Source organism: Xenopus tropicalis, chromosome 1, assembly GCF_000004195.4.
Source record: "Xenopus tropicalis strain Nigerian chromosome 1, UCB_Xtro_10.0, whole genome shotgun sequence".
NCBI classification, from domain to species: domain Eukaryota; kingdom Metazoa; phylum Chordata; class Amphibia; order Anura; family Pipidae; genus Xenopus; species Xenopus tropicalis.
In genome coordinates this window covers 113,589,773-113,718,222 of record NC_030677.2, presented here as the reverse complement: position 1 = coordinate 113,718,222, position 128,450 = coordinate 113,589,773, and the positions used below count along the sequence as shown (strand labels likewise).

The window sequence follows — 128,450 nt, the reverse complement described above, 5'->3', positions numbered from 1 at the left end:
CATGAAAAAAGTTCCTGGGGGAAAAAATGAGCGCTGTGATTGGCTATTTTGTAGCACCTATATGGACTGATAGGCACAGGAGGCTTGTTTGCCAGTACACCTGGTGTTTATGTAACCAAAACTTGCCTCTAAGCCAGGGAATTAAAAGCAAGCAACTGCTTTGAGCCCATTGAGAGCAACATCTAAGGAGCTGGTGAGCAACATGTTGCTCACGAGTCTCTGGTTGAAAATCATTGATGTAGAAAGTGCTATTCTGGTCTTTGTTTTATATTTTCTAATATTTTTTTTGTTCACCAACTCTGCAGTTTGGAATTTTAGCAGTCATCTGGATGTTAGGGTTCAAATTAACTTATCAACCAGGGAGTGGTTTGAATGAGAGACTGGTATATAAATAGAAGAGGACCTGCATAGAAAAATATAGTTTTTTGGCTGCTGGGGTCAGTGACCTCCATTTAAATGAAGAGTCAGTTGAAGATGAAGTCAAATAATTTTTAAGGCAAAAAACTATAAAGAGTGGCCACTCTATACCATACTAAGTCATTTTAAAGGTGAACTACTTTGTGTGCTAAAAATAATTTAAACATAATAAAAACCCAATAAGATAGTTTTGCTACCATGATTCATGCGGCTTAGTTGGGATCAAGTACAGGGACATTTTTTTTTATTACAGACAGAAAAAGAAAAAAAATTAATAATTAAAATTTTGCTTCAAATGAATTCTATGGGAGATGGCCTTCCCATAATACAGAGCTTTCTGGATAAGAGATCCCATATATCTACACTGCAGTTTCATCCATCCTACTAGGTTGTATTGACCGATGAAGCCACAGTCTACACATCTTTCACATATATTTCCAGATTTACACAGCCATTTTGTACAATATGTATGGGCACTAGCTTAATCTTGCTTTATACCTACAGTGCGCAGCATTTCTGCTGGATGGGCCTATGCAATAATGTGCAGTGTGTCTTCAAAAACATTTCACTGTTTATTACATCAAATCTGTCTAGCTGCCCAGATGTATGTATTACAGTGTATATAATATGCTACAGAAAGGCACTTTAAACATAAATTCAGAGATATGGATAGATGTGTATTCTTAAAGGAACTTTAACACCAAAAAAAAATTAAAGTGTATCAAAGTATTAAATACTTTTCAATATTCCACTTGAACACCATGAACATTATAGTAAGGCAGTGGTTACAACTTTTCCCAAGTGCATTATATATGGTGAGAGACTAAATAGTGGTATTTGAGCCCCATTAATCAGTTATGACATTTGAGCTAAAGCTCAGTCTAGGTACACCGTACAATATTTTTGTACACAATATAGAACACAATATAGAAGGTTTGGTCCAGACTAAAATGGTCTTTCCTGAAAATAGCATGTTTTTCAAACCAATCTGCAACTAGGCTTGATTTCTGTAAATCTGTTTTATTATTATAATAGTTTGGGGTTTTTTTTTTTTTATAATTTCAGGCCTAACTGCTACAAAATAACAAGAATTATCTGGTGTGGATGCATACTAGCATCCAGGCAATAGTCGGCTAGACACAATGGATATGGGAAGATTTGAATAGTAAGATGCACAGTCAAAAATGCATCTTAGAATTGGTTCATCTATAACACTTAGCGTTAGATTTATTAAAATGTGGGTGTTTAAATAATTGGCTCTTAAAGCACAGAAGAAATATAACTGAAGTGTAAAGGGACAGTTTGCAATCCCACATGGAGGCAGAGAGATAATGGGGGTTGGTGGGGTGGCATTAAAATGGTACATTTTGTTTTGTTAGAGTTCTGTTTAACTCCTCAGTTGGTCTCCATTTTTTTAAATTTATTATTATTTTTTATTTTTTTTTTTAGTTTACGCTTCTTTTTACTTTTAGTGGAGGTGTTTCTGACTCCTACAGCAAAAAAAATTGCTCAGGAAGTAGGCAATTATTTTAATTTGTAATGATTCATGTTTTTATTTAGGGTATTGAGGGCATTTTCTAATCTCATTCTAATCACTGCCTGGTTTCTAGGGTAAACTGGACAGTTGCAACCAGGATGCTAGTGTCATGTAGTGCCTCCATGACATTTTATATGTGTGTTTAACTGTATAGGGATGCGGAGCATTGCACAAGTACCTTGAGGAGTTTAAAATGGCTTTAGTTCTGTTCAAAGCACCTGAACCAACATATTTTGCAGTGCTGTACAATAGAAGTTTGTATACATCAATCATACTGATTACGTACAATGAGTGAAACAGGAGGTAAAGTGGCCCCTGCTCATACAAGCTTACAATCTAAAAGGAGACACAAGTAAGCTGGTTTGTGCATAAAAGGATATTCTGTGGGACGGGAGAGATGTAGGGTAAAATGTAGAGGAATGTGAGAAAATATGCAGAGGGGTGAGACAGGCTTGCAGAGGGATATACACGGAGTTTTGGTCTGTAAGTATATGCACAATTGGTTAAAAAGGAAGTCACGGAAGAGTGTGATATACGGAAATTCATATATTTAAATAGACAAACTTTAAACACTTTGCAGTGGATTGTAATTATGGATTGTTTGTCACAGAAAAGTGAAGTAAATTTGGTAGTGGTGTTCACGAGATTTGCGTCGGATACAAACACGTTTGGAGGGGTGATTATCAATATTATATTACTGTATTACGCTTTTTTTTTTTCTTCATTTATTTTACTTTATCCCATAAGACCTCATCTGGGAAGGCTGGACAGAGGAGGGCGCTCCAGAGTTAAGTATTGTTGTTTAAACCGAAGCACAAGGTATCTGGAGTGGGCTATACATTTCATTTACACTAAAATAATTTTGTTTCATATACACGGAGGCAGTGCTGTGCACCTAATCTGGTAAGAAAGGCTGGAAATTTTTTAGCCTAGGTGGTGGAGGCCAATAATGGAAGCCTGTTTTGACCACTCCCCTTTAAAAAAAAAATGCACCCACATTAAACCACACCAATGTTATCACTATAGCTTTTAAGACCATAGCCACATTTATTGTGGTAGCACAGCAAAACCCAAATGGCTTGGTGCTCACTGCAGGGAGATCACTCATATGTAAAAGACATTTATTTGATTTAAGCCATACCTTTGAATCCATATTCCTCCTCATCCTCTCCTGTACAGTGCTTGATTTCAAAAGGATGTGCACCTAGTACTACGGCTCCCCTTACACCTACTCATCTTCACAGCGCACCTGAGCATGTATCCTTTGTTTTGAATATGGCACACACAGGCATTGTAGGGCAAGAAGAGTATGGTACACACAGGTGGGTAGAGCAGGGCAAGCAAAGTATGGCGCACACACAGGTGGGTAGAGCAGGGCAGGCAAAGTATGGCACACACAGGTGGGTAGAGCAGGGCAGGCAAAGTATGGCACACACAGGTGGGTAGAGCAGGGCAGGCAAAGTATGGCACACACAGGTGGGTAGAGCAGGGCAGGCAAAGTATGGCACACACAGGTGGGTAGAGCAGGGCAGGCAAAGTATGGCACACACAGGTGGGTAGAGCAGGGCAGGCAAAGTATGGCACACACAGGTGGGTAGAGCAGGGCAGGCAAAGTATGGCACACACAGGTGGGTAGAGCAGGGCAGGCAAAGTATGGCACACACAGGTGGGTAGAGCAGGGCAGGCAAAGTATGGCACACACAGGTGGGTAGAGCAGGGCAGGCAAAGTATGGCACACACAGGTGGGTAGAGCAGGGCAGGCAAAGTATGGCACACACAGGTGGGTAGAGCAGGGCAGGCAAAGTATGGCACACACAGGTGGGTAGAGCAGGGCAGGCAAAGTATGGCACACACAGGTGGGTAGAGCAGGGCAGGCAAAGTATGGCACACACAGGCGGGTAGAGCAGGGCAGGCAAAGTATGGCACACACAGGCGGGTAGAGCAGGGCAGGCAAAGTATGGCACACACAGGTGGGTAGAGCAGGGCAGGCAAAGTATGGCACACACAGGTGGGTAGAGCAGGGCAGGCAAAGTATGGCACACACAGGTGGGTAGAGCAGGGCAGGCAAAGTATGGCACACACAGGCGGGTAGAGCAGGGCAGGCAAAGTATGGCACACACAGGCGGGTAGAGCAGGGCAGGCAAAGTATGGCACACACAGGCGGGTAGAGCAGGGCAGGCAAAGTATGGCACACACAGGCGGGTAGAGCAGGGCAGGCAAAGTATGGCACACACAGGCGGGTAGAGCAGGGCAGGCAAAGTATGGCACACACAGGCGGGTAGAGCAGGGCAGGCAAAGTATGGCACACACAGGCGGGTAGAGCAGGGCAGGCAAAGTATGGCACACACAGGCGGGTAGAGCAGGGCAGGCAAAGTATGGCACACACAGGCGGGTAGAGCAGGGCAGGCAAAGTATGGCACACACAGGCGGGTAGAGCAGGGCAGGCAAAGTATGGCACACACAGGCGGGTAGAGCAGGGCAGGCAAAGTATGGCACACACAGGCGGGTAGAGCAGGGCAGGCAAAGTATGGCACACACAGGCGGGTAGAGCAGGGCAGGCAAAGTATGGCACACACAGGCGGGTAGAGCAGGGCAGGCAAAGTATGGCACACACAGGCGGGTAGAGCAGGGCAGGCAAAGTATGGCACACACAGGCGGGTAGAGCAGGGCAGGCAAAGTATGGCACACACAGGCGGGTAGAGCAGGGCAGGCAAAGTATGGCACACAGGTGAGTAGAGCAGGGCAAGAAAAGTGTGGCACACACAGGCAGGATAAAGCAGGGCAGGCAAAGTATGGCACACAGGCGGATAAAGCAGGGCAGGCAAAGTATGACACACAGGTGGGTAGAGCAGGGCAGGGCAGGCAAAGGATGGCACACAGGTGGGTAGGGCAGGCAAAGGATGGCACACACAGGTGGGTAGAGCAGGGCAGGCAAAGGATGGCACACACAGGTGGGTAGAGCAGGGCAGGCAAAGGATGGCACACACAGGTGGGTAGAGCAGGGCAGGCAAAGGATGGCACACAGGTGGGTAGAGCAGGGCAGGCAAAGTATGGCACACATAGGCAGGATAAAGCAGGGCAGGCAAAGTATGGCACACATAGGCAGGATAAAGCAGGGCAGGCAAAGTATGGCACACAGGCAGGGTAGAGCAGGGCAAGCAAAGTATGGCACACATAGGCAGGATAAAGCAGGGCAGGCAAAGTATGGCACACATAGGCAGGATAAAGCAGGGCAGGCAAAGTATGGAACACATAGGCAGGATAACGCAGGGCAGGCAAAGTATGGCACACATAGGCAGGATAACGCAGGGCAGGCAAAGTATGGCACACATAGGCAGGGTAGAGCAGGGCAGGCAAAGGATGGCACACACAGGCAGGGTAGAGCAGGGCAGGCAAAGGATGGCACACACAGGCAGGGTAGAGCAGGGCAGGCAAAGGATGGCACACACAGGCAGGGTAGAGCAGGGCAGGCAAAGGATGGCACACACAGGTGGGTAGAGCAGGGCAGGCAAAGGATGGCACACAGGTGGGTAGAGCAGGGCAGGCAAAGGATGGCACACACAGGTGGGTAGAGCAGGGCAGGCAAAGGATGGCACACAGGTGGGTAGAGCAGGGCAGGCAAAGGATGGCACACACAGGTGGGTAGAGCAGGGCAGGCAAAGGATGGCACACACAGGTGGGTAGAGCAGGGCAGGCAAAGGATGGCACACACAGGTGGGTAGAGCAGGGCAGGCAAAGGATGGCACACATAGGCAGGATAAACAGGGCAAGGCGGGACAGGCAGAGTAGGAAAGGAGACAGAAAAACCTAACTTCCATGATTACACAAGTTACTCATCATGACCACTCCAGCATTGCTCCTACAGTCTGTCCGGTGTGAAAACACGGGCTAAGGCTGATATCAAACGGGGCATTGAAAATCCCTGTGCCTGTGCCCAGGCACAAGCAGCCGATATCCGACAAAAAAGGCAAGACTTTGTTTTTTCAGCAAGTATCTGCTACATGTGCCTGCACCCAAGCATATTCGATGCATTTGAGTGCAGGCAGAGTTAGGGGGATTTTTAAGCAGATGTAGCGTATTTTTGGCAAGTGGTTTTCAGCTTGCTGAAAAAAAACGCTAGATACACTATGGGGCCTATTTATTAAAGTACGACAGGTACGAATTACAAAAAATTTGTATTTGATTGTACTGTGCGTATTTTCTGCGACTTTTTGGTACTTTGCGACAAAATTTGTGCGACAAAATTGTATTGTTGCGCCGAGTACGAACTTTTCGGATTCACTCAAGCTTTGGTATCGTGACGTTCCTTGGGCCAGGTTGGAACTGCAGAGTGCCATTGAGCCCTATGGGAGACTTTCCTTGGGCCAGGTTGGAGCTGCAGAGTGCCATTGAGCCCTATGGGAGACGTTCCTTGGGCCAGGTTGGAGCTGCAGAGTGCCATTGAGCCCTATGGGAGACTTTCCTTGGGCCAGGTTGGAGCTGCAGAGTGCCATTGAGCCCTATGGGAGACTTTCCTTGGGCCAGGTTGGAGCTGCAGAGTGCCATTGAGCCCTATGGGAGACTTTCCTTGGGCCAGGTTGGAGCTGCAGAGTGCCATTGAGCCCTATGGGAGACTTTCCTTGGGCCAGGTTGGAGCTGCAGAGTGCCGTTGAGTCCTATTGGAGGCTTCCAAAATCATGCACAGAAGGATCAATGTCAGAAAGGTTTTCCTGCTGTTTACGATCGTTCAGATACGAAAATTGTGACTTTCGGATCGCCAATAAGATATTATCGTGACTAATACGATTTTTTTGTAAGCATGTTTGTGATATTTGCTGTCATCAGAAATTATTGTATTTAATCCAAATTTTTCTCAATTTGGAATTTGAACTTGTACTTTGATGAATAATGCAGGGGATTTCAGCCTGAATTTGAGGTAAACAGATAAGGACCTGCCAGGATCTATAGCAGTGGTCCCCAACCAGTGGCTTGGGGGCAACATGTTGCTCACCACCCCTTTTGATGTTCAGTGACCTCAAAGTAGGTGCCTATTTTTAAATTTCTGGCTTGGAGGCATGATTTGAAAGCACAGAAACACATTTTACTCCAAGCAGAGCCTCCTACAGGCCAGCAGTTTACATGTGGCTACCAAACAGCCAATCACAGCCCTTATTTGGCATCCCCAAAGAGCTTTTTTTGCGCTTGTGTTGCTCACTAGTAAAAAAGGTTGGGGGGCCCTGATCTATAGGGAGCTCCAATAAACGAGGCACTTTTAAAGATAGTATGAATTTTATAATTGCACATAATTTTGGGAAGAGGTGGCAGACAAAAAAACTTGCCCATAATTTCTGATGGCAGCATTGCCTTTCCATACAAATATGTCACCCAACAGGCAATTTCTAACACTGTAAGTGGGTTGAAGTCACTATTTATTGCATAAGAAGACAATGACTAGATCAGCACAGACTGCAAGTCACTTTCCTAAATACTATTGGGCCAGGTTAGAAAAATAAATACTGGCAGCGATTTGGGAAAAGAAAACACAAAAAGAGAACACTGCCGCCATCTAGCGATCAGCCAGAACACTGCACTATACGGAACAAAAGAATTGAATTGAGTAGAATTGAATCGCTTTTCGAACCCTTGCCCAGCTCTCCAGTACTTGCTTCCTTGCAAATCTATTGGTGTATTACCGTCACGTGCTAAGTGTAGTAGGCAGACGCACTTCCGCTCTGATAGCAGCATGTCAGCCGTGAGTATTGAAGATGCGGTCGGTCAGATCGTTCTGCCTGGGGATGTGCTTGTTCTTTCTACCCAGTCCCGGGATGCTCCTCTGTCTCTGAGCGGCCCCTCTACATCTAACAGGCCCCGGGTTGTGTGTGGCCCCGGGCTCATGCGGCAGGAGGATGATCTGCTAGTGAATAAGTGTGGGCTCCTGCGGCACAGGGACCCGGCAATCTACTGGGTTGATTCTCAGCAAAAGCGGGTAATGGTCTCTTTCTGTGTGTTGGGAACGCCTGGTCTCGGTGCTAGGGCACAATTATACTTGCTTTTTTCCTAGTACTTTTATGTGCAGCACATTACTCACCTATGAAGCACCTATAAAATCCAACTCCTAATGCAATTTGGTTATTAAATGGTCATTTATCCTTTGTTTTCCTGCAGTATTAACTGGTGGGCAGCGTTCATTTACTAAAGGGATCACCAACTTTTTTTTTACCCTTTTGAACAGAAAATATGGGCTGCGATTAACTATTTGGCCGCCTATAGGAGGCTTCATTTGTGTTTTATGCAACTTAAGCCAGAAATTCAAGACTGCCCACTGGGAGAAACATCCAAGGGGTTGATGAGCAACATGTTCGGGAGCCACTGGTTGGCGATCACTGATTTAACATAAGCTTTGCGGTCTTGACATAACTTTAAAGGAGAAGGAAAAGCTAAGTCACTTGGGGGTGCCAAAATGTTAGGCACCCCCAAGTGACTTTAATCGCTTTTACCCCGGGCTGGTGCCCCTGTACGGAGAGAACAGCACCAGCCTGGGGTAGCTGCAGCGCTTCCTCCTTCGCGTGCGCATGCGCAGTAGAGTGAAAAGCCGAACTGAAGGCGGCTTTTTCACTCTACTGCGCATGCGCCGGACTCGGAGTCGCAGCTTAACGAAGCCGAAAGGAGGAAGCGCATCGCCCCAGGTGCCCTGGCCTGGTGCTGTTTTCTCCTAACAGGGGCACCAGCCCGGCGTACGAGGTAATCGATTCAAGTCACTTGGGGGTGCTTAAAATTTTAGCAACCCCAAGTGACTTAGCCTTTCCTTCTTCTTTAAGCGAGAAAAGAGGGCTTTAATGCTAGATTACCAAAAGGACTGCATCAATGATAGTATACCTATTCAACATGCAACATGATTCTCAAGCTTACTTGATGCCTATGAGCAGGCCTGGACTGGCAATCTGTGGATTCTGGCAAATGCCAGAGGGGCTACCGTAAAATGCCATAGACATTCACTATTTATTGGGCTGGTGTGGGGACTGTTTAGCCTCTGTGTACTTGAAATGCCATGGCCTTTTTTAATCTGTCAGGGTCTGCCCAAGGGCCCCTTACGCAGGACTTTAGGCTGCTGAATTAGACTGGGGTGGGCAAGTCACCAGCTTTATCAACCCATGTATAACTAGCTTAAGCCTCAGAAAAACAAAATACTGCCACATGGATGAATCTGCCAAACAAGGGTCACCTTTGTTTACATGTTATTGTTTTTTGAGGCTTAAAGGGGACCTGTCATCCAGACATAAAAAGCTGTATAATAAAAGTCCTTTTCCAATTAAACATAAAACCCAAATTCTGTTTTTTATTAACATATCCATGCCCTAATATTATAAAGGCATTTAAAAATCCCAGCTGTCAATCATGTATTGCCTGCCCCGCCTCTATGCCTTAGGCATAGAGGCGGGGCAGACAATAACTTTCCATTTAGCACTTCCTAGATTTCGCTGCTTTTTTTACTTTTCCCCTCCCAGGCATCTGGTCCTACGTTCTATCACAGTGCTGTCCAACTGGCGGCCCGCGACCCCCCTCTGTGTGGCCCCCCACCTGTCTGGCTGCTTTGATGGCTTACTCTTGTGTAAGATTTAAATGGTATCAGTACTGAGATTAACTGGCCCCCTGCATGGTTCTCACGTCATATTCAGGCTGTAATCCCTCTGTATTGTTTAAACATGTAATCCCCTGTGTTGTTCACACCTTTTAGTCCCTGCATTGTTCACCCCCTGCAGTGTTCACACCTCAGGCTGTAATCACCCCCATTGTTCCCCTGTTCACACCTCAAACTGTAGGAGCAGTAGAAACCCACAAATAATCCCTGCACACTACAAAAAGAACATATACTGAGGTGGTACTGCAAATAATTTTTTTTTTTAATATATAGTTATTGTGCAGACTGTAGGAGCAGTGACAGAATTGTGTCACTGTATGCTGCCTGTGTGTGCGCCATACAGCATAGGGCAAGCAGAGTATGGCACACACAGGCAGCATAGGGCAGCAGAGTATGGCACACACAGGCAGCATAGGGTAGGCAGAGTATGGCACACACACACAGGCAGGGTAGGGCAGGCAGAGTATGGCACACACAGGCCAAGTATGGCACAAACCAGCCAAGAATGGCACACACAGTCAAAGTATAGAACACGCAGGCTGGGTAGGGAAGGCAGAATATGGCACACACAGGCAGGGTAGGGAAGGCAGAGTATGGCACACACAGGCAGGGTAGGGAAGGCAGAGTATGGCAGGTTTTTGCTGTACTACAACCATTAATATGGGTATGGTCATGTGATAACACGGGTGTGGTTTCAAGTGGGTGCGGTTTCAAAAAGGGGAGTGGTCAAAACTGGCTTCCATTATCGGCCCTCCACCACGTAGGTCGGAAAAATTCCGGCCCTCGGTAGCACCGAAGTTGGACAGCACTGTTCTATCACATAAACACACTGCTTGCTGCGATTCTGTAATTCCAAGACTGTAGTGTAAGTCAAGTTTATTTTGCTCAACTAATTTGGAATTATTTCTTAGGGTGATAGCTCCCCTTTAAGGTGGCCATACACATTCAGATTTTAGTCTTCCTCTAACGAACGTTCGGATATCGATTGTTTAAATGCGACAATCTAAAACTAAGATTTAAATTATAGGACAAAATCCTAAAATAATAAATTAAAGGATGTTTTGAAAGTAAAAGACAGCAATCGTACGAAAGTGACATCCTAGAAATGCATTCCAAGCAGGGCTGGAACTAGGGGTAGGCAGAAGAGGCACCTGCCTAGGGCGCAATGGTGGCCCCAATGGGGGCGCCAGTTAGCTTCCTCTTCTTTTACCTACCTCTAGTTCCGAACCCTGTTTCCCCACTGCAGCAGCCCTGGCAACCCCACCACCCAGTGTGCAGGCATGTCTTCTCACTTGCGCATGCAAGAGGGGAGGGGAGGGGCAAGCCGACCAGGTTGCCTAGGGCGCCTGGTTGGCTTGTCCCAGTACTGCCCCCAAGGATGTTTTGTATAATTATGTTGGTGCGTATATGTATGTATAACTTTCATTTTTTTTTTTTTTTTTATATATGGTGTAAATGTCTATATGTCTTGATGTTTTTTCCCACACAGCTTTATAAATTATATAAATACATTTTATTTTATAAACATATTTACTGATTTAACCACACGCACACTTTTACACAGTACAAACACGTGCATTTAACCACACACATACATTTTAACACACACGCACACACATACATTTTAGCTCCATTATGCTTGGGTGTATTATATTGAGATACTCATGGGATGGGGGTGCAGTTAAACTCTAAACATAATCTGTTATTGCTGTGAAGGAACAACGGGGACACACTTTAATTCTTCCACTTGTTATCTTATAGTATGTACCAGTGAAAGGAGACCATGTTATTGGAATTGTAACTACAAAATCAGGAGACATATTTAAGGTGGACGTTGGAGGCAGTGAGCAAGCATCATTGTCCTATCTGGCATTTGAAGGTGCAACAAAGAAAAACAGACCAAATGTTAAGGTAAAATGGTTTTCTGAATTTTAGAAATTTATCAATGTAGAACTCTGAGTTAGAAAGAAGTGTCCCATCCACATGCTATCATCATGGTTGTAAAGAGTTAAGGGATAGTTTACCTTTAAATTAAGGTTTAATATGTTGTACACAGTCTTCTAAGTCAGCCATTTTGTGTATTTAAATTGATTGTTATTGTAGCTGTTTGGTTGCTAGGACTTAATTGTCCCAGCAACCAAGCAGCAGTTTGAAAGTCAAAATGAAAAATGAATAGGAAAGATAAGCAATAAAAAAAATAACCATAGGAATTGAACTGCCTCAAGAAACATGGCTTAAGAACTATCAAAACGTCTGTAAAGGGAGCTACAATGTAGCAATAATGCAAAGCTCACTTAAACTATTCCACAGGACCTATTATGTGCCTGATAGACTTTGTCGAATCTACCCTACATCCTCGCCACCTTGCTTCAGGAACTGTACTTCACGAGGCACCATGTGGCACATCTGGTGGACCTGCCCAGTGGTCCAAGAACTGCGGACATTCTTACTAAACTGTTTCACACAAACATTACCCCATGTCCAAAGGTAATGCTTCTAGGACACAAACCACAAAACCTCAATAACCCAGCACAACGCCTTACACAGCACGTATGCATGGCAACAAAGATCCATATCGCAGCCCAATGGAAATCAAACTTATTATATGTTGAAAAGGTCCTGGAAAAAATTTTATATATACACACAAATGAGACTCTCAAATACCAACTGGAAAATGAAACAGAGTTATACCTGCAGATATGGGACACTTGGATACTAAATTAAGACTATGGGTAGCGTCCCTACCCCCAACCTGAGAAAAAATAATAGACAACTGTGGGAAAACGTAAACCAATAACAATGAATATCTCATACCAACACTGAAACACTGAGCGCAAAAAGTTATGTTGATTTCTGTTCTTTCTCTTTCCTTTTTTTTTTATGTTTCTTCCCTTCTCTCCCCTTATCCCCCCCCCCCTTTTTTTTCCCTCTCCCCCTCATATTGCCCTATTATGCACGTAAATATGCAGTTGAATGTAGAAGACTCTCTAAGTCTGATAATGCATCTAGCAAACAATATGCTATGTCTACAAAATATGTTAAAACTAAGAAAAATAAAAGTATACAAAAAAAAAAAAATAACCATAATTAGCCTCAAAGCCATTCTGTTTTTGAATGGATCAATTATTAGATATCATATTTGGATTCAGGCCAGAAAGAAGCAGAATAGAAAAGCTAGAAATGCTAAAACCATGAACAAAAATACAAAAAAATTGGAAAACAAGGAGAACTATACCCCCGGGCTATAAAAGCCCCCTTAACTATCACTGCCTTGACCCCCCTCACCTCTCCCTTACTGCATAGTTTCTAACTTTTAAAAATGTCCCTATCGCTAATCCTAAGCTAAAAGAGCAGAGTAGTGCAGCTGCGTACCTGGCTGACATCTTCCCTGTGAGTGAACAGTCTTCGGGTCTCTCCACCTTGCTTGTGCATACCCAGGGGGTATAGTTCTCCTTTAAAGGGGAACTTCCACATTGAGCTGATAGCCTTAGGGTTATGACCAACCATGGCATTACCTTGCCTTTTGTTTTACCGTTCCCTGGCGTAACCCACAAAAACACATGTATGGCTTGCTTCTTATTGTCATCCGTTTAGAGGATAGGTGTGATTTGTTTGAGAATTTGAAAAACAAAAAAAACGAAATAATTTGTAACTCTTTTAAACAGTTTTCAAATTACAATTACACAGAATCTCCAATGCCTTTAGGTAGTTAAGCAACAGTTGAAGCCCTGAAGACTGTATATCCCTTATGTATATCTTTTACATATGTTGATGAGACAGGTGACTGGACAGTTTGAGTAGGAGATATGTAAAGTGAGTGAAAGTGGAGTAGATGAACAAACTACATAAAATTTCCAGCTCCAGTTAATTTACATTTTTTTCAAAGCAAATCACACAGTAAAAACTGAAAGGTCCAATTAAAGACATTAAACAAACCCAGCATTTTTTTTCCTTCATTCCTAACTGAATTTTTCTTTGTTACAGGTTGGGGATCTTGTGTATGGGCAGTTTATTGTTGCTAATAAAGACATGGAGCCAGAGATGGCTTGCATAGACAGCTCCGGAAAAGCAAACGGGAAGGGTGTCATTGGACAAGATGGACTCATGTTAAAAGTCTCTTTGGGTTTAGTAAGAAAGTAAGCGACATCTTTATTTTCCCTTACGTAGTAAGCGCAAGCTAAAATGCTTGTGGGTATAAACAACTGTAACCTATAATAATTAGTTGAGTCATCTAGAAGGATCTGCTAGTATGTCAGATAGCAAAATCATATTTCATATTTCCTTCTGACGAACTACGGATATTGATTGTTCGTTTAAATGCGACTATCTAAAATTAACTAAGATTGAAACTGTAGGTAAGTCCTTAAAGTAATAAATCAAAGGATGTTCTGAAAGTAAAAGACAGCAATCGTACTAAAATTACATCCCAGAAATGCATTGTAGGTCTCCCAAGGATATTGTCAGATCATACGAAACATAGTTTTGTTGGTGCGTTTATGGCCAGCATTAAGTCAGCAGCTTATTGTTCCTATGTAAGGGGCCCTTAGGCACAAAGCAGGTTTGAGAATCATACTGGCACGTTGATGTGGCTCTCTCCTGACTGCCTCCCTGTAAGCGCAAGCTAAAATACTTGTGGGTATAAACTACTGTAACCTATAATGCTGAGCAGTTGACTCATCTAGAATAATCGGCTAGTATGTCAGATAGCAAAATCATATTTCATATTTCCTTTTTGTAATAATTGTCTCCTCCTGTGAGTAAACATACAAGGATTCAGAAATAACTTTATACATCTCTCAAAGAAGAAGTTAACCTTTTTTTTCTATCTTTAAAATTACTCTAAACAACCCCCAGAATAATACACCTTAGTCCTTGCATTCAGTCTCAACTGGTTTCTGAATTCTAAATTGAAATTTCCAGCTCCTTTCCTCTACTTCCTGGTACAGAATGAAGCCTCGCCCCTCTTCCTGCTGAGCTCTCTTCAGCAAATATTAAAAACTTGTGATTATATATTTGTGATTCTTATAGTGCAGAATTTGCAGTGTTTAAAAGAATCTATAGTCAACTGATGCTGTATGTTTTAAACAAAATCCACGCTGGTGCATAATATTTACTAATCAGTAACAAAATTTAATGTTTTAGAATTGTAATAAATCACTGTATTGATGGATGCACATGCATCTTTATTGATTCAACTATGGTGTTGCAAACTTTTTGTACATTTTTAGAACAATTTATAGGTATTAGTAAGCATAGAACGCTGGTATGAAGTTTTCACCAGATATATATTTATATTTGGGTACATACACTTTCTGTTTGTGAAGCATATTTATACATGCCTTTTTCTGTGTTTTCAGTGAGTCAGACAGTCCCGAATGAGCATAGAATAAAGCTGCTGGTGCACCTTGGCTCCTGCTTCTCTGTGCATGCCCAGAAAACTCTCCTCTTCCACTCTCCTGTAGTCAAAGAGATAAGGAGAGCTCCACAGGAAGATGGGGAAGGGCTTTATGCTGTACCAGGAAGTAGAGGAAAGAAGCTGGAGATTTTAGCTTCGAATTCAGAAACTAGATCAGACTGAATGCAGGGATTAAAGCAGGGGTGGGCAAACTTTTTAGCTCAGGGGCCACATTAATTAACATACGGGCCGGACCGGGCCGGGACAGCGTTCAAAAAATCGAAACCATCAAAAATTATGGGGCCTCTCAGCTCCTCCCCAGCGACCCGCTGCTTCCTCCGTCCCGTCCTTCTGTTCCCCGGCTCCCCAGTGCATTCTTTTATATGGTTGCGCCCCATGCGTGCTGACGCTGTGCGCACACACGGGGCGCAACCAATCAGAGCCCGTCATTCTTTTAAGGGGGCCGGATTAAAAGGGCTGACGGGCCGGATGTGGCCCCCGGGCTGTAGTTTGCCCACCCCTGGACTAAAGTATGTTATTATGTGTGTTTAGAGTAATTTTAAGGATAAAAGAAAAAAGGGTTTACTTCTTTATTGCTGACTGAACACACCTTTTTGGTGCAGCTAATTTTGCTGGGATGTAGGGTATGTCTGCTGTGGGGACCATTATTAGACAGTAGTACAGTTTCTGATAGCAGCTTGCATTTAGTACAGCTTGAGTAAGCGAGATTTCTGGTGAGGTCATTGTGGATCTGGATAGATTTTATGGAACAAGCTCAGACTAAACAAGAGAAAATATCACTTAAAGTGAAACTTAAAACAGGAGAAACTTCTTGGGTCATCATTAATAAAGCCAATTATCTGTGTACTTTCAACTAATCTGTTTTATCTTTATCCGCAGACTGCTAATTCCACAAAATGATATTGTCCAGGAGCTCATGAATATTTTTCCCATGGAGGTAGTGATTGGGATGAATGGGCGCATCTGGGTGAAGGCTAAAACCGTACAACAGACTCTGATAGTGGCAAATTTACTGGAAGCTTGTGAATACCTAACAGCTGAACAAAGGAAACACGTATTTAGCAAGTTTTCAGATAATGTCATATAAACCTTGTGCTTCTCAATGTGAGACTGAACAAATTGCTATACATTGCTGTGCAATATGTTCCAGAACATCTGGCCCCATTTATACTCCATTTGAGTGTTTTTCTGTTTATAACATTGCATTGGTAATTATTCTTGAATTTCTAATATGTAAGTCTATATAAAAAATAAAACTATTTTTATTGTTGCTATTTTGATTATCTCTTAATATCAGTCAATTTCTCTCATAGTAGATTGAGCTGTGCTCTTAGTAGTGTCTAATTCATAGTGGTCCAGTTAGGGAGTGTATAGTCAGGATGTTGTTGCTGCATTTACTGTATTACATATGCAAGACCAGTTCTTTTGTGTGTGTCTGACGCTCATACTAGTATTCGAAATGCAGGGAGCTGCTGTTACATTTTACTATATAGCTCCTGCATGTGCTCAGAAATTGCTTACAGGTACTTTCTATATTTGTGCCTTTGCTGCTGTACTCTAATTCAGTCTTAATCATATCTCCCCTTCACTACTGTTATTTTCTCATAACTACCATCTTTATACCACTACTAATTATGTATTTGTTTTTAGCAGCTTCACTATGCCTTTGATTCACAGTATTCTGTGCAGGTCATGTACACTTGGGTGTTTGCAGTGAGCACAATCTGGCTGCGAAACAATTGCAGATATCAGAACAAACCTTAGTTTGTATTTCTTGCAGCTTTTATGCATACATTAACAGCATTCTTTAAAAATCCATGGCTCTTAGCCATATGTCTGCTCCATCTGTACTATTTTACATTAGATGTTTCATTACTGTCCACTTGAATTGGAAATGCATGATGTCAGTGGTACTGGAGCTCAGAATGCAGAATACACCCACCCATTTCCAACTGGTATGAACAGCATGCTTGGTTTTGTTACCAGAACAGTAGTTGTAGGGGCAAAAATGAAAATTGTGTTCTTTTTTTTTTTTCTCCTTTAAGAGCCATATATTGTGACCTTTAGGCAATAAAATTGTATTTGGTACAATTAAAGCTTGTGGGACCCAGTCAAAGGGGTTGATCTGAGGAGGAGCTGCAGGATTATAAGCACACGTTATAATATATTGACTTCACATTTCACGTAACGTTATCAAGAGCGCTGAGGATTGGGTATTGTATATACCACACCACACATTTATTTAGTACATTGTAATGGCCTCATAACAAAAACATATTTAAAGTCATTGAACATGCCACATTTCAGTTTTCTAATGTAACTGATAAGGTAAAATGTGTAAGGGACAATGTGCTAGGGACACCAAGTGATGTCATAAGACCATGCCCAGTGAACCCACATTATAGGGTACCAAAAAAACTTTAGTGCTGAAACACTAGGGTAGAAGTGTATTTATAAATCCCTCCACTAGCAGAGAAAATGTCACTGCCACTCTGAACTGGTTTCTGACTTCAATCTAAGCTGTGTGCAAAGTGACAGGGTGGATTGCAAACAAATGTCAAGTATTTATAACTTACAAATCTCATAATCAGCCACATGTTCAAACTGGCCCAAATTTAAAAATCTTTTTCTGTAACATTAATCTCTATGGACCAAGACTCATTACAAAAGCCCCCCACAAAAGATATTCACAACATCAACCATCTACAAGAACAAATAGTCATTAAGCATCTCATAATTAAACCATTAAATCATAATCATTATATAAACCCCATGGATGTAAAGTTTTAATCTATTAATCTAGTGAGCATTAGGTTCAGTCCCCTCCATTTTTTTTTTCTTGAGGGGGCAGGAAGTGCCTGCTCTGTAATAAAAAAAAATGTTATGTCCTCTGTGCTATGTCCAAGGTTCACAAAATGTTTGGTACTGGTAATATTACATATTTGCGTACAGTGGAACAATGGAAGGCTGTGAGATCCGATATCTGATACCATACATTATGGGGCACATTTACTTACTCACGAACGGGCCGAATGCGTTCGATTGCGTTTTTTTCGTAATGATCAGTATTTGGCGATTTTTCGGAAAATTTTCGCGACTTTTTCATTGCCATTCCGAATGTTGCGCAAAATCTGCCGATTTTTTCGTACCGTTACTACTTGCGCGAAAAGTCGTGACTTTTTCGTAGCCTTCGCGCCGAGTACGAAAGATTCAGATTCATTCAAGCTTCAGTATGGTGACTTTTCTTGGGCCAGGTTGGAGCTGCAGGGTGCCATTGAGTCCTATGGGAGGCTTCCAAAATCATGCTAAGTCTGAAAGTTTCGCCCGCCGCTTACGAGCGCTCAATACGAAAAAGTTGCGACAAGATACGAGCGCATCGTAATGGCTACGAAAAACTCACGTTTTTTCGCGCAAATCGTATTGGAAAAAGTCGCGACAATTTCCGAAAAGTCGTAAAGGCGCCGAAAAAATCGCAAAAAATACGAAAAAGTCGCAAAATGTTCGTTTTCCAATCAGAATTTTTCTAATTCGGATTCGTGGGTTAGTAAATGTGCCCCTATGTGTAATATCTATTATAGAGTAAAGCCCACATAGACAAGGCAATGCATATACATAATAATCTATGGCATATCAAGTGCCCACCTGATGAAGCGGCATGCTCCAGGAACATTGTGTGTTCTGCTTCACACAATAAACTACAGGGGTTTCCCATTATATAGAAATTGGTACATTTTTCTCTAATTAGTCTAGCAATTTCATGTTCTTTCCATGCTTTCTTTTAATTCTGTTTCCTATCTTGTATCCCAGAAAGGGCTTCTATGTGGGATATTATGAAGTGGTTGTGGTTGTTTTGTTAATGATCAATCTGTTGAATTTCAATTGTGTTGGGTTGTGTACCTGATAGCAGCAGTGATAGGAACTCCAGGGCAGAGCAGGGCAGGGTAGATATACAGAACAGTGCAACTTACTGGCACTAAAATAAATTATGCAAATGGTATTTAATTCTTTCCCGTTCAAATGCTGTTCTTCCAGCAATACATCTGGCTCAGAACTGAAACTCATAAAGCACAATAGCTACGGAGTGTAGCTGGCACTGGAAAATCCAACATGGTATAATTAATGAAACTAAAATAGCAACAGAACCGGAAAATGATGAACAAAAACAGGGTTTCTTTTGACAGCGCTAAAAATAAAAATATAGTGCATGACTTTACAGTGCGTTTCAAAAGTATTCAGACCCTTTACCAATTCTCTTATTTTTCCCAGAGACAAATCCTACACTGACAAATTCGTATTTGTGAATTTGAGTTTTTTTTCAATTTGAATAAACTCAAAATTTGCTTATTTATTAAAAATTTGTGTTCTACTTATCATTTCCAGTGGGTCTACAAATATGAAAAAGAAAATCCAAAAACTTGAATGCTTACATTTTGCCTATTCTTGGAGTTTAAGAATTTTAAGATAATATCCCAGAAACAACATTTAAATGTAGGATTCGTTACTCTGTTATCTTTCTCTCTTGATCCTCTTTTATTCTCCTAGTTCAGTGCTGTCCAACTTCTGTAGTGCCGAGGGCCGGAATTTCTCTAGCATACATAGTGCTGCTAATGGAAGCCAATTTTGACCACTCCCCTTTTTTAAACTGCACCCACTTCAAACCACACCCATGTTATCACAATGGTGGTAGCACAGCAAAGACCCAAATGGTTGGTCCTCACTGCGGGGTTATCAACCATCATTCATATTAAGAATTACACCCTTAAATCCATATGACTCCTCCCCTGTGGATAGCACAGCAAGCCCCAGCACATAATTACACACCTTAGGGACCATTTCATGGCTATTTTCAACTGCTAACAAATTCCTAGAACAAACCCCTGCCAGGTTCACCTCCCACAGGCAGCATAGGGCAGGCAGAGTATGGCACACACAGGCAGCATAGGGCAGGCAGAATACTGCCTGAGTGTGCCATACTCTGCCTGCCCTATGCTGCCTGTGTGTGCCATACTCTGCCTGCCCTTCCCTGCCTGTGTGTTCCATACTCTGCCTGCCCTATGCTGCCTGTGTGCTATCCTCTGCCTGCCCTATGCTGCCTGTGTGTGCCATACTCTGCCTGCCCTACACTGCCTGTGTGTGCCATACTCTGCCTGCCCTACGCTATCTGTGTGTGCTATACTCTGCCTTCCCTACGCTGCCTGTGTGTGCCATACTCTGCCTGCCTTACCCTGCCTGTGTGTGCCATACTCTGCCTGCCCTACCCTTCATATGTTTGCCATACTCTGCCTGCCCATTGCTGCCTGTGTGTGCTATGCTCTGCCTGCCCTATGCTGCGTGTGTGTGCCATACTCTGCCTGCCCTATGTTACCTAAGTGTGTCATACTCTGCCTACCCTATGCTGCCTGTGTGTGCCATATTCTGCCTGCCCTAAGCTGCCTATGTGCCATACTCTGCCTGACCTTAGCTGCCTGAGTGTGCCATACACACAGGCAGTATAGGTCATACAGCATACAGTGACACAATGCTGGCACTGTGAATAGGTGAACAATGTAGGTGATTACAGCCTGAGCTTGAGGTGTGAACAATACAGAGATAAAAAGGTGTGAACAGTACAGGGGATTACATGTTTAAACAGTACAGGGGGATTACAGCCTGAGCCTGAGGTGTGAACCATGCAGGGGGCCATTTAATCTCAGTACTGATACCATTTAAATCTTACACAAAGTTAAGGCATCAAAGCAGCCAAAAAGGTGAGGGGCCACACAGAAGGGTGGGGTGACAGTTGGATAGCACTGTCATAGTCTCTTCCTTTAACATACTCTAATTTATTCTGTCTACCATTTCTGTCCTTTAATTTCATTCAGAAATGGGGATGATACAGGGTCTAGGCATTAAAAGAGAACTAAACCATAAAAATGAGTAATTGCATTTTTTTCAAGCCATTTTCAGTTTCCTACTATAATTATTACAGTAAAACCTCAATTTCACATCCCCTGATTTTAAGTTTTGCCAGCTTCCCACATATTAAGCTGCATCCCACCAATTTATAATGTATTTTAACAGGTGCTATTTCTGGATTTTACACCATGTTTTCCAGAATTTTACACCAAACTTTTATTCTTATTTTCCCAAAAACATCTGTCTTCTATAAATGTTATTTTTAGTGATATTAAGATGGTTTAAATACTAACCTGATGCATGTTTTAGAATGTAGAAGTGGAAATGCATTCTCTGAGCAATGCTGTCCAACCTATTACATGTCATGGGCGTATTATGTCTCATGCAGCGTATTTGAGGGCCAGAATATATTAAAATAATAATGTAATCAGGCTTTGTAGCCCTGAGGCAGACTGAGGGCTATAAAATTCCCTTTGGAGGGCCAAATCCGGCCAATAGACCTCACGTTAATACAGCCCTGATCTAGATTTTTTTCTGTGCCATTTTACAATCTGGCAGAACTTTTGCCTGGGTCTGGCGGATAAAATGAGAACATGACCTGCCTTATTGTATAATGCTGATATCAGGTGGTGGAGGAATAATAATCTGCAACTATGTTCCATGGTTTGTTCTGGTTCCACAGAAAGCAACCCTTAAGACTGCATTATACATTGATATTATTGACAATCCAATGTAAACAACTCCATATAGAATGGGTTTGCCGAGATGGGAGTGGGAGATCTAGACTAGTCAGCACAGAGCCGTGATCTCAACCCAATTGAAACCCAGAGGAATGAAGCAAAATCCTGACTGCAAACCAGGCCCAGTTCATAGTATCAGTGCCCAACCTCACTCTTGTGGCTGAATGGAAGCAAATGCCACCAACAATATTTCAATACCTAGTGGAAAGCTAGAAATATAGTACAGGTATAGGACCCATTATCCAGAATGATCGAGACCAAGGGTATTCCGGATAAGGGGCCTTTCCGTAATTTGGATCTCCATACCTTAAGTCTACTAAAAAATCAATAAAACATTAATTAAACCCAATAGGATTGTTTTGCATCCAATAAGGATTAATTATATCTGAGTTGGGATCAATTATAAAATCCTTGTTTATTACTACAGAGAAAAAGGAAATCAATTTTAAAATTCTGAATTATTTGATTAAAATGGAGTCTTTGGGAGACGAGCTTTCCAAAATTAAGAGCTTTCTGGATAACGGGTTTCCAGATAATGGATCCCATACCTGTACCCCTATACTTGTATACTTCTGGCCTTATAACATATCTAAAATATGTTATGTTTACCATTAGTTTTGATTTTTACAAACTTGGGCCACAGTTTTGGTGTGTCCCTTTAAAGCATCATTATTGCCTTATTCCTCAAAATTTGTTCCATAAAATTATTTGTATGACATGCTTATTTAAAATGATATCTTTTATAAGAATTAAAATGATTTTTTTGCTAAAAATAGTGTTTAATACTGTACAGTAAAAGTTTGGCAGTTTTTTATGTAGTCATGAAAAACTGGAGCATTTATCGCATTCTTTAGTGTCCCACATTACATACACAGTTACACATTCAAGATTACTTAGCTGATTTATATTTAATTCCAAGTGTCTATCTGCAGCATTCCATTTACAATTCTAAATAGCTGGCTAGGCCCTAATAGTTTTGGCAACTTCCCAATTTAGCACCCTGTATGGGAATAAAATACAGTATGAGTGCTATGGGAAGGAATAATAATATCAGATAGGGCACCTTAGGTTAGGCATAAACTACAAGATAATACCTTTATAGAAACTACTGGCAAGAAATCAAATTATAAGTGTAGAAATATTTGCTTGGGAAAAAGGAACAGGTACACAAATGTTTTCCTTTTCAATAAACAAACTGTGTAGTGTAGATATCAGAAGAACCCCCTAGTGACCAAATAAGGGTAATACATATACCAATTATAAACTTATGCGCTGCTCAAACATAGTTTAAACTTTGTTTATCCGTTTCAATCCATTAAAAACATTTAAAGTCCGATGTGAATAGTCTAACGCAGTGCTGTCCAACTGGCGGCCCGCGACCCCCCTCTGTGTGGCCCCCCACCTGTCTGGCTGCTTTGATGGCTTACCTTTGAGTAAGCATTAAATGGTATCAGTACTGAGATTAACTGCCCCCCCTGCATGGTTCTCACCTCAAATTCAGGCTGTAATCCCCCTGTATTGTTTAAATATGTAATCCCCTGTGTTTTTCACACCTTTTAATACCTGCATTGTTCCCCCCTGCAGTGTTCCCACCTCAGGCTCAGACTGTAATCACTCCCATTGTTCACTTCTTCACACCTCAGACATAGGTACTGTAGGCAGAGTATGGCACATACAGCCAGCATAGGGCAGGTAGAGTATGGGACACACTGGCAGCATAGGTCAGGGAGGGTATGGCACACACAGGAAGGGTAGGGCAGGCAGAGTATGGCACACACAGTCAGGGTAGGGCAGGCAGAGTATGGCACACACAGTCAGGGTAGGGCAGGCAGAGTATAGCACACACAGGCAGGGTAGGGCAGGCAGAGTATGGCACACAGAGGTAGCATAGGGAAAGCAGAGTATGGCACACACATAGGCAGATTAGGACAGGCAGAGTATGGCACACACAGACAGCATAGGACAGGCAGAGTGCTGCCTGTGTGTGCCATACTCTGCTTGCCCTATGCTGCTTGTGGGAGGTGAACCTGGCAGGGGTTTGTTGTGGGAGTTTGTTAGCAGTTGGAAATAGCCATTAAATGGTCCCTAAGGTGTGTAATTATGTACTGGGGGTTGCTTTGCTATCCACAGGGGAGGAGGAGGCATATGGAATTTAAGGGTATATCTTAATATGACAATTCTTTCACTTATGAATGATGGTTGATATCCCCACAGTAAGGACCAAGCATTTGGGATTTTGCTGCACTACCACCATTGTGATAAAATAGGTGTGGTTTGAAGTGGGTGTGGTTTCAAAAAGGGGAGTGGTCAAAACTGGCTTCCATTAGCGGCCCTCCACCATGTATGCTAGAGAAATTCCGGCCCTCGGCACCGTAGAAGTTGGACAGCACTGGTCTAACGCATTTCATGCTTACTTAGAACTTAATAGCACATAATAGAAATGTTTGCTCTTCAAGTTGCAAGCCCAACTTTTGTGACGTGCTTATCTGTGCTTCCCTTACAAACTGTGCCTATTGTATTGTATTGCCTTGCGTAGGGAATTTTGATTATATTTAAAGCATTTGTAGTAGTCTGCCATAGAAGTAACTCTGTTTCAGTTTGGAATTCTGTAGAATCAGCTCATTTTATTCTTTGAGATACTGAACTGAGCAATTAGACACTGTGTGCACTTTATCTTGCAGGAGAAGAAGGACTTCATTCCAAAGAGCAGGTGAAGCAATCTGGGAACCCTGTTTAAATTTTTTCAGTACTAAGTTGTTCCCTACTGTGCAAATACCTGGGGGTCCTGCTGTATTAATAAATCTATGTCCACAGTTTTCATTTTGCAGTAGAAATACTGGAGATATACTGTATACTGTGCTTTTTAAAACAAATGAGGCCCTGTGGTGCACTATAAATATTTGTGGGTCCATGCTGTACTGTATAAATATCAGGGTTCTGCGCAGCCTACATATAGTACAATTATTGTACTGTACTGTATAAACACTGGGATTATGCTGTGCTTTGCCTATGTACCTGCTGTATGAGATGTAACTTTAGAGGTAGGCAAAGAGCACACACTCTAAACTGAGTAGATTGCAGGCATAGGCGGAGGGTGACTTTTTTGTTTGGGGAGGCTAAAGATCGGCCATAGTAAAATAGACAGACCAAAAGCTAATGTGAGATTTGCTGCGGGCGTAAAAATGAACCCCCCAACTACCTCTTGGGGTTCCTACTGACTTCCAGGGATATTGTTCAAAATTGTGAGTGGGAGTGCTTTTTTTCACCTGAAAATGTTAAGTATTCATACATGCACTTCTGTGAGGGATTCTCAATCCATTTGTGCTTGTGATCAGTTAGCTTAAATGTGTTTTAGTTTTATAGAGAGAAAGGCAGTGGGTACTGACATCCCAGGTACATTATATACAATAAAATGCAGTCTGTATTTACAAAACCAGCACATTATATGCAGTGAGAAGCAGTGGGTACAGATGGCAGATATTAAGGCCCTGGCACTATAACATGGCACTGATACACAGCATTGGTTTGTTTCCCAGCTATGCAGTCTCATGAGGGCTCCACTGTAACTAACTAGAAATGAACAAAACAGTGACAAAAGTGTAAAAACAACAACAAATATAGAAAAGCAGAATTAGCTAGTGTCTCAGCCTTTAGCACATATACAGTATAGTACCTGTGGGATGAAATCAGCAGCAGAGAGTTGGTGAGGTTCTTAGGTAAAGTTACAGCCTGCAGATTCTTCTTATCAGTCTTCATTTCTGCACTGACGTCAGTTTGTAATATTTCCCCATCCCTGTCTACATCTGTGCCTTGATTGGTCAATTTTACTGTCTGTCAAGAGAGCTGTGCTCTGATTGGAGAAGCCACAAGAAGAAAGATCCAATGAGAGCACAGCTGATTACAGCAGAACCGGAGCTTGAAGGAGGAATGCAATAATATTTCCTGATGTTAAAGGTTCCAGACCAGTGCAGAAACAGAGTGAGTTTTTTTTCAAGGTGCCAAGCAGGTTTGGAGAGGCTCAGACTTATGATTCCATTGTTCCATTGGACAGATATAGTAATGGGGGAAGACAAGCCATTTCACAATCCGTCTTTGGAAGAGAGTACAAAAGAGGCCTACTAGGTACACAGGCCCTATGATAATTTTCTCATCTTCGTTCAGAATAATCTTTCTTTGTTTTTTAAGAGCTAGTGAAACATAAAACATAATCCTATGCTGTCACAGGTATCTTCCTGTGACAGCACACACAGATGTATTAGTCACATCTTGTTTAAAGTGTAAAACTAAAGCAATCTCTTATTGTAGCTTGTGGTTTTGTCCCTTTTTAAGCTTTAGTTTATCTAAGCCACCCCTTTGTTATCACCCATTCATTTATAAAATCCTTTAGTTCCTAATTTTGCAAATACATATGTAACCCCTTCTTGGGTGTAACCAAGCCAACAGCACGGCTAGTGTAGGTTTAGAGCATGGGGTACATGCAACTCAATCCTTCAGGATGGGCTTTCGCTAACTGGAAGTGACCAAACGGAGCTATGGTGTAGTGCAACTACAACCCACTGTAACTGTGCAGTGCAAAGTAACAAATGGGCGCCAGAAGGTTCTTGCAGTTGAACAATAGAATTGGTTTATTGTCAGAGACAATCAATATGCAGAGTTATTGCAATATACTTACACAGAGGAGATATCAGGTAATTGCACAGAAGGTAGAAAAATATGGTGTCCACCCGTATAACCCACCTCAGCCGAGGTAAGGACCACCAACCAGCACGGCCTCCCTGCGGAGAGTAGCCTGGCACAGTATCTGTATCCTCAGGGTGTCCCTTATCAGCCAAAGATCCCTCACAACCAACTATGGATCAGGGATAGGAACTGGCCTTAACCATGTCCTGCTCCAAGACAACAGTGCCTGTAGGGAAGAGTACTTCCAGCTAATTTCTCCTGGTTGGAGCCGAACTGCTCTTTCTATCTAATCTCACTATCTCACTTTCCTAGAAAGTGCTCTTATAAATTATCCTGATACTCAATACTCTTCATTCACGGGGTCCCTGTTCCCCGCCTTCACTAGAGCTTGATGCAGACTCTAGGGTAGAAGGCTTTACTGGGGCCCTGTTGATCCCAGGCTCAGTGGAACTTCAACCTGAGTCACTAGATGCAGCCAAAGAGGAAGACCCACCCCCCTGCGAAACACTATATCAGAGTGCCAACCAATAAGACACAGATGCAAAACTATAAACTGATACAAGGGTCTTTGCCCAGTAACAGCACAGACTAAGGGAGTTGTAGGGTTTAAAGCCATAGGGACATGTTAACACTATGGGGCACATTTACTAATCCATGAATCCGAATGGGAAAAATTCGGATTGGAAACGTCCATAACTCTGCCCCACCCTACATCTCTGAACTCATCTCTAGGTACCATCCAACCCACTTGTTACGCTCCTCTACTGACCTGCTCCTCAACTCCTCTCTCATTCCCTCCTCACACGCTCGCATTCAAGACTTTGCAAGGGCTGCCCCCCTTCTCTGGAATTCGCTCCCACAAACTGTCAGACTTTCTACCAATCTCTCTGCCTTCAAGAAATCTCTAAAAACACATTTATTTAGAGAGGCTTACCCTAATCTAGTTTAGCAACACCCTGTGCCCCACCTCTCACAACTCTGGTCATGCCCATTCCCACACCTTGTGTCTCAACCCTTTCTCCTTGTAGATTGTAAGCTCTTTTGGGCAGGGCCCTCTTCACCTCTTGTATCGGTTATTCATTGCTTTATATGTTACTCTGTATGTCCAATGTATGTAACCCACTTATTGTACAGCGCTGCGGAATATGTTGGCGCTTTATAAATAACTGTTAATGTAATGTAATGTAACATTTTGTGACTTTTTCGTATTATTTGCGTTTTTTTTGTCGCCATTACGACTTTTTCGTAGCCGTTACGATTTGCTTGTATATTGTCGCAACTTTTTCATATTGAGCGCTCGTAAACGGCGGGCAAACCTTTCAGACTTTGCATGATTTTGGAAGCCTCCCATAGGACTCAATGGCACTCTGCAGCTCAAGGAAAAGGAAAGTCACAATACTGAAGCTTGAATGAATCCCAAACTTTTGTACTCGGCGCGACAGCTACGAAAAAGTTGCGACAATTCACGCAAGTCGTAATGGCTACGAAAAAGTCGCGACAATTTACGAAAAAATCGCAAAATACCGATCATTACGAAAAAAACGCATTCGGACGCTTTTCGGACGCTCGTGGATTAGTAAATGTGCCCCTATGAGTCCCTACACATAGAATGTGTTTATAAGAGTAATACTGACACATTCCAATGAAAATCAAGAACTTTTTATCTGCACTGTAGTTTTACCTTAAAAAGTGTCCCTGAAGCTGTTCTCAACCTAGTTGGACCTTCTCTAATGATCCGGAGAGGGTAGCAGGTACTATTTTTGCTTCAGTGCAATCTTTCTAGTACAAATTAAACCAGTACTCAAGCCTTCTGATAAACTGTACCACCTCCAGCACAGCATGGGTGAGTGTTGAAGTGCTGAGCTGCTGGGCTGGGGGTGATTTCGGGGGGGCATCTATGAAAAGAAAAAATATTGCACCAATTCTTTTTAGCAATACTGACACCTTTTGTTACCATAGTAACATGCTAGTATCTTTTTAAAGTGATACCTGCATTGTCCTATCAATGACAATATGTGTGCATATTAAAGGGATTCTGTTATTAAATTTTTTATTATATTAAAATTATACTCTTTACATTGCAAATTCACTCTACCATTTAAAGAGTTATTCTTGAGTGCATTGTGCCTTATTCTGAGCTTCCAGAAGCAGCCAGCGCTACACATTAGAACTGCTTTCAGGTAACCTATTGTTTCTCCTGCTCAGTGTACTGAAGGAATTATGAATTCAGTGAGCCAGACTTGGGACATGGGAGCTTTTTTAGTAATGCATAGCTATTATCTTGCTACCTTCCCATTGTTCTGCTGATCGGCTGCTGGGTGGGAGGAAGCAATAATGATGTGCAGGTCGAGAAAAACTTTCACCCGACTCTAACCCACCCGCTCCCAACATGAATCGCAATGATGTCACAAAAGGGGTGTGGGCACACCTATAAATACAGAAGCCGGAAGAGGCAGACAACAGTATTAGGTCGTAGCCAGTGAGGGCAAGCGGAAGAGCTCAACCCTAACCCCCTGCGACCTGCAAGTGATGTGCCGAGGTCAGCCCAAACCTGCCCAACCCTCGGGTAAACCCACGGGTCCTGCGGGTATCGGCCTGGCTCACACCAGAAATCACTAGAAAGCACAGCAGTAAAGTGTTATTGACTGGGAAACTAACGGCATGTCTAGCCACACATCAAGTTCAAAAATTAAATATTAAAAAAATGTCTGCTCTTTTAAAAATAGATTTCAGTTCAGAGATCAGCGGAAGCTGCACTATTAACTGATGCATTTTCCAAACAGTATCCCTTTCTTCCTGGTGTTCCGCCGGCCCAGTCCAACCCTGGAACATACTTTTGCCCAGCGTGGCTGACAGGTCCAGAACTATACGGTTATGGTGTTGGAGTCTGAAGGAAAAGCTGGAGAAGACTTACATAACAAAACACTGCTTTGATTGTTTTGATTTTTGGTTTATTAATGACACTAATGCAGTTTCATTGATAGGAATGTGACAATTTCAAAGAATATTTAAGTCAATTTACAAACATTCACTGAATTTTTCCTTCCAGATGGTCCACTGCTCTAATTGCTAAGAGGTAATTGCCAACATGCTTCCCATAACAACCACCAATTAAACCACTGCAATATTTATACATGCTGGACCTCTCTCACTCTCTACAGCTAAAGAAGCATAGCAGCTAATGATATCTTCATTGGTGGTGGCCACCCTTATTAAGGTGCAGGGTCCAGCTTACAACCGAATTTCAAGAATAAATATCCTGTGTGTATTTTTACAAAAGTTGGAGTGTTCTGTAGTTTATTTTATAAAAAAATTAGTGCTACTTGTCTTAACTCCAGACCAGAATTTCCCACCAAAATTCCCTTTTACTTTCAACTTTCCATTTTTTATAGTACGCAGAACATCTGAGCACTTAAAAAAAAGTAATTAATGCAATTGCAAAAACGCATAAATTATACATTATAATCATGGGTTTTCTTAAAATGTTATCAAATGAGGATCTTGAACATGATTTTTGAGTTCCGGTTCCAGCTGTATAATTCCACATACTGATCCTAATGTTACGCATTTCCATATGTTTTAAACCAGCCACGACATCTTCATTTTAATGACGTTAGGGAATGAAGCTTAAGCGATGCTTGAAACACACTCATTAATGCAATTTTCATTTATATGATGAATTGCCATTAACTAAGCCCATTTTATCTCCATTGTGAAGCTTTCTCTACTCACGTACACACATATACTTGTTCATAGAGCAAATGAATGGTGTTTACAATTACAGCATCGGTAATTAAAATAAATAAGATTTTAGATTTCTAAAAAGACTAACATCCACATGAAACATCTAAACACACAAAGTCCATATCTTTTGGTACACCATTATCATTTATCAAAAGAGTATGAATCTTTTACTTAACAGTAATGCTTTTTCCATTAATTAATTGGCTAAAAAAAAAAATAGACTAATCTCTTATGTTTTATCCACCTACCCAAACAATACATTATTTCATTAAGTAATCTGTTTTCTATTTGACAGTGAATAAAAAATTCATATCATACTTTTTGTTATATTCTTTTGCTTCTTTCCCCGCAGGCAAACACACACCCATGGGTCCTGTTCTTCTACCTCAGCTGAAGGAAAGCTAAAAAACATAAAAAATTAATAGAATAGTAACCCCTCCCAAGTAGGGGTGTTTGTTCTGTTCTATCCCATGTATGCTACATTTTAGAGACCACAGAAAAACCTAGGGAGAGGAATAAACCCACCATTAAAGAATTAGAGGAGAATTGAAGCCTAAAAAAATATGGCTATAAATGGGGTATTTTTATTTACGTACAAGCACTTGCCTTGGCATTGCTTAAGTCTCTAAGGGATCTTGTGTCCATGTCACAGGAGGTGCATATTGATGCCATGCATATTGGCACACTTACGTTCATGCCAAATCTCTTGCCTATTTTAGGACACTGACAGCTTTGTTCCATGCCTTGTTGTGTTGGTTTGTTCCAGAAACCTAGCCTCATTCTGGTATTGTGTTCTTGTTGTGATCCAGGATGACTATACTCTTCCGTATATATACCTGCTTGTAGCGATAAGCGAAAAATTCTGCCACATACAGTTTTGCCATAAAGTTCCATGCCACAAGTTTAGTTTTGCATGGAGTGTGTGTGAAAAAAAGCGCACACATCATTTTATCCTTCCCTTCCACATCAACCAATAAGATCTGTCTATATAAGGAGGTGCAGAGGTGGCCATTACTCAGTTCATTGTTGGTAGTGGTTAGAGTAGAAGCTTAGGAGTGTTAGCTCGGTAGAATAGGCATTTTTTGTGCAAGTGGAAGTTGTGGATTTCAGTGCATGCTACTGCTGTTGCTTTGGGGGTTTTTTGCTGATTTTGATTCATTTTCTAGCCTGGGAAATGTTGCACAGCAACAGCAGCAGGCTCTGGCATCAGGTCGCACTGGGACACCTGGCATACGCAGGACTGTGCCAGATTTTTTTCTGGTGGGAGCCTGTCAAGGGTTCTGGTGCCACTTCTACTGTTGCTGCATTGTTGGCAATTTTTTTTTTGGTGGGGGCCTGTCAAGGGTCCTATTGTCTGTCATTGTCTTTCTGTACTATGCAATTGTTATCTTGGTGTGGGCTAGTTATCACTCAAGCTGGATATTACCGTCTACTCTCCAGTTTGTATAATATGTAGAGACACCTGCAATTGTGGGAGTGGTGCAGGGGTGGGGTGGTAACAGGGTTGGACTGGGGGGTGAAGTCATGGAAAAACGCCTATAGATTTCAATGTGTTTCACAAATTTTCATGCAGTGAATGAGATTTCTGGTGAAGGCGAAATGCAACAGATATATTCATCGCTACCTGCTTGACCTTAGCCTGATAACCTGTTCTGAACCTGTGCTGACTGCCTGCTGGAAGTCCAGCACTGCTTTTGGTTATAGTTTCACCAGCTATTCCTCACTGTAGTAGTCTCTTCTGGATCCCTCTAGTATGCCAGACAGGAATCCTTAGAAATCATTAGAACTATAATAAAACATTAAGTTATATCTGTTATAGAAGCTACTGCTACACAGCTGATTGTTAATGGTAGTCCTGATGAAGAATTCACTGGTATCTATGCTGTTCACATCAGGAATGTTTTGGTTGCAGTTGGTAAAAAGTTGAGGAACTCCCAAATAAATATACAAATGTAGGGATCCCAAGATTTGGGCCCCTTAGGTTGGGTTCCCCTTTAGACAGGCACCAGAGGGTGGCCTTTTGGGATATGGACACCTAAGGGTAGTCCTAGCTGTTTGTGTGTGGAAAGGGAGTTTCCCTGCAGTTCTAACAGCAACCACTAGGTGGTGTGCTGAAGTGTAAAATGGGATGGCACACATGTTGTGCAAGGTCTTTTGTCCTGGGACCCAACCTCTGTAAGAGGCTAGCTACAGGCTCCAGTTAGAGAGTTCAGAGAGATATGTTATAGTCACTCTAGGAGTGAAAGGTTAGACAGAGTATCCAGAAAGGGCAGTCTGAAGCCCCAACAGGAGTTAAGTGAGGTTATGACCTCCCAGCATTACTGGCTGGAGTTCAGGTACACTAAGTGGCCAGCTCCTGTGCTAGGGACCACAGAAAGGAGATTTCCTAAGCGAGAGGGTATTCTTGGCGTGAGTACCGGGGAGAGTCCTAAGGGAGTGTCTCTTGGTGGGAGTATCGGGAAGAACTCTAAGAAAGGATTGCTTGGTGGGAGTACCGGGGAAAAGGCCTAAGTAAGAGGGTCTCCTAAGAGAAATAAGGAGAATGTACCTGAACCTGCATGTCATACTACTGGATACTCTGTGTGAATACAATAAACAAGTTCATCTGGTTAATCAGCACTTGTATGTATGTATGTATGTATGTATAACTTTATTTATAAAGCGCCACAAGAATACGCAGCGCTGTACAGTCTTACAGAATACAAAATTACACACAGGGAGGACAAGTGTCCTGGTTAATTCCTCAAGGATTGGAACCTCAACTGCCTGGTAAGCAAGCACCCCAAGGGGGGAAAGGTCCCGGGAGTTGCAGGGAGTCCATACACAAGGAGGACTGAACAGAGTTTCCCAGGGAGTGGTGTTACAGTTCAACCTGTCCCTACCCTGGGTGGAGGTACGCCAAGTATAAAGTATACCTGCTCCCCCATAGTAAGCGGGGGCACAGGGCTCCTGTTAGCCTCCTGTTTTCTTAAAAATTCACTAGAGGTTATGGATATTGTTGCAGCTATTCCCATTAATGATATTGTATGGTGGCGAAGAAAATGAAATGAGCTACTGCAATTGGAAGATGATTATACTTTCTTGGAAAAATGTCCTGCCAGCTATGCATGACATACTGACTAAAGCTTGTCCACCCTGGTAGAGTACCACTTACTCCTTTCTCCTAATAAGCTTTGCAATAGTGTATATAAAAGCAGCCTTTATTATATATAATTAAAACAGCTTGATGTTTTTTCCTACTCAAAATAATGATAGGGAAACAATTAACAGAATCACAGAGAATTTAAAACTAATGTCACACACCACAGCATAGCTTTTCCCCCCCACATCTCCATCTCACCAAATGTACTAGTAAAACTAGTGTTCTGACACTAAACATGTACCAGCCATTACAATAGTCTTCTTTAACACATAAATACATTTATTTTTATCTCGACCACCAACCTGATCATCTTATTAAGTGGCATTATCAGCAGTGCCTTTAAGCGGTTGGCTTTGCAGGTCTGAGGGCTGCAGATTTTACTTACATAAGGGAAATAACATCAGTTTTTAAGGGTATAAAGTGGCCAGCTGAACTGTTACAGAACACATTCAGCTGAAGTTACTGCTGCTCAGCGATATGATTCATTTGCTGCGGATCCTTCTTACCCTGGGATGTTATTAAATAATTATTAGATTTCGACAGGAGTCTTGTCTCTGTCTCAAAAGTCCAAGGATGCAATTACTTTCTTTTTAAAGGCTTCTGCACTTTAGTACATACACCAGTTGCAGAAGGGATTCACAGCTGGAGTTTACCAGTTATAGCTGCCCTATTAACTTGATCTTACCAAATGCTACAATTCTAAGCATTTTTCCAATATGAATTTATTACAAATTTTCAGTGCTTTAAAAGTTATTTGTAAATGTAGTTGATACAGAAAGCAGCATTTGCTGAACTCCTGGTTGTTTCTTTTTAAACAATGTTGCAAAGGTCAGTCTCCTCCAGCAAGGCAGGTCTGTCAGTCTGCTGGTATTTGTTACATTGTTTCAAGAGTCAGAACCATCAGAGCTGAGAATAGAAAGGACAGGCAGACACTGTTTTAATAGCAATAATATATACAAATAACCCAAAAACCATTACAAATATGTAATAAATGTATTTTGCAAAGTTGCTTAGAATTTTGTTTTCTTTTATTAGGCAAAAAAAATGATATTCTGGGTTAATTTGTTCATTCTATGGCATTCTACAGCAAAGTTGGCACTCACCCACTTGTTTAATTACAGAGCTTCCTTTCTTTAAAATGCATTTGTAAATGTAATTGCTATTGATACCAATATCATTCTGCTAGTATCACTGAGGGTTGCCGTATCACTAGTGCAGAGAGCACAGTTGCACTACCTGCACTAGAAGAGCTAAAATTCAACTTTTTAGAAGCCTATTTATCAACAGGTGAAAGTTAGAGTTCACCATTTGACATATGCTTTTCTACAATCCCATAGGAATGAATATAAAATGTGTGAATTTTCTGTAGTGAGCTCTAATCTCATCATTTTGATAAATCTGCCCCTGAATGTTACCAGGGGTGGGGTTTTGACGTCCTTGCTAATTGCAAGGCACTGGCGTCTGAGGCATGTTTCTCATCTTGCCTCATGACAGAAGCACCCCTGCTTACATCATATTCTGTGATTAATATAATTGTAAAGACCCTCACAAGGAATTAAGGGAATCAGAGTTCCTTGGAATGTTAGTCATAGTGGTTTCTGGAATCTTTTGAATCAAAGGACCACTTCTAAGATTCTAACAACACAAAACTCTCTAAGGTCCTTACTTTCCAATTTATATGCTTTGAAAAATCTATAATACCGATATGGGACCCGTTATCCAGAATGCTCAGGACCTGGGATTTTCCAGATAAGGGATCTTTGTGTAATTTGGATCTCGATACCTTAAGTTTGCTAAAAATCATTTAAACATTAAATAAAACCAGTAGGATTGTTTTGTCTCTAGCAGGGTCGGACTGGGCCACCGGGACACCAGGAAAAATCCCGGTGGGCCCCGGCCCTAGTGGGCCCCCCAAGTCTGACCCTTGCCGGCACTCCCCCTTCTGACTGTTCCTCCCCTGACGCATTCAATTGATATGTGCTTGGGGAGGACGTCAGGTGGGGGCCCTGTGGGGGAGTAGGGGACACGGCTGGCTGGGGCACCTGCAGGGCCCCTGGGGCGGGAGCACCCTCCAGTCCGACCCTGGCCTCCAGTAAGGATTAAGGAAATCATTTTCAAAAATTATAATTATTTGCTTATAATGGAGTCTATGGTAGATAGCCTCTCTGTAATTCAGAACGGGTTTTCCAGATAACGGATCCCATACTTGTATATGTTTTAACACTCAGATTAATTTATTCTCCACTTTGGTCCAAAAGAAAAAACTATTTATTATTTAATATCATTTTGTAAGCCTGTAAGCTCTTCGGGCAGGGCACTCTTTAAATCTTGTATCAGTTATTGTTTTTTTGTATGTAAAACTGTATGTTGAATGTATAAACCCATTTATTGCATAATACTGCCAAATATCTTGGTGCTCTATAAATATGTAATAATAATAGTAATAGTGGTCTGTAAAAGAAAAATAATACATTCATAAAATGATTAAGAAATATGTAAGAACATTTATGAATTTGGAAATGTCAGTTGAAAATCTGTGGGTTTTCTAAGAGCATCTCATCTCTTTCTTGTGTTGTGTTAAACAAAGGGTTAAATGAATGAAAGCAGAAAGGTACCTGAAAATGGGATCCAATCCGGTGGAATCCAGACAGCACTGCTCTCTGTTCATTGGCTGCTGCTTCCCCCCGTATCTCTTCACAAAGCCATAGAGAAACAGTCAGCTGTGTACCCAGCCAGTTACCGAGAGACACTGACATAACCCAAATACAGGAAAATGAGCAACTCAGAGATTCGAGACAAGGACAATACAGAACCAGTAAAGTATCTAAGGTAAGGCAATCTCTGCTGCTATTTCCTCACTCCTCCTTACACGTGAATGAAAAAAAAATAATGTAAGGAACTGCTAATAGGTTAGACAACCAGCCAGAAATAGCTTTGTTTTAGTAATGCACTTCCATCCCATTAAAGCTGTCATGCCATGTACTGAGCTAAAGGGTCTGCATGCAAAGCCTCTGCTGTTTGAGCCTCTATGTATTTATACTGGTTCTGCCAAGCTATTTCATTTCTTACAAATGCATGTTTTTATATTCTGTATATATCAATATATATATATAATATTCTAAAAACAGATTGAGATGTAGAATCTGATGATGAAATTGTTAGATTTCTGGGAAATGCAGAACTCTTCAGTGTTATTCATGAAAATCAAAGGCTATGCTGGCAGTTTCTGGTCAAATCTGGACACAAAGCACAGCAATTCTTTGGCAACAGTATCCAGCCTTCTGTGTGTTTAAATGCAACTACTGTAAGTCCTAAATTTCCAAACTTTCTAATCTAAATCTAATGCTCTAATGAATATAACTCTAAACTAATATCCCTTTGTGTTCTTTACAATGACTTGTCTAAATCTTATATAGGACTGTAATGGTTAACTGTTTTTTAAAGCTCTTGCCAATACAGCTGTCATTTCTTCTCTTCATTCTTTGTGTTTGTTTGTTTATTAATGAGACATTAAAAATAGCTGCACATTTTTAACATTCAGTTTCATGTACAGGAGGTGGTTAATGTGTGCAATACAGCAAGAGGAACTGGTTGTAAATTGGAAAGGGGGGAGGGATTCATCTTTTTGCTGGCTGATCTCCCACTCTTTAGCCTTTGGCTGGGTAAATGGATTTAAAGGATAAGAAAACATGCATTTCTGCTCTCATTTGCTATCATCTATTTTGGGAATGAAGCAGAAAATAAAAAAATGACAAAGCTCTACTCTAGAATTCTCAAGTGCAAAACTCAAGATAGATCCGTTTCTATTTAAATCCATAGTCAGAAAAAAAGTAACACTTGAGTTGATCCTGAGTTTTGCATCCTTAAGCTCATGAAATCAGTGAAATTTAAGGTGAATTATTCAAATTGTACATTCGACTATTTCACAGAACCATAGTATTTGCTCCACAGTTACTAGTTTGGTTCTCAAGCTTTATCAGTACCTAATCAGATGAAATCTCTTCATATTCACTATGTCAGTGTTTTTCAACCTTTTTTGGGCAAAGGCACACTTGTTTCATGAAAAAAATCACAAGGCACACCACCATTAGAAAATGTTAAAAAATTTAACTCTGTGCCCAGCAGCAGTGCCCCCCTAGTACATTGGTGCCCAGCAGCAGTGCCCCCTAGTACATTGGTGCCAAGAGCAGTGCCCCCCTAGTACATTGGTGCCCAGCAGCAGTGCCCCCCTAGTACATTGGTGCCAAGAGCAGTGCCCCCCTAGTACATTGGTGCCCTGCCTACGGCACACCAGGCAACATCTCGCGGCACACTAGTGTGCCGCGGAACAGTGGTTGAAAAACGCTGCACTATGTGAAAGTGAAAATAAAAGAGGACAGGGGAACAATTGTACCCAAACATGCTGTGGTCTAAAGGGGTCACTTCATAGTCCCTTGTGAAGAAGATAAAGGATTTTTAGGAGAGATAAAGTGGTATTAAGGATTCTACGATTCTACCTGTAGGTTTTGGGAGCCATATAGAGGGAACCTTAATTTGATATCCAGATCTAATGGCCTTTAGACAATGTCCCTGAATGGTTATATTTTGAAGCATAAGCTTTCAAACTACTGGGCTGCCCACCCTAGGGCCCAGTTAGGGTAAGGTTTAGAGAGCATATTTATTTTGCTTTTTAGATATTCTTATTACTACAGCCACATGACTGATATACAACATTGGTTGCTTGCAGTGCATGAGTGAACAGCATTACCTCAGTGATCTATGAAACCTCTATATCCATTAAACTATATATACAGTATATATTTATCCAATATTTGCAACTGATTTCTTTCTCCTGTCGTTTATTTGCGAATCCATTTAATGACAGGGCTAAATTTGAACCTTCATTTTACTAGCAGTCATTACTTACTCTTTTTTACTTGTAGCCCTAACCTTATTATATTCATGAAGGTCTCAGAGTATACAAAAAGATTATTAAAAGTGGTGATACACAATATTGCTGCACCTGTACAATAGGGATTTTAGTAATCATAGGTTAGTTATGGGCTAACAAGAGCATGAAGCATGACATTGAGAAAAGGAGACATAGGAGCGAAGGGACATGAAAGATATTTACCATGGTGCCTTAAATTAACCGCTATGTTGAGTGCCAATTCATCTGTTGTACCAAGCATGAAGCAAGGTTGAGCATAAACCATCTAATCCTCTGAAAATATTTCAAATGGGTGGATTTCTGTTAATATTCCAATGCAGAGATTTTACATTTAAATATTATTATTACTTTCATTTTCCTTATACAGAACCTCTGATTAAACACACAGAGATAGTGCCTGCTGGCTGGCTGAGGATGATGTGAATTGTATCTCAGTCGAAGGGTTAAAGGTGAACTGCTGGAGACAGGGCTCTGATGAAGAAATACGTGTTAGATAAAGAAGGATGTAGCGCATTGTGAGATAATAAGGCGACTGCTGTAGGAGGATGTATAATGAGCAAGTACACAAATGAGGAGAATATGCACACATGAAGTTACAGAAGTGATACAGGGGAGTCAAGGAGTCATTGCATTGCTCTGTGATACACAGAAGGTCTTAAGCCCATCGTCCATGTTATTGTACATAATTTTGATTGCCAGCTTATATGTCCCAAATGATTCAGCTGCTACAAGGTTACCACGTTGGCATCTTTGATGTGTTGAGGTGAAAGCACACAGATATATAGCAATTATAAGGATTTGGTGGCAATATTAGATTCTGAGAAAAAAGTAGAATACATCCAATAGCCCCTGCCTGTTGGCCATAAGGGCTTATTCAGGGAGTCGCTGAAGAAAACACTGCTTTTCCTTAGGGGATTATTTACAAGCTTAATGGTGATTGAATTATATGTTTTTAGTCACTGTTAAATGATTGTGTTGTAATTATCATTCCCTGACATTAATGGAGATATTTTTCTCATTGTGTTAATTGGAACAATCTCTTATACGCTGTAGCTCTAGACAGCAGCAACAGATAGAAATGACAACATTGCAATGGGGGGGAGGGGTGCAGGAAAAATGTATTTCTTAATAAATGGCAACTCCATTCACCAACCACCAAAAAAAAAGAAAGTTTGTAGCATGAGTAGTAAAAACAGTTTAAAAAGTACACTAAATAGATTTAAAGGGTGTTTATCCTGAAGATTAAAAATAAGGCAGAATATAGGCATTCTGTCTCTTTCCTTCTATTCTTGTATTAACCTATACCCATCTGAAAAAAAAATAAAGTTCACTGCTAATAGCAGTAGAGGGTGCAAGATCTGCTTTTCAGACTTAATATAAGATACCCACAGATCAATTGCCATGGAAACGAGAACAACCATTGTTACGGAAACAGGGACCAGCTACTTGTAGCGAACCTATTGATTATTTTTCTTAAGAAGTATTAAGGATTTTACAAGCATTTGCATGAAATATGATACCAAGAATAATAAGCCTATCTAAAATAGTCATTTTATACAGTTTACATTGCAGAACAATGACTCATTTTTCTTTGACAGATGTTAAGTTACATTCACTGCATGTATTAAATACAGCAATGTACAACTGCTATAAGTGAGGACCCTGCTTTTATGGTAACCTACAGATGAATATATACTAATTTAAAGACAGTGTTAGCAATATTACTCTTTCATATTTTCATCACTCCACACAGTGATTTCAAAATGATTTTAGATTTGGCATAACAATTGCATATACTATTTGGTTTTAGGAAAAATCGCTACATACATTTATTAAGGCACAGGACAGTTCCCCTGCTTTCATTTTGCAAAAGAAATAAAAAAGTGACATTATTTTCTTAAACAGGTGACTGCCCTGGGCACTGCATATAAATAGACCTAGGCAGGTGCCTCTTCTGCCTACCCTTAGTTTTGGTCCTGGCCTATAGTTGCAGTGGAATAGCAGGTATAGTAGGGAGAGATGGTACCTATAATAGCCTCTGGGAAGGGACTGTGGCTGTGGGATAGCAGGTATAGTAGGGAGAGATGGTGCCTATGGTAACAGTGGGGGGATAATAGCCTCTGGGAAGGGACTGTGGCTGTGGGATAGCAAGTATAGTAGGGAGAGATGGTGCCTATAGTAGCAGTGGGATAATAACCTCTGGGAAGAGACTGTAGCTGTAGGATAGCAGGCATAGTAGGGAGAGATGGTACCTATAGTAGCAGTGGGATAATAGCCTCAGGGAAGGGACTGTGACTGTGGAATAGCAGGAATAGTAGGGAGACATGGTGCCTATAGTAGCAGTGGGTATCATAGCCTCAGGGAAGGGACTGTGGCTGTGGGATAGCAGGTATAGTAGGGAGAGATGGTGCCTATAGTAGCAGTGGGATAATAGCCTCTGGGAAGGGACTGGGACTGTGGGATAGCAGGAATAGTAGGGAGAGATGAAAAGAAAACTTCTCTAAACTCAACCATTATCATTATATATGTCATTATAAAGGAATTAAGACATTCTGTGCATTACACTACTAGGAGATTTAATTAGCTCTAAACATAACAAGCATTCCATATATTGCAGTATTTTCAAGGTGGCCAACTACGTCAAAGTCATCCCTGGTCTGGCCAGTACTGTACTCACTTTGATCCAATTTATTAAGAATTCTACTGCTTCATTATACATTTTATACAGGGACTGAGTTTTGCCTGCAACTTGCTTGCTTTCAAGGTTAAAGCTCCCAAATTATTGGCCTTTTTATTGGCCACCACTAGGATCACCTGACTCTAGCTGGGAATGATGGGAGCTAACTTACCGCTGCCCCTGTATAAACTATAATTAGAAAGAGAAAAAGAGAACGTTGCTCCCCGCTAAATTTTAAACAGTTACCATTGATTTGGTTAATAAAACAATAAATACGGTGCTGGTATATATTTCTGCTTGTTAGAAAAAGGGAAGGAGATAACAACACTTTTTATTGCTGTGTTTACCAAGAATTTTCACACACAAACTTGACATCAGATTTGATGGCTAATTTGTTCCATGAAAGCTTGTTAAGTCTAATTGCATTTAAATGGTAAATGCCCTTTTTAAAATAAGCCAGATAAGGGGTAGGCAGACACACACACTTAAAGAATAGTGTGGGACTGCATCTGATATTGCATTTATAATCTAAAACCCCACCAGCAAACTGTCACAAAATGTCAGAAGCAAAAGCAGCATCCAAGATGGGTGTGTGCTCAAAGCTACATTTCCATACAGAGACCCAGTTCTCTTAGTGTTTTTTTTTAACTCTGACAAGCCAGTGGCTGACAGGGATTGTGTTGGATTCCATGAGAATGTTATGGAACCTATAAATGGTGGTGCATTAACATAAAATAATAGGGTCAGTTCCTAACAAACTGTCACCTAGCGGCTGACGAATTCTGGGAATAATAGTTATTTTAATGGTGTGACCTGTTTTCCTCCATTTTCACTTTCACTGGCTTCTCACAGTTTGACAGCTGACACTTGAAAGCTTGTCAGTGTAAATCACTGCCTCATGTCAAGGCTATCCAAGGAAAGGCCCGGGGGCCAGATAACACCATCCAGGGGATTTTAATACCATTACTCTTCATGAGAACTCAATAGACATTTATTGCTTGGCATCATAATTTCAATAGGGTCTTAAACCTTATGTGTGACAATAATCATCCCATAACATAGAAACTGAATAACATTATATAATGTCATTTCTTTTTGTATTCAATTTTTATTTTTCTCTGGCTCTCTAAGGCAAAACCTTACAAAGAAATTGCAGCGATATAAGTAAGTATTATAGAATGTTATATTATTTAAGTGCTTACTAAAGCAAAATATTTGTTTTACTAGTACAAGGGTATATATATACAGTATAAGGAAAGGCCTCTGTTGAGACCAAAATGTCAGTTGAAGAAATTACCACTTTTTTTTTTTACTTTGCAAGACCTGTGAGTGCAGTTTTATATGATATATATATATTTATATATATAAAAATAGAAAAGATGGAAGCACTCACGGCATTTTAGAGAACAAAATATTTACTCCATCAAAAAAACAACCATGCAGACATCTATGCATTTTGATCCTCAAGGGACTGTTGTCAGGATCAAAATGCATATATATATATATATATATATATATATATATATATATATATATATATATATATATATATATATATATATATATATATATATATATATATATATATATAAAATGATGGTGGAAAGCAGGCACTCACGTCTACTCAGATCAAAAGTATGCCTGGGTGCAGTATAAAAATTATTGCAACATAGTAGAAACAAATGCCGCACTCACAGGGCTTAGTGAAAAAATAAAGAATGCTTTTATTGTGAAAAATTAGATTGAAGTTTTTTCACAATTAAAGCATTCTTTATTTTTTCACTAAGCCCTGTGCGGCATTTGTTTCTACTATATATACTACTATATATACACTATATACTATAAGGTGTGGAGATCCAGATTACAGAAATATCACTTATCCAGAAAACCCCAGGTCCTGAGCATTCTGGATAACAGGTGCTATGGTGTGTGAGTGTTCAGTAGGAAGCAGCAGTGCTGTTACTTTTATGTGACTGGGTTTTAACTTTTAAACAGCAGTATGTGTCTACCTGGCAACAAACACTTTGCATAATATGTTAAAAAACAAAACCAAAGACAAGTTAAGAAAACAAAAATATATGCCAACCAATTCATATTAAGCTGCAGGCTAGGTGGAGATGACCCATTAACTTAGCTATGAAGCTGCAGGGAGAATTCCCCTTGCATCTCTGCTGCCTGCTCGCATGTATGTGGTAATTACAAGGTTGCTATAGAAACAGCATCCTTGGTACCCAAAGTTCGTTGGAGCATCTTACAAACACTGAAGGTTGGAGGGAGGGGAATTTATGGTTTGGAAGGATGATAAAATATATGTATAACTGAAAAAAATAAACAAGCAGGTCATTGAGCTCTGTATGTCTGGGCACAGTCTTGAACAACATATCCTTATTTCTTCTCTGTATTAAGTTTCCATTCTGTATCTGTATAATTTTACATTTTCCTGGTCTCAAATTCAAATTACTAATAGTTTTAGCTATAGTGTGTGGACACACTATTGTGGTCTCTTACTAATACCTGGAAAGAAGTGCAAGAGCAATACCATACCTCTTAGTGCTAATGCAGAGAGCACTTCTACCTGAGGTCTGGCTGTGCTTTGTGTGTGTGTCAGTGGCACAGGCCTTCCCTGTCATAGGGCAGGTGGTAAAGAATTGTTACAGCCTGTGTCCTCCACCACTCCCTAACTTGCATGTCTAAATGCAGGGTGTAAGCACCTCTCTAATTTGTTGTCACTTAATAACCATGAGGCTTCTTTCAGCAAGGATCTAAAAAAACATCCCTGCACCCACTGGACCCCCCACTGAACACCATCTCCTTGGTTCCCAAGTGGCTGATGGGATACGTGAGCAAGGGCACTGTTTAAAAAGGTATAGATGTGGATATCATGCAGTTGCATCACCCTGTTAGGGAATTATTAGATTGTAGGGATGACAGTATTAATGTGACCCAACAGATACACACGAAATATTGATGCAGTGCACTTTATGGAGTTTTGGGGATGCTTTGTTAGATAGTTGTTCAGGGTTGTAACCTTGCAGGGCCAAAGGTATTGTGTTAGAAGCATTGCTGGGCAGGTTTGGGCCCAATCTAGGTAAGAAATATGTAATGCAGACCCACCATTTTTTTTATTTTGGTTGAACATCAGCTAGAGGGTCAAAGGTTGCATATCCCTGAAATAATTACCTTATGTATATTTGGAGTAATATGTGCTTCTGCCAACAATTTTTTTCTCATAAATGTCCTACAGTAAAACATACCCTGCAGCATGGAAGCTTTTCATATTCATCTGCTTTACACAATTCAAATCCCCCCAAAACAAAAAAATAATAAGAATAAAATATTGAATTGTATCAGATTTGCCTGCTGTTGACTACTAGCATCCCCCAAGAGTGTTGGCAATGCATTCTTAGGAGGATGCTGGATCAGCTAGTAGGACATATTTCTGTAAGTAGGAGCTAGTGACATTCTCTATTTTTGTCACAAAAATTGTTGTTTTACACTACTGGATTGTGTGTGCACATAATGCCTCATCTCCCAATTCCACTCATTATCCAGGTGCCACACAATGTGCATATCTGGCATATTTTGTGTTCAGATTGTGTAAACCCAAGGGAAGCTGATTCCCTCCAACCCCCCACTGCTTACACGCAGAGCTGCTATTTCCCTGCCGGAGATGACTGAAAAGAATTTGCTTCCTCTCCCTCCTCCATCACTCCTCGAAGCTAGGAAACTGAATATATAATATACATATATCTTCGTGTTGTCTATGCATACATACTGGCTTTTTGGCATCTGATTTCTGAAAAGTGTAACACTATAAGAATGATGCTTTCTCAGAGGTCTTAAAAAATATCAGGAATTTAGCATCACAACAGATACTAACCTGCAGCAAGCAAACCAGATACATTAGCTCAGAGAGACAAGAATGGGTACACAGTTTTTGAAAACAAAGTTTTTCAATGGCCAATATTCTTTGGCTCTTCAATGAGACCTTCCCCACATTGGTAAAGAATGCTTCTGTGCGATGACTGAACATCTAAAATGCCCAGTGAATTAGTTTTTAGTAAACTTAAGGTATGGTGATGCAAATAACAGAGAGACCCCTTATCTGGAAAACCGCTGGTCCCGAGCATTCTGGATAACAGGTCCCTGTTCATATATTTGTATAAGAAGATCACTGCTGAGGACAAAAGTGATGATGCAGTAAAATTAGGTATTAAAGAAGTGTCCAGTTGTACAAACAAAGAAAGCTAATATTATGTGATGGGGGAAAAATTATATATGTATGGGAGTAGGAATTTATCATTCCTTTGCTGTTAGGAATGGTAGTTAGGCTTCTTTGGGTTTCAGTGATAAGGAGAGGTACTTTGTATCAAGAACCAGAAGACCCTGGGGTAAAAGATATACCTCACTGAAAGTCAGAACTCCCTGTGAACAGGGACTAGCTAGCAGTGTGTTAGATTCTATGTGCATCTGCCTTCTAGGAGTGATGGACTGGTTACTATTGGCTCCACTGCACCCCAGGTGGGATCTGTCAATGTAGAGTCAAGTGGGGATTTTTTTGCACTTTCTTTTGCAACATGCTTTCAGCTTTGTAAATGAGCCCTAATATGATGTGTACCAATTACATTCTTAGCATTCGGGTGCTAAATTGAAGTGTACAATTTTAGCCACTGCAAAAAAGGCACACAGCAAATGTATACAACATCAGGATGGCTGATCTGGTATGAATAACATTTGGAGCTTCTAGATAGTGACAGTGTGACAGTGTAATGAAGACAGGGACAAATTACTGTCTTGTAACAATGAATAGCAGCAACATAATGCAAAAACAGTAATGCATTCATGCAAATACAGTAGCAACATTATGAGAATAACATTATGCATATGATTCATCCAGTTAACAAAACATAAGTAGGCCGATTTACGAACATGAGTGCTAAATTGTAACAGTGCAGTTACCCACAGCAACCAATCACATCATTGATTGTTTTTAATTTTTGAGGTTGAGATTGCCAATGAACAGATCTTTGCCTGGTTTGGCCACCCAGGTGATGGACCAAATCAGTCAGATCGGGTCATTTGGTCACTAAGACAAAGACAGGATCATAATGGGGGCCTATGAAGACTCATTGGTAGAGGGCCATGCCAAGATCCCACCATAATTTTACACCTTGCCAGGACACTTTTCTTTTTGGTACCAGAAATATTTGCTGACTGATTATTTCTGGTCTTCCTCTGGGCAAATGCAATGCATTTTGGGGGCTTTCATTCTGTGCATATAATGCTATAATGCTCTATTTATTATATAGTAAATACAGAAAGTGAGCTACAGGAGGCAACATTACAATTCAGACTTAATTGGTTTAATCTGCTTGTTATCAGATGAAGATTCATTTAGGTCTACCCCAGAAAACTATAAGATTTCTGTTAGTAAAAGATTTGACTTACTATCGTGGCCCTTTCTTAGTAATATACTGGAGGGTCCAAGCATGGACTTAAGGCCCATATAAGTTGGAAAGTCATATCTGAAAAACTATTATCTGGAATACCTTGAATTCTAAACATTGTGTATAATAGATCCTCCACTAAAATTACATCAAAGCTGAGGATCTGATGTGTTTCCTATAGATTGAAAAATAACGACAGGCATGCCCTCTGCCCTTTCTATTTTATTAAGCCATTAAACTGCTACCAGGACTGATTATATCTCAGGGTTACAGATTTGAAATGTACCACAAATAAGCATGTTTATGGACAGTATAACACAAATTCTGATGTATTGACTAGCCAATAGAATGGAATTGAAATAGAATCTTTTCTATTGGCAAGGAGCCAGGCCTTGTAAAAAAATCACTCCAGGGCTAAGGCACTATAAATTTGACTCAAAATGGAAGACCATGGCCTTTAAGGGGTAGATCTAATTAATGATTATAGCACCTGCTACACAATTATCCATCTATGTATAGGCTATTGAAGGACAGAGGAAGAAAAAAATACCATATTTCATAGATTCAGTAACATGCATGAGATTTAAATAGCATTGTAGCCATGCCTGCTTTATATATTCCTGAATGTTAAACCACAGATTTTAAAAATATACCAGTGAAAGCTTGTTGATTAAATATCTCTAGCTGACAAATAATAGCCCATGGTGCTCTAAAATGACAAATGGGCAAATTTGACTAGAATGACAAATTTAGCATTAATGACAAATTTGATTGAATGATGGTGAAAAAGAAAAATAACAGATTTTCTTATGCAAGTGACATATATATAGCAGCCATAGAGTGATTACACACATATACTCTCAGTTTAACCTTTACAGATTAGCAATGTAGCTAGAAGTTTTGCCGATGTTATAAGGGATAGATGCTTTATTAAAATAACATTCCATCATTAACTTTTGTTTAGATAATAACCATTGGATGAACTATCCATTTTCCTGGAAACAGATGCCAACATAAGCGCAACCTTTCTTTTCCTGGATAGAATTATATATAATTAATGAACCTGAACATGCATTCACTTAAACAACCAGTAATTTTGTTCCCAGACATGGCAGGGTAGGCTGTGGATAATCATGCCTTGGTATGGAAGACCAATATCAAAGAAATTAACTTAAGCAGCCTTCATAAAACCACCTGACCTCATCCACATGCAACTATAACTGTTGAAGCATTTGAAATATATAGTGCAGAACTAGAAATAGTACATTTTATGAACTGATAGGGTGTATTGGCAATAATATGTAAGAAGAAATTACAGTTTTTTTTGTTACAGTGCTGGAAAAGGAAGTGAGAGGAATAATGAGAGGTAGAGACACTTTCAATGTCAGGTCGGAGAGGCAATATACCGTATATCTCTCTCTATAACAGTAATGATCCAGGCCTACAAATTTGCGCACAGGGGGGTCACCATCTTGGATTTTGTTAGGAGTGTCAGTGACTCTCACATGCTCATTGTGGTCTAAGCAGCTGTTAAAAAACAAAGCTTAGGGGTTGTCACAAATTATCAAGCAGCATATGAGGTTTAAAAATATTACTAACGCCTCATTTTTTGTAAAAATTATTTTTTAGGCAAACTGAGCGTTGTTAATCTTTCTTTAGAATATAAAGTGTATCTGTTGTATAAGCTGATGCTACAGGTCCGATAAATTAAATTCTGATGCAAATTGTATTAGTTCCACAACTGCCATGTAATGAGAATCTGAATTAATTTCAGGCTTGTATTGTGACCTTTCTATATATACTGTATATTGTGAGTTGGTCCCTAAACTCAGGTAACTGACAGCAGAGCCAAATGAGCAACCTTGGGATTATTTCTGTTAACAATTTTTGTAGATGTATTCAGTATTGATATTAAGCATTCATGTATTGTAAATTTATTCATAATGTATGCATTTTTGTCACTTACAGTTTGTCCTTGAATACTATGTATTTGTATTTAAAAATGTAATACAAATTCAAAGGACTAAAAAAATAGAACAAAGCATGTGCAGTGAATCAGTTTAAAAAATCTGGAGCTTGGGCTGGTACAGAAGCCTAAAACATTATGTGCAGCATTTATACCCTTCTTCTTTGTTAAGCTTTAGTTCTCCTTTAAAGGATAGGGCGTATTTAAGGCTTCAATAGCCCTTTGTGGACGCAGTACATCAGCTTTAATCAGTCTAGTGCAGATTCAAGAAAGTAAATCTCTGAGGTGTTGCTAGGGGTTACTGCTGTGAGTTAAATCTACCTGTTGTTAGCAAAAGGGCCCATTTGTTTTTATTGCATGATCAGAAAAGAGCTGCTTGGTGTGTTGTTTTTACTAAGGTGCCAGGCTTCTCCCATGGGATTTGTTTTTCTCCAATATTCAGACAGACTGTGATTTTAGTTTTGCTCATGTGTCCTGTCAAAGAGGAGAATTATTTTGCACTAATTTGTTTACTGACCTTGTACATATTTGTATTTGTTGATCACATTCCCTTGTCTGCCCCTTGATGTTGTTGCAGATGCCCTGCTAAGCCTGTACTCACAGCAGTAGCCATTTAGCTATTGGCTTCTGAAAACAATAGTCTCATGAGTAAATATTCCATTTATTTTGCAAACAGAACATACTTTTCTCTATTTTATTGTATTTGGAACATGCATTCAAAGCATAGGAATACAGCAGAAAGGGAAATGTCTTCTGTTTCTTATTTTGTAAAAAAATTTCTAGTTTCTTTATGGCACAATAAATAACAGGGTTTATCTAAAGGGGAAAAAAGGATGTTTCCTTTCATGAATATAGTAGCTTATGATAAAAAGCAGTCAAAAGAAAAACTTAAATTGCAAAGAATAGATTAATTCCGTGGTCCAAAACCATGGCTCTTATTGGTCACCTCGTAAGAACTTTTTTCATACTTGTGTTGCTCCCCAACTGTTTTTATATCTAAATGTTGCCCATGGGTAAAAAAAAGGTTGGGGACCCCTGGATTAATTTGACCATACCCATTTCTTGCCAACATTACATTTTTTCTATGATCCTCTGTTTCCTTTATTTCTTCTTCTTTTCTTACCTCCTCTGCTCCTCACTACATTTCTTCACTGGTCTCCCTGCATGTTCCACTCACCCACTCTCTTTAAGATATAACTCAGCTGTTACCTTCTGGAGCACTAAAACATTATTTTGCCTAGTCCTGTGCTTAAGGGCAAATGCCCATACCTAGTGCACTCTTACCTTCCAATTTGTGCCTGTATGTTACCCAACCACTTAGATTGTAAGCTCTACAGGGCAGGGACCTCCTTCCTACTGTGTCTCTTGCCACATGGCACTTATTACCTGTGTATTTATACTTATTTATTGTATTTATTATAACACTTGTCCTCCCTGTGTGTAATTCTGTATTTTGTAAGATTGTACAGCGCTGCGTACCCTTGTGGCGCTTTATAAATAAAGTTATACATACATACATACATACATACCTTGTCTCTCTCTGAACTCGATGTTGATGGCAAGAGGATGGTGAAGTTAAGAGGCAGGGAAGTGATATCAAGGGGCAGGAATTGAATAGATTTATAGGCAGGGATTGGGTAGATCCAGACAGAAGATATTGAACTGGGCGGCCCCAGGAAAACCTGGGCTGTCTGGTTCAAAACAGGACAGTGGCAGCTGTAATGTCAAACTTGCCACTCTGTTGCTCTTGTGAACTGCAACTTCTTGTAATTTCTGGTGAATATACTCAGTATTTGGATGTATTATTAGATCAGGTATGATCCAGGTAGGCACTGTACCCATAATTGGATCTGGATATATACAAATATATAAAATATAATATATATATATATATATATATATAATGAATCCAAACTCATTTACTTATTTTCAAAGTAAAGAAAAAAAAGACCTATCTGTCAACAGAAGTCTATTACTTTCATTAGTCCAGTGCTTACATAACTGTAAGGGTTCAGACTTGGCTTAACGGAACACTAAGGGGCACATTCATTAAAGTGCAAATCAGAATCACTAAATCCGATAATTTCTGATGATTGCAAAAGTCACGAAAATTCAGTTCGTTTGAATACGAAGATTTCATACTTTTGATCCGAAATTTTCGTATTAAAACTATCGTTTACGATTGCCAATCCGAAAGTCACGGAATTATCGTATCCGAAGGATCGTAAACGGCGGTAAAACCTTTCTGACTTCAGTGCATGATTTTGGAAGCCTCCCATAGGGCTCAATGGCACTCTGCAGCTCCAACCTGGCCCAAGGAAAGTCACGATACTAAAGCTTGAACAAATCTGAAACTTTCGTACTCTTTGCGACAAATAAGATTTTGTCATACAAATACGAAAAAGTCACGCAAATTAACAAAAATATAATAGAAAATAGAGCTGGGAGGTATGACCAAAAATTTATATCACGGTATTTTTCAAAATTATATCGGTGTCACGGTATTTGACGGTATTTTTTTTTCCATGCATGATTAGGTGTTAACCCCATTTCCTAATAAATTAGAGAATAATTACTGCATTATTGAAAATCAGAGTCAGGCAAGCGAAGGATCGGCAACAGAAAGTCGTAAGGTAAATCAGGCAGGCTTAGTTTCCCAGGCAAGGCCGCAGACAACATAGCACAGGAGGAGGCGTTTGATAGCTTTAAATACCCCCCACGCATGCGCAGAACCGGCGCCGTCAGTGCATCGCGGACGTGCACGCTTTGACATGTACGTACGCTTTGACGCACGCACACCTGGACGCGCGTGCGCAACGTCCCGCGGACAACGGGAAGCACGCACACACGCAAGGAGGCGCGCGAGACCGGCCCGCACGGGTGAGTACCCTGACACCCCGGTATTGCGGTATCTGAAAAATGAATATAGTTTTAAGAAAAAACACCGGTATTCGGTATTAAACGGTATATCGCCCAGCCCTAATAGAAAATATGCAAACATTGTAAACTTTAGAAAAAATGTGAATTTTTTGTAATCGGACCTGTCGTACTTTAATGAATGTGCCCCTAAGGGACCTATTTAAAACAAATACCACACATCACCAGGCAGCAATGTGTAAAATATGGTGTACTTATAAAGCTGTGCAATGATTTTCAGCAATCGTGTGTCGCTGTGTAAAAATCTGGTGTAAACAGTAGCAGCAGTTTGAAAAGGCCAAGGGAAAATACATCAGTTATCCATCGATTTTTTTTCCAATGGTGCTGTACAAGATAAACAGTTCACCTGGCTGCATGTGAGAGGACAAAGGCAAAAAATTTTATGTAATTAAATATTTTACTGAAACTAGATCCCCTTCCAGTAATGTGCCTGAGGGTCCTGCCTCTAGGCCTAACTCTGGTCCTGCATATTGCAACTGGATGTCATTTTCATTTACCAAGGACATTGCGCGCTGATATCGGACAACCCGAATTGAAAATCTGCCAACACATCTCTGGCTTCCCTAGACAAGTGTAATGGAAGGTGCTAGAGAGGTAAAGTGTGGAGCCTTAATGTTTAGCTTTGTGGATTTTTCTCATCTCGTTTTGTATCAGTAATATATCCTACTAAAAACTATGGCATTGTTAGTAAGTCCCACTGGCTTGCTAGGACTTTTGAGGATCTCAAGTAAAGACAATGCCAGATTTATCCACTGCATATCTTTTTCTGTATCTTGGGGATATGAGAGCAGACATTATAAATAAAAATAATAAGCAATTCTTGCTGAAGGTCTCCTAGGGCAGCTGCATAATTGGATGAAATCTCGTTACTGTGTGTGGGCAGTAATGTGATTAAGAGCTTGTTCTGCAGACAGTGTGACACTCACTCAGATATATAGTTAGCCATGGATGTCTCTCTTATGCTTAACTCCTTCAGGTCAGATAGAAAAAAACTATTTAATTGCATGATGGCAATATAAGTATTCAGCAGCCTTTTCTCCCCATTTTTTCCCAATACTCAGTTGCACACTAAACCCCATCCATCAGTCCTTCCTGCCTCCCACTTAGAAATGAGCACTGCTGCGCCTATTGACAGCGTAATAGAGCTCTCTGCACTAGAAGAGATGAAACTCTGATTTAAGTTTTCAGGAGTGGCTTTTTGCTGCCCCTTGTTAACCTTTCTCAACTTGCCTCATGGCAGCAGCCATGTTACCTGTATGTATTTTTTATAAGGTGATTTTACATTCTTGTTACTTTATATGCTGGGGTTTAACAAACAGTTATTGGCCTTGTTGCCCAGTGAGCTATCTATAATTCTGGGCCACAAACAGAGTATGCTCCCCTATTGTAATGCCCTGGTTAATAGCTTATCTCTTAGTCCTGAGTTACTGTTATAAAATCTACAAACATTTTACAATTATTTGTTGCTATAAGCTGTTATTAAAGCTTTGTACGTGGCCTTATTTGGGAGATAATATTTTGTGTTATAGTTAGACTTTTTCTGCAGAGCATTTTTAATATGTTATTTCCAAATGTTACCACTGGGTGGTGCTAGGTGATTGGGAAAACTTTTAAATTACTGCAGGGAGCCTCTAAACTTCAGTTAACAACATACGAAGTATATGTATGTCCCACAAAAAAAAAGCTTTAAACCCACGGGGCCAGCCTTGGGCCAGTTGGACCTATTGGGCCCCAATAGGGCCCTGCACCCACGGGGGTCCTTACCAGGGGGAATAAGCAGGGTTGGATTTCCAAACTGGCCGCCCCGAGGCCACCCCCGGTCGCATGCCCCCCAAGGAGTGCGCATGCACGAACAGCGGGGGGGGGCAAACTTTCATACGGAGGAGTGGGGAGAAGTCCCCATTGAGAACAAAAATTCCCCCAGGTTTCTGCCGCCCTAGGCCCGGGCCTTTGTGGCCTCTCCACAAATCCGGGCCTGGGAATAAGCACAAAAAGCTGTCTAGCTCACCCCCAACAACAATTGACGATAATGCTGCTATGTGTTCTGGGACATTAAACACATAGTGGTCACTGCATTCATACTGCTACAAGGAAGCAAATAAAGCATGCAAAAAAGCTATCAGGCAAGCTAAAATAGAAATGGAAAGGGATATTGCAGCTTAGAGTAAAAAAAATCCAAAATTATTTTTTAATTATGTGAATAGTAAAAAAATGAAGCAAGAAGGGGTGGGACCTAATTATCACGGGGGGGTAAGTTGGTTGATGAGAATGTGGAAAAAGCTGAAATTTTGAACTCTTATTTTTCATCTGTCTATACATCTGAGGAGCCAGCTAATGAAGGCTTCCCTTTTAATATGCCCAGTTCTAGTAATTTAGCTACTGGCGCATGGGTCACTCGGGAGAAAATTCAAAAGAGACTTGAACATGTAAAGGTAAACAAAGGTCCAGGGCCAGATGGGATTCATCCCAGGGTATTAAATGAGCTGAGCGCTGTGATTGCCAAACCTCTTCACTTAATTTTTCAGGATTTGTTGAGGTCTGGCATGGTGCCGAGAGATTGGCGGATTGCTAATGTGGTGCCGTTATTTAAAAAGGGATCCCGTTCTCAGCCTGAAAACTATAGGCCTGTTAGTCTGACATCAGTAGTAGGAAAACTTTTGGAAGGGGTAATAAGGGATAGGATACTTGAATACATTGCAGTTCACAATACTATTAGTTTGTGCCAGCATGGTTTTATGCATTACAGATCTTGCCAGACTAATTTAGTCGCCTTTTATGAGGAGGTGAGTAGGAACCTCGATGCTGGAATGGCAGTTGATGTCATCTACTTAGATTTTGCTAAAGCGTTTGATACAGTACCTCACAGAAGGTTAATAATCAAATTAAGGAATATTGGCCTAGAACATAATATTTGTAATTGGATAGAGAACTGGCTGAAGGATAGAGTACAAAGAGTGGTGGTTAGTGGAGTACCGCAGGGGTCAGTCCTTGGTCCTTTGCTTTTTAACTTGTTTATTAATGACCTGGAGGTGGGCATAGACAGTACTGTTTCTATTTTTGCTGATGACACTAAATTGTGCAAACCTATAAGTTCCATGCAGGATGCTGCCGCTTTGCAGAGATTTGACAAAATTGGGAAACTGGGCAGCAAACTGGAAAATGAGGTTCAATGTTGATAAGTGCAAAGTTATGCATTTTGGTAGAAATAATATAAACGCGAACTATCTACTGAATGGTAGTGTGTTGGGGGTATCCTTAATGGAGAAGGATCTAGGGGTTTTTGTTGATAACAAGTTGTCTAATGCCAGGCAGTGTCATTCTGTGGCTACTAAAGCAAATACAGTGCTGTCTTGTATAAAAAGGGCATTGACTCGAGGGATGAGAACATAATTTTATCTCTTTATAGGTCCCTGGTAAGGCCTCACCTTGAGTATGTGGTGCAGTTTTGGGCTCCAGTCCTTAAGAAGGATATAAATGAGCTGGAGAGAGTGCAGAGACTGCAACTAAACTGGTTAAGGGGATGGAAGATTTAAACTATGAGGTTAGACTGTCAAGGTTGGGGTTGTTTTCTCTGGAAAAGAGGCGCTTGCGAGGGGACATGATTACTCTGTACAAGTACATTAGAGGGGATTATAGGCAGGTAGGGGATGTTCTTTTTTCCCATAACAATCAACGCACCAGAGGTCACCCCTATAGATTAGAGGAACAGAGCTTCCATTTGAAGCAGCGTATGTGGTTTTTCACGGTGAGGGCAGTGAGGTTGAGGAATGCCCTTCCTAGTGATGTGGTAATGGCAGATTCTGTTAATGCCTTTAAGAGGGGCCTAGATGAGTTCTTGAACAATTAGAATATCCAAGGCTATTGTGATACTAATATCTCCAGTTAGTATTAGTGGTTGTATTTATAGTTTATGTATGTGAGTGTATAGATTGGTAGGTGTGGGTTGTGTGTGCTGGGTTTACTTGGATGGGTTGAACTTGATGGACTCTGATCTTTTTTCAACCCTATGTAACTATGTAACGTCAGGGTATGCACTGTCCTTCACAGTTTATAGTGTGCTGAGGGGCTAATAATCACTGTCTCACACTGTATATAGTATGCTTGGCATGTCAGGGCCAGTGCTTGGGTGTCACATTGTGCCATGAAATGTTGGGGGCCAATGGAACAAGAATTTGAACACATTTCTGGAGGTTTTGGGGTGTTGTTTTATGTGTTATTACAGTTTTTCTAATGAAGGTGACAAATCTCCCTCCTTGCGGACGACTGATCTCCCTGAAATGCCATCCCACCAGCTAAAATGTAAATCGCCGGTGGGATGGCATATGCGGCACTGTGATTTGCCGAAATTACCGAAGTTGCCTTGAGAGGAAACTTCGGGGATTTCGGCGCCTCGTATGCCATCCCACCGGCAATTTACATTCTAGCTACATGGGTCGATAAGCTGCCGAATCGGTTTAAGGGACCGATTTTGGCAGCTACAATCAGCCTGTGTATGGCCACCTTAGGGCCTAGATGCCTGGGAAATTACTGATAGCAGTACCATGAGGTGACTGCACATAAGTCATAAACTGGAATAAAGGCATGAACAAGAAATATATCTGCTTGTATAAATAACCCAAGGGCTAGGGGTAGATAATACCTACCAACAATGCTTTCACAGGGCTGGATGGAGTAGGGTTAATGCAGAATGTATTTTATGCTGTTAAAGGAGAAGGTAAGTAATTTACTGCCAATAGATTTTCCACATTAGTGCCACATAGAACACTGTATTTATTCAGTGGGAAGCTTTACTATACCTGAGTAAAGAGCCCTAGAAGCTCCCTCATGGTAAAGTATGGTAAGCTGAAAAGGACATTTTTTAAGGCAAGCCCAATTTAAGCAATAAGAAACCACTAGGTGGTGCAATAAAACAATGCTGGAGGCATAACAATGGTATTTAAACAGAAACTCCTCCATCTTATTGGACTGTCTCCCCTAGTTCCACACTTCAGTATTGAAGATTATGATCAGAGATGAGTAAAAGGTTTGGACAGTTTAGAAAATTCAACCACAATTTCTCCTTTGTGGAGCCTGGGAATAATTTGGTATAACTAAAAGTGACATTGTGTAAATGAGCAATTACATAGCCCTCCCATCCCAGCAAAACCTCCTGCTTTGCAAAGCAAAATGGACAGTGGGCCTTTGTTTAGAGATGCTGTTTCAGGGAAACTTTAAACTTCAGGAATGTTGGCTAAACTCGTACAAGAAGGCAATAACCTATTTGGGGGAAAAATAGGGAATTAGAGTAGAGGAGAGAAGCAGGAGGATGAGGTGGAATACATTTTTAATAGCATGTAAGCATAGTTTCAGTGCAGGGTCAGGTTCTAATTTTAAGGTCCCACAGTTAGCCAGACCTAGACATAGCAGGTTTGCATAATATACAGAATCAGATGATGAGCATGAGCAGCTCTTCCAGAGCATCAACAAAGACTGCAATTAGGTATAAAGGTTGGGAAGCCTGTGAGGAGGTGAAATATATTTTATTTGAAATGTAATTAATAAGGCAATATGCAGTTAGGTTAGCAGGTGGCACCAACCCTTTATAGGCCTATATAAAGAAGTTCAGGAGCTATAGACTTCCTCTTTGGCCTGATAACATCTGGCAGACTGCAAAGCCAGACAAGGTGGGAGACTGCACCCTGCTAGGACTTGGCGAGTGAGGAGGTCAGTATCAGGAAGCTGTGCTCAGTAAGGGCAGCCTGTAGCCCCAATGAGGAGTTAGTGATCTGAGATCAAGTTCTGGGCAATTGTGCGCCAGTTAGGGATTGGAGTGTTTAAGTGTAGGTTAGTGAGTACAGCTCAGGAGAGACTCATGCACTGCATGCTGGACATGTCATGAAGAGTGGAACAGTTTAATTGGGAGAGGAGTCACAGCTAATGACCCTCTACTAGTGCAATTTCACATAACAGTGGCACTAGAGGCTTCTAAAGAGGGAACATTGTGTGTGAAGATGCAAGATGATCCTCTGGAAAAGTGTTTATTATATTTTGCATAACTGATTATACTGAAAATGTTGGGCCAGCAGTTCTCCTGTGCTGTACCTTGCTATCCGTGTGAGAAGCTATTCAATAAAGTCAGCCTCTGTTCATCACATCACTTTGTGAAATGCCTGCTTCTTGCAGCAAAGGCCTATTTCCTGTAATGAGAGTCTACCAGTCACAGGTAGTACCATTACAAGCCACTCAGCTGAAAAGTCCTCATTCTGAACTTATTTCAGATTGGATACAATCATTTCTTAAGATCGCAAATATTATGAATATGCTTACGATAAAATTGTATTAGTCACGATAATATCATATTGGCGATCCGAAAGTCACAAAATTTTCATACTGAACAATCGTAAAATGCAGGAAAACCTTTCTGACTTTGATCCTTCTGTGCATGATTTTGGAAGCCTCCCATAGGACTCAATGGCACTCTGCAGCTCCAACCTGGCCCAAGGAAAGTCTCCCATAGGGCTCAATGGCACTCTGCAGCTCCAACCTGGCCCAAGGAAAGTCTCCCATAGGGCTCAATGGCACTCTGCAGCTCCAACCTGGCCCAAGGAAAGTCACCACACCGAAGCTTTAATGAATCTGAAACTTTCGTACTTTGCGCGACAATACGATTTTGTTGTACAAATTTTGTCGCAAAGTACGAAAAAAGTTGTGAAAGCGACGAAAAAGTTGCGGAAAATACTCTCGGAGCGTTTGAATGAACGCTCGGAGCGTTCGTGGATTAGTAAATCTCCCCCTTAGTCTGGGTATTTTGATACATTTTTAAAACTGCTTGTTGTTTAGTTGTTATTTACATTGCAAATCGTAAAAAACATTTTTGTTGAAATTAGAGGAGCTGTACCTTTAAGAAACAGAAAAGGGTTCTTCATTACATAAAAATAACACCATTCTCTGCCAGGGAACGTTGCGTTGCCAGATTCCTTTAAAGTGATAATGATGTTCCTATAATTGAGAAGATTGTATGAATCGAGAGCCAGTTCTGTCAGTCACACTGGACTGGGGAAAAGAAAATCCTTTTGTAAAACTGAGTTCAAATATAGACAGACCCACAGTGTACAGAATAATCGTCCCAGCCCAGCTTGACTGACACAGCACAATCATATCAATTATAGGAATGTGTCAGTATCAACTTCACTCAGAAGACATAGGTATCAGATTAGAGGGGTATCCAAAGCTAAAATATCTCTTCTAAATAGAGACAGCATGCTGTTCCAGGGATCATCTCCAGTCGAGCAGGTATTTTTTCCATTCTTTGCTTAAAATTGTTAACAGCTAACGGTAAATTTTTTTTATTCTTGTTCTGGATTGAATTCTCAAAGGATTTTGTGATGGGCTGAAATGGATACTGTTTGTCCCATCCTAGCTTTCACTGCTACATTCCTGAATTATTATATTTTTATAGATTTTAGATGTTTGGTTTATTAGTGGCTAAACGGTTGCCCTGACTGTCATTTGTTAGTGATTGGCAACTATCCTAGATATTTGGGTTTATTTACTGCCTACTAACATCTAGCAGCTGTTTAGCTGAAAGGGGTAGTTTACCTTCAAATTAACTCTTAATGTGTTGTAGAACGTCCAATTCTTAGGAACTTTTCAATTAGTCTTTATTTTTTATAGTTTATAGTTTTTGAATTATTTCTCTTCTTCTTCTGATTCCTTCAAGCTTTCTTATAGGGGTCACTGACCCCAGCAGCTAATAAACAAATGCTCTGAGAGGCTACATTTGTATTGCTATTGTCATTTGTTATCACTAATCTTTCTACTCAGGACCTCTTTTATTTATATACCAGGTTCTCATTTAAACCACTCCCAGTTGCTATGATAATGTGGATCTTAGCAACCAGATAGCTGCTGAAATTCCAAACTGAATAGTTGCCAATCAAAAAGTTAATAATTAAAAAACCACAAATAAAAAATAAAGACCATTTGGAAACTGTTTCCAAGTATCGCTGTCTACATGATACTAAAAGCTAATTTAAAGGTGAACAACCCCTTTAAACTGCATTTTACAATTGAAAGGTTACTTGCTTTTGTGATATCACTTCTAAAATGAGTGTTTTCACCCACTGTGGTCATTTGCCCAATTCTTGGTGCTAGTAGTGTACGGTGCAGCAATCTTACCTCTTAGTTATACTTACCATATATTGGTACTGGTATGGGATCTGTTACCCGGAAACCTGTTATACAGAAAACTCTGCATTACAGGAAGGCTATCTCACATAGACTCCATTTTAATCAACTAATTCAGATTTTTAGAAATGGATACATTTTTCTGTGTACTAAAAAAACAGTACCTAGTACTTGATCCCAACTACAATATAATGAATCCTTACTGGAGGCGAAATCTAAATTATGGAAAGATTCCTTATCTGGAAAAACCCAGGTCCCGAGCATTCTGGATTATAGATCCCATACATATACATGTGAAGTTCTAAAATGGTTGGGTTTGGGACATTATTATATATGGGTGAATGCGCTGGCAGTCATCAGTGAAAACCACAGCAATTTGGAGTAGAACTGAAGCTGGAAACTTGCAGGTTGGACATCAAGGCGCCCTACTACTAAAGCAAAACAGAAGAGCAAAGTACATTTTAACAGAATGATGAAATCAGTTTATAACCCATATTTCTGAATAGAATAACACTGTGAAGAAAAGTGAGATTCCATGTCACCACATTCCTCCAATTATAAAGCGGAAAACCTTCTATCCTCTCCAGATTCCTTTAGTTAAGTCTTGGCAGTAATGTGCACTCTGTGTGTGTATGAAGTGAATGTGTATTTTGTATTAACCAGATAAGTTTCTGGAATTGCCTTATTGCAATAGGATTTTCTTAGCAAATGACAGTTCTAAATGAGAAGCAATTGAAACAGGATAATACAAGGATTTTTTGTTCTCTGAATAAAGCTTCAACTATTAGTTACATAAACAGTAGCTTACTAAGTAAGGTTAAAAAAGACACAAGTTCATGAAGTTTAACCCGAGCCAAAACCTGATCAAGGAAAGAAATACAAAGTGCTACCTTGTTTTGTTTTTGGTCTAGGTGTATGACTTCAGATTTTTTTAACACAAATCCTCATCCTTCTAGAAGCATTTTTGCTAGGAGGCAAGATAAGAATGTATACACAGGCAGTAGTCTTTAAGTGGTGGTAAAAAGCTGCTTGTAGGACAAGTTACCTGCCTTTCCATGGAGCCTAAGGAACTTCAAGAACTTAACATCATCAAGGACTGACTGTTCTAGTTAGGAAAATTCAACTAGATGTTTCCTGTTTCTGTTCTCATTCTCAGCTGTCCTCCATAATGCCCATGTGTATCAATTATACACAAATGGTAGAATTCAGTCTATTATATGAATTAAATTAAAAAGTCTACAGAGACTATAAATTTAGAGAACTAATTTGGTATTTCCATGTTTTCTAGTAAACAGGAAGCTGAAGCACTGGAGGCTGATTTACTAGATGATTATCGATTTGGAAAGCAGCAACTACTGGAGATTCTTGGACATAGCTGTGCAATGGCAGTCACAAAGGTAAAAACTGGCCCCTATAATTGTTGCATTATTAATCACATTATGCTACATGAAGTCTCCTCACAACTGTAGTTGGCCTTTTCAATAAATATGTCAACTTGGCTAGCTTTGGTTTTCTGTACTAGTGCATGATAAGCAATGCAGATATAATATAGAAGTGACATGTTACTATAACTGGGGACAAAAATTAATTAATGTTCTTGTTTTTAGTTCCACATGAAAATTTAGGTGGAGTAAGCATGTGACCTGTAAGGAATCTGTCTGGAAAATTGATGGTTATGAATATGTCCAGTGTAAGCAGCTGCACATCTGTTATGTCTTTCCTTTGACTATAAACATAGTTATCTTCAGTCTGATATCAGCTCAGAAACATGTACATAAATAGATGCAGCACTAGGTAAATGTATAGAAGCAAAGCTTTACAGATAGACATGAGCAGATTCCACGGTCAATGCCTTGCCCAATCTCTTACAGAGTGATCATTTCCATGCATGAAACCAGGTGCCTGGGCTGGCTTTCATGAAAAGACATGATGCAATGAATACTGCTTACAAAAAGTTAATGCTTTAATCATGCGACTCACTTTCATTGCCAGACTTCAGTGCTTATAATCACAGTGCTAATCTCCAGTACTTAGTGTGGGAAGTGAAAAGTCAATCCTTATGTAATATTAACACTAATACTCAATGTGAGCCCTCAGTCTACCATTTTTGGCTAACCCTTAAATGTCTTAGGATTATGTTACTTTCATCGTCTTTGAATGTAAATTCCAATACCTGTGCAACTGCTTAATTATAACACACTCTATACCTTTACTCTCTCCGGAACCAAAGGTGTAACCTGTCAGGCTTAGCATACTGTCAAATAGCAGGAATATTATTCTTTAGTCTAAAGCAAATGGACTTTCTTAGTTTTCTGAGCAGCTTTTTCAGTTCAACTAAAATGTTGCCAAATACTCAAAAAGTCCAGTTGCTTTATACCTAATTCTACTGGGGACTGTATATTGTGAGCTGGATGAATGTAAATCTTCATAGCAATAATATTCTTTTTTTTAAAGTGGTTTTGCACTGCGTAATGTATATAAATCAGATTACTTGTGGAAGTGATGGCATCCATGCTGGACTGCAGAGTCATAAGATTCAGATAACAAATAAGCTATTTGTTAACAAAATGGTTTTAGTACATGATTTTTTATGTGTGTAAATATTTTTTGCCACTCATTTATGACAGCAAGTACACTTGAGTTCCCCACAATTGCACCTCCATATAGTTGCACTCCACACCACTCAGTGTCTAATCGGGTGCTGCTGCGCACGGGGGGAATCTTGGAACTATTGTCACCTCTTTACTTGTCCAGCATTAATAGGCGCAACACATGCCAGACGGACTTCCGCACTATTGCGACAAGCATATTATCCCCTAGCAACTCTGTGAATAATATTGCACTTTGAATAAAAAACATGGCAACTTTGCTTTAAATTGGACTTTGCTCACTGCACTTGTGGATGTAAATGAGTCCTCAATAGTATCAGTCTGTATTAATATATATAACATATGGTTGCCTCCATGAATCCTGGTCCTATGTCTGAGATCACAGCATCTATTGCCCTTACCTAGTATTAAAGCACCAAAACCTTTGTATTTTTGTCTGTATTTTTGTTGATGATACTAAATTGTGTAAAACTATACATTTCATTCAGAACAATTTTCAGAGAGATTTGACTAAATTGAGCAGCAAACTGGCAAATGAGGTTCATGCACTTGGATAGTAATAATATAAATGCAAGTTATACAATAAATGGTGCTGTGTTGGTGGTATCCTTAATTGAGATGTTTCTGGGGATTTTGTGGCTAATAAGCTCGGGTAAGGCCTCACCTTGAGTATGCAGTGCAGTGAGAGAGTGCAGAGACACGCAACTAACCTGGTAATGATGGAAGATTTAAACTATGAGGTTAAGGTTGGGGTTGTTTTCTCTGGAAAAAAGGCTCTAGTAAGGGGTCATGATTACTCTGTACAAGTACATTAGAGGGGATTATAGGCAGGTAGGGGATGTTCCTTTTTCCCCATACAAGTGACCAACGCACCAGAGGTTTTAGATTACAGGAACGGAGCTTCCATTTGAAGCAGCGTAGGTGGTTTTTCATGGTGAGGGCAGTGAGGTTGTGGAAGGCCCTTCCTAGTGATGTTGGAAGGCAGATTCTGTTAATGCCTTTAAGAGGGGCTTGGATAAGTTCTTGGACAAGCATAATATCCAAGGCTATTGTGATACCAAAGTCTACAGTTAGTATTGATATTGGTATATATGGTTTATACAGGTAAGCTATAGATAGGTCAGTATAAGCATGTGAATATATGTGCAGTGGAGGTTGGACTTGATAGATTTTTGTCTGTTTTTTCAAACCATGTTGTCTATACAATCCTGCACACAACCTGGCACACAAAAGGTATAGACATACAGTATTTATTTTTGTTCCATAAAATATTTACTATTTGTTATACAACCACTTCTGGTTTACATGCCCTCTGTGAAAACTTAAAGAAGCCATACACGGGCCGAATGAGTATACTCTCTCACCCATCAGTGCATGGGGTAACGGACAGAGAGTGTATGAGGGGATGTGTCGCATATTGATGGAATTCATACTTTCATTCAGTTACACTACTTGCATATTTATGCACAATCCTTGCACTTCCATATAGTTGCATTTAGCACCAACAGCAATCAATTTGCAAAAAACATGAATATGCATTTGGTTTATTTTTTGATGCATTAGCAAAATTGTGGAAGGCTTTCCATTCATCTTCAGTGATGCTGGAATTCTGTGGAAAATGTTACATTGTGGGAAAAATATGGCAATATGCTCCTTCTAATTGCTCTTTACACAAGGCAGTGTGTTTGTAAATAAGACTTCTAGCTCTTCTAGCACATGAAAATGAAGGTCAGGTATTTTGGGAAGATACAAAAGTTTGCCTTTTTCTGTAGCATTTCTCAGCTGCAAGAGAACAGCACCCCAAGCTCTGATACTTTCTGGATGATACAATATTGATGGTTTAAATGTTGTACATTATAAAGAAGCATCTCCTGTATAATAGTTATGTTTTCTTTAAAAATGTCTAACCTTTTTAAAAGGAAAGTACATTTATTGCAGTCATTTATTTTTCTAGTGGGACTTTGTGCACTAAAAGCTTCTATTTGTATGTTATCATTGCCAGCAAAGCGAAACATCAATGAAAATTTGAATGACTGCAGTAGAAAAAAAATACATTTTAATTTTCAATAGGGAACTTATAAACATAAGCATATTGTACTAACTGAGGAACATGCCAGAAATGTGTCATTTCCAAGCTAAAGGGCATAATGTAAACACAGTACCCTTAAATCCTCAGTAGCTGTAAGTAATGGATGCCTTTAAGGAAGGCCTCCATTAGTGCCTAAGTGCTATGGTGTAGCACATTTAGAAATAGTTATCCCATCTTATACTTTGTGTATTCTGAGCTGGCATTCCTTTGCTTTCTTATTTCTAAAAATATGAAATTGTAAAGTACTATGCATTTGGCTTTATTGCATTTAAGATATTCTCTCTCTCTCTCTGAATAAAAGCATAAGGGGGTTTGTGATAATAGAAAATACAATAAAAAGGAAAAGAGAACAGAAACTCCTGAACTATAGGCGCTACACCCAGATTAAAACACACCTACGATTACAGTTAACCACACATGGTTAATCATGGACTACATAGTTAATCCGTTATGCCTTGCCTTGTCTGGGTGAAGCTCCAGGGGTTTGTGTTGTCTTTTCCTTTTTTCATCTTTTGCTTATTACCCCTGGGAGGCTCCCACCCTATTTGGCTTGATCTGTTACAAGGCTTAGCATACATTGAGTGCATCAGGATCTTGGGTGATGCTTATCAATATGTAATAGAAAAAAGAACTGTTAGCACACATTTAAATTAGGTTGCTTGAAAGTCCTTATGGGTCAGAAGATGACTAGGTATAGAAGTGCAAGAGCACTCTGAGGTCATATTGACTACTAGGCAACAGGCACAAAAACATGTTGCAAACAGATGCCACTGCCCCATGCCCAACATATTCTGCTCCACCCCCACTTTTACACTAGCAGAGAAATGGAAAAATAACAATTTCCTTACATAATTTATAAACAGATTCACAGGAGGAAGAATAAGCCAGTCACAAGTACAGTATGCCCCACAGCTGTTAAAAGCTATTTGGAATTCTGGTAGTTGTAGCTTAATAGCAGCTAAAGATTTTTTGAGTAATGGGACCCAGCAGAGAGATTTTTTTCTAACCTGGGTATTGGCACTGCAAGGACAGGACTGCACACAATTTGTTAAACTCTGGTTGAGTGCAAACTTGCATAAATAACGTAAGCATAGAGAGAGACATTGGCCTATGATACAGGGCACAGAGAGTGGATTTTGGCATCAAAATGCATATTCATGCATTTCAGCACCAAAATACATTCCATTACTGGCATCCAACCTGACACAGTGACTTCGAGTGCAGTCAGGCTTAGGCTGTTTCAGCCCCATGTGGCATTATCCTAATGGAACACTGGCTCTTTTCAGACTGTGCTTTTCAGCTAGCTGAAAAAAATTAGAAATCAGTCCCTGCACCCTTCCGTTGGACTGAAAGAAAAATATCTAAAAGCACCAGCCTTTCTTTGTAGAGTTTCAAGTTAGAAGGGAAGGTGAGAGACAGAAGGGAAGATTTAGGGTGTGCTTTAGTTGACTCAAATAAACTAGTTGATATATGTCCTGTACAGTATCAGGAGGAATGTTAGAGACTGTCAAACCAAGAATGCCACCATGTAAATGTTAGATTTGGATTAAAAGCTATAAAAACTGGCGAAAGCTATCAAAAGAAGAGAAAATTGTTAATCAACTGATTATACCTAAGGTAAAGTTGTGCTTCCCTTGTCTAGGAAGCTGAGGAGAGTAAGCAGTGATGCAGAATCTCTGCACATGTACTAAAGAGGAGCACTTATTTCTAACCCACACATACGTATGCTCACAATACAGTGAGCCTCTCTTCTAATCTTCTTCAAAATAAATGACAATTACATATTCCATAATATCTTTGAGGTAACAGCCACCCACTGACTGATTACATATTATGATAAGTGCAGGCATATCGAGGTATGAAACACTATAAGTGCTTTTTTGTAAACACATTTATAAATAGTTATCCTATTTCTCTCTCATGCACTTTGAGCCTGACTGGATGACATTCTCACGGATATAGTGATATCACTGCTGTCATATTAAGCACTACTTCCATTACTTTTACAGAACAGAAAAACATATATTTAGCAGATCTTTTACTGAAAGAGAAACCTTCTGGTTTTGGTCTGGCTTGGATACAAAGAAGTATACTTTTTCTTTGACTTGGTGCAGCTATTCATAATAGCAAATTGTACAGTAACTCCTATTATTTCAGGTGCTAGAAATAGTATACTTCTTGTACCAATTAGAACTTTGTTTTTTTTTTCCTCTTGTGGTCCTGAGAAGTTAATCTTTACACGCTGTGTAAGGCTAGGTCAATAGGGGTGACTAGTTATCCCGTAGTTGCCCAGTCTGATATTGGCCTTCAGAACTAACAGCTTTTAAAATAGAACCAAGCTAGGATGTCATAGCTAACATTAATGGGAACTGGCTGCACTAATCTAATCTAAAGGTGGCCATACACTGGCTGATAAATACGGCCGATGACTTGAGTCGGCAGTTTATCGGCCCATAAACCGGCCCTCTGGTGGGCCTACCTGACCAATATCTGGTCAAAAATCAGGAAGATGTCAATCGGGTAGGTTTGATCTTTCTGTCGGATTGAGGACCGGATATGCGTTTGTTGCATGAAATTCATTAGCGTCTATTGAAACCCTTAGTGCTGTGTCTGCATCTGAGCATTTGCAAACAAAATATAATACAGGTATAGGATGCGTTTTACAGAGACCCAGTATCCAGAAAGCTCCGACATCATGATGATAATGTTGAAGCTTTGCTTAGTGGAAATGCAGGGAATAACCTGCTTTATTGTATGCGACATATGGAGCAGGCAGATGCTTCAGAATATTTCTTTATGACCAGTAGTAAATAAGCACAATGACTCTATGTAATCACTGCTTCTCATTTTTAATTCCAGACTATCCATAGTCAAATTGATTCTAAACCACGAAGAATGCACAAACATCTTTTTCTTGTTCCCTTTTTTTTCTCTATTGATTTAATTCCTATTATTTGAGATTATTCCATGGATGAGTCTACATTTTTATGTGATCATATCACTATAACAGATTTTTTTCTTATAATAGGTTTACCCTTTGAAGACACTGGCCAGAAAGCAGCCTACTGTCTTGATTATTTGTGGACCTGAACAGAATGGTGCTATTGGCTTGGTTTGCGCCAGGAACCTACGATCTTATGTAAGTGACATTAAAGCAAATTAAGTGCTTGTACCCAAAAGGATTTTCAATTTCTGCCTACATTCCACCCACAGGCCAGGTGTTTCTAACACATACCTTGGGTGAGCCGTCACTGTGGAAATCTGAGGTATATTAATTAAGTGTTAGCTGCAAAGACATTGCCCGTTGGTAGCTTCACGGAAACAACTTGGTGAATATTGGATTTGAAACCTGAGGCTGAGGACCTAGAGACTTTGCAGTTTAGTACAAATAAAACAGACCTTTGTGACTGAATTAACATTTTGGCCTCAGTCATCAACTCTTATTTTGTTCTCTACATATTTTCTCTTTTTTTGTCATTCTTTTTTTCTCGTGTTGAATGTGTCCCCTGATCTTTACTTTCTCCCCTTATTCCAGGGTTTCTTAACTTTTCTCCCTGGGGCCCCAGACTCTGCTCTGCAACCCATTCACCACTTTAGAATTATATTAAATACAATTTCCTTTTGAAGGGGATCATGAAAATCCACTGTAAAGAGCATGATGACACAATTTTGGGTTGAAATTACTGCATTATTCATTTCATCATCAAAACCTATTACCTGTTTCCTTACTTTTTTTATTCCGTCTCCTTTGCTACATCTAGAGCTGAAGAATATAAAAATTTCCTATAATCTTTGTGATACTAATGATATTGGTAGAAATGTCTTTCTCACATTCCCCAGTTAAATTAAAGAAGGTAAAAGTCTGCTTGCTCTCATATCTTGCATCTCACCTCTGCACTGTTTTTCTCCATATTTCTCAAAATAAGCCAAACTGGGGAGCCTGGAGCAGGTGTATAGTAACTCAGCAGGGCTTACTATTCAGATGAGATGTCACATATTCTAACCCAGGGGTGCCTAATGTACATTCCTTCAGACAGAGATTTTGCTGGAAATAGTAGTTCAGTAACAGCTGGAGACCTCCAGGTTGTACATCCCTCAAGTAACCTTAATAAATACTTAAAACCATTAAAAATAAATTACTTTGCTTTCTTCCAAAGCATCCAGTGGGCACATGAGCTGAAAAGAGAATTGTTTTCCTGTATTATGTAAAGGACAGTCTATAAATGACCTTTTAAATTCACAGCAGAGGTCTATAATATTTTCCGGTTTCCCATTGTGCAACAGCACTCAGTATGTCGGTGCTTTATAAATAACAGATAGGTGAGTGCAATTTATCTGTGTTAAGATCCCCTATTCTTAGAAAGCAATATATATATAAACCTCAGAACACTTCAACTACATGTAAATTGCTGCCACTGAGAATGTATATACTTGTGTATATTTATGGATTGTCGCCCTGCACATGGTTACTCAGGAGATATTTTTGGAATGCTGTTGTTTAGGCAATGTATCCCTAAATAATAGACCCTTTCTATAGTTCCTGATGTGACCCTGACAATGTTTTGCCGTTGCCTTTCTGCTGCTACTGCATTTCCCCCTTTGTGAGTTATTTTTATTTTTCGTTGTTGAAAAATGATAGGAAGAACAGTCACTCCGCCTTGCGGATGTGTCCATAGAGACAGCATTCCTGTGCCCTCTGTCATGCAGACAGTGTCTGGAATTTTTCTAACAAATGACTTTAAAAATGAGCCTTGCAGTGTCTGACTAACAGAAGTCTTGACCTTGTAAAATACTAAGGCAAACTCATCTGAAAATATTGCTCCACAAGGAAGCCAATCACATGGCAAGAAAAACATGAAAGGGAGCCCAATGTTCTCATTTTATGATCCCTTTAAAAGAAATGAAGAAAATAGGAGAGTCAGCAATGTGACCAGCACCATTTTGGGTACAAAAGATTTTATGCTGTGTGTGTTATTAGGGATTTATATGATTTTAACCCTGGGTTTTTCATACTAAGTTTTTATATCCCTGCAATCATATGATCAGTGCTATACATTACAGGTTTCTGCCAACTGCGGGGAAACACTGATTTTAGGTATCAAAAATACATTTCTTGATTTCTAAAATAATTCATATTTTAATTCTTAATAAAATGCTCTTGTTTTTGGCATGCAAATGCACCAGTACCAGAGGTGTGTAGTGTTTCCTATATAAATTAATGGGAATTGCAGGAGGGATTAAGTCACACATTTCAGTCAGCAGAAGGCGCTGGGCTAAGAAGCACTGCATGTTCATTGTCCTATGATTTCATTATCATAAAATGTAATACTTTGCTTTAGCATTTTACTAAGCATTAACCATGCTTAGTTACTCCAGCAGGTGCCACCAACCCATAATTTGCCCTTAGGTGATTTCCTCTGGAATTTTCAATAGGGGGTGTGCCAACTTCAGGGATCCTATACAGAGAAGTGGGGAGGACAGGAACTTGCTTTTTGGTTTTAAACATCTTAACATCCTACAAGTCTTGGAAACCAACCCAACCTCAGCCTCAGAGCTCACTTCAGAGGTGCAAGGCAACTAGGGTAAAACACAAAATATTCAGATGAATATTTAGCCATACAACTAAATGTCGTCTAGTTGCTTTCTTTTTGCGATGTTTTATGTGCTACAATGAAAAGTGGTAGCTAACTTTATTAGGCTTGTCTTCACAGCTGGGTGTGATTGAAAAAGGTGCCCTCCTGCAGCTGCTGCTAAGCTACAGCATTCTCACCTAGTGCTCATAATATTTAATGTAATAACAGGCATGTTTGCCCCGGGCTTTTCACCTATAGCAGCAAATCAGATGTTTGCTTTCACTGCTGACCTGTAAACGCTACTTACTGATTGATAGGTGATTAGCACCTTTTATGTACTTTTGCCCTTATCTTGCTGCTGCAGGATGATGGGTGGTGTAACTAACCATAAGATGGAGAACTATTGCTTTAACATGTGTACCAAAGATCGTACACTCAAAGTATTCCTATCATTTTTTCTTACAGGATTATGAGCCTACTATCTTCTACCCCAAAAGATCCCTGGATGTCATGTACAAAGACTTAACCATTCAGTGTGAGAAGATGGACATCCCATTTTTATCCTACCTTCCAACAGAAGTAAGATATTGACTTGGGCCAAACTCCAACATTATTACCTTTTCAACAACATAGTGAACTATTAACAAGCAAGGCAACATCTAACAGGAAATGAATACATTTTAGGGGTCATAACATTTCTAACAAAAAGTCTCTGGGAACTGCAGGATCCTTTAAACTGTGTTATTTAATTACATGCAGTACAGTTACACAAGTTTGCTAGCAATCTTCTGCTTGTGTCCTGCAGGTACAGCTAATTAATGATGCATATAATTTGGTGGTGGATGCAGTGCTTGGAATAGAAGCAGAGTTTGGAGAAGTAAAAGAGCCATGTGCTAGTATTCTGACAACAATGAAACAGATAAAGATTCCAATTATCAGTCTTGATATTCCATCAGGTGAGTAGCTAAGATCATGGTATTGTAATAAAAACTGAGTAAATGGTCATGGTCCTTTCTTTCTGTCACCTAATTTAAGCGTAATCTTTTTGTACAGTAGCTTTATTGTATGTTTTGAATTTGGGGTTCAGCAACAGTTGAGGGGAGTTATGCCATATGCCCAAGGCCTTTGTGATTCGACCAGGTCTAATGTAATGTGTGGTTTGATAAAATCACGATATAAAAGGGGTCAACTGTAATGTTAAAGATTAGAAGAAGGATGGAGTAATAAAGTTAAATGTAACTGAGTAATTGACATTAAAGTAAACACAAAAGGGCAAAAAACATGAAGCATAATTACTCTTGGCAAGACATCTCAACAACAGTCTAACAGGTGAATGTAATGCAATTAATAAGAATAATAAATTCAGAAATAGGGGTAAGAAAATTCAAACTGTTACTTTTGACAGTTATTATGTAATAAAACTTAGTTATGCATAATGATTTTTAAGAGAAGCCAAAAGGCCTTTTTTGTCGCAATATATCAAGTTTTGCAGTAAAAGACAGGATCAGATACCTGCAACGAGCCCATTCAATTCTCTCCCCAACAAAATTTTTAATCCTAGGTGATTGATATCTGCCCAATTTTTGCCAGAGGACCCCATACACGGCAGATAAGCTGCCAACTTGGTCTGAAAAGACCTGACAGTGAAAATGATGGTGTTGAAGTTGTAGGGACTCAGTTCTCAGTGCAACCTGGGGGTGTCTAGGTGATGCACACATACCTCCCCAGCCTGCTCCTCATGGATACATGGATGCAAAATGCAAGCAGGGCTGTAATTTATAAGAGAGGTGCAGGTCAGACAGGGTGCAGAAATTGGAGGTTTGTTCACCATTATAGTACCTTTCCCCCAATACTTAGTAAATTGGATAATTACTTTTTGTGCAGTGAATGCAGAACAGAGGTGACAGTGTTGATTGCTGGCCTTTGTTTTGCTCTGGAAAACAATCAGATAACTGATGACTGGAGTCTTTAGCTGGTCATATACTGCCAGATCTGCTTATGTGGCAGGGTCACCAAACAAGCAGATCTGGGCCATCATTGTGAAGAACCTAATCAAGTTGATCTGATTGGTAGCCCTGGGGCCAATAATCTGATTACACACTGGGGCATAAGGACCACCAATCCAGTCCTTATGCCTTGGGATTTTTAAACTTGTCTGATTGATATCTGGTTTATTTTTGGCAAGATATCGGTTGGCAGGCCTGTCAGTAAGCCAATAAGATGGCACCACATTCTGGAAGGATGGAGTAGACAGCTTTCATTGGCCTGTGTATGGCTATCTTTTGACTGTCAACTGTGACATTATCAGCATGCATCTTGCCTGTGATAAATGACAGCCTAGTCTGTCAGTTATGGCATTATCCACATTTATCCTGCCGGCACCAGAAAGCTGACCATTGCTCTGTTACAAAGGCCTGTCAAACAGGGCATGTCACATATGGGCTTCCAACACAAAAAAAGCAAAAAGTAAATAAATAGCACCTACAGCCTAGTGAAAAATTACCACAGCCTTACATCTTTCAGTATGCATAATGAAATACCTGAACGAACATCAGCGTTGTATATTAGCATTCCAGCGCCTGGACGTGTTTAAAGAGTTCTCACTAGAAAAATGAACATATAACAAAAGAATATTTAAATAGTATGATTTCTCCCTAAAGTCACAAAACTGACTTCTTTGTTCTGGCAGTTGGGTCAGGATGGATAGAATTTTGATTAAAAGCACTTGGCCCACACAGACTGATACCTCAACTGAAAAAGTTAGAATTGTGTAACTCTGCGACCGGCTTGCACACAACATTCTTGACTGAGTGATGGAAACCGCAAGTAATCCAGGGAAGCTTACAATCTATTATTATTTGGTTATGTGGTGTGGGCAGAATGGTCTCAGAATATTTTTGTTGTAAGCTTTTAGGTGTGGATTCTGTGTACAGTCTGTGGATCATTTAGACAGTCTCATCAGTCTATCAATTAGCTACACCTATGAACTACATGCATGTACCTTCTATTAACCCTCCTTCTACCAGGACAAACTTCAGTTGTAGGGTAGAGGCCACATCCAAAAAACAACACTGCTATGACATATGTACTTGATCCACATGGATAATAGGAGAAGAATGGAGAAATACCCATATTTTAAAATATAAAGAAATATTATTGTCTATAAATCTTTATATTCATCTGCCTTTCTTTTTCCCTGTATGTCTCTGCCAACACCAATAGATTATCTGTTAAGGTGGCCATACACCCACCAATTTTGACAAAGGCTGATATTGATCATGTGGGATGAAAATTTTAATCGGGCTCCTTTGAAGATGCCCAAGTAAAGGCAAGTGTTTAGCTCTGAATCATCAGATGGGGGTAGAATTCTTTTTTTATACCTTCATATCTGATGATTCAGCTCTGAATGTTAGTGGAGGCTACAAACGATCTTTGGGCAACCAATGGTAACAGGAAATATCATAACTATAATGTTTATGGTGTTTCTGTCTATTTTCCAGTTGGTCTGTTTGTTTGTAAATAAACTGATTGTGAAGATGTTAATTTTACGTACACATGATATGTATAACAGCTAACTGCTACAAATAGCTAGCAGTCAAATTGGTCATTACACTCCAGTTCCAGACCCCCTTCTGTGGTCAGTATTTAGGAATGTTTGCTGCTATCCCTTCATCACATAAGAGGCCTGAGAATCAAGGGGTCTGAGACGAGAAACTGTAGACATGATGTCATCTGAAAACATGAAACGGGTCTGTTTAGCCGCATCTGGATATCCACTTAGAAAAGAAAGGATGGATTGAGAGGACCGATCAACACAATCCCAGAACAAATGGGGGGGCTAAATCCTTCTTTCTTTAATTTGTACATACTGACCGCAAGCTGCAAATATCTCAACAGAAGCCTAAAATAACAGAGACTTTGGGTTGTGTGCAGGAGACTCCAGACTGAAAGATACCATTACCAGATCACCCTCAAATTAATAACTATGTAATATTATGGGTGATTATGCAGGTTTGCACTGTATGTATACTGAACTGCATGAAGTATTTTGATTTTTGGTGTGTGGGTGGTTATAGTTATAACAAGGAAGTTCTAATCAGTATTAATCATAATAGTTATGCAAAGTAGGTCACTTTTTTAAGGGACCTAAAGGGCAAACGTTATCTAAAGGCATGTGAACATATATAAGCTAACATCCTACTTGGTCACACAGTTTTTGTGCAAATTACACAGTTCATGTGGCACAGGTGATGACGTTCTGCTGACTGTGTTTTAATTTAAATATGCAAAGTTAGCATTTTGGCATGGTATAAGGCTGAATATTTTGTGGAGGATTCAGAACTTGGCTAAATCCAGAAATTATCTATTCTGTGTGTCCAGACACACAGAGTAAAGGAAACGTACACTGCATATACAAGCATATACTGTACATGTGTACATGTGCCTCCCCCCCCCCCTCTGCCAGATCCGCTTCTGATTGGCTGGTGGGCATGTGTAGCTCAGAACAGCAGACAGGATCAAGTTACACACATGCTCAGAGAATAGGAAGGCTGCCGCTGGCACATACAGGAAGGACAGAGAGATTTCAGTGATATCACTGTAGTCTTCACACTGCTGTAGGCTGCCAGCACCATATCTCAGAGAAGCAAGCAGGGATCTGGGAATTTAGATATGCAGTAAGTACTTAAAAAGAATGCCTTTAGACTTACTTTTAATTTATATTAACCTTTCATTGTCCTTTAAGGGGGGGTTGGGAAATGGTTCTTTCAATTCAGAGATAACGTATCCATACATTCACAGATAAATCACATAAAACAACGTTTGCATCAATAATTGAACAATAGAAAGGCAACCATACAGTGTGTTACCATAAGTCTTCTCCTTCCATCAGTTTGGCTTGTGGGCTGATCGGTTTGACAGCGTACCAGTGTACCAAACAGTCATGGTTTTTTCTTCAGTCTGAAGAATCATGTAATTATGTTATGTAATGCCTAAAATTTGGCATAACATTTAACATTTCCTTCTCCTTTAATGAGCTAATCAAAAAGTATATTTTGTCTTTAACTGGGTGGGGAAATTCTAGGAGCTGTAGTTACAAGAATGCTAATAGTTATCCAGTATAACACAAATTTAACAATGTGGCTTTCATTTGTTCACCATATTAAAGGCAGTTTATCAATTTCAGGCTGGGATGCAGATGCTGGGAATCCAGAAGGTATATATCCCGAGATGCTTATCTCTTTGGCAGCGCCTAAGAAGTGTGCTCTGCAGTTTACCGGAAAACATCACTTCATTGCAGGGAGATTCCTACCATACGACGTGCAGAAGAAATTTGAGCTGAACTCACCGGTTTACCCTGGGACAGAATGCTTGGTGGAAATAAAGGAGGGAAAACCCACCCTCTGAGTTCTTGATCATGAATAAATATTTATGTTTTCTGTAATGCTTTTGATACTCATTTCTAGAGAGCCTTCTCATTGTCTACAAGACCATGTAAAGGAATGTCAATTTTCCAAAGAAGAGGGTATTCTTTACAATTATGGAGGCTGTAAAGGGGGATACACACTTAGATGATATATGATCCAAATATAGAGGAGAGCACCATAAAGCAGAATTCTGCTAAAATGCTATTTATTTCAGACCAAAATACACAACATGTTTCGGGCAATGTGACGCCCTTTATCAAGTTACACTTGATAAAGGGCGTCACATTGGCCGAAACATGTTGTGTATTTTGGTCTGAAATAAATAGCATTTTAGCAGAATTCTGCTTTATGGTGCTCTCCTCTATATTTGGATTGTATTGAATGGCTCAGCGGTGTGCCTTGCGAGGATTGATGCATCAAGCCTGATCTAAGGGCTGTGCGGTTGAATACCTATTAGATGATATATGATGTAGTGTTCAAGATTGTGTGAATGTGACTCCCTAGGGCTAAGGCACACAGGGAGATTTCCAGTATTTTACAAAACTCTCAAAATTGCCCCCATTCACTTCTACTGTAATTGACTGCAGTTGCAGGTACAATTGCTTGTTAGGCAACATTTGTTAGGAGATTGCCCTCAAAGTGGGGCAAGTTTAATCAGCAAGGGAAACAAAATTCTGAAACTCGCTTTGCGTGTGCTTAGAAGTTAAAAAAAATCTTAAAGGAAACTGTAAATGCAGAATTAACTGTCAGAAAATTTATATCACAATAAGTAGCCACTTAAAGAATCTTACTGTATTAGCATATACATATCAGGAAAAATTGCCCTTTCACATCATTTACCTCCATGTGCCTCCATTTTGTGATGGTCTGTGTGCTCCCTCAGAGATCACCTGACAGGAAATAATGCAACTCTAACAACAACAGGAAGTATGGGAACAAAAGCCAAAGCTCGGTCTGTTTATTGACTGATGTAACTGAGTATGTGAGCCTCATACAAGCCAGAGGGACAGACTTAAATCCTTACAATTATGATTATGACACATTTATGACGCACCAACATACTCTGCAGCACAATGAATGGGTGTATCCAATGAACATATAGATTACATACAACAAAACAACTGATAATCAATGAAATGGCAGTTTTTCCATTTGGAATTATCCAGTGGCAAATACTAATAAAAAAGTACATTATTCATAAATAGGCGTTGTTTATTTGAAACTATGCTTTACATATGGGCTGTTTTGTGTGATATATTCTATAGAGACTAACATTTAGGGGTATATTTATCATGCTGTGTAAAAAGTGGAGTAACGCATTACCGGTGATGTTTCCCAGGGCAACCAATCAGCAATTAGATATCAACAGTTAGAAAATAAAATCAAAGCATCTGATTGGCTGCTATAAACAACATCACTGGTGATGTTTTTCTCCACTTTTTACACAGCATGATAAATATACCCCTTAATGTTACCCTTTAATTCAACACATAAATGGCTTCAATCTTAAAGGAGAAGGAAAGTCTAATAAAGAGTTAATCTCAAGCTGCAGGCATACCTTCAGTTCTCTCAATAGTGCCCTTAAGTCTCCCCATATTTCTCCTGTTCAGAAGATCAGGAAGAAACAGGAAAAAAAAACACTGAGCAGGGTAGAGAAGATTCCCATAATGCAACGCTCCTTCCCAGACTTGGCGACTTGGGACTGTAGGTGGCGCATGCGCACACAGCAGGAGCGTCTGGTTGCCATGGCGATGCAGCTGACAGGAGAACTCTGCCCTGTGACATGCAGAACCAGCAGGTGGGGGGAGCGGCGGAGGGTTTGTGGCAGGAGCGGGGAGCAGGGGGGGTTTGTGGCAGGAGCGGGGAGCGGGGAGGCTTTGTGGCAGGAGCGGGGAGCGCGGGGGGGTTTGTGACAGTTGCGGGGAGCGGGGGGGTTTGTGGCAGGATCGGGGAGCGGGGGGGTTTGTGGCAGGAGCGGGGAGCGGGGGGGCTTTGTTGCAGGAGCGGGGAGCGCGGGGGGGTTTGTGACAGTTGCGGGGAGCGGGGGGGTTTGTGGCAGGATCGGGGAGCGGGGGGGTTTGTGGCAGGAGCGGGGAGCGGGGGGCTTTGTGGCAGGAGCGGGGAGCGGGGGGCTTTGTGGCAGGAGTGGGGGGGCTTTGTGGCAGGAGCGGGGAGCGCGGGGGGGTTTGTGACAGGTGCGGGGAGTGGGGGGGTTTGTGGCAGGTGTGGGGAGCCAGGGAGTTTTGTGGAAGGTGCGGGGAGCCAGGGGGTTTTGTGGCAGGTGCAGGGATCGGAGGGGGGGCTGGCTTGTGCTTTTCAGCAATAGCCCATACAGACATGCTGGACAAGATGGCGGCGCCGTTCACTGAAACAAGTATGTAGTTTGTAGTAAGTGTATCTCTGTAAATCTTTCATTAGGCAAGCCAGAATCATAGCGTTTTTACACAGCAATAGTAGTACTATTTAATAGTGTGCTTCATAGATTTTGACTTTCCTTTTGACTACTTTAATGCCATGCATCCAGTGCTGTCATTAGTTTAGGGGTATCACTTTCAGGACAGGCTTTTTGTGGCCACCCTTAATACGTGCCCTATCCCAAACTTCAGCTGCACATTCAACATTTTGGTCTCCACAATAGGAGGATCCCAGCCAGCCCGCTTGTCACATGATGTGGTTGTCTGAGTAGGTCCTGCAAACAAAATCATTTAGTTATCACTTATTAGGGTAACAATTATGAAACAGATTTGGAGCAAGCTATGAATTATTGTTATCCTAACCCAAGGAGTAACAGTTATTACACATTACATCATGCCCCTCTGTTTTGTTAATTTTGCCCATTTTTCTCTTGGATGACTGTTGGCATTGCTGTGATGATACAACCCGATCCAAAAGTACTGCAAACTTTAGAGGAGCATAAATATAACAGCTGAAATAGTAGTAGAGGAAGTAGACAAGATTCTAAAGCAGTTGAAGTTTGTCTGAAACAGAATATATAGCAATTTATAATGTCTGTCTCCACAGAGGTATTTGCAAAGTACACAGAGAAAATGGTACAGCACAGCAGACTAAAGACGTTCGAAAGACAGGTAGATGTATTAAAATAACAGCAGCAAGAGGTGACAAAATCCTTCCTAAATGGTTCAGTCTGAGTATTATTGCTTTTAGCATAATTGCCTTCCAAGCTTGTGTGGTTAGTTGGGATATATTACCATTTCCTAGTCATTTTCCTCTCTATCTGGGAAACATCTTGTCTTTTCCTATAAGCATGAGCCTACCACATTGGTATGCACCAAATATGTTGGGAGTCACTCTTGATGAATCAGGGTAAGCATCTAAATATCTGTAGAATTCATTATTTTTTGGGAGATTTACTAGTGGGATTCTTAAGAAAGTCTGTGAAGAACTGTATATTTCGCCCTTTTCAAAGAGTTTATAAGTATGTTATAATTGCACCCATGTGTTATGAGATCATATAAATAGAGACCATGCAAAGAATACAGGATACTGCCTAGATTAAATACCTGAACAGAAGTGCTAAATATGTAGCTTGGAGAACAGAGGGCAGTTATACATTAAAACTCTTCTACTACCTTCAAGCATACAACACTTTTGGAAAAGTCTTGGGGGCAGATTTATCAAAATGTGAGTTTAGAGCTTATACAAACGTACATTCTATCCAATCCTATGGGAATTTTAGAAGTGTATTTATCAAATGGTGAACTGTGAGTTTTACCCATTGATAAATATGGTTGTAAAAATCCCACAGGAATGATTAGAACATGGGATTTACATGTATTAAGTTCTAAACTCTACTCTCATTTTGATAAATTTGCCCCTTAATGTACAGTTGTCTCCAGAGCAACTCATTTTCAATAAGCAGATTTTTTACCTTCAAAGTAATTCTGACCCCATGTCTATCCTGGAGTGTATGAGTATGTAATGCCTTATGTACTATACATAGGGTAGTATATGGAGTACTAAAATCATTGTTAAAATAATACTTTTTCTTTAATACACTGGATTTTATTGTATTTCATGCTAGCATAGAAGTGATATTTTAAAGCATTTGGTCACACGTGATGCAACTTTACTACGTTGGAAATTTCCACTAAAGGTGCAGGAACAGACTTTGCACTTCTTCTTTCCCCTATAGTGAACTACAATTTTCTGAATATTTGTGTTTCAGAGCCAAAAAAAACTGTATTCTGAAACTGAGGCAAATGTGAAGTTTATCTATAATGAACCAAGATCCTGGCCTGAATAATAATTAATAATAATTATACGTAAGACAATTAATGGTATATGTAATGGACGAGTCAGAAACTGTTTACAGTATACAAAGTAGACTGGATTTTATGTGCAACTGTAGGCAGGCTATATTGACAAGGGAACTCCTCAACTGACCCTTCGCTTTCAACCATACCTCAGAACCTCATTGTTAAAAACCTTAATGAAACACCAGGAGCCAGAAATGGGTACAGAAATGGGTAAAATGGCCACAACATTTATTTACATTTTATCAAATAAATAGGACCTTGTTTATACCTGCTCAGAAGATAGAAAGTGAACTGCTTCTCTCGTGACATCACATCCCTATCCTTCTCCACCCCCAGCCCACCTTTCCCCCTCCTTAACTTATTGCTTCTCACCCAATCACAGCTGCATCTGATTCTGCCAATCTGATTCTGCCTTTTTCCGACCCCCACATTACTGGTAGGGGTTCCCTGAAAACTCGAGCATGCATCACTCTAGGGCGATCACATACTTGACAAAAATCCGACTGCAAACTCCATCTTGTCGTCATAAACGCTCAGAACCGCAATGTTTTTTTAGTAACGCCCACTCCTAGTAGGTGTTAATATTAGCACAAATTATCATGATATTTCATGCTTTTAACACTTAAAATATGTCTGTGAATTATGCATTAGTATTAATTCTATTATATAAATATCCCAATGCAATTGACATAACGATTTGCAATAATTGAGATTTTTGCGCATGCAATATGAGTAGTAACGAATGCGAAATTACTTTGATGAATCATTACTTAATTTACAATCACTTTTTAACCCATAAAACTATGCATTAAAGGAACAGTAACACCAAAAAATTAAAGTGTTTTAAAGTAATTAAAATATAATGTACTGTTGCCCTGCACTGGTAAAAGTGTGTGTTTGCTACAGTAACTCTACTATAGTTTATATAAATAAGCTGCTGTGGAACCATGGGGGCAGCCATTAAAGTTGGAAAAAAGGAGAAAAGGCACAGGTTACATAGCAGATAACAGATGACCTCTCTAGAATACAATAGTGTTCATCTGTTATCTCTTATGTGCCTGTGCATTTTCTCCTTTGAATGGCTGCCCCCGTGGCTAAACAGCAGCTTTGTTTATATAAATTTCTGAGGCAAACACACCAGTTGTACCAGTGCAGGGCAGCAGTATATTTTATTCTTATTACTTTTATACACTTTCATTTTTTGGTGTTCCTTTAAGTGTAAACAACCTTTTGAGCCATTTTGGACAGCTTTTAAAATAAAAGAGAAAAAAGTGCCCTTCATAACTTCCCTCTGTGAGTGTGACATACAGGCTGCAATATACCTAAAGGAGAAACATATGTATGAGTTTTGAAAACATATAGTTTGTATTAGGTTGAATCAATAGGATAGAGGTGCTTTTGCAGAAATTGAACCAGGCAAAAAGTTTCTTCATTGCTAATAAGAAGGACTTAGGGGCCCATTTACTAACCCACGAACGGGCCGAATGCGTCCGATTGCGTTTTTTTCGTAATGATCGGTATTTTGCGATTTTTTCGGAAAAATGTCGCGACTTTTTCGTTACTAATACGATTTGTGCGAAAAAACGCGAGTTTTTCGTAGCCATTCTGAAAGTTGCGCAAAATCTGGCGATTTTTCGTAGCGTTAAAACTTGCGCAAAAAGTTGCGATTTTTTCGTAGCGTTAAAACTTGCGCGAAACGTCGCACCTTTTAAGTTTTAACGCTACGAAAAAGGCGCAAGTTTTAACGCTACGAAAAAATCGCCAGATTTTGCGCAACTTTCGGAATGGCTACGAAAAACTCGCGTTTTTTTGCGCAAATCGTATTGGTAACGAAAAAGTCGCGACAATTTCCGAAAAGTCGTAAAGACGCCGAAAAAATCGCAAAAAATACGAAAAAGTCGCAAAATGTTCCTTTTCAAATCAGAATTTTTCCAATTCGGTTCAGATTCGTGTCTTAGTAAATGTGCCCCTTAGTGTCAAAATTTGCACAGGTAGTAGGGTTGCCACCTTCTGGCAGCTGGGACTCCGGCAAGATGGCAGGAAGTGACGTTGGGGGTGGAACAGTTTCTTAAAAGCGCAAAACTGTGACTTTTTCACTCCCTTCCTTTTTCCCCCAGCAGCCGATCAGCAGAACAATAGGAAGTGAGCAAGATAGCAGCTCCCAGTAGATATCAGAATAGCACTCAATAGTAAGAAATCCAAGTCTGGCTTGGGACTCCTCCAGTTACATGGGAGTAGGAAAAACAATAGGTTACCTGAAAACAGTTCTAATGCGTAGTGCTGGCTCCTTCTGAAAGCTCAGACTGAGGCACAATGCACTGAGATGGCTGCCTACACATTAATATTAATTACTGGTTCAAGAATGAACTCTTATTATCAGGGGAAAGGTTTGCTTGTTTGAAAAGGCCATCACATTGCTTCGGTATTCTGAAAACCTGAATTAATGTGAAGTGCTTTCCACCAAAAACCGAAGCGATGCAAAGGGCTTTTCACTGGCCACTCCTATTGTTGCCGGTGGAAAGGCATTTCGGAGTGGTTAATTGCACGTGATAGCAGAGATTTGTCACGGCGACTGAACCTTTTCATCAGATATCAGCCTTAGTACTTAGTGTGACAGCATACTGGTTGCCAGCGTGAAACCACCCTCTGGGCAGGTGACAAAATGCCCAAACATACCTTGATATTGAAAAATCAAAATTTCATTATCCCTGCCAGTACAATCGTGTTATCGCATGGAATATTTCAGTACTTTTACTGAATTTTTATGCAAAGGATAAGGCAATTTGTTTGTGGACATCTTACACAGAAAGATTAAGAGCAGCCAAAATGCCATTCATTAATCTTAGAACTATACACTAGGAGCCTTTTCCTCAGATAAAAGGTTGTAAAATGTGTTGTCAGTATCACTTTAAATAAAAAAAATTAAAATGTTTTCCACCAGTGTCTTGAGGGGACTTAAGCAAACATACAGTAGCACGTGTTTCCAAATGAATTTTAATACTGGATCAGCTTGTTCAGCAGACAGACATTAATGGCAATGGTAAGGTGTTGCTACGCATCCGCCTAAATACAATGAATATGGAGCAATTCACCCAGACAGCAAATCGCTCTGGAATGCAAATGGCTGTGCTTTTTCCAAAATGGGACAGAAAGTCCTTTATTGCTTATTCCATGGAAAACCAGAAAATGGCCAACATTATTACTGCAAATTAAAGTTATTTTGTATATTACAGAAAAGGTTTTTTTTATTTGGAGCTGGAGAATTAACAGTGAAAAAATGCTTTTGGGAAGAAAAAAAAAAAAAGAATAAAATAGTATTAAAGTCCTGTTTCTTTGACCCTGTGATATTAGCCGCACAAGTATTGAAGTAGTCTTTGTGGCTACATTAAAACATTTTACAGGGAAAATACTTTTTCATATGAGAGCATAAAGTGAGAACATGGTGCTTTAGAAGATGACAGAAAATAATTGGAGAGAAAGACATAAAAGAGATTATAAGCTCTACGGGGCAGGGACCTCATTCCTACTGTGTCTCATACCACTTATAGGCACTTATTCCCTGTGCATTTATATATATTTATTATAACACTTGTCCTCCCTGTATGTAATTTTGTATTTTGCAAGATTGTACAGTGCTGCGTACCCTTGTGGCTCTTTATAAATACATACATACATACATACATACATTATGGAGATGGGAACCTAGGAAACATATGAGTGAAGAGAGATAGCAGAGCAAACACTTTGATAGCTTTCAGTGGGCAGGAATACACTATCCACACATTTGTTCTAGTGTTCTATTACATCTTGAGTTGCATCCAGCTTCTCTCACACCCTCTTGGGCTCCAATTTCGCCTGCAAACAGACCCCTCGTTTTGGTACTGGAGGAGGCTTTAAATTCAGCATCCCGTGGATCTAATCACTACCTAACTGCTCAGCCACACTCATAGAGAGAGAGAGAGAGAGAGAGAGAGAGAGAGACTGAGAGAGAGGAGGGAACCTGACCCTTGGGCACAGCCATGCCTGCACTCCTGTCTTCTCTTCTAATCCTTGTCTTCCTGAAAATATCAGCCACCACTGGTAAGTATAGGGCAATGCCTTCTTTTATTTCTTGCATCCTCAGTCCCAAGCTCCACTTCTGTTATCACTTCTGATACTAGTGCTGAGCAGCAATTTGCTGTCCACTCATGTGGGAGTCTCTAGAACGTCACCTGCTTTGTTAGAGGCCTCTTCATTGATTTTAGGTAATATGCAAGATAAAAGGGCAATTTGATGTACTGGAATCCCCACAGTGACTGGGTTTTTATTGTTATGGAGTTTTTCTCTTTAGCACTTTTCATTAAAAATTCAAGTACATTGCTGCAAAGGAAAATAATCTCTTTAAGTGTAACACAAATATTAACAATAAGTAGTTACTCTCGTTATTATTATTATTTTATTATTAAAGGGGTGGTTCATCTTTATAGGAACTTTTAATGTGAAGTAGACAATGATAGTATGAAACATTTTACAATTGGTTGTCATTCTTCATTTTTTTCTGTTTTTAAAAATAATTTAGCTTTTTTGTTTAGCAGCTCTCCTATTTAGAATTTCAGCAGCTGTCTGGTTGCTAGGGTCCAATTTACCCTAGCAAAAAGTAGCAGTTTGAATGAGACAGGAAGATGAATAGGAGAGGGCCTGACATGAAAGATAAGTTATAAAAAGTAACAAGAACAATAAAATTGCAATCTCACAAAGCAATAGTTTTTTGGCTGCTGAGGCCAGTGGCCCCTATTTGAAAGCTAGAAAGACAGAAAACGAAGTTAAATCACTTGAAAAACTATAAAAACAAATCGACCAACTGAAAAGTTAAAAAAAGTCTTTTAGATTGTAAGCACTTAGAATCAGGGACCTCTTTATACCTACTGTTTCTGTCAATTTTGTACATGTACTGTATATTAGATGTATCATACTTATGTACTTAGAAATTAAAAGTTCCACTTGATGGAGGACTACAGCTCCCAATATGCTTTATGAACTGAAATATGTGCATAGTGTGGGGGCTTAGTAGAATCAAGCACTGAGTATTTTACTGACTTTTAATATGCCAGTAGAAATTATTTTACTTTGTTTGTAATCAATCCATATTTTTTATTCTAACTCGTCTCCTGTTTTCAGCACAGCGGTGCATAGCTTACAGGTATTTGATGTAACATTTGATTATATATTAGAGGTTGCTGGGAGTTGTAGAATGATTGGGGAACCCAGAGATGAAAGGCATCCTAACTGGGTCTTCCACCTTAACATATGTACCCACTGGCATGTGTATTTGTGAATGAGTGACTTTGCTGTCAAGATATAAAGAGGCATACTCTTTTAATGGTACTGAAATGTGGGCACCCTTGCAAATAAAATACTTGCAATGACCTATACAATCATTTGCCAGAATGTAACAAATAACTATGTAATCATTAAACATACTGCAATGGACTGCAAACAGCACTGTATTGTTTGTGCAATGTCTGAATAATGCTGTAACAGATTAGATTGTAGGTCAAAATGCAGCCCGTGTGTTCCCTAATTAGTCTGGTGAGGGTGTTTTCTATCTTTTATTTTTATTGCACTAACATATTGTACACGTGTTACAGATATTATCACTCATATGTAATCACATGCCCAGGGAAGTTTATAATCTAAGTTCCCCACCACATTAGCACACACACTAGTGTCAGTTTTCAATTAATCATGTTTAATGTTTCTACTATTATTCTGTTCTTGTGTGAAATATGTAGGGATGCACCAAATCCAGGATTCAGCCAAGATTTGGCCTTTTTTGGCAGGATTTGGCAGAATTCACTAGGGATTGCACCGAATCCACTATTTTCAGATTTGGCTGAACCCAAAATGATTCAGCTGAATACCGAACTGAATTACAATTTACATACATTAACAATTTACGTAAAAACTTCCATTCTTATTTGACAAAAAGTCACGTGATTTTAAGTATTCGGATGGTTGGATAGATAATGTTAATGTACCATGTAATGTACCATGTTTTTACCTTCTGTTAAATTTAAAATGAGCAAAAGAATAAAGCCACTGAGGGAAAAAAATGCAAAATGGCTTGATCCAGAGCTGTATTTAGATCCGATGCTCCTTTAAGATGCAATTTGGGCCGATATTAATCAGGCAAGTTTAATTTTCCCCTCAGATTGGAGACCACATTGGCTCATTTAAGCAGTCCTCATTCTGACGGGTCTTATGCCCGTCATTGTAATTGTCATTGTAATTTGGCCCAAGGGCCAAAGAATCAGATTAATCTGATATCGCCCACCATAGGTGGTCAAATCAGTGAAAATATCCGCTTGTTTTGCGAGTTCTTATAGTGTATGGCCACCTTTAAGCTGGTCATACACGCAACAATTTTTCCTTCCTTAACAACCAATTTCAGTGCGATCCGACAAAACAGTCAAGTTCTTGTATGGTTAGTGTGCTTGAAACGTTCATTTTTTATTGATGGACAAAATGTACTTTTAATAATCGTATCAGGATAAGCTTGGTCCTACAATAATGAAAAGATTGTAACTTGTATGGCCAGCTTTACTTTAGCAAATGCACATAGGCAGCCAGCATTGCCCCTTAAGGTGGCCATACACGGGCCGATTTCAGCTGCCAATATTGGTCCTTTAGACCACCAAAGGGCCTCCTCAACAGACATCTGGCCTGAAATTTGGCAGGTTTGATTTTTCCATTGGATCAGGGACTGCATAGGCTTGTTGATGAGGTCCCGATCCGATGGTGCCTATACCCACCATTTTAATTGAATTAGCCTGATATCGCACACCAAGGAGAAGATCCAGGTAGTCAGGTTATGGCCAGCTTTACATGGGTCAATAAACGGTGCCTACTTGGGCTGGAGGTACTGAATTGGCAGCTTTTATCTGCCCATGTATGGCCCCATTAATCTTCTACAAACTGTACAATACAGGATCTGATGTCCCCACAAACTGTACAATACAGGATCTGGTGTCCCCACACACTGTACAATACAGGATCTGGTGTCCCCACACACTATACAATACAGGATCTGATGTCCCCACAAACTGTACAATACAGGATCTGATCTCCCCACACACTGTACAATACAGGATCTGATCTCCCCACACACTGTACAATACAGGATCTGGTCTCCCCACACACTGTACAATACAGGATCTGATCTCCCCACACACTGTACAATACAGGATCTGGTGTCCCCACACACTGTACAATACAGGATCTGGTCTCCCCACACACTGTACAATACAGGATCTGGTCTCCCCACACACTGTACAATACAGGATCTGGTCTCCCCACACACTGTACAATACAGGATCTGATCTCCCCACACACTGTACAATACAGGATCTGGTGTCCCCACACACTGTACAATACAGGATCTGATCTCCCCACACACTGTACAATACAGGATCTGGTGTCCCCACACACTGTACAATACAGGATCTGATCTCCCCACACACTGTACAATACAGGATCTGATCTCCCCACACACTGTACAATACAGGATCTGATGTCCCCACACACTGTACAATACAGGATCTGGTCTCCCCACACATTGTACAATACAGGATCTGGTCTCCCCACACACTGTACAATACAGGATCTGATCTCCCCACACACTGTACAATACAGGATCTGGTGTCCCCACACACTGTACAATACAGGGTCTGATCTTCCCTGTATAATGCAGGGTCTATTCTCCCCACACACCATAACCAGCTTTTATTCTGGGAAGTGATCTAAAGTATTCATTATCTTAAGAAGAAATGTGGATTAGTTATAAAACCTTTTTCTTGGATTTGGTATATTAGCCAAGTTGTAATCATAATTTAGCATCTTAAGGCATGCTATACCAGATGGCTAAATACCTTTCATTTGATGCTTCTCTTTTAATCAGCTCTACTTATAATTAGAATGAACAAAGAATCAACCTTAATTTGTAGGAAATATATGTCAGTTTATAGGAACTGCAACAGTTGTTATTCAAGAATTTAATTTAAGAGGAACACATGCATCTACATCATTGGTTTAACACAACACAAAAGTACCCAGGAAAGTGGCCATGTAAATAAAATTAGTTGAAGCATTTCTTTTATCTTTCAGGCTAACTTTATTTCTGTTGTATTGAAGCAGTTGATAGGTGCCAACACAAAGGAGGAGATGTGGGACAACAAAGGGGATTTGTAATGTGTGGGGGATTATTTGACCCAGATGTGTGCAATGTAAAATTTCAAGGTGGAGACTGATCTCTCATCATCATCCCATCATCATCTTGGGAAGGTCAGCGGCATCACTTGTGGCTGGTAATGCATACTGCGCATGCGCACCTATCGGGAGCTTACAAAATCTCGCGAGATTTGCACAAGCACGGGGGAATTTGTGACTGAGCAACAGAAACACCAGTCCTTCATTAAAGGTACAAGTTACAAGGTACAAGGCGCGGATTCTCATTAAAATGGTACAGATCTTTGGTTTAGGAGTTACAGATCTTTGGTTTAGGAGTTAGGAGTACATTTTGAAGTCAATGTTATGGGGAATCTCTGTGTCAGCGTCATGCAGCTTAAATAGCTTACATTTATGTGTCTTTAACGCATTTCCCTGATTTTACATTTTCCCTGATTTTACATCTTTTTCCATGGTCCCTTGAAAAATGTAAAATTGGGGTTCTACTGTATTTGATTAAAATGGAGTCTATGGGAGACAGGCTTTCCGTAGTTTGGAGCTTTCTGGATAATGGGTTTCTGGATAAGGGATCCCATACCTGTACCTTGTAACTGATCCAAAATAAGAAATAATTAAATTCTTATTGGAGGTAAACCAATTCTACTGGGTTTATTTATGTTTAAATGATTTTTAGTAGACTTAAAGTAAGAAAATCTAAATTACAGAAAGGCTCCATATCAGGAAAGCCCCAGGTCCCAAGTATTCTGGATAACAGGTCCCATACCTGTAATATAAAATAAATGCCATAGTATAAAGGGTAGTAACCGTCCATAAAATTGACATTATTCACATTTTCCACTTTATTTTCCAATTTAACTGTAATGTAAATACACAAGAGAAATATGTTCATAGACATATTAACCACTACATAATCAAAGTAAATTAACAACATCCCTTGAGATACATTGGTTTACATATTATTCTTGATGTTTGACTGTATTGGTTGGAACTTAAAAGCCTTCATCTCAACAAAACATTGACTGTTAAATAAACCATTTTTTAAAACATAAGTCCTATCAGTGCTATTACTCTCCACAATATACAGAAATAAGAAAACAACTAATAGAATCCAAGAAAATCAAAATTAATGTTAGGTGTCATTGGCAAAATTATTTTATTTGTCATGGGAAAATGTGTAAAAACAATCATGAATTTGCCTAACAAGAAACTGCGTCAGGAAATGACAGATGTACTATACATAATACTTTTGCCAAAAACAAAAGGGTCCATTTACTAACATTGATGCTAAACTGCACTATTGCTAACCTTGCTGTAGTTGTTCTTAGCTTTGATATGTCTACTACTAGTTTGAGATTGAAAGCAAAAATCTGATTGCTTGCTGCAGGAAACTGCACTAGTACAATTTAAATCCTATTTTAGTAAATCAGCTCTAATGTGGTCTCATAATGACCACTTAACTGAATCTACTCTTAACAGAATAAGTGTTTGAGCTTGATTATGGCTTTAGAGATGCCCGGCTTACTGTAGTATACAACAAACAGAGAACTCTAAGAAGTTTCTATTAATCTCTTCCCTACAGCTTGGGGAAAACCTGGAAAAGGATTAGAGCAAACGGGACTGCCTCTTCCCAAACCATGATATTTTGTATGTTATAGCAAGGAAAGTGAACTTATTATATTTCCTGGCTATAGTGGGGTATAGTGGTATGGTTTCACATACAAAACTATATTGGGTGACCTATTTGATGGCATATATAATATACTTTAGAACTTGTAAATGTATTTGAGTGACTTTGTGAAATAGCATCTTTTTAAACAGCTGCTAGGTATATTCTACCTGCATTCTATAATATTACTCTAAATGACTGTGGCTATTACACTGATGACTAGTTATCTATGGCAAAAAAATCAAGGCATCTGTTTACTATAGTTCATAAAAATTGTCTATAAAACATCACCTATTATTGCTACAAATATACTTGTGACAAAATTAATGCTGCTCCCATGTTTACTAAAGCGTGATAAGACACAAGGGTAGCATTTAATTTCTGTGTTATTTCTGGCAAATTGGAAGTTTTTTGGTGCTCATTTACTTTGTAATCTGCTATAAATCTTGCAGAACTTGTTTTCACCACTGCCAATGGCCACACTAATAAATAGTTTATATAAAATAGCATTTATTAGCAATTTATAAGTGTATTATTAAATATATTGGGACAATTTTGTCTATATATTAGACAACAATTCTGGCGATAATCTTTAGTAAACATGAAAGCCATAATAGGCAACAATACAGTATATGTGTGCCAGAAAATTTGCAATGGCAAAAGTGCTCACACTTTAGTAAACCTGCTCTTGCGTTTTTTTCTGTGGCAAGTCATTATTGTTGTCTATCGCACCTTGGTAAATGGACACATAAATGCTTAAATAAATGTCAAGCACAGCATTAAGCAGAGCCTTAAAAAGTTTACCTCTTCAAAAAAGACCCTTGGTATAGACCCTACCAGAAAGCACTTATCTGTATCTGTATGATACACTACTTGTGTATATGCTCTTAATATTCACTTTCTATCTGAGATCGTCATTGTCATTCTATTAGATCATTGCAGCTGGTTCTTTTAACTCAACTTTCATTTTTTTGCAGTTGCAAGCTATTGACGTTCATGCTCCATATGCTATAGATTAGGTTTTATTAGACGTTCCTAAGGTTTAAAAAAATAAATATTTATATACACACAATATATATATACAAAAAACTAGCAGTGTAACGTTTCAAACATTACTTTTAGCTGCTTAATAGCTGTCCAAGCCAACTATTGCACTCCTTCATGCTTAAACAAATACGAAATGTTACCTAATGAAAGGAAATGTAATTTTAATCAACCCTCCTCTAGTTATTTGTAGATGTCATTGCTACTGAAATCAGTCTGTGTATCTTGCTGTTTCTTCCTTTGCTTGTCCTGACCCAGATCCTCCTTGCATGTTTAGTGATTATGAAACCTGTGAAGAATACGTGTGAAAAATAAGGGCACATCTATCAAATATGGAACTAGGAAATCCTCAAGGATTCCAATAGATCAATATTTTCCCATTTCTTATCATCAACACTTTCCTCTCATTCACATTTTCCTGACAGTATGGAAAGTATTTAATGAGAAATACCTTTGGTAATCCATAAGAATATATTCAGCTGCTTTGAGCAGTTAGAACACAGTTCTGTTCCTTGGGATGGTAGTGATCAGCTTTGTGCGGCAGCAGCACTGAGCGCTAGTGATGAGTGAGGGACCTGTGCCATTGACTACATGATCTTGAGAGGATTTAGATGGCATATTTTTGCTTTTGGATTTGTACTAAACCCTGGTGCCCTGCACTGCTCAACCAAGCTTTACTCAGCTGTTGCTGGACCACAAATCCCAGAATAATGTAACATATAATGAAGGTAAAGGCATGCTGGAACCTGCAGTCCAGCAACATCAGGGTTGTATTCTTAAAGCAATATTGCACAATAAAACTTTTCCTAAACTTTTCCCAAAATCTCCAGGGCCTGTGGCTGCATTAAAATGCAAAAAAATCCTCCAATAAGAATCCCAACTGATCTGTATAAATCTGGCTCCCTGTTCTTTGTTCCTGCAATCAGGGTCGGACTGAGGGGTGCCAGACCAGGGGCCCCACACCCCCAAGGGCTCCCGCCGTGCCCCCTAATCCCCTGCAGTGGCCCCTGTCGCCTACCTGATGTCTTCCCCTGAATGCGTGTAAGTGAAACTTACTTTCAACCCATCAGGGAAGGGATCGCGCCTTGGTGGCTGGGGCCCACCGTGTTTTTTCCCAGTGCCCCGACAGCCCAGTCTGACCCTGCCTGCAACTGGAGTTGGAAGCTTTAAGCACAGTTTCCCAGCACTGAACAAACCTGTCCTACCCCATGTCTGATTTCAGAAAAAAAATATTCACTCGTCACTACTAAGTAGATGTAGGTAGGTTTTTATCAATCTAGTATAACCCTTCAATGAACAAAAGAGGCAAACAACCCCATAGATCTTACTTTGGTGCTAATGGTGTCTAATGCAGGAACAAAGAGAATGATAAATTATTATATATGAATGTTGGCAAAAAGAATATTTTCTTGAATTATTCTCTTGAAAAAGCCATGAAAAAGAGAAAAAAGTAAAATTTCTGCATCAACCCGTTGCCTATACTTAGAAAGAATTACTGTGTTATTTTGCAGTGTCCTCTTAGTCTCTAAGAAGACAAACTCTGCTGTGACAGACTTAACTTAATTTTTCCATTTCCTTTATCAATTTAGCTGAGTGCCGGTATGCTACATACCCAAGGTGAGCTCTTGCCATATACATCAATGCCTCTTTGTATACATAAACGTATCTGTTAGTTTTGGCTGAGGCTGCCTACTACTGCAAAGTATATTATTCAACATAACTAACAAATCCTTCTTAATTAAGGAGGCCTTACAGCTTCATTTCATTTAAATACAGTACCGTGTGGTTTTTACCTTTCCTTACATTTATCAGACTTCATTTGCCTATTAATTGGTCCTAAATTTATTTCTTTTGTGCAGTTTAGTATTAACTCAAAACAAGTCCAAACAATGCCAAATGTTAGGTTCTTTATGAACAAATTAAATAGCATTGAATCAAAGAAGATGCCCAAAGTACTCCTTTGATAGTGTTCTTCGTTTATCCTACTCTGTACTCTGTATTTCCGTTCCCTGTCCATGTACAAATGGTATATAGTTCTATGCCAAAATTCCTTAAATGGATGCTGTCATGATTTTTATGGTTTTATTTCTAAATTACACTGTTAACATAGCAAATAATTCTCTCTAACATTTAAAATTGTATTCTTGAACCAACAAATGTATATAATCTTTAAACCCAAACCCCTTTATTTGCCCGTCAGTGCTCAAGTTCTTTCTATGTTAGCCAGTCAGTTGTTTTTGTTGATGCACTTGTGTGTGTGTATTCTCCCAACACTGTGATTATTTATTTTTACTGTGTATTGTACTCGTATGTATACCTTTGCATAACCCTTGTATACATGTTTAAATAAACTTACACATTCACATGTCCTAGGGGCCTTAGTCATACATATATGGGGAAATATGCACCCCTCTATAATAAAATAGAATTATAAAGGATATCAGATGTAACCAAGACGTTCTGTGACATTATAAAGACATAAGGCCACTCTTTAACAGAGGCAAGTTCTATCTTGGCATTTTAGGAGGTACATTACTTTTTTTTCTATAATTCACATGATTCAATGAGTCATGTAATGCAAGTGACATAATAAGCACCATTTAGAAATGATGACATCACAAAGCACTGCTTAGGAAAACATATTTAATGGGTTATTGATGTGTATTGTGCATTCTAAATATATTTATATGTACATATATAAACTGCAAATATATTTGTAAAATACACTGGGTAAAACCGAGGCCATAGTGCATTTACGTCAATATTGTTTATATACACATATATGCCATTTTTCAAAATCCAGGGTGTGTAAATAACAATGTGAGAGCCAAAGAATTTTCTAGTATGTAACAAACTTCAAAAGTAAACAAAACCATAACCATTTTTCAAGCTAGCACATCCATGGAGAGAACAATTTCTGTCAAAATTATGACAACATTTAATGCCATTGCTTTATAAAAACCTGTCCTTCAACTAAGATATTGTTAGTCTTACTTGTTTTCCTCTGGTTAACCCACAGGTGCTTCTGAATGGACTTCCTGGTTTAATATTGACCACCCAGGGGGAGAAGGAGATTATGAGACAGTGGAAGCTGTTCGTTTCTATTACCCAGATCGTCTGTGTGCCAAACCTATTGCATTGGAAGCCAGGACAACTGAATGGGCTTCTCCAGAGGATACAATGGAGGTGGTGCATTCAAGTCCAGAGAAGGGTTTTTGGTGCAATAACAAAGAGCAAAAGGAAGGAAAACTCTGTTCCAACTACCACGTGAGGTTTAAGTGTCCTCTTGGTATGTTACAATTGTTCTAAAAATACAAAAATATAATTTCTTATTATAGTGATCAAAGCCATGTGTACATTTTATTGCTTCTGACTATACATGCGTATGGGACTCAATTCACCCTGCAAATATGAGCGAGAGCATGTATTTGTGTCTATATAATACATCAGAAATTGATTACATTTTATTGCAAAAACAAAGACTGTTTATTATGTTCCAGCTTATTTGCTGTAATTTTTTTCCATTTGCACTAGCAATCAAGTCCCTGTTGATGCAGATGGTGTTTATTTTAACAGCAACTTATTCACTTGCAAGCCATTTGGATGCTACAGTTGTTTAGAGCTCTGAATAGGCTCACTCCTCTAGATCTCTTTGTATAATCCTTAGCACTCTTTGTCTGGGAAACCTTGAGAAATGTGATCATTATGTATGCTTTAAACGCTTTGCATATTGCCAGCCCTAATTTTACTTATTGGTTTATAAACTGTGCATTGGCTTTTTTCATATTATGATCAATTTGTTGTGTTAGGTGAGACACATTCACCCTATAGAGCCATCACCCTGTCTCCAAAGTCATTATTACAAAGCACTGTTCTTGAGATCCACATTACACGTGCATATGTACGTTTGCTTTTGATGATGAAACAATCATAGAACAGTGCTTGGGAAAGAAAAATGTATACAATCAGCCCATGGTTATATATAAAGTCTAAGCAGTGTGTATAAATAGCACATGAAAAATGACTTATATGATGGGTAAATGGCCAGTAAGCACGAAACACTAGGTAAACAAATTAAGGACTTTCTCACAAGAGAAGACTTTAGGTCATGTCCTGTTAAAAATGTTCCAGAAAAAAATCAAAAAAGCACAAAATTGCCACTATAGCCACCAGTCACTGTTAATTTTGACATAAGTATTGCCAAAAAATACACACAAACACTAGACCGCAGATATCTAGAAAGGTTTCTGTGAAATATTTTGTAAAAATGTGTAGGTGCAATTGTAGGAAGCCACTGCAGGTTAAAAAGAATGCCTCTGTAAATTGCTCTGTGTTTTTCTGTGTAGTATGTACAGTATATTCAGGATCATGGCTACAAGCACATTTATCTACCTTCATCCATATGCTAGGTTTCTAATGTAATAAAAATCAAATAATGGTCTTCATTTACTATTCAGGTGAAGTGGTAAATGAACAAAACTGGCACAGATATTTTTCCATTGTGCAGTGTGCCTATCGTCACAGAAAAAAAATTGTGTTTGTTGCTAGATGCATGCTATACTACAATATATGACAATATTTGCATTGAAATGTCACACAAGTTGCTCCTATTTCATTGTGGGGTATGGGTAATGAGCTGCACTCAAATGCAAACTTGTAATTATTTCCTGGTTAATGGTCTAAAGCATAGGTCCCTCTTGTGCATCAGCATGCTATACTGCCCCGTGGGCCCAAATCACTGTAATAGGTGTAACAAGGGCAGTGGTGTCTGGCATTGGAGGGCAAGTTCCACTGCCTGTTTTTGCAGCTTACAATAGCTTCCAACCAGGGCCGGATTTCACTTCTGGGCGCCCCGAGGCCACCGCCGCCCCCGCGATTGCGCATGCACGATCGTGCGACACTCTTTTCCCCCCGCGAGTGCGCAATCGCGATCGTGCGTAACCTGTGCGCATGTGCAATCTCACATTTAAACTCCCATACTGAGCAGTGGGGAGAGGCCCCGACTGCTCCGTATGGGAGCCAAATTTAAAAATTCTGTTGCGGCGGGGTGGCATGCCACCCCTAAACTTGTGCCACCCCAGGCCTGGGCCTCAAATCCGGGCCTGCTTCCAACCACTTAAGTGCATAAATTAGGGGTGCAGCGAATCCACTTTTTTTGATTCGGCCAAACCCCCAAACGCTTCATAAACAATTCAGCCGAATACCGAACCGAATCCTAATTAGCTTATGCTAATCAGGTTTTGGAAGGGTTAAATGTGGGAAAAATTGGAAAAATTTTAAACTTCCATGTTTACGTGACAAAAAGTCATGTGATTTTTAGGATTCAAATTCGATTCGGCCAGAGGCATGGATTCAGCCGAATCCTGCCGAAAAAGTCTGAATCTTTTTCTTTATCTTTTTTACCCAGACCTGCCCCTACCAGAGCTTTAAGCTTGCACATATTCATCATGTTCAAAAGAGAAAGTCTGTGGAATTCATGCACTTGTGGGTGTATATACATCTTTGCCAAGTATCCCAACCTTGTTGGCAGGCCTGGACTGCGATTCAAAATAAGCCCTGGCATTTCAATGACACAGAGGCTCAACAGCACACCACCAGCCCACTAAATAGTAACTGTCTATGGTATCTTACAGCAGCCCCTCTGGCATTTGCCTGAATCTACAGATGGCCAGTCCATGCCTGTTTGTTGGTGGTGGAGAAGTTTGTAAATGCTGCCTGGTGCTTGGCCCCTTTTAGGGACATCCATGACCTTAAGGGTGAAGACACACTGAGCAACTAATAGCAGCTAATTTTTCACAGCTACTTAACTCCAGAAAATACCTTGGCAAAGACAATACAGAGAATTGCCTCTGCTAAAACACACAGAGAGACAATTATCAGTAAATGATAAGCATTGTCTGTTTTAGTAGCTACGACCAGCTTCAGTAGACACTTAAAAACCATGGTACTGTGGTACATTGGTACAATACCATCAAGATGTCCTTAAGAAAGATTCAAAAGAATCAACTCACCAACAATAGTTTACTGGAGAAAGCCAACAAGAACATAATTTCAACTGCAAAACCACAGTGCCGGCTAAATACCATCATGAATTCCACATTGCATTGCAAGATTGCAAGACACATTATACTCACACCTGGAGAAAATCCAGTCTGCCTGAGGAGAACATCATACCCCATTGCTTGTTTTATGTTGTAATAACAGCTTACATCCTCCATATTCAATAAAAAAAAGTTTGAGTTTCTGCTTGCCCCAACACCAGATTATTTGTCACTTCTCCATGGCCCATGTAGGACTCTCCTATATGACTGCTAAATATGCAATTGCCCATGCGCATGGGTCAACTGTCTTCCTGGTGCCAGGGTTTGGCATGTGGTTGATTGGGTTGACAAATTATTTGGTGGGGCTGGGCATGACCGAACTGTCTTGGTACATATCGATACTAATGACAAAATTCATGGTAGGTGGAGGACCTTAAAGTGCGAGTTCAGGGATCTAAGGATTAAGGAATCTAAGAATTAAGGAAAGGTCCTCCAATGTAATTTTTCTGGAGGTTTTGCTGGTGCCACGTGCAAGTTTAGGGAGCTAAATGCATGGTGAAAGTCTTGGTGTAGGAAGGAATGGTTTGGGTTCCTAGAGCATTGGGATGACTTTTTTTTGGGGTACAATCTATACAGCTGTGACGGATTGCACCTCAATGGAAGGGGGCCATTGTGCTAGGGGAGAGAATGGATAAGAGGCTGGAGGAGTGTTTAAACTAGACGGGAGGGGGTTAGCTAGAGTTTTATGGGAAAGCTAGTGTAGAGGGGGCATTGGGATTAGCAAAGTGTCATGGGGAGAAGTGATACATACAGTTTACCAGATAAGGTCACAAAGAAAACAGCTCTAACTCTCTGTTACCTAATGTAACCTAATGTTACCTAATGTCCACTGCATGCTGGCTAATGCACATGCTTGTCAGAAAAATTAGGAGAGCTGCAGGCTATTGCATGTACTGAAAATTATTACTTAATTGGTATCACTGAGGCCTGGTGGGATGAAACATGCGACTGGGCTATGAATTTAAATGGTAACACAATTTTTAGGAGGGACAGAGGGATTAGAATGGGTGGAGGTGTTTGTCTTATGTAAAGTCCAAGAAATTACCAAGGACAATGTTGAAATTTGGTAGAAATTTCAGCAGGGCTAAAGGTTACAAAGAAAATGATTATTGGTGTATGCTATAAACCACCCTGTATAAGAGAGGAGGATGAGGCCCAGCTACTATTGCAAATAGAGGAGGCTTCACAACTGGGTCAAGTTGTTATTATGGGGGACTTTAATTATCCGGACATTGACAGGAGTAATGGGGTGGCTAAGTCAGAAAAAGCTAGTAGGTTTGTAAATATGCTAAATGACAACTTTTTATTTCAGGCGGTTCAAGAACCTACTAGGAATGACTCTATTTTGGACCTGGTGATATCTAATAATACTGAACTCAACTCTAACATTTGTGTGGGTGAGCATTTGGGGAACAGTGATCACAACATGGTCTCCTTTGAGATAATGCTGCAGAGACAGCTCTATAAGGGAGTAACTAAAACACTCAATTTTAGACGTGCAGACTTTGCCAGTATAAGGGCATCTCTGCAATGTATCAGCTAGGAAATTCTTTTCACAGGGTTAGACACAAATAAATAGTAAAAAAAAATCAAGCAAGATGGGGTAGGACCCTTTTTTATCACAGGGGGTCAGTTGGTTGATGAGAACAAGGAAAAAGCAGAAATTTCGAACTCTTATTTTTTATCTGGCTGTACAACTGAGGAGCCAGCTAATGAAGGCTTCCCTTTTAACATACCCAATTCTAGTAGTATAGCTACTGATGCATGGGTCACTCAGGAGGAAATTCAAAAGAGACTTGAACATGTAAAGGTAAACAAAGGTCCAGGACCAGATGGTATTCATCCCAGGGTATTAAATGAGCTGAGCACTGTGATTGCCAAACCTCTTCACTTAAATTTTCAGGATTGATTGAGGTCTGGCATGGTGCTGAGAGACTGGAGAGACTGGCGAATTGCTAATGTGGTGCCGTTATGTTAAAAGGGATCCGGTTCTCAGCCTGAAAACTATAGGCCTGTTAGCCTGACATCAGTAGTAGTAAAGCTTTTGGAAGCCATCATGGTTTAATGCATAACAGATCTTGCCAGGCTAATTTAGGAGGTGAGCAGGAAGCTCAATGCTGGAATGGCAGTTGATGTAAACTACTTAGACTTTGCTAAAGTGTTTGATACAGTACCTCACAGAAAGTAAATTATAAAATTCAGAAATATTGGCCTAGAACATAATTTTTGTAATTGGATAGAGAACTGGCTGAAGGATAGAGTACAAAGAGTGGTGGTAAATGGATTTTTTTCTAATTGGGCCAGTGTTGTTAGTGGAGTTAATGACCTGGAGGTGGACAGTGAAAGTATTGTTTCTATTTTTGCTGATGACACTAAATTGTGCAAAACTATAAGTTCCATGCAGGATGCTGTCGCTTTGCAGAGCGATTTCACAAAATTGGAAAACTTGGCAGCAAAATTGAAAATGAGGTTCAATGTGGACAAGTGCAAAGTTATGCACTTTGGTAGAAATAATATAAACGCGAACTATCTACTGAATGGTAGTTTGTTGGGGGTATCATTAATGGAGAAGGATTTAGGGGTTTTTTGTAGATAAGTTGTCTAATTCCAGGCAGTGTCATTCTGTGGCTACTAAAGCAAATAAAGTGTTGTCTTGTATAAAAAAGGGCATTGACTCAAGGGATGAAAATATGATTTTGCCTCTTTATAGGTCCCTGGTAAAGCCTCACCTTGAGTATGCAGTGCAGTTTTGGGCTCCAGTCCTAAAGGATATAAATGAGCTGGAGAGAGTGCAGAGACGTGCAACTAAACTGGTTAAGGGGATGATAGATATAAACTATGAGGTTAGACTGTTACGGTTGGAGTTATTTTCTCTGGAAAAAAGGCGCTTGCGAGGGGACATGGTTACTCTGTACAAGTACATTACAGAGGATTATAGACAGATAGGGGGTGTTCTTTTTACCCATAAAAACGATCAGACCAGAGGTCACCCCTTTAGATTAGAGGAACGGAGTTTCCATTTGAAGCAGCGTAGGTGGTTTTTCACGGTGAGGGCAGTGAGGTGGTGAATGCCCTTCCTAGTTATGTTGTGATGGCAGATTCTATTAATGTATTTAAGAGGGGTCTGGATTAGTTCTTGAACAAGCATAGTATCCAAAGCTATTGTGATACTAATACAATTAGTATTGATGTTAGTATATATAGTTTATGTATGTGAGTGTATAGATAGGTCAGTATAGGTTTGTATATGCTGGGTTTGCTTAGAAGGGTTGAACTTGATGGACTCTTGATGGTCTTTTTTCAGAGTCAGAGTGGACCACCACCCTTCCCCAATGCCATTTTTTCCATACTATGTGCATGTGTTACTATTGCCATTCATACTCTAATTGCATACATGGGGTGGTATCACAATTCTAAGTGTTTCATGCAGCATACTGTACATAGGTAGAAAGGTCTACGTTCAGCAATTAAACTGAGTTCAGTTTTGGAGCTCTTGTTGATTGCATTTAGATTTAACTCAGGTGCACATTTCTCCCTTAAGGCCTATGTCACCCGGAAGCATTGAATTTGCTGGCAGACACAGGGGATATCAGCTAGATATGCAAAGTCTTGTGTATTCTTGATATCTGCTATGTCCGAGGCCTTAAGCTGGCCCTACATGCTCATATTTTAGTCTTCCTCTGGCGAACGTTCGGACATTGATCGTATGTTTAAATGCAATGATCTAAAACTAACATTTAGATTGAAATTGTAGGATAAAATACTAAAAATAACAAATGTGAGGATGTTCTGAACGTAAAATAATTGGTAGACAACAATCATACGAAAGTGACGTCCCAGAAAAGCATTGTAGGTCCTCCAAGAATATCGTCACATACACAATACATCCATACATTTTATTGTCAACCAACCACAAAACCTGTCCTATCGACTAAACAACTATACAAGCGATCGCCATGGTACTAAAATTATTGGGGCGATAATTTGGAACCCACACACAGTCCGAAATTAACAGAGATTCGTAAAAACAATTTTATTGGTGCGCGTATGGCCAGCTTTACTTTAGTTCTACTAGTATATGGTGCAAGATTTTTTCTGTTATTTGCCCCCCACCAAAAGCTGCTGCCCTTGGGTGCCTATATAGAAAATATAGACCTGGCTGTCCCTCAGTTTTATATAATGATTTGGAATTGGGGATGCATTGAATCCACTATTTTGAGATTTGGCCAAACCCTGAATCCTTCGTAAAAAATTCGGGCAAATACCGAACCGAATCCTAATTTGCATATGGAAATTAGGATAAGGGGTGGTTTAATAGATCTGCACTGAACGCACGGTTAAAATGTTTTAATTTTCGTATTTATGTGACAAAAAGTCACATGCTTTTAAGGATTCGGATTTGGTGCGGCCAGGAGTGTGGATTTGGCGGAATCCAAATCCTACTGAAAAAAGCCAAATCTTGGCTAAGTCCCGAAACAAATCCTGGATTCTTTGCATCCCTCCTTGGAATTATACGTGAGTGCGGTTTTGCATAGAAAAGCTTTAATTCAGCAGAAGTGTCCCTTTCAAGTAATAAGATGTAAGCAAATGCAATGCTTTGCATTCCAAATATATTTGGTAACCTGTGCACTCATTTTCCCTTCACTCCCCTCTCTTTTCCCATTTAATTGTTTCCTTCACTTCTCTTTAACTTTGTGTTTTTTCTCCAACGGCCCAGCATTCTAATGTCATTTTTCCCAACCTCACCCATTTGTTATGGCTGGAAATGTTAAAGGTAACTACATATATTTGTTCCATTCTGTTTCTTTCTGTTGAAGCTGAATATAAATGCTGGTAACCATTTACATTTTGCTTCATAAATAAACCTAACAACTGCCATCAGGGAATAAACACATTATATGGAATTTCATAACAGGTGCAAAGTTTTGTTCAGTTCTAGTAACCCATAGCAAGCAATCAGAAGGAAAAATTACTGGTCTACTGTTTGAAAGCAAACATTCAGTTGCATGCAGACCTGCTGAAAACATTGCATCTGTAACCAAAGAAAGTTCAACCAGAACCCACATACACAAATAAGTGGAGAGCATCCAATTTTACTTGCTCTACCCAAGGGCAAGCTTCATCTCTTCATCCATTATGGTTCTTATTTCCAGGGAATGATATTCTGTTCCATGATATGCTGTTCCATGTATTTCTCCATGCACAGTGTATTGCTTTGACACAAGGGTACCCTATATTACCCCAGCTTGCATTTTCTGATTGATGCACAAGCTGGCAGCATTCCAAGGGACACCTATGTGCCACCCAACTCCCCTATTATGTATACAGCATTGCTGAACAAGACTGTTCACTTTATACAGGGACAGCTGCAGCTTTTTTAGCTCAATTCGAAGTATGCAAAGAGTTGCATCTTAGTGCTCAACAATCAGTTGTGAGGTGGTGCAAAGTACAGAAAGTATTATAAATGAGCTAGGGATGCACCAAATCCACTATTTTTGGATTTGGCCTCTCTTATCTTACACCTTCAAGGGACAGACATAAATAATCAAGTAAGAGATTGTAAGCTCTTTTGGGCAGAGCTTTCTTCACCTCTTGTATCGGTTGATTGCTTTATATGTTACTCTGTATGTCCAATGTATAAAACCCACTTATTGTACAACACTGCGGAATATGTTGGCGCTTTATAAATAAACGTTAATAATAATAAGAGGGAATGAGTTAAAAGTACCATAAAAACAAAACAGTGTGGGAGAGGAGTTTTGTAATGCGGTAGAGGATTCCATTACAGTGCTCAATCCAAGCAGGACTTTTTATCAAAGTAAGTTCTGCCTGTGTAAGCCTGCATTACTTATAGTGCACATGTGCTGTTTGCAGATGTAAATGTCACTGAAGATGTGTGAGAGGAAAAATGGTCACTGGGTAAAAACTGCTATTTGTCTTAGGATGTGATGGTGCTGGCAAACAGAGGAGATATATATGCAGTGCAAATGTTATGGTTTGGGTGAGGGAGATGTACCCAACTTATATACATGGTAGGAAAATGTAGGGTTCACTTTAAAACTCTGTACTGAATATTTAAACATCATGCCTAATGAACACCATTTAAAATGCTATTTGTGCTGTTTCTATTAAAATGTGTGTCTAGCCATTGGTGTAAATATCTAACACCTATATACTCAAATGGATTATATTTAATATATATACAGTTATTTGAAACTGGGTAAACATCTGTTTGGTTGGTGACCATGCCAAACAAGTGGATCTTATAATGTGTGGCCAGCTTTAAGCTGGCCATACACGTGGCGATCCGACGATGTTTCGTACGACCATCGGTCGCACGAAACATCGTCAGATCCGCCACACACCATTCAGGGCTGAATCGGCAGGTAAGGAGGTAGAAACAATAGGATTTCTACCTCCTTCTGCCGATTCAGCTCTGAAGGGAGAATTTTGGTCAGGCGCCTTCTATGGCGCCCGATCAAAATTTTCTAACCTGGCCGATCGACGAGCCGACCGATTTCAGCAGCTTCCTGCGACATCGGTCGGCTCGCTGACATACCATACACGCACCGATTATCGTACGAAACGAGGTTTCGTACGATAATATCGGTGCGTGTATGGCCACCTTTAGGCTCACAGTGTAATGCACTCCCTTACCTCAGCTTTTCCACTGTAAAGTGATATTAAGCAACTACAAAATAGCACCATTATGGCCCATTGTTATTGATGGAAACTTGTCCTCTGATGAATATGATAAGGTAAATTGAGATCTCCTGGCATATATATATTACCCCATAACAACTTTATTTTAATTCATTGTGGTTTTGTTAGTTGACTGTTTGTTAACCATTTATACTTTACTTTTTAAAGCTTTATTTCCTTAATGCCAGGCCACATACTTTGTAATTAGCTTTAGTAAATTGTCAGCTGATGCTAACATACACTCATATTTTGCATGAATGTTTGTATTCAATGCAGAAGGTTACTGGTCACACTGGGAATCATGGACACCCTGCACAAGGACTTGTGGAGGGGGAAGAAGGATTAGACGGAGAGTGTGCACCAGTAAGAAAAATCCCTGTTCTGGACGAACTTACCAGCTTCAAAAATGTGGAAAGGCACCATGCAAAGGTAGGAACTATCATTTTGGAAAGGCAAAAAAAAAAAAAAGCAAATCATGTATTTATATAGCAGGTTTCATTTATTGGGGTATTTATTTCAGCTGTAAAACAGATGTGTCTGAAGGCTTTGTACTATGTTATTACTTTTACAAAAACATTAAGGTTCATTTAAAACATTTTGTTGCTCTTAAGTCCCAAGACTAAATAGACTATGAGTTAAAGAATAAGAATTAAAGAATTAATTAATTAAATAACTTTTTATCTCTAAAATTACTGTGTACAGCCCACAGAATGTATATCCTTCTCCCAGCATTCAGATTTATTTTGGTTCTCTATTAGAGCCAGTTCAACTAGAAGTCTTTTACTGGCTTCCATGTCTAGCGTGAAGCTCCACCCGCTTTTACCTTCTGAGCACTCCTTCTCCTACTGCGTATACCTGATTGATTTTAATTGGAGCAGAGGCAGTGAGCATGCCCAGTAGGCACCTCTTTGAGGTCTTCATAGTTGGAGAGAGAAGGAGTGCTCAGAATGCAAAAGGGGGCAGAGATTCACACAACACAAGGAAGTAACTAAAAGAACTGCTGGTCAGCTGCTAGTAAAAGAGAAACAAATAATATGTGTATCGGCTATACCTGGCTTTTTGATTGACAAAATCTTCTGGCAAACAAAATCCTGGAACTAATGAGGGCCCCTGCTTATTATAGTGAAAGAATTATGCTGCTAGTGTCACAAGAAAACAGTGGTCAATGACACTGACCTTAGAGTTCTTTTGCTATTCTCTCTTCCAGTAGCCCAATGACCTGTAGGGTAACGTAGGGAAGCAGGGGCATGACGTAGACATAGGGCAGACATAGCCACCCCCAGTTTTTACCTGATTGGTTGTTTTGTACTAGGGGTATAAATAGTTGAAAACGTTCCTGCTCCTCATCCATTTTAGGCAGCATAGGAAAACGCCCACCCTCCCTCCCTATAGAGGTGGAGACAACGAGTGGTGCTGGCGGGGTGTTTGATTTGGGGGTCAACAATGGTTGGGTTAGGAAGGGAGTTTGATAATTGTTTAGGGATGGCATGCCTGGAACCTCAGGGGTAAGTAAGTGGATCAGGAGGTGAGTTTTGTTGGGTAGGGGGTTCCGGGCTGGAAGGGCAGCTGGCAGCGCCAGTTGCGCTGCGCAGTTATTGGCTTGTTATGGTGTATGTTTATTCAAAGTTGGTTGTTTGTTATACAAACATTTGTATTGTGTTCATGAGTTGTTTTGTATCTTATTTGTTCTTTGTTCTTTCTTTCTTTTTATCCCAAGAATTGTTGTCCGTGTGTTTATTGGGGTTGGTAAGTAAAAGAGGCAAAGGGGTTAAGGTTGGGAGAAAGGCGGGTCAAGATCCGACGTGCCTTCTACCATATACCATAGTTGGCAGTACCAGGCCCCTTAACAACTACTGTTTTTCCTGAGAAGGTTGCAGTTATTGACTCCTGATATGCTATTGTGCAATGTTTTATATGTATAGGTTATTTGCAAACCACAGAAAAGACTTCAGATGTGCTTTTACTTTTTTTTTGTTGCAGCCATTGCAGTACTAGTTTTGTTCTCAAATTGTTGTATGGTTAATTCAATTCTGGGTAGTTTCTATGTTTGGTGATTAGATGGCAGTACAGTGATTATGGCTGAAAGTAGGTGTTTGGTAAACTCTGTCCATGACCCCACCACACCCATAATGAAATGCTTATTTATACAGTTGTGTCTGTCACACCATGTACCATGATGTCAGAGAGTGGCAGGTTTGGCTCAAGTAATGACTGGTTGTTTTCGCGTTGGTAGAGGAAGGGTCAGGCCGAGCCAACTTTTTATTAACTCATATACAACTATACAGATTCTATGTAGCATGAAAGGACTAGCAAAGGTGGGTCCCCTGGTGTCAGTCATTAAAAGAAAAAGAGACAAAAGTTAGAAAAGGGCTTGTTTTGTGATTTATTGCTTTTAAACAAGCATTTTTCTGCTGTGCACATGAAGAGCAGACTCATTACCTTGCTGCTTTTAGATGGTAAAGCTCAAGACTGGGCAGAACTGGCAGTCAATGAAGATGCACTTTTTTGAATGATCCCTGGTTTCAACTGGGATTTATAGCCAATTCCAGAACACTTATTTGTGAAGTAGTGGACTGGCTGCCCAGCATCCAGTATCTGCTCCAGGGCCAGCTTCCCAGCCAACTTGGTCCCTTGCCGTCATTTCCACAGCTTAGATCCCTTCGACTTGGCTTCAAATAGCTGCCCCATCCTGTGCCAGCACCCTGACAGCTGCCAAGTACTATGCCAACACCGTGAAAGCTGCCACTTCCAGTGCTGGCTTTATGGCAGCTTCTGCTTGTCACGATGGTGGCCTGCCAGTATGTTGTTCCTATGGCTTCCCAGCAGCCTCTGCCTGTTCCAGTGATGACCTGCCACTCTTAGGAGGGTGTCCAAGGCTTCTGTTCCTGTAGCTTTGCCTCCAGCCTCTGTGCCTGCATTCCTGCCACCAACCCTTGTATTCTAGTCTAGTCTAGTCTATCCTATTCTCGGGCCTGAGGACCTGTCTGCCCTGGCCTCACCTTGATGCTACTGTCAGTGGTGGTCATCTGCTGCTGTCTGCAGCAATCAATCTCCTATAGTTGTCTTGACACTAATACTCCTGCTGCTGATTCAGGTAGTCCTTCAACTCTTGGTGGTCCTCAAGTTTCTGCCATTGATCCAGATGGTCCTCCTACTGTCCCCTACTGTTGATTCAAGTGGTCCTCCATCTCTTGCTCCTGGTGATCCTCCAGCTCTTGCCATTAATGGTCCTTCAGCTCCAGCTTCTGATCCTGGAAGCTCATTTGATTTACCTGATATGGTACTTGGACTTGACTGTTATTATTATACATTGATACGTTTATCACCCAGAGGGCAACTTTGAAGGGGGCAGTAATGTCAGGAACTCCCTGGTGTAGAACCAGGAAACCAGCTATACTGGCTGCTTCTCCTCTGGTTTGAGTCATGGGAGACAGTGTGATTTGGGTCTGGTGGTTTACATTAATGACTTTTACTCTCTGCTTCTGTATTCCCAGACACCACCTGTGATCCAGCTGTAGGCAAAACCCAAATTAAAAGGCTATTTAAGCTTGCCTCTCCCATGCCCTTATGCTGGATCATTAGCCTTTCAGCTGAGAGCAAGCCATCTGAGCTCTGCAGTTATCTTGCCCTGTCCTTGTCTCCTTACTTTGACTCCCTTTGGCCTGATATTTGGATTCTGCTTGTCTGCCTTCTGCCCTCACTTTCTGCCTGTCTTACAGAATTTTTTTGTTTACCTCCTTCCTAAACCACCAGCTATATTTGGGCTTATTTTCTATAATCTAAAATGCATCATGGATGTTGCCTGTGACTTCTAATTAACAATTGCATATGGCTAAAAGTATTAATGACTAAAACTAACTGAATTGTATATTACTCATACACTCTGTCTTTTCTCTATTTACTCTTCAGCCTGTGACCTTTTGTGTGCCCAAGGAGAGGCAAATGAAGCCTGTAAAAGGTGCACTTGTAGCAGCCACGCACTGGTTGGAAAAGTACAGGCCAGTCATAGCTCTGCCCTTAATGGTGCCAGGGTGTTCCTGAAAAATGAGCTTCTGGGCACTACAGATATACGGGGCAACATCATAATTCCTGGGATCTGCTCTGATGACCATGTCAACATCACAGTGGCTTTGGAAGGCTTCTCCTCAGTAAGCCTGCAGAATATAAAGAATGGGTCCAGCTCATCCTATTTTGTAGCAGTTTTAAAGAGAGAAGGTAAGATACAAAATGTTGTTATTTGATTGCTGTACATTCCATCTCCGCTTATTAAGTTTTTATAAAACATCACACCCTTCTCAGCACATTAGCATTGATACATACAGCTGAGTTAACCTTTACTTAAGAATCACCACTGCCCAAATAACTGAGAGAGTGTTGTATGCAATGCGCACATACCTTTATATATATAACTGCAGTGCTTGGTGAGAAAGTGCTCAATTAACAGGTAAATTACATCAACCCAATGGTACACCCAACCCATACAAGCAAGTAACATTATCACAAGTCCGGCTACTTCAAAACTTCAAATGTGCACCACAAAACTAACCACTACAAAACTGTTCAAGCCACTTAAACCCTTTATAGGATTAAGTTAGACACATCCTTGATTTAGAAGGACCTGGGGGTATTTGTGGATAATAAACTTGGTGCAAGCAATGTCAGTCAGCAGCAGAAGGGCCATTGAAATATTGTCATGTATTTAAAAGGTTATAGGTTTACAGGAGGAGAGTCATTCACCCTCTTTACAAAGTACTGGTAAGCCTATTTCAAGGATATGCAGTGTAGTTTTGGTCTCCAGTCCTTAAAAAGGATATTAATGAAACAGAGAAAGTTCAAAGACCAACTAAGCTGATATAGAGAATGTAAAGCCTTAGTTATGATCAAAGGTTGGCACAAGTTGGGGTTGTTTACACTGGAGAAGAGGTGCTTAAGGGGATTTATGATAACTATGCATAAATATATACAATAAATTCTCCAATGTTTTAATCATTAGTTTGGTCTTTCAAGCTAACACAAGGTAATCAATTCAGATTAGAGGAAAGTTGGTTCTATATTAAGATGCAGAAAGGGTTCTGTGAAGTTGTGGAATCTTCTCGCTGAGGATGTTGTATTGGCAGAAACATTAGATAGTTCCAAGAAAGAGAGAAATAGTTTTTTAGAAAGAGAGAAAACACAAAATTACTCAAATTAACTCCCCTTTAAAAGGTATTTTTATTTATTGTTTTAAACACAACCAATGCAGTCAATATGGCGTGTGGTGTGTAATGCATAAAGTATCAATGAGCAGACTAATACATGTCATAATACAGAAATAATACAGACCATGATTGTATATAGGAGCGCAAAACAAGAACAAGTATAGTCTGCCATAACCATTTATACATTTGCTTCTGGATTACATTCTTTTGTAAGTCAGTTTAATAAGAAGAAGATGTCTGTTAACTAGGTTCAAGCATTTAGAAATGTGGGGTGCTATAGCACCCATCCATTTCATAATTATTACCTTTCTTTGAGCATAGCATAAGACCATAAGTTCATACCATAATTCTAGTTTTAATAAGAAAAATCATTTCACAAACCACACCAAGGAGGCAGTGTTGTGGCTAGCAAGACCCAGGGAGAGATATGTTCCAAGATATATGAGCAATAAGTAAATTATTTCAAAAACTGCTATATAAAAACAACCCCTTTTTAAGTGGAGAAAAATAATTAGCATCTAATTGAGCACTTAAAGAAAACATATTAAAGCTTGGAGCTCGCATACTACGACATACATACTGAGAAGCTCATCATTCATGCCTTTTAACCTACAGAACACACCTGAGGGGTTAACAGACATATCACATTCAAATAGCTTGGCACATATGAAGCCCAGCTAGAAGACACATGGGGAAACCACAGCTGTATGTATAAATGCTAATGTGCTGAGAAGTACGTGGTATTTTATACATACGTAATTATCAGAGATGGAATGTACAGCAATCAAACATGTACCCCACCTATTCTGCATTTTGCAATGCCCGATCTGGGAAAGCAAAACCACTGAAAATATGATACAGATGTGATTTCACTCGCATAAATCTTCATTTCCAATGCTAAAAAATAGTCCAACAAATCAGCTGTTTTTGCCTGCCTACATCAATATTGAAATTCTGCGTACTATAGGAATACTGAAGCCATGATTCCCAGAGGTGAATTGATTTCCAAAGACCAACGAAGAAAGTTAGAAATTCATCAAACTTAGACACCCAACCTTATCTACTTATAAAGAGGGCTTTATTGTGCTGCTTTACAAAATCAACAGTAGTTTGTTTGTGTGCTTGTTTTGTTAACCTTGCGGACACTATTAGAAAATAATTAGACTACCAAACAATTATACCAACCCAGGAACATGTCCCAAATGTTCAGGTTTGCATAATTCACATGTTGGACCATTGAAAAGAATAGATAACAAGGACCATTTGGGGCATGAAGGGACATTTAACCTTTCTAATGCAGAGAATAATACTTATACTGGGTTTAAAGCCAGCAGTGCTTGCCTCTTGTAGCAACTGGGCCCCATGCTGCCTCACTATTTAGAACTGTGTATAATATTGTGGACATGTTGAAGCTACATTCTTTGTTTGTCCCATAGATCTGTGGTGCCCCAACAGTTCTTGTTTTTCTGTCTGTTCTTAAATATAAGCATCACATGTTGGCAGTGGTGTAACTCCCAAGGGATCAGATCCCATGGTTGTGGGGGGCTCCATCAGTGCAGTTTGGAGTTTTCCCCCATGTTAAATTAGGCCCTGTACACCTATCCATACTGGGCTGATTCTAATATTTTTTTTTTTTCAGAAAGGCCATATATGGTACAGCATCCATATTCTAAGATCCGAAAAGAAGGTCAGAAGGTGACACTTTGCTGTCAAGCTACCGGGAATCCAATTCCAACTAAATATTACTGGTAAGAAAGAGCAATAGGAAGGTTTCAGAGTTGTACTTCCCAAAGGTCAGTCAAAATCTTATATTGAATACTGGTCCTCAAAGAATACTTATTGCTATATTTCCCAAGTCCCACACTCCAACTTAGGATTCATTTACAATCTGTAGGGAGCATAAATGAGAACTCAAACTATACAATTAGCCACTGTGTTCAGAAATCTTTAGATCTTTAGAGTTACAAGCTATGTACAACCACAAACATTCTACTTACTACAGAGCTTGCAGTCTATACATGTCCAAAGCCCCACATACTAATATCTACAGTTAGTATTAGTGGTTGTATATATACTGTAGTTTATGTATGTGAGTGTATAGATTGGTAAGTATGGGATGAACTTGATGGACTCTGGTCTTTTTTCAACCCTATGTAACTATCTAACTATGTAACTATGTTGATGATCAGGGGTGTCCCGAGGCAGCTCCTCCGATGCCACCCCCCCTCCCCCTCGGCCCTTCGCACTTACAATTACAGCGCCGGAGGGGGTCCAGGGCGGGATGCAATTGCACTCTCTGCACTAGCAGTGCCGAATTTTCCTTTTAAAAAACAGAAATTCGGCTCTTAAAGTTACCAGGAGTGGCTTTTTGCCACCCCTTGTAACTTTGGGGGTGCTGCAGTCTGGTAGCAGCGCCCCTGATGATGTCATGTATTTGACTTTTTATAACCTCTTGATTATACAGGGTGACATATGCTATGTAACATCAGTACTGAATAATATTTCTGATAATATTCTGCGTACCCATTTTGCACTTTTAAAACACAGTTTTAACTTTACTGCAATGGAACAATTAATCTAACAATGGTGATTAACAAATCTCAGGCCTTTAGCAGCACACTGCTCAACCCAGGCTATAAAAATGGACACGTTTTAACATAATTCCATACAGCCCCTCTAATTCTTTTAAAGACCTCCATACAAAAATACTTTGCAACTGGTCTTTGTTTTAATGATTTGTATTTCTATTTTTAATCTCTCAAGCCAATACATTTAACATATGTCAGTAGATAATAAATCAAGAGAGTTTTCAGAGTTGCCTGATGATCATTTTCTTTGCTCTTCAGGTATCACAATGGTACATTACTGGACAAACAGATATTAAAATACGACAATACCTTAACCCTGCGCAATCTACAAGCTGTACAGGCCGGAACCTACCAGTGCAGAGCAAATAATGGACTTGGAGTCATTAAGTCTTCTGTAGCTCAGTTAACAATTGTTGGTAAGAATTCTAGAATTACTGTAATTAGACAAAATGGTTCTTTTAGAATGTTTGTCTTAAATGGAAGAGCATTACTGGGATATTAGGAATTCTCAGAAAGCATTAGGTGTGAAATAAGTATTAGTGGCAATATTAACTGATTTGCAAGTGTCCCCCATTATACAGATATGTTTGTCGTAAAGAAGGTAACTTATATGAGTAAAAGCTGCAGTCCCGCAGCAAACATGCGCTCCACACTGCTCTTTATCTTTTACATAGTCTATCTATCTATCTCTCTATCTATCAGTGATGAGCAATTTTTTTTTTTGCTGGGCATGGATTTGCAGTGAAATTCCGCATTTTGCCATCAGCGAATTCTTTTGCAAAACGGACAAAAAATTTAGCTGCGGGAAAACTTGCAGTCTCGTCAAAAAAAGCTGTGCACATCAAAAAAGTTTTGCGGGACAGATCATCGCTCATCACTATCTATCTCTGTCTGTTTGTCTGATCCTTGCACATCAAGCTGCCACATAGCTGCAACCACATAGCTGCAAATGGGTTATTAGGGTTATTTGGTCCCGTTTAAACACCAGTGGTTAAATTAGACTTGTATGATAACTATGTGTTGTTGACAACAGTAAGGGTCCCTAGGTTTAGTATTGGTGACCTACAAAACATACTTACTATTTCACACTGCATATAAGACTCTAATAAAATGCAGTAAATGTTTGATTATTATTTGTTTACAAATGTTACTTTCCTATCGATCTCCATAATTTCCTTTCCACTTCTTTCTTATTATATATTCCTTTGCTAATGTTTATTTTTTCTCTTTGATCAGTCGCTTTATTTTGTATTTTAGGTAAGCAAGTGAACAGCTGCAGCAAGTCACCCCAAGAACATCTTATTAAGCTTCCCGCTGGCTGTTTTCAAACAACAACTCGTTCTCTCTACTACAATGTTGGCAAATGTCCCAATACCCAGTGTGTGGGATCTTTAAGCTCAGAAATTCTTTGCAAGGATAAAGTAGATTATTGCTGTGGGATAAAGCAAATGATGTTACAAGAGGTGCAATGTCCGGGTTACATATTACCAATTATGGTTGTGAAGGAATGTGGCTGTGTGCAGTGTATACAGCCAAAGGTACTTGTGCGAGGAAGGGTGACAGCATATGATACAGGGGAACCACTACGCTTTGGCCAAATATTTGTAAGTGGAGAAAACATGGGTTTCACTGGGTACAAGGGAGAGTTCACTTTGGAAGTACCTGCTGGGACCAAAAGGTTAGTAGTCACTTTTACAGATCGTGAAGATAAATTTGTTGAGACCATCAAAGTCTTTCCATTTGATCCAAAGGGTAGTACTGTGTATCAGGATGTTAAGATAATGCAGAAAAGTCAACCAGAGAATCTAAATCCTGGAATTATAAATATCATTCCCCTTGGAACAATTGAAGGAGAGGACCCAATGGCAGAGCTTGTAATACCACCTTACTCTTTCACCAGAATGGATGGAGAAGTATACAATGGTACTGTAAAAGCTAGCGTAACCTTTCTTGACCCCAGGAATATTAGCACTGCCTCTGCTGCTTCAAGCGACCTTAACTTTGTCAACAGAGATGGAGATATCTCCCCACTAAGAACTTATGGAATGTTTGCAGTGGACTTCAGACAAGAAGACACCAATGCTGTACTGCTGGCTGGAAATGTGGAGGTCCACTTAAATACAGAACAAGTTAAAATGCCACAGCACCTTAAGGAAATGAAACTATGGTCTTTAAATCAAGAGACTGGATTGTGGGAGGAGGAAAGTCGTTTTCAAGTGGCAAAGGGGAGCCATAGAAAAAGAAGAGAAGAGAGGTCATTTCTAATTGGACAGATGGAGATACGTGAGAGGCGTCTTTTTAATTTGGATGTACCAGAATATAGGAGGTGCTTTGTTAAAGTCAGAGCCTACATGAACGAAAAGTTTATGCCTAGTGAACAATTAGAGGGAGTGGTGATAAATCTTATTAATTTAGAGCCCATGGCAGGATTTAAATCAAATCCAAGAGCCTGGGGTCGATTTGACAGCGTGATTACAGGAAAAAATGGAGCTTGTCTACCTGCATTCTGTGATGCTCAAAGACCAGATGCCTACACCGCCTATGTCACAGCTATAATGGGAGGGGAAGAGTTAGAAGCTGCTCCGTCCTCCCCTAAACTAAATCCCAACATAGTTGGAGTATCACAACCCTACCTGTCTAAGTTAGGCTATCAAAGAACTGATCATGAAGACAAAGCAGGCAAAAAGACTGCCTTTAAACTTAATCTTGCTAAGCCAAACCCAAACAATTTAGATGAAACAAGTGGACCAATCTATGCATTTCGCAATCTGCGCGGGTGTGAAGAAGCACCAGTCTCAGACAACCATTTCCGCTTTTACAGGGTGGAAGAAGACAAATATGAGTACAATGTGGTCCCATTTGATGAGACAGATTTAACATCATGGATTGGTGGATATTTGTCCTGGTGGCCAAATCCCCAAGAATTTCGAGCATGCTACATAAAAGTAAGGATTCAGGGATCACAGGAATATATGGTTCGGTCCAGAAATGCTGGAGGGAGCCATCCAAGAACTACTGGTCAACTCTATGGGCTGAGGGATATTAGGAGTGTTAGGGATTTGCAAGTTGACAGAAGTTCAGCAGCCTGTGTTGAATTCAAGTGCAGTGGAATGCTGTATGATCAAAGTGTAGTTGATCGTACACATGTAGTTATTAATCCACAAGGCAGCTGCCGAATTATAGAAATCAACAGACTTCTAAAGGAATATCTTGGACGGCATCCTCCGGTAGTTTTAGGAAATGATACTGGTGCATTTAATATGTTAGCCCCTGTAGACCCACTAGGGCATAATTATGGCATCTATACAGTCACTGATCAAAATCCAAAGCTGGCTAAAGAAATCGCTATTGGACGTTGTTTTGATGGTACCTCTGATGGCTTCTCAAGAGAAATGAAGTCTACAGCTGGTGTGGCATTAACATTCAGGTGTCAAGAGAAGCCAGTTACACATGAAAGCTTCTTCCAGCGCTTGATTAATAACCCTGGCGAAACACTTCGTGAAATCCGTCGAGGTATGTTGGAAAATGAACAAACTGAAACCTTGCCTCAAGTTGTTCCTTATCCTGCTACTGGACGCACTACCAGCCGAGCTAGAAGACCTATAGCCAATCAGAGAAGACCTGGGCAAATTAGGAGGAACTGACACCTGTTACATAAAGAAAAAAGTATGTGTGTAATTTTTTTCTCTTAGATAAGGAGTCACTTAGGAGACCACGGAGGGTCAACACACAACAAATCAATGAATATAAATATTAACAATTAATTGCAATAACCCTATGAGGCAAGAATTGTGTCTTGAAAAGTGCAAAAGGACTATGTGTAGAAATGTTTTGATGCAGAGATTTTATTTAAATGGATAACAGATGAAAGAACTTAAGTATTAAAAAATAATAATATCCAAAGATGTGTGTATGTTAGCCTATCAAAATGTAAAGTTATAAAGAAAGACTGTGATTTAGTATCATATGTACATTTAGGAGTGGAAGCCATAGCAAGACCAATGATACAAGCACAATGATCTATTAGAAGATTTAGTTGCTCTGTTTTGACCTAGTATTTTCCAAGGTCATAACTGCTGTGTTACCCAAGGTGAGGTTTCTCCACAAATGTGATTAGTTTTCCCGTGAAATCTCCATAATACAGTATGCATATTTGTGCCAAATTCCAGCCCATTTGTCCACTGGCAGAATAAAGTGGAGTGCATTTTCTCCACTGGCATTTGTACGGAGAAACCATTATGTGCTCATGGCCCAAGAGTTACAAGACTTGCACACTGACCTGCTAATCTCTATATGTGACTGATGAAAGCCAGATCACAGTTGAACTGTGCAAAAAAATAGAATGTTCTAACCTAATGCTTTATATGTAGGCCTCTGGGATCAGGGGAAACCATTGCTTCACTGAGCAGCAAAGATTGAAAGATTGTACCCAGAGCAGTTTTTATGTGTTTTTCTGTCATTTAGCCATAAACAAAATATACGATTGAAAAATGTACATATAAAAGAACTTGGGAATTAGTATTGGGAGCAGAATCACATTATACTGAGTGCCATTATCATCTGTCCAGGGTTATTGTTTGCAAACAGTATTTAAAGGCCATGCTCCAATAACTTAATTGTACACATATAGTTGCACTTATAGCATCACAAATTAAGAAATTAAGAAGAGCTAGTAAATGAGTGGTTTCAAAAATTCATGATTGTTTCATATTTAACCAATCAAAACTAATAATCAAATTGAACCCGACAGGAGTATGCTGGGGTCAGCAAGCAGCTAAACTGAAAGGCATTCCTTTAGGCGAAATTATCAGATCAGTTTGTGCATGGCCAACTATAAACAGTTATACCTGGGATAAACAAATATTGTTTTGAATCGCAATTACAAATAACTTCAAAAACATTGAATATTTTTAATTAAGTGCATTGTTCTTTCCTTATGCAGTTTTTGGTTGTCAAGCCTTCTTAAAGGAAGAATAAAGCTCAACTAAAAAGTAGGTTAGAATCCCTGCTCCTGTTTTGTTCTTCTGTACCAGCCCAAGGCTGGAGGATCTGTGCCCCCGAAAATGCTGCCAGTAGCTCCCCATCTTCTTTTCTTCTCTTTACTGCACATGCTCTGTGCTGCTGTCAGTTACTGAACTTATGGACCCACTCACAATATACTGTACTGTATATACATAATATAAATGTCCCAGTATAAGGCTGATTAGCAAATAATGTAGGTTATTAGTACAGCTCTGAAACCAGTGCAGTTAGCATCCACATTTTATGATTAGCCCTGTAGTATTCTATTACAGACAAACCTCATTTTCTGCTTGATACATTGCAACAACCACTAAGCTTAGCTTTTCAGTAGCTGCCCAGAGGGCACTGAGCATGTGAGTCACTGACACTTTTTAACAAAATCCAACACAGGGAGCTCCTATAACAACTTTGAAGGCCTGAATCATTATTGTTATAGAGATTCCAATCCTCCAGGCTGGTGCAATACGTTCAGTATATAAAATACAGCATTTCTAACCATATTTGTTTTTAGGATTTAGTTCCCTTTAAAAGGGCTTAGCATGTCCAGAACAAAAAATAAGGTTCTTTATTCGTGCGCATATGGAAACTGTGATACTGGAATACACTGGAATACAGTGTAACAGGTTTATCCGCCTGCAATTTGGGTTCTGAGCTTTAAATATCCTGTAGCATGACATCTGGCTATTATAACTTCCCTCCAAATAAATGACAACAGCTTTCCATTCGTCTCCTGTAGACAACAGGAAATAAGCTGGGACATGTTAAGTGGTTGAACTCAGAAATCCTAACTGCCGCTGGAGAGAAGAAACCAAACAAGCATTTCAGGCCTCTGCCAGCTCTTGGCATAAGACAAAGAATTATGTCTCACAGAAAGTATTCATGCCTTAAGCGTAAGAGCAGAGTTTTAAAAGAAATGGTCTTGTTCAAATAATATGATCAAACACTGGTGATTATTCTTAAAACCCCACTTTTGGTGCATTGAAGGATACATTAAAATCCCTCAAAATTATAGATTACACAAAAAAATGCCGAAGGCTCTCTTCTAATTGTCAGTGGGTGCGTACTGCAGTATTTGGCACAGGCTGTTGTTAAAGGAGACATATTGTGTGAAAAACAAGTGCCAGTGCCTTACACTCTTTTAAATATAGAAGGAATGTGCTTAAAAAACTAGGAACCAATGGATGGGGATACTGTAGCCTGTTTTTGCTTGTGTGGCTGCAGGGCTGTGATTGGCTATCCCCTTCTTACTGTGCTTCTGGATGGGATCTTTAGGATACTCCCACTCCTCATTAGGGACAAGGGCCATAGCAGATCTACAGTGAGCTCCAAAAAAGGCACCATTTTTTAAAGATAATGATCATTTTTATCTCACAGTGAAACCAGCACCATGTTATTTATTATTGCCTACAAGATTACTATGCTACGTGTTATGCTATAACCTGTGAAAATATGGGCTCAGGTCTCTGTGCAGCACATACACCATGAAAGAATGCCCTCCAAAAAATTCTGACTTCCCAAACTACCTTCCCTGGGTATAGCAGCATACAAGCGGAATGCTGGGATATTTTGTAATGGACGTGACTGTAAATATGATTTTGTGCCTATGTAATAAATGTCCACACCCCATGTGAAACATTTGCTGTATATACGTAAAAGTCTGTTAAATGTTAATAAAGCTATTTTCTCCAGTGTGGGGTATTCCATTTTCATAGTACTTCTTTGTAGCTTTGTTATTTGTAGTAGACGTAATGTTTTGGTTATATGCTATCACAGTAGTAACATCCAAATATTTACCCAACTCCCTCCAGCTCCACAGATATCTCCCTATATTTAGAGTGATGAAATTCTAAATACACAATTTTACTGTTATTCCTGCAACCCAAGGCCTGGGCCCTTTCGCATATATATAGTTACATAGTTAAGCAGGGTTGAAAAAAGACCATCAAATTCATCCCTTCAAATTAAACCCAGCACACACAAACCTATACTGACCTATCTATACACTCAGATACATAAACCATATATACCAATATCCATACTAACTGTAGATTTTAGTATTACAATAGCCTTGGAAAGAAAGAGGAGAAATAGATGGAAGAATAGATGCTAGCATATAAATAAAAGAGACTAGGAGAAAAAAAGAGTTTGGATAAGGAATGGAGGAAAAATAGGTTGGAAAGCAGACCTAGGGTCTGGTGGGCCCATGGGTTCCCAGTCCCACATTGTCCATTCCTCTTATCAAAAGGGGAGGCCTCTGTGCGCTGATCATTTTTATGGGAAAAAAGAACACCTCTATCTGTCTATAATCCCCTCTAATGTGTAGGTAGTTTAAAGTCAGTAAATAGGACTATATATTTAGTTTGAGCTGAATGAACCCTTTTCTGTAATTCTCTCCCTAAAAGGAACTTATGTAGAAGGTTTAGTTTGTATATTTGTAATTTGTACAGAAGTAATGACAATTTACATTATATACACCCCTGGATGTTTAATACTGCTTTTGCTATGAGGTGTGGCTTTATGTCTTCTACCTCACAACTACATATATATGTGCATATTTTAATATGTCTCTTTGACTTGCACTCACAACATAGGACACTGATATTGAACACAGAACAAAATAGATTTGGTTAATGTTGAGATTTGTGTTCTTCCTGCATTCATGGAATGTCAGAGGTTAGCAATTGTTTGAAGGTAAATTATTTGAAGAGCAAAAAACAGGTAAATAAAAACAAAGAGACAAGCTTTTGTTATCAAATTGAATTTAGCCCATTCCTGGAGTTAAACTGGAGTTAAAAGAACATCAAATTCACATTGGCTTCTCAATCCCTGGACTTGTGCACTAAGTTCATAATGTTCATATCTATATTCAGTATACAAAATACAGCATTTCTAATGATTTACAATTTTAGACTTTAGTTCTCCTTTAAATAATTTACATTTTTAAAAATGATTTCCATTTTCCCGTAATAATAAAAAAGTAGTTTGTATTTGATCCTAACTAAGGTATAATTAATCATTATTGGAGGCAAAACAATCCTATTTAATGTTTAAATTATTTTTTAGTAGAATTAAGGTATGGAGATCCAAATTACAGAAAGACCCCTTACCTGAAAACCCCTGGTCCCGAGCATTCTGGATAACAGGTCCCATACCTGTAAAAAACATTTTGGAGTAGGCTGATGTAAAAAGAAAAACACTGGCTTTCAGAGAATTGTGAATTGATGTTTTGGTATAAACAAAGTGAAAAAAAAAGTGAAACAGAAAGATCTGTTTTATAGAAATAAACACAGGAACCATTCAGTTAAAACAGCAAGACTACAGAACAGGGGTTTAAAAAATTATCCATTTGTTAAAATATACTGAACACTAGTGTAAGAAGTATTTGATATGTACAGCAATTCATAAATAAGCAGGTAACTAAACAATTAATTTAAGTCTCAAATTATTCAGCCAATGGCAGCAGATAATGAATGGAACCAAACTATGCTGATCCCCAAAATGTACATAACATATGCTACGAAAGAAATAACAACAAATGCTATGTGTGCCAGCCACAGGAAAAAATGAAAATAACTAATAATACAGTGCATTCCAGGCAGAGAAGAGATAGAATAGGACCTATTGCTGTGTACTGCATACTTCAGGAGAAAAGCAATATAACCTAGTTCTGTATGTGCCAGCCACAGGAGAGAATGAATATGGAATGGAATATGTCCACTTAAACCACTACTTAAAAGGGTGCATGAGAAAACATGGCAAGTAAAAGTTGGCAAGTTTCTATAGATGTCTATGGGAATCGTCTTGATCAGCTTTATTTACCAGTTTATTTAAACATTGAAAATGAAATGGAACATTCTGATTTTTTCAGGCAAAAAATCTGACTGTGACTGTGAAAAATCACCCTCCAGGTCTTTATGGGTAAGAAATTATCCAGAACAAAACTAATAAAATGTATGTGAATAATGAATTTGCAACTGAGAGCAGTTTCTTTTTACCTTTACTATTGCCTTCTCAGTCTGCTAGACCAGGGCCGGAACTAGGGGTAGGCAGAGTAGGCGCCTGCCTAGGGCGCAATCACTTGGGGGCGCATTTTAAAGGGGGAAAAAAAAAAAATTTTTTTTTTTTTTTTGTAACAGTATTTATTACCACCTTGGCCATTATTAACCCGCCGCCCAAACCCCGCTCTGGCATAATTACCTTTTCTTTAAGGTCCCTCCCAGCCAGGAACCGAGCGCCCTTCCTTTATCCTTCCCTCCCTTCCCTATACTGGCGCGGCGCTTATCTCCGTGCGCCTGTATGACACGCATGCGTATTGGGCACGCCCCCCCTACGCATGCGTGTCATTGAAACACAAGGCGCCAGAAGGCGCAGAAGGCGCTTGGGTGCGGTGGCCGTCGGTTGTGCTGTGAGCAGGACTGCTGGGCGCTGGCCTTGGCTGACTGGGACTGGGATTTCGAGGCATTGCTGCTGCTGGCACAGGTACAGATGCTGGGGCCTTGCTGGGGGCGCAATATAAGGGGGGCTTTGCTGCTGGCACAGTACAGATGGGGGGCTTGGCTGCTGGCACAGTACAGATGGGGGGCTTGGCTGCTGGCACAGTACATATGGGGGGCTTGGCTGCTGGCACAGTACAGATGGGGGGCTTGGCTGCTGACACAGGTACAGATGCTGGGGCCTGGGGGGGCAATATGAGGGGGCCTTTGCTGCTGGCACAGTACAGATGGGGGGGGAATACGAGGGGGGCTTGGATGCTGGCACAGTACAGATGGGGGCAATATGAGGGGGGCTTGGCTGCTGGCACAGTACAGATGGGGGGGAATATGAGGGGGGCTTGGCTGCTGGCACAGTACAGATGGGGGGCAATATGAGGGGGGCTTGGCTGCTGGCACAGTACAGATGGGGGGCAATATGAGGGGGGCTTGGCTGCTGGCACAGTACAGATGGGGGCAATATGAGGGGGGCTTGGCTGCTGACACAGGTACAGATGCTGGGGCCTGGGGGCGCAATATGAGGGGTGGCTTGGCTGCTGGCACAGTACAGATGGGGGGCAATATGAGGGGGGCTTGGCTGCTGGCACAGGTACAGATGCTGGGGCCTGGGGGCGCAATATGAGGGGTGGCTTGGCTGCTGGCACAGTACAGATGGGGGGCAATATGAGGGGGGCTTGGCTGCTGGCACAGTACAGATGGGGGGCAATATGAGGGGGGCTTGGCTGCTGGCACAGTACAGATGGGGGGCAATATGAGGGGGGGGCTTGGCTGCTGGCACAGGTACAGATGGGGGCAATATGAGGGGTTGGCTGGGCTGCTGGCACAGTACAGATGTGGGGCAATATGAGGGGGGCTTGGCTGCTGGCACAGTACAGATGGGGGGCTTGGCTGCTGGCACAGTACAGATGGGGGGCTTGGCTGCTGGCACAGTACAGATGGGGGGCTTGGCTGCTGGCACAGTACAGATTGGGGGCTTGGCTGCTGGCACAGTACAGATGGGGGGCTTGGCTGCTGGCCCAGTACAGATGGTGATGTTTGTGCCTTTATAATGTTGATGATGCCTCGTGGCTCTGGGTGTCATTTTTATGCCTGTCCTGCTCTGTGTTGTGTCTACCATTCTGTGATGTAGACAATTTGCAGTTGGTCTTGATTTTCTTTGTGATTTTTTTCAATTATGTAGATTTATGTAGCTCTCCAAACATTTCCAGCAGCTTTATGCAACCAAGTAGTGTTTTGCGTGATAGACTTAAATATGTTAAAGTAACATTTAGACTTAGGGGCACATTTACTAATCCACGTTCATACCGAACAATTGTAAACAGCGGTAAAACCTTTCCGATTTTTTCGTGCAAACGTCCGAAAAATTCGTGTGGCGTACGAAAAAGTCGTCCGGACGCCTGAAAAAATCGACGAAAATACGCTCGCAGCGTTCGCATTCGTGCCTTTGTAAATGTGCCCCTTAGTGTTCTGCTGTCTTCTGACCCCTTTATATGTGTGTTATGTTATGTGTATACTATGAGAATATATATATATATACTCATAGTATCATAGTATATTGTTTGAATGGGTATACTGCTATCCATATTTATAATGTACATAGTAGCTGAGGTTGAAAAAAGCCAAAAACAGTACTTATGTTAAAGTTAGTTGCTTCATTGAATAATACCAAACTACCGTGTGATTGAGAGGAAGCAAAACATCTGAATCTGCCTCCAGTTTGCATGAGATGGGGAGGGCTGGGGTAATTTTTACTGACCCCAAAAAGGCAATAGCTTTAGTCCCTGGGCTGAAAGTGTTAATATTAATAACATTGTTTTATTAGTGAGGATCGAATTTCACTGCTTTACAGCTTCACTGTAACAACCCTTTTTTGTGTCTGCTTACTTAGTGCCTACTGGTCAATAAAGCAACAGGGAGTTTATTATATGGCCCCCTTATATTAACCAATCCCAACTGGGCCAGCCTTTCCCCATAACTGAGCCCATTCCCTTTATCAGCTTAGTCGCTCTTCCCTGTACTTTCTCTATTTCATTACTGCCCCCCCTTATATATTTATATATAGTGACCCCCCCTTAACTGCCCCTTTCCCAGTGTAACCAATCCCAACTGGGCCAGCCTTTCCCCATAACTGAGCCCATTCCCTTTATCAGCTTAGTCACTCTTCTCTGTACTTCCTCTATTCCATTACTGCCCCCCCTTATATATTTATATATAGTGACCCCCCCCCCCTTAACTGTATGTCAACCATCAACCATTCATTGTATTGCTACCAATTAAATTATCTAAAATGCTGGAAAAAAAAAAAAAGAGTTAAAAAAAAAATTTGAAACCATATAATGGTAAGGTGTGAAATTGTAATGGGGGGGGGGGGGGGGGCTCTGATTGAAGCCCTTGCCTAGGGTGCCAAAATACCTTGGCCCGGCCCTGTGCTAGACAATCCTAATATGTACATCCTACAATGTAGGATACAGTGTGCAAAGTGAAAAAAAGGCCTCAATCTCCCAAATTCTTTTAGCAAGAAAAAAGTGAAAATTTGATAAAGAGCCAAAAAACCTCACACTGCAGAGAAAAGCATTTTTCAGTCATAGTTTGTGGGCATGGAGGTTAATCTTTTTTGGCCATGTGAGATCAATATAATATTTCAGTTACTCCAAATAGATTACATCAGACTGGTCTCTACTCCCAGCAGGACATGTATTACATGACTCTTTTCTCTCAGATGGCCTCTTGCTGTCCTGCTGTACAAAGGGTTAACCTTGTTGTATTCCACCACAAACACATCTTTTAAATGACACGGGCTGCAATGGTTCTTTAAAATAGATGAACGTCGCCTCGCTATCGCTTCAGGTTTCTGCACAAGTTGCACAAAGCTTCCTCCTGGCATAGGCCTTTTTACCAGTGACTCCTATTGTTGACTCCCCAAAGGCGTTTGGGGAGTGGATAGTTGCCCGCAGTAGCTGAGATTGCTCCTTGGGACATAAGCCATAGATGTACAATATCAAAATAGTAAATGCTTCAAGTACTCTCTGACATGAGATGTTATCTAACACAAATACAGGGGTATTACTCCCTGCCTTGGTGAAACAATCTCCAGTGCTAGTCAAAGCTCACAGTGGTGTATTACTCCAGGAATCTATTTCTGAGCTTAACCTCCTGAGTCCCTGTACTGGTAGCACTGACATACTCATTGGAGCTTCTGATGGCTCCTAGCTACTCTGATCCTGCCCCTCACTCCTAGAAAACTCACTTACTTACCTACTGGAACCTACCCCCATTCTAGGCCCTAGAGCACACACCACTCCCTCCAGCAACTGGGGGAATCGAATTAAAGAAGGTGCATTTTGGCCTCCCTTTTTATAAACTAGGGGAATCCTGACACCCCTGCCCAAATACTAAACAGCAAAGAGGCCTACTCCTCTTTTCAGCTGTAATATAGGCCTATAACTAGACAGCCATAAGCCTCCTGGCGACTAAAGGAGTTAAAGGTTGGCAAAACCTTTACCCCCTCCTATACTGTGATCACAGTTCATGAGAAGAAGAATGCCAATAAAAAACTGCAGAAGTTTTTATACTCAGTTGTTTACTCTCTTTCCCCAGCAGGATCTCTGGTGCCTCTAAGTCTGATAAATGCTGTAATCATCAATACCCATATTCTCTCTGTCTTTATTCTGGACTATATCTGATGTTTTTCTACCTCTTTGGCTATTAAAATACTTCATGAACCACTCATTAAATGAATACCTTCTTACTTTTCTTTAAAGGTTATTTTTCCTGGCTCTTCTATCTTTTATCTCTCTTTGTGAAACTATGCTTCCATGTGTGCTATATTGGTTCTGCTTATTTAGATGAACGTGGCTAGGAATAGCAATAAGTTCTTTTCTGTAGCAGTGGTGGATAATCTGTTGAAACTCAATGCCTCCTTACAGAAATTCCTCACACTTCATAGTTCTGTGGTTTCTACTATGTTTATCTCATACATCTTAGCAGCTTTGATGCCTGAACAAAAGTTTTAAAGACTGGCAGTGGAATAATGCTTTATTTGGCATAACAAATAAAAATAAAAAAGAGTAGAATTCATGTAACCAATGGGAAGTGAAAAAAGACACCTAGAACATAATATTCTATACAAAGCCTATGCTGAAAAGTTCACAGAGTGCCTGGCTGTGACTGGCTATTTGGTAGCCCCTATATGGACTGGCAGCCTACAGCAGGCTCTGTTTGTCAGTACAACTGTTTTTATGCAAACTTAATTCCAAGCCAGGAACTGCACTTTGCATCCGCTTTCTTTAGCGCTAGGAGACTGCATGGCAAGAAATGCCCCTGGGTGCAAGGCATCCATGTCTACCTAATGTGCCTACATGCCTCCCCTGTCCCTAGTGCTGCTGAACGTAGGCAGTGCAGCATTCATCGGGCAGTTTGTCTTTGTGTCCAAACAACATAGAAGATTGTGCCTGTTTTTTCCACCTTTCATCTGAAGTTTTGCAAAGTGATTTCATAAAGGTATTTGTATCTTTCTTGCTTTTTCAGGGTGCAGCTCACTGAAATGCTCCCATCCCATTTGGATTTATTTGGTACAGGGCTTAGTAAACATTAAGGGGTCCATTCATGAAACCACAATAATTTCTGATGTGTGAAAATGGCACAAAACTTCTTTTCTCGGTCGTACGAAAATATTGTGGTTGTGACCCGAAAATCACAAAATTTCCAGATCCAAACCATTGTAAACGGCTTAAAAACCTTTCTGGCTTTGGAACCCTCAATGCATGATTTTGGAAGCCTTCCATAGGACTCAATGGCACTCTCAGATCCAACCTGGCTAAAAGATAGCCACGATACCGAAGCTTGAATGAATTCCGAAATGTTCGTAGTCATTGCGAAAAATACAACTTTTTTGTGGAAGTTAACGAAAACCATGAAAATTTTAGGAATTTTAATGAAGATATCATGGACATAGCGAGTTTCATGAATGGAGCCCTATGGGGCAGATTTATCAGAATGTGAGTTTAGAGCTTAATACATAAAAACTCACCCACGTTCTATTCATTGTATGGGATTTTTGGAAGCGTATTTATCAAATAGTGAGTTCTAATTTTCACCCATTGATGAACACACTTCTAAAAATCCCATAGGAATGAATAGAACGTGGGTGAGATTTTTAAGTGTATCAGGTTATTGGAGGATTTTTTGTTTCATATATTTGTTTCATATTTTTCCACTTTTGACTCTGCCCTGTATTTAGTAAATGACCCCTACCTATTTCTTCTATACAACATGCCAAAGCATATGTTCCATTTATAACATTTTCTGTATCTACTGCTCTGCCAGTTTCTACACAAGTACAAACATTTCCCCCTAGTCCCTAGATGCCTATTTTAATTTAATTTACTAATAAGCTTTTTGTAACAGTATCAAAATCCAGATATATATTCCATTAATGCTGTTGCTCTGCTGAAATGTACAATGTAAAACTGAAATCCTAATATAAAGTAATTAGATTTGTCTGGCATGCTCATTCCTTCATAAACCCATGCTTAGTTTCTACAGTCAGTTTATTATCTATAATGTATTCATGAATCTCATCTCCACAAAATAAAAAGGAGTCCAATAATAGTACAAACAGTTGTCTTATACAGAATGAGCACGTATGCGGGGTGCAAATATAAATCTTATTTTATGTAAGTTCTTTATTCATTATGTTCTTGGTTATTAAGGCTAATGCAACACAAACAGGGCCCCTTATATGGAAACCTGTTATCTAGAAAGCTCAGAATTATGGAGGGGTCATCTCCCATAGTATAATCAAATAATTAAATTTTTTTCCCTTTTTCTCTGTAATAATAAAACAGTAAACCATCTTACCCAACTAAGATAAAATCAATCCTTATTGGAGGCAAAACAACTCTATTATTATATTATGTTTAAATTATTTTTTAGTAGACTTAAGTCATAGTGATCTAAATTACAGAGAGACAGAGAAAACTCCAGATCCCAAGCATTATGGATAACGGGTCCCAAACCCATATATATACTTGGGCATATGTTTTCATACATAGCACCAGTGCACATTTTATTAAAAGAGATACATGTATATGCTCATGGCGCCCCCATATGACAAATATGTCATACAAATAGTAACAAGTTTTGTTTTTGTGTTGAAGCAAACTTGCACCTAGTGGTGCAAGTTTTTTCCACATATTCTTTGGAGGCTGAATATCATAACCTACTTGTTTTCCACCTCTGATTATATATCTAACCTATCTTGATAGCCTTCTAAGATGTTGAAGGTTTCTGTAATGTTTATTATGTTTTCTTTCTGTGTAACCTCAAATTTTCAGTCCTATCTGATTGTCCCTTTCACCTTAGAATAGATGCAATTCTCCAGCATTCATACAGCATTCATGCTTTGAAGCCTTCTGGTGTGTCCTAAATATTCTTATATTTAAGCAATAGGGTTGTTGCTCCAAACAAAACAAATGATCAGTAAAGGTTTCCTGGGACAGTTTTTAATGGCTCTGGTACACGGGGAGATTAGTCGCCCGCGGCAAAACTCCCTGCTCGCGGGCGACTAATCTCCCCGAGTTGCCTTCCCTCTGCCATCCCACCGGCGAACATGTAAATCGCCGGCGGGATGGCAGACGCAGCGGCGCGATTTCGGGAAATCGAGTCTTTTTCGGCGATTTGCGCGAAATCGCGCCAGCGCGTCTGCCATCCCGCCGGCGACTTACATGTTCGCCGGTGGGATGGCAGAGGGAAGGCAACTCGGGGAGATTAGTCGCCCGCGAGCAGGGAGTTTTGCCGCGGGCGACTAATCTCCCCGTGTACCAGAGCCCTAAAAAGTGCACCCGTTACGGTGAATCTTAAGTGGTGAATGTAATAATGTTATTGGACCAACAGTAGTTAATAATATGCATAAATTCTTTAGAAAATGTTTGCTTTCTAACCTAGATTAAGGCCTTTCTATGGGCACTATATCGACATTACTTAAGGATGATTTAAGGGGTTAATTGTAACTCAAAAACAAAAAGATTATAAGTGTAACATTAAACATTATGTAAATAACATATATGCTGGATAACTAATGAAGTGATAACGCAGGTTTGTGTAGTACTGCCAGGGTTGGTTTTATAAATGGCGCGGCTCCCTACACAAGGTGTTGCCAGTTGGCACAGGATTCCAGGGCTGGGTGGACAAATAGTCCCTCTCACTTTCTAACTGATCTTGTAACCCTGCCTTTTCACTTCTCTTTCTCTTGTTCCATTGGCTCCCAACATTTCATGGCACAATGTGACCCCCAACACTGGGCACTGACATGCCAAGCATACTATATACAGTTAGTGGAATTCTGCCGTCTATGGCAGTTTCTTATCAGTGGCAATAAGAAGTCAGTTGATACACATTCCTGATGCTTGTGATATTACTTGGGGAAATAATTTAGTTCAAATGTCCATTGCCCTTCAGTATTCTGAAAGTGAGGGCTGAATGTTAAAGGACATCAGCCACTTTTTTTCGGAATAGAGCCCCTTTTCAGGACATCAAGTACTGGGATTAATGTAGGAGCATGTTCCTTACATGAGAAAATTCATATGCTCTATTTTCATTCGGGGTCGTGGATATTTTGATATATCTATGCAGTAGGGACAGTAATCAGTGCCCTGAGTTCACAGGAATTTTTTTTAAAATGTTTTTCAGAGATTTTAATAATAAAGTAAAACTACAATGGCTTGCTGAAAGTCTAGAGAAAATAGTAAAATCCACAATTTTCTGCGCTAACAAATACGGTTAGTGAAAAAGAAAAATGCCCAACTTTTAGCAAATGGACCCCTTCGTGTGAGTTGGGTGGCATGTTTGTGTATGTGTGAGTTGGCACTGTATTGTGCAGTAAGTGGGGTGGGGGCTGGGCTAGTCTTATAAACGCCGGGGTCCAACTGGGACCATTTTTGCGGGGCCCCCTACATAAGGGGGCACATTTACTAACCCACGAACGGGTCGAAATGAGTCCGATTGCGTTTTTTTGTAATGATCGGTATTTTGCGATTTTTGCGTATTTTTTGCGATTTTTTCGGCTTCTTTACGAATTTTTCGTTACCAATACGATTTTTGCGTAAAAACGCGAGTTTTCGTAGCCATTAC

At 40.0% G+C, this 128,450-nt stretch overlaps 3 protein-coding genes across 4 annotated transcripts; all 3 read left to right on the top strand.

Annotated features, from left to right (window-relative positions):
• The first annotated feature begins 7,584 nt into the window (after positions 1-7,584).
• Positions 7,585-16,262, top strand: exosc3 (exosome component 3). Its single transcript, XM_002936333.5, has 4 exons — positions 7,585-7,919; positions 11,334-11,483; positions 13,557-13,708; positions 15,868-16,262. Exons 1-4 carry the CDS (start codon positions 7,677-7,679, stop codon positions 16,073-16,075), a joined length of 753 nt encoding a protein of 250 aa, XP_002936379.2. The 5' UTR covers positions 7,585-7,676; the 3' UTR covers positions 16,076-16,262.
• A 19,639-nt stretch (positions 16,263-35,901) lies between these two features.
• Positions 35,902-75,026, top strand: yjefn3 (YjeF N-terminal domain containing 3). 2 transcript variants are annotated; one of them, XM_004911021.4, is made up of 6 exons: positions 35,902-36,018; positions 60,601-60,709; positions 67,039-67,149; positions 70,049-70,162; positions 70,389-70,539; positions 74,769-75,026. In XM_004911021.4, the coding sequence occupies exons 1-6, from the start codon at positions 35,963-35,965 to the stop codon at positions 74,987-74,989; spliced, it is 762 nt and encodes a 253-aa protein (XP_004911078.1). In that variant the 5' UTR covers positions 35,902-35,962; the 3' UTR covers positions 74,990-75,026. The 2 variants fall into 2 exon arrangements, with proteins under 2 accessions (XP_004911078.1, XP_031746139.1); XM_031890279.1 differs by lacking the exon at positions 35,902-36,018 and adding an exon at positions 58,245-58,418.
• Positions 75,027-83,076: 8,050 nt separating this feature from the next.
• cilp2 (cartilage intermediate layer protein 2) lies at positions 83,077-117,544 on the top strand. The gene is made up of 7 exons (XM_031890276.1): positions 83,077-83,366; positions 93,239-93,508; positions 103,299-103,451; positions 106,932-107,237; positions 109,860-109,968; positions 111,067-111,224; positions 112,066-117,544. Exons 1-7 carry the CDS (start codon positions 83,306-83,308, stop codon positions 114,450-114,452), a joined length of 3,444 nt encoding a protein of 1,147 aa, XP_031746136.1. The 5' UTR covers positions 83,077-83,305; the 3' UTR covers positions 114,453-117,544.
• The last annotated feature ends 10,906 nt before the right edge of the window (positions 117,545-128,450 follow it).

What these genes read in the sequence shown, in the direction of transcription:
- exosc3 (XM_002936333.5), top strand. Translation starts at nt 7,677, where the DNA reads ATGTCAGCCGTGAGTATTGAAGATGCGGTCGGTCAGATCGTTCTGCCT. An exon ending in TTGATTCTCAGCAAAAGCGG is followed by an intron (nt 7,920 to 11,333) that starts GTAATGGTCTCT and finishes GTTATCTTATAG; the next exon opens with TATGTACCAGTGAAAGGAGA. An exon ending in TCTTTGGGTTTAGTAAGAAA is followed by an intron (nt 13,709 to 15,867) that starts GTAAGCGACATC and finishes CTTTATCCGCAG; the next exon opens with ACTGCTAATTCCACAAAATG.
- yjefn3 (XM_004911021.4), top strand. Translation starts at nt 35,963, where the DNA reads ATGAGCAACTCAGAGATTCGAGACAAGGACAATACAGAACCAGTAAAG. An exon ending in TATCCTACCTTCCAACAGAA is followed by an intron (nt 70,163 to 70,388) that starts GTAAGATATTGA and finishes TGTGTCCTGCAG; the next exon opens with GTACAGCTAATTAATGATGC. An exon ending in CAGTCTTGATATTCCATCAG is followed by an intron (nt 70,540 to 74,768) that starts GTGAGTAGCTAA and finishes TATCAATTTCAG; the next exon opens with GCTGGGATGCAGATGCTGGG.
- cilp2 (XM_031890276.1), top strand. Translation starts at nt 83,306, where the DNA reads ATGCCTGCACTCCTGTCTTCTCTTCTAATCCTTGTCTTCCTGAAAATA. An exon ending in TGGAAAGGCACCATGCAAAG is followed by an intron (nt 103,452 to 106,931) that starts GTAGGAACTATC and finishes TTTACTCTTCAG; the next exon opens with CCTGTGACCTTTTGTGTGCC. An exon ending in AGCAGTTTTAAAGAGAGAAG is followed by an intron (nt 107,238 to 109,859) that starts GTAAGATACAAA and finishes TTTTTTTTTCAG; the next exon opens with AAAGGCCATATATGGTACAG.